General features: G+C 35.3%; 8 protein-coding genes and 2 long non-coding RNA genes across 13 annotated transcripts; 7 read left to right on the top strand and 3 right to left on the bottom strand.

Annotated features, from left to right (window-relative positions):
- Window positions 1–10,361: 10,361 nt before the first annotated feature.
- Window positions 10,362–96,324, bottom strand: LOC105386175 (trissin receptor). Its single transcript, XM_038120750.2, has 7 exons — window positions 96,118–96,324; window positions 41,120–41,415; window positions 38,482–38,626; window positions 32,873–33,032; window positions 26,951–27,148; window positions 11,916–12,077; window positions 10,362–11,304 (listed from the first exon to the last, which is right to left on the bottom strand). Exons 2-7 carry the CDS (start codon window positions 41,343–41,345, stop codon window positions 10,786–10,788), a joined length of 1,410 nt encoding a protein of 469 aa, XP_037976678.2. The 5' UTR covers window positions 41,346–41,415; window positions 96,118–96,324; the 3' UTR covers window positions 10,362–10,785.
- LOC125489901 lies at window positions 50,680–52,180 on the top strand. Its single transcript, XR_007267338.1, has 3 exons — window positions 50,680–50,935; window positions 51,293–51,432; window positions 51,696–52,180. It is a non-coding gene; the product is annotated as an uncharacterized LOC125489901 (long non-coding RNA).
- On the top strand, window positions 54,004–54,330 carry LOC125489903. Its single transcript, XR_007267339.1, has 2 exons — window positions 54,004–54,189; window positions 54,299–54,330. It is a non-coding gene; the product is annotated as an uncharacterized LOC125489903 (long non-coding RNA).
- Window positions 96,325–109,221: 12,897 nt separating the features above from the next.
- On the top strand, window positions 109,222–109,973 carry LOC105391802. The gene is made up of 3 exons (XM_011563352.3): window positions 109,222–109,363; window positions 109,472–109,575; window positions 109,776–109,973. The coding sequence occupies exons 1-3, from the start codon at window positions 109,282–109,284 to the stop codon at window positions 109,971–109,973; spliced, it is 384 nt and encodes a 127-aa protein (XP_011561654.2). The 5' UTR covers window positions 109,222–109,281.
- Window positions 109,974–110,021: 48 nt separating this feature from the next.
- Window positions 110,022–110,330, top strand: LOC125490378. The gene has a single exon (XM_048629396.1). It carries the CDS (start codon window positions 110,022–110,024, stop codon window positions 110,328–110,330), a length of 309 nt encoding a protein of 102 aa, XP_048485353.1.
- A 22-nt stretch (window positions 110,331–110,352) lies between these two features.
- Window positions 110,353–111,243, top strand: LOC105391803 (ankyrin repeat domain-containing protein 39). The gene is made up of 3 exons (XM_011563354.3): window positions 110,353–110,489; window positions 110,570–110,791; window positions 110,874–111,243. The coding sequence occupies exons 1-3, from the start codon at window positions 110,381–110,383 to the stop codon at window positions 111,032–111,034; spliced, it is 492 nt and encodes a 163-aa protein (XP_011561656.3). The 5' UTR covers window positions 110,353–110,380; the 3' UTR covers window positions 111,035–111,243.
- A 611-nt stretch (window positions 111,244–111,854) lies between these two features.
- LOC105391804 (ankyrin repeat domain-containing protein 50) lies at window positions 111,855–116,681 on the bottom strand. The gene is made up of 9 exons (XM_011563355.3): window positions 116,365–116,681; window positions 115,730–116,216; window positions 115,487–115,644; window positions 115,221–115,396; window positions 114,799–114,949; window positions 114,388–114,512; window positions 114,126–114,252; window positions 112,593–112,776; window positions 111,855–112,359 (listed from the first exon to the last, which is right to left on the bottom strand). Exons 1-9 carry the CDS (start codon window positions 116,450–116,452, stop codon window positions 111,999–112,001), a joined length of 1,857 nt encoding a protein of 618 aa, XP_011561657.3. The 5' UTR covers window positions 116,453–116,681; the 3' UTR covers window positions 111,855–111,998.
- A 236-nt stretch (window positions 116,682–116,917) lies between these two features.
- Window positions 116,918–118,011, top strand: LOC105391805 (deubiquitinase OTUD6B). Its single transcript, XM_011563356.3, has one exon. It carries the CDS (start codon window positions 117,024–117,026, stop codon window positions 117,858–117,860), a length of 837 nt encoding a protein of 278 aa, XP_011561658.1. The 5' UTR covers window positions 116,918–117,023; the 3' UTR covers window positions 117,861–118,011.
- Window positions 118,007–120,977, bottom strand: LOC105391806 (lysine--tRNA ligase). Of its 2 annotated transcripts, none has more exons than XM_011563358.3 (8): window positions 120,842–120,977; window positions 120,254–120,632; window positions 119,916–120,167; window positions 119,441–119,833; window positions 119,166–119,348; window positions 118,911–119,071; window positions 118,422–118,662; window positions 118,007–118,267 (listed from the first exon to the last, which is right to left on the bottom strand). In XM_011563358.3, exons 1-8 carry the CDS (start codon window positions 120,874–120,876, stop codon window positions 118,172–118,174), a joined length of 1,740 nt encoding a protein of 579 aa, XP_011561660.1. In that variant the 5' UTR covers window positions 120,877–120,977; the 3' UTR covers window positions 118,007–118,171. The 2 variants fall into 2 exon arrangements, with proteins under 2 accessions (XP_011561660.1, XP_011561659.2); XM_011563357.3 differs by lacking the exon at window positions 120,842–120,977 and adding an exon at window positions 120,703–120,838.
- A 142-nt stretch (window positions 120,978–121,119) lies between these two features.
- On the top strand, window positions 121,120–125,437 carry LOC105391807 (protein Mo25). Of its 3 annotated transcripts, none has more exons than XM_011563359.3 (7): window positions 121,120–121,237; window positions 121,495–121,681; window positions 121,758–121,874; window positions 122,472–122,614; window positions 123,027–123,195; window positions 123,849–124,118; window positions 124,481–125,437. In XM_011563359.3, the coding sequence occupies exons 2-7, from the start codon at window positions 121,553–121,555 to the stop codon at window positions 124,658–124,660; spliced, it is 1,008 nt and encodes a 335-aa protein (XP_011561661.1). In that variant the 5' UTR covers window positions 121,120–121,237; window positions 121,495–121,552; the 3' UTR covers window positions 124,661–125,437. The 3 variants fall into 3 exon arrangements, with proteins under 3 accessions (XP_011561661.1, XP_011561662.1, XP_011561663.1); XM_011563360.3 differs by having other exon boundaries at window positions 121,177–121,330; XM_011563361.3 differs by having other exon boundaries at window positions 121,178–121,325.
- The last annotated feature ends 2,839 nt before the right edge of the window (window positions 125,438–128,276 follow it).

Genomic DNA, 128,276 nt, shown 5'->3' with positions numbered 1-128,276 from the left:
GTGTATCCTGCCTGTCCTAACCTACGGTGCTCAAACATGGTCACTGACTGAGTCTCAAAAGTGCAAACTCAAGGTTTGCCAGAGAGCGATGGAGCGCAGTCGCAACACGAACCTGCGCTCCAAAACTCAAATAGCTGACGTGGGTGCCTAGACTGCCAAACTGAAGTGGGACTGGGCGGGGCATGTCTGCCGTATGCAGCCGGAGAGGTGGGCAAAAAAGGCCACCCAATGGATACCCAACAACGGCCGCCGGTGCAGAGGCAGACCAAGAAGGAGATGGCGGGACGACCTGGACAATTTTAGCACGGAATGGTGTAAGCAGGCCCAAGAAAGGGATAAGAGGAAAGTTCAAGTGGTTCAAGGAGAGACCTTTGCCCAGCAGTGGGACACTAGAGTTTAAGGAAAAAAAATAATTAAAAAGGGACCACTCCTGAGATCAATACCAACCCCAATACATAAAAAATTATGATGAAAATCGTTGCACAACTGATGTAGATATCGGTGGCCATACATTTTTACTATGCTACGAGTACATTGTGTGTCATTTGATAGATTTTTACCCCTTTTTTACCCAACTGCCGAAGGAGGAGGGTAATGTTTTTCGATTGTATGTTTCTTTGTATGTATGTAAGTCTGTTTCTTTGTTCCCTCCTGTAGCCTAAACGGCTTGATAGATTTTGATGTATGAGGTATCGTTAAAAGAGTATTGATTGCGCGATGGTTATAGGCTATGTGACGTTACATTAAAATGTATACAGCGCCCTCTAGAGGACTTAAGTGATGATAGAAAAAAAAATATTTTTCCAACTATGCCGTGTGGGGTATCAAATGAAAGGACTTGATTAGCACATTACAAAAATATGCATATTATAGGTATTTAAGTCACAAAACCAAAATTGTTGAAATAAAAAATGTTCATAAACTGAAGCCAGACTACTAACATAAAATTTCATAAAATAAAAACAACTAAAAAGTTACAAGTAAAAAAATATAATTATAAACAAACAAAAAACCCGACTGCACGCTAAAAAGATGAAAACAAGTCCCAATGTTAATGGAAAGTATCGCAGGCGGGGACCATCTTGACCGCCACACAAGGTATCTACCTAACTATCTAAGTAACATTCAGCTAAATGGTGAACCCTCTGCTGGTCCCCGCCTGCGATACTTTCCATTAACATTGGGACTTGTTTTCATCTTTTTAGCGTGCAGTCGGGTTTTTTACGGGTTCTTCTACAATATGATATAACTACTCATTGAATTTAAATTCAGTGGACAGCTGTTTTCCTGTGATACAGGTGGCCTTCGGACGATTCGGAAAATTTCAGCCTGTTTTTTTTAATTAAAATTTTATATTTCACATCGGAAGCGTAACAAAAACAATCATGCATTTGTGATAAGATTTTGTTTGATTGAGAGTAGGTACCTTTTTAGGATGGAAAAATATAGGTACATTCGTATAGTCTATCTGCGGCTAACTCAGGGTCGACCCTACGAAGGCCTGAACAAATAACAGTGTTTAGTTGTTTACTGAAAAACGCCGTCCGCTATAAAACAACCAAATGTTAACCTAAAAAAATATAAATTAAAATGATTAAATTATTTGAAGCTTTGGCCATTTAGTGTTTATGGAAGGTATTAAAAAGAAACTCCATTTCATAATAAATTAAGTATTTTTTTGTTTTAATAATTTACATACTTTTTTTACCACCCTGTTGTGCTGAACGTAAAATACAGTGGGCTCAAGAATAACTACTAAGTATAAACTACACTGACGTGCAATTAAAGTTCCAGTGACTTATGGAACGTCAATATCAGGTGGAACTTTTTTATTGCACGTGAGTGTATATTGGTAGTAGTAGTATATACAGACTTATATTATACTGTAAGTTCGTTTTATTCATGGATAGCAAAGTTTCAAAACCGAAAGTTGGTTGGTTTACCCCCTTTCAGTTTACTTTGCCCTATTTGTAACAACCTATACATATATGACTGACTGACTTTTTTTGCACATACAATATACTTGCCTATACCTACTACACGTTCACCATGAAGTTCCTGAAGGCCTTTCATGCTATAAGTATGTTCATAGAATAAACATGTACTTATATTTCTTCAAACGATTAAACAGATTAGTAGCAGGATAAGCTGAAATTAAAAAGGTTTTCAATTCTGTTTCCTGCACCCTTAGTGAAGATTATCCCTTGCATATTTAACGAAGTGCCTTCAGTATGATTAAATAATGGAAAGCGAATTAGCAACCTGTTTCCACCAAAAAGCGTACCTAATCTCTAATCTAATTTGTAGGTATGTAGGTACCATAATTTATAATATGTAGGTTTAAATTGTATAATTTTATGGGGAAAATTCGCCAAGCTTCGAAGTTGTAGAAAAGCTTTCATTGAACTTGCATAAATTCTTATAAACTATGCTTACTTATACTAAAAAAAATGCTGAGGCATACTCCAGATACTCGCTTACATACAGGTCAAACTGAAAACCTCCTTTTTTGAAGCCGGCTAAAAACCATCGTACAAAAATTGCTCCAATTCACGGAGCCGCTAGTGACTTAACTTTCCATATTTTTATTCACAACCACAACAGCCAACTCGCGCTTGGAAAATTAATTTGATTACAAAACTGGGCGTTACGCTCTTCAGGCGGAGGCAATTTCACAAGCCGCGGTGAAATTTTGCAGAGCAGCATCTAAACTTGTAATTCTGGTACATACTTGTGTCCGCACACAGCGCGGCACCATCTCAAATGAAAAAAGTTGGAGAGACTGCGCTGGGCGAGTGTTTGCAAATAAGCTGCGGCCGCGAGTGTGTGCACTGCGGCCGAGCGCAGTCACAGTGGAGACGCTCCACTATTTTACATAACTTTACTAGGGCACAAAATACTTAGGCACGTATTGTTATCATTCATCCACATTCGGGAGGCTCTTCCGCAGAGCGGTCAACACTTCTGTCCTTGCCTCGTAATAGTCTACATCTAACCACCTGATACGTGTGTACCTAACAACCTTAGTTTTACCAAGTTTCAATACAGTTAATAGGTATTAGGGCATGCAATACCGGTAATATTTTCAATACCGGTATTGAGTTCTAATACCGGAACTCAATACCGGGATCCCGGTATTAGACTTCCTTGTTATAAATGGCATATATTTTGTTTAAAGGTCGTATAGGGCAAAATACAACAAGAAAAAGCAATAAAATTCTGTATTATGTAATATTTTTTACGAGAATTGAGTATTAGAGTTAAAATTTTAGAACGCATGGACAACAAGTAGGTTTCCAAAGGCCAAAAACCGCATGTAACTTTTGAAAACAAGTGCACTTTCATAGTATGTAGGAGCACAGGGCTAACTATATCTTAATCCCTTGAATTATAGCCTAAAAAATTACCGATTCCGGTATTACTTTAATACCGGTATTAACTTTCAATACCGGTATTGAAAAAAGCGTGGATTTTGTCCGGGACCCCGGTATTGCATGATCTAATAGGTATGTGTGCCAGACTTTCTGAAAAATATGGTAACTCCGTAATGGGTGCAACGACGCCACCAGCAGTCACCACGATTCTCTCTAGTATACCATCATCATTACACAATTTCTTTGTATTTTACTTTTCTTCTTTCTACCGTAAAAAAAACACACTCACGCCTTGTACTAATGTACTCCCTTGCGGGGTAGGCAGAGGTGCATTGCTGCACCCACTTTTCGCCAGAGTGTTATGTTAGTCCTAATGTAATAGGGGGCGGGCCTATTGCCATTTTACAGGCACTTTTTTTTTTTTATCCAAGACCCGAGAACAAATAAGTATCTGTGTTTAAACAAATATCTGCCCCAGCCGGGAATCGAACCCGGGACCTTCGGCTCAGTAGTCAGGGTCACTAACCACTACGCCATTCGGGCGTCGGTGACAATCAATAGAATACAATAAGGTTTGTCACCGACAGTCGTTGACTGCACAGGATGCGTTGGACGTACCTTTATTGGGAAAGGTGATCATAAATCAAGCAGGCTCCTTTTCTTGTGTGTTTTACTTTGTAAAGCGCGATTTGCAGTAGATTAGGTTTTACTTTTGAACTTATTTTATATTGTCAAGTAGTACTTCCGATATAACTGCTCTGTGCCGAAGCGCTTAGGGCTCGAGAGCCTACATCCTTCGGAGTTGAGTCAAGTCATCTCAATGGCTTTTGTCTGAATTCCAATAGTAAAGACTTAAAAGCTCTTTGTCAACAAATTGAATTAAAATCGATTTCTTTCATGAAAGCCCAATAATACCTTCAAAGTGTGGCGTGTTTATCCAAGCTCTCCACAGAGCTTTTTGTTAAAGTTGAAATGTTTTGGCAAATATTCTGTGAAGGGCGTCGCAGTGTAGACGCTCGGAGTGTTCTGCATGGGAGTCGAGAAGAGTTTGTTTTACTTTATTGCACTAACACACATCTAGGAAAGGGTAAATATTTAATTTAAATTCACGTGAAATTAGTACCGTAACTATATGTATGGATACATATGGATGTAGTTAGTATATGATGTACCTACCTACCTTCTGGATGACTATGTGTCCAACAATGTGTCCACCAGTCCACACCCTCAGTACTTGACTGTACTGTAATGCGAAATAACTACTCTCGGATGACCAACATGCTATAAGAAGAATCATGATATCTGCTGCTTCAGGTACTCACTCTCCGAATTTAAATACTACCTACCATGTACAAAATGAGTTTTTTTGATATGGTTCTGGTTCCTGACGGTGGTAAATTGAATTCTATTTAATATAAATAAGTAGGTCACTGCTGTCTAGGACGACAATAAACTACGAAAATAATATTATCCTTGAGGATCAGTCAGATGTCATATCATCTGTTCAGGAAGCGAAGACATTTTTTTTCCATCAACCGCAATTAATTCCTCTGTTATTTCTGCCACAAGGATTTCACCTCCACAACAAACATCTCGATTCCAGGAATCTCTTTGAGTGGTAGTAGGTATACTGGTAAATACGGTATGGCTCCGCATAATGTTCACACCAGTAAAGGGTTATTATAATAGTGTCAATTTTACATATAGGTATTTTATAAAATTTTAAAGACACTTTTATTAATATTTTTCTGGCTAGCTTTACATAAAAGTATGTAAAAACTAAATAGCTACTAAATAGTTTTCTAAATAAAAAGGATCTTTCCCGTTATTATCTTATTCAACGATATTTTTTGTTAGTAGATGTAGTACTTACTTACTAAAATAATCATGATGTACCTATAATAGTATCTAGTAGTAGTATAATAATATAGTTGTATATATACAAAACATATAGCGGGCACATCACCCGACTGAGCCACCATGCACCCGCTCCAAATTATTGTGATGACATTCTGCATAATACTTTTTACCTTAAAATTGGAACAAAATCTTGTTTGTTTCCCTACTGAGATTTGCCCGCCTATGCGGTTGTTTTGGCTATATCTTGGTCATACCTTAATCGATTTTAGATTGGAATATGTAATTTTAAATCTTATAAATTGATTTTGTTTTTAAGCTATAGTGCCTGAAAAATTGTCAGATAAAATTCTTTTTTAAATTAGCTTTTTTGTTTTCATCTTCCGTAAAATTTTCTTAATGTTTCATCTATTTTGAAGCACTGTGTCTAAATTAAGTTAAATATTACGCAATTAATGATTATGATTAGTTGATTAAGGTGTCTCCAATGCAAAACAATCAAAAAAGTATTTTAAAAATCGTTGGTTTTTGAAATATTTTGCTTTTAAACATAAATTTTGGCAAAATTCTTAGAAAAACTTAAACTTAAATTACTCAGAAATGGTTGACTTTCGGATAATGCATTATGGGGTTCAATCGACTGGAAATGCCTTCGACTACAACCTATTTAAAGGAATACATCGACTTACCAATCACCCTGTATAACTAATGGTAACTTAACGTAACTTGGACAAAGAGATAATATACCTAATACATAGTGTTGTTGTCGTCTTATGTCCAGCAGGGGACAATAAGGGGCTGATGCTGATGATAATTGCTTCCACAATGAGGAATTACTCGTTGAAATGCCTGTTTTTATTAGGAATGGAGTAATTCTTTAAATTTTGGAGTAACAGCATAACAAATATTTTCCCCATACAATCTTTGTACCAGTTATGGATCCAACCAAATCAAAAATTTGTTCCGGCTGCGCGTTTATCGGCGTTTATTTATAACAGTCAGCCATTCAGGACAAAAAGATATATGAAGAAAATTGGTAAGTTAAATAATACTATAATTGTATACAAATTTTTCGTACAAATGTAATGTAGGCACAAGTTTACACGTGGGGATTTATTTGTCATTGGTAAAATTGAGACAATCATTAAAGGGTAAATGGAAATTGGAGACGGTTGTTCTGCCTGAATCAAAGATCTTTTGTCACTGTCTGATGACAAATTACAAACGACCCTAAGGTAGGTACCTACTTAGGTAAAATGTGAATTTCTTGAATATCAAAAACTACATCCAAGAACACTGAAGAACTATACAGATGTTGCATAAAGAATAAAACTCATTGAAAAAAAGTTGTTCAGAATTACCCTCTGAGTATGCTCTTTTTGCAACACCTGTATAGTAGTTTAACAAATTTTTCCAATAAATTTCCAGGTCATTATATTCGCACCCTCTTTATCCAATTATAAATCCTTAACTCACCAACTAACACGCCTGTTATTCATGTATAGGCAAGGTTTCTCCGCTGTAGTTCTTCTCCAAGCGCGTCAACTTTAAGGTTCGAAACGTCGTCCGTTGTTTTGCAAGAGCAAGCCAAGAGACACTATAGCGTGTGCCCCCAGGTAAAAGCATACCTAATTATTTAAATCTGGATAGGTAGGCAAGTAACATTTCATGGATTTTTATGTAATCATCCTGCAGCCATGGGTAGGTAATAATGAGAAAATTTTTTTGCAACTGGATTAACTTCGTTAAAAGTTGGAGCTGGGGCCAGGTGACTGGTGCACGTGAAGTTCAGTGAAACTAGGCATACCTAGATACCCTACCAGTAACTACCATGCAGATAGAACATTATCAGCCTATATATATGTGCTAGTATAAGAAACTCGGCGTCAACACCCAGAGGGCCCGGGCTCGATACCCAGGTGTGACCATCCATTTTATGTTTCTAAATGGTTGTAATACCTGAAAGAGTAAAAATAATTAGAAATGATGGTCGTGTGTGGTTCAACTCACGGTCTCCTTTCCCTCTCAATAGTCTCAATCCTAAAGCGTACGAACTGCCACTTAGGTATTCATCACTATTGATAAAATTGCAAATAGTTCGGTGTTTACCAAGTGAATAAATTACCAAAACTTCACTTTCAGTTAAAAGCGAGAATGATGAGTCAATTATTGCTGTTTCTATTTGTCAGACAAACATTTTCATTATGATGTCTATGTTTGAATTATTAATACACTTTAATGTTAGCTCTTGTTTCCCTTAAAGTTTAATTTAAATTGTTTTATTCATATTGTGAGCTTACCACGTCGGACGATGTTGATAGAGGACTTGTTCTGTGTACTTGGAAATTAAGAGGATTATAATACAGGCTTGAGGGTGATCTATTCAGCTCAGTCAGCGATTCTAAAGTGGTAGTGAATTCGTAGACATTCCACTGCTGCACAGGATGGTTATTATTCAGATTACGATCGCTGAAGAAAAGGTGGGAGTGGGCCGGCCATATATGCCGAGAACCCAATAACCGATGGGGTAAAAGAGTTCTCGAGTAGATGCCAAGAACTGGCAAACGTAGTATATTTATTATTACAACGCCCAACGACTCGCTGTACCGACGGCCTTGGAGAAGTAGGCGGTAGTGGCTGGATGAGGAGAGGCTAGGACAGAGTGTTGCAGAAGATGATTATGACGATGATCAACCAATTGCACTGTAAATTAAAATTGCAACACTTTAAATTACGTTGCTATGCCTTTGAATATTTCATTATTTTTTTATATTCAGTATCGCTTAGAAAGCGCTCTAAGTTGAGATGTATAGGGTGTATTATACCCGCATTGCCTTGGCGCGTGCTAGCAGCAGAGGGTACGGAAATGTGTAGTTAAAATCCATTAGTATTTTTGACTGAATCGACTAATCGCGTGACTAGCATTAACTATATTATAGGACAATACAAATATGTGGAAGTAAAGTATTTTTTATTGAATATTTTTGATAACATAAATAATCTATACAAAACAACATTTCATGAAACAGTTGTTTATTAGAGTTACTTAAATAATAACATGTTATAATTTGTTACATCCTTATAAATCCATATTATAAGTACTTAGGTACTTTTTAAAAAGTTTAGTTTATTATGAACAAGTTCTTTTTACTATGTGTACCTACTTATAGCAGTGGCTAGAGCCACTTTTCTTTTATGGTCACATTGGTTCTGTCCAATATCCGAACCCTAATATCAAATCACTATTTTAAATAAAAAATATTGAATTCACTTAATTAGAATATTTTCAAAGATTTATTGAGACAACTACATTTTTAAATTATAAATAAGTACTTATGTTTTACTTACACATAACTTAAATGCCTAAGTACTTAACTAATTTAACATATTTTTTGGCCTCTTGAAAGTCTCATCCACAACCGTTAATACTTACGTACGTAGAGAATGCGTAAGTTTGACTTGTTAATCTTTCATAAAAAAAACTACTAAATGAAATTTTCATAAAATTTTGTAGGTAGGTAGTACTTACATAGGAAGCTGACAATCAGAATTACCAAAGCAGCTACTTTATAGCATGGACTTAGAATGGAAATTTTATTAGGTAATTTATAGCATGCTAGTTTTACACCACAAAAACATGCTAGCCAATGCAATAGAACCTTGTTACCGTGTAATTCAAATAAGTAATATTTTAACTGACATTCAACTGAAAATGGTCGTCTATCAGTAAGCTGTCCTGCATTTTCCGTTAATCTTCTCTAATTTTAAATCCAAACACGTACGCGGTACGCTTGGGGGTACTTAAATATTTATAACATGGAAGTATGTAGTATGGGAAAACGACCCATGGCTTACCCGAAGCTTAGAGCCACCCAAACCCACTGCCCGCGCGGTCACTAGAGAGCGTTTCACCAAACAAAACATGTGAAAGTTGCGAAACAAACAACATTACAACCTTATTCAAATGTAATTCGGGTTTTCACAGGAGCACATTCCATCTATAAAGTCACGAAAACGGAAAGGGATCCTAATAAATTGTTTAAGCCGGTATTTAATCGATTTAACAACAAATATTCTGTTAAAATGAGATTATCAGTCTGCAGAAATGGGGTGCGTGATTATCCCCGACGGTACGTACACCAGGTTACATGTAAAAACTACACACACACTCACGCCTTGTACTAATGTACTCCCTTTCGGGGTAGGCAGAGGTGCATTGCTGCACCCACTTTTCACCAGTGTTATATTTAGGGTGCTTTTCCACCAGAGATGTGCTATGCAGCTATGCTGCGAAGATGTGATATCTACGCTACGAAAATATGTGACCGTTTCCACCAATACTACGCTAGGTAGCTGTGCGAGGAAGATGCGCTACGAAGATGCGCCGCCGCAAAGTAGCTGTGCGAGAAAGATGCGCATCTCGAGCTATGCTATGTATCGATAGTAGGGAAACGACGGGGGCGGCGGCGCTCTGCACATACATAGCTACACCACTCGCGATGGTCCACAGCACATATCCATAGCACGCATCCATAGCACACATCCATAGCACGCATCATTCCATACAAAAAACATATCTTAGTTGAATCCGTTTCCACCAGTGCTAAGCTATGTGCACCAATAATAATGATTGGTGGATATCAAACGCATTCATAGCATCGTAGCATAGCACATCTCTGGTGGAAAAGCACCCTTAGTCCCAATGTAATAGGGGGCGAGCCTATTGCCATTTTACGGGCACATCCAAGACCCGAGAACAAATATCTGTGTTTAAACAAATATCTGCCCCAGCCGGGAATCGAACCCGGGACCTTCGGCTCCGTAGTCAGGGTCACTAACCACCTCGCCATTCGGTCGACTATGCAAAAACTAGAGCATGACAAAAAAGAATAGTATCTAAGAACATGGCTGTAACTTGTAGAATATAATATACTTAATATTTTAATAACATAATTATACAGGTGTAATAATCTCTGAACTTCGATAAGTATCTAAATATTTAAAAATTTACAATATTATAATACATAGGTACCTACTTCATTAATTATATCTAATAAACTAATATACGTTATTTCTTATACTATGTAACACATGAGAGGTATACCAAGAGACTTCATGTAAGATATGCTGTTAACAATTTACAAAAATATTTATTGTTTTATACAAATAATTACTTACATTTATTTTTTTATGACACGAAATATTACAATTATATTTACATGTATGTATTTACAAGTTTTAAGATATGTTCATAACCATAACATACCACCAATTTAATGTAAAGTTTCACAATATTTCACATGTACACTTTTCAGTTAACCAATTGTTTTTTAAATATGCACTTTATAATAGTCTGAATCACAACGATTATCAAGCTCTTCATATTGTCTGGTGGTGGCAGTGAGCACGGGTCGCGGCGGGACGCTCAGTCGTACATGTCCCGGCGGGAGATGGTGTACAGGCCGCTGCTGTCCGTCGCCTCGTCCGTGCTCTCCGTCCATCAGGACACGTCCACGCTCTCCACCTTGTACAGGAAGCGGCGCCGGCGCAGCTCTCATAAGTCCCCGTTGGGCGCCACCGTGACCGTGCTGCAGTTGGCGCGCGTGGAGCGAGTCGAGCTCCGCCGCAGCGCGCCGCCCACCGGGTTCATCACGATCAGCTTGTCCGACTTGCGGCGCCCGTGGCACGCGCAGAACAGAAGCTCCCTCATGCCCTTGCGGAAGTTCTTGGACAGGAACGCGTACAACAGCGGGTTGATGCCCGAGTTGAAGTACGTGATGAGGAAGGTGAGCGGCGTGAGCAGCGCGCTGAAGTCGCTGGTGCCCTGGTAGCCGCTGGACCAGTACTGCCACATCTTGCGCGCGTGGAAGGGCAGGTTGCACACGGCGAAGGTGAGCACGACGACGATGAGCATGCGCACGACGCCGCGGCGCGCGCGCAGCACGGAGCGCGACAGGTGGCCGAGCTGCGCGCAGGGCCGCCGCGCCGCCGCCGCCGCCGCCGCGCAGTGCGCCTGCGAGCACGAGCGGCACAGCTTCTTGCCGTCCGACGACCCGTTGCTGCTGGCTGCCTTCTGTGCAACAACATACACATACATTTAGAGCGCAGTCTCATAAAATATTGTGCTCGTTATAGTATTATACGATAATGATGAATAATCACACACGTAACTACCTAGTAGGTATCTACAATTCTACATACAATGTGTGTACTATTTAGATGTAAGGTTAACCCGAGATTAGAAGTTTAACATTCTTGAATGTTCCTAGACTTTGAGAAACCCGCACTCAGATCTTAGTGTTGGAAACAATGGAAATAAATTGTTCAAACTTTCTGCAAATAGCCTTCTAACTTGTATTGGTCGAGGAGGGCTTACTTCGCAAATGACTAAACTCAGGCAGACGCTCAGACGGAGGGCTTTAGGACAAGTTAAACAGATTATATTTACAAAACTTAAGGCATGATTAATAAGTGTTATGTTATTAGTCTTCCAAAAGGAGGTTATAGACAAGGAAAGGAATGAGCCTCCTCGTATGATGAATTCCAAGACAATCATCTAGCTGTAATGTAATGGGAGGGTACACCCGAGTCCACATTGTTCTATGTGTAATGGCATTAAACATCGTAAGTTTGGCAACCTGGAGATGTAGAACGCGATAATTAATACCATGTACAATACCATACCTTAGCTTCGGTGGTGCCAATGAATGTTCTCTGTGGTTCGAAGGGTGCGTTTTTATCAGTGAGCTTGTCGACGCGCGGGCGCCCGCAGCACTGCGGCCGGCCCATGTGCTGCAGCCCCCGGGAACTCTGCCACAGGCCAATCGCTATGCGGGTGTACAGGACCTGCCAGCAATAAAATATATAGTTAGACATCGATGTATGAAATATACGTAATATTACGTAATAATGTAATTATCGATATATTTAAACATATAAATAATGAAACAGGTAGGTAGGTATATTTACTACCGTATATGTACTGTACGTTGTGATGTGAAAGCAGAAAGTTAGTCATTACAGTCGAGTGGAGTGCAAACGGAAGCCTGCGAGATTACACCAACCTGCGCTACACCCACAGTTATCAGAAATGATAGATAACTATAATACATTATATGATGTATTTTCGTAGCATGCCTAATGAGAATCAATTTAATGAAAATTAACAAACAGAGAGTTTAAGGTTTCTCAAAGAAAACAATGTGAAAGTTTTCAAAGCAAATGATTTCATGCGTAGGTACCTAAAATACATAATGACATAAATGAAATACCCTGGACTCTACCTATTTTTGCCCTTGTGCCTACAAAACGTGGTGCTGCATAGCATAGGCACCTATACTACACTGGGTACGAGCTTTTAGAAATAGCATGAAGTGGTCAATTTAGCGTTTCAGGTACCACGTAGATAGGGGAATGATTTTCCAGGAGAGATTTCTCGTCATATAAATCGTTCGCTACCGACGAAGTTTTAAAAAAATATAATAGGTATGTCGATTTAAAAAAGGTGTTTCATTGGTTTTAAGACCAAGCTAGAGAGAGTGTGCTAGAGTCTTCACGTACTTGAGACTCAATAGGTAGGAGAAACTAGGTCCAAAAAATGTACTTAGGTACTAAACTAACTCTTTTTTAATTGCAAAAAAAATGTTCTAGGTACCTCTATTGTAAAATACTTTTATATTTTATTTTTGTTGAAATTTATTCTAGTCACGAGTAGGGTCCAATTTTGACTTGCGAGTGCGGACTCCGGACTCAGGAAGCTGCTTTATGATTAAGGATTAATATTATATTAGCGTTTTCTTCCATCTCTTGTTGAATTTGCAAATGCGGAAATTACGATGTTTGCAAATGTCGGTTCGGTGACATCCCACGAAATGGAGATAAGTAGGTGCCAAATTAATATAAAACGATTCATTGAGATTTCTTAAACTTTGCAAATATACTTACTAGTGTGGTAAGTAATAAATAAACTAGCATGAGAAGTTGTTTTTATTTTATTATGAGAGCTTTGCTTTCGCAGTTTGAACGGACCAAACACTGCTAAGTATTATATGAAATGCTATTTTCCGACACGATTTCGAGTAATAATATGTCATGATAGTGTCCGCGGCACACTGCAAGACAATACATACTTTGTTCCATATTTTGTGTGAAGTGGCGAGGCGTGGAGCGTCTAGCTAGAAGGAGCACAAGAACTGTTTGAAGAGAGGAGCCGTTGTTGGTCTTAAAGAAATAGAAATAGAGACGTTTAAATGTAGTTATTTAAAACTGAACAATGGTAATTTAATGTGTGGTACAATGTACAACTAAAAATAAGTTCGATTTTTTTCTAGAATCATATATTCCATTTGAGCATTTAATTAATATAATCTTTGTGACTAAAATAGAATTGGTGTCGCGTATCTTGTGAAGATTTGTGAGCCGTTCGTCTCGAGCAAAGACGAGAGACTCTCAAAGAGTCGCGTCCTTATTGTTTCCGGTTCCGCCTGACCGACTGTAGTGACGGAAACATAGTAATGAGCACGTCACTCACACACAAGCACTAAATGAGGGATTTAGGGCGTCTTGCACAAACCCATAAATAGAGCTTAGATCTATTGCTGTCATTTTCTTAGTGAGGGAAATATTTGAATTCGATTTAAAGGATGGTGCCGCTGCCGCCATAACTCATAATTCGGTACAAAAGGGTTAGACAGGAGCACAGTGTAGTAGGTAACTAAACCATTTTTTTTCCCTTTTTAAAATTTAATAATTTTTTGGCATTGGCATTCTATAAAATTTACATGAATACTTTAAGTTAACGTACCTAAAGAAGCCGTTTAAAACTAACTTTGAAGCATTAATTTCAGCTAATTTTAAAACTAACTTTACCGACAACATTTTATTTGTAGTGAGAATATCAAAAATTAATTAATTAATTTGAAAACAAAACGGTTTATTAGTCGCACAATCTGCTCAAAAACCAATAAGTAATAAATGAAAACAGGCAACAAAGAGAGTTCATCTAGTAGGTATGGATTCAGCACTTTTAATTTAAACGATCATCAAGTAATATATTATTTACTACGGAGACATTTAATATTTATAATTACTCGTACAATATAATTATCCTAATGTAGGTAAGTACCTACTTCTACAAAAAAAACATAGGACTATCAATTGATAAATAATGCTATGCACGGTTTTCATGAAGCACGTAATGTAAATAATAGAGTCCATTGTGAACCAAATACCGCGGTAAAACATAATAGAAGAACCAAAATTCTACACGACTTTATTCCCCGAAAACTCGTCTGAGGCTTTTCATTATAATAGATACGTAGGGTATTATGTACAAATACTTTTCTGCCCTTCCGCATATAAGGTACTTTTACCATATTTCATTTTATAGAAACCTAAAAATGTATACCTATAGTGGTACTAGTTATTATTCTGTGCTATCGTTATCCTATAAAAATCAGAGATCATAACAAAGAGCGAATAAATGTGGAGCTGATGTGCTTTTGATTGGTCAGTTAGGTACATACTGTATGTTATATAAATCTAATCAGAACGCAGAGGAACGTTTCACAAAGAACCTTAAATCTTTTGATCTCTTGTTTTTTTTATTCTATGTTCTAGACACCTTAAATACATGTTCTTTCCACAACTTTGTGAAATAACAAATTCAAATATGTACTTAAATATAACAACATCAATTCTTGTTTTGATATTTCAAAATTCTCAACCAAAGATTTTAACGCAACGAACAAAAGCATAGAGATACATATTTCAAAAGCTTTTTGCTGAATCCCTTACAAAAGGCTTGTCTCGGAAATAAATACAATCTTGTACATCGTAAGGGTATTCGTGTTGTAATAGCATTGCCGTAAAGACTCTATTGTAAGTCGATTATGTATGATTGACGATCTACATAAATAGGTTCTCTTCTGAATTTAATACGGAGCCGTTTAAGGGCTTGATAATGGGTTCGAGCGGGTCACCCTTTAAACATGAATCCTAGTCCTAGGCCAATATCTAAGTTGACCTTAAAATTTCCATAATTCTATGATATTACCATATTATTACTTATGTATATTATTCATTACAAAGTTTCTAGAGAATAATTATATTTAAACTATCAATAGAATTTAGGCAAACCTATTTTTAGATATTTATTCGCTTTCACTAATTTATTCATTTATTCGTAGCCCAAAGAACATTAAATTTCTCGAATAGCTTTTTATCTGCAGACATCGGTAGGTCTGCAATCTGAGCTAAGTTGGAACGCTTGCCAACATTGATTGTAGGAGCAATCTCGGGTTAATGGGTATTTATCAAGAGTGCAGGTTGATTTAAAATCGCTTTGCGTCAGCAATCTTTAAAATAAAATAGAGGGTTTTTCTCCTACACATGGCTAAATGTATATTTTGAGTGAGATTTGAAATGGAAAATGAGATTTTATTTACATAAATAAGAACGGTCTGAATAGTTTCGCACAACTTTGATGTTTAGTTTAAAAACTCTGTTCCATCTTCGTTTTAGTAGGATTTGTCAGGTAGTGGGCTCTTGGTCTAACTGTCAATGCATATTTTTAGTGACCAGTAGTTTTAAATATTAAATAAACAAGTAGGTACAGTCAACAAAAAATATCTACTCACATACACCCCCAGAACAAACAGTTCAATCCTAAGACTCTTGGGTGGAATCGGTTGAATATATTATGTAGATGAATCAAATAATATTATACTTATGTAACAAACAAGCTCTAATTAATAAGGAAGTATTTTTCATGTCACTTGTAATTTGGGATGGTGGTATACAACATACATAATTTGTCTATTAAGCTGACTGTACTAGATAAAATTTAAACATTAATTATAATTATTTTGTTTTAGGTTTTAGCACACATGTGGGGCTGTGGTTAGTGCTTATGAAAGTTGCGAGCATAAAAATATTTGGGGTCGCGGGTGATAATTCCAGGTTGCCATGTCGCGCCGCGCTCGCTCCATCATGGCAGCTTCCACCCACGAGCCGTGGGCTGTGAGCAATGGCGGCACACGCCACTAAATAATATTACATAATAAATGTGTTTTGTTCAGCTGGCTACCCTGAAATTCACGTTGCTGATGCATCGCACATTTTGTATGAATGTTATGTGGCACAGGTATTCAGCACGAGGTACCAAATACACAGCATAGTATAACTTTGACAGCGACTGAAGGTTAGGTTACTCTTGCTATCCATATCATTAGGTTTATCATTATCTATCGATATCTGACATTCAGTTCACTGTAGCCGACATATTGAGCGACTTTTACATACTTAATATAAAATATACTTTTAGACCAACTCCGAAATCGTGAAAAGGGATCAGATCAGAAGCAACGGTAACGCCACTGAGAAAAATAGACCCTATAGGTATGTATACATATAGATAGAGGTACCCTCGTAAAATGTGAAGAGATAGCGAAGTTTGGGTAAACAACCGTTGGGCTTATATTAGGTAACCTCATAATTAAGTTTTGACGGACTTTGAATACTAATTGTAACTTCTGATTTTATTATTATTAGCTCGACTCGAAATTAATTATTTTGGTTAGAGTAAAAAAGCATGTTTAGCAAACGAAACTTAAAAGTTTTATGCCAAGTGAGTGTTGATGGCAACACAAGTTTATTTTTAATTAATGTTTATGGTCACTTCCGTATCCTATTCTGTTACAATAAAACTGCTGCACGGTGCTCTTGTTGTTGTGATAAAATAAAATACTGTCTCACTGAGAAACTTTGGTTTTAATGAAGATGGCCAGCCAGCCAAACCTACAGTCCACGCAATACACATTGGTCCATTACGATCCGACGGAGTTTCCTGTGCGAAAGGAAAGCGAGAAGAAATTGCACACGCGAGCCGCATGGTATGCTACGAATTTTTATGGCGAAGTGATTATTTAATCACTGTTTTATAGATGCGAAATGAGTCGTACGCCACGTACATTCTTATTAGGCGAAGTGATTATTTAACTATAACAGTTTACGCGATACATAGTTAGTTAAAATGAATTTAGTAAACGTTAGGTACCTACACAAATATCAATAAAAATGAATTTAACTGGAAAAAATTACAAGTTACCTACGTGAAGTAAATCGAATTCAAGAGTAGCTGATGATATTTTAATATGTAATATTGGGTAGGGTTAAAAAGGACAATGTTAGTTTAGCCATACCATTCTGATTATGTTTTCCACCGCACATGGGATGCAAAATAAACCACCCCTTGCGGTATAATATCGAGAGCTTCATGAATTCCACGATCCGGATAGGGAATAAATTGAGGTTGGTTTTGCTTCCATTTCCAATGGAGCCCGGAAAATGTATCATTTGGTAGGAAGGTACTGTTGAAGACAGCTCAAACATATTCAGTAAACATTTTACTCAGAGGATGTTCGTATTAAGGTTAACAAGTCCTTCACTGTACCTAGTGGTGATTGAAATACGGGAGAGAATAGATTTATGAGACGTGCTAGCGCAGATATCTGGGAATATGGTGCTCAAAGTGAAATTTGCACTCTGCGACCGAAGACGACACACAGCGCCATCCGCCGTTGCAAATCGATTGGATTACGACCTCACTATTTTTGGATAAGTCCCTTACTACACTCACGTGCAAAGAAACAGTTCCGCTTACAAAATTACGATTCTAAAAGGCCTCATTTTATTTTGACATTACATAGAAAATTTAAACAAAATGTTAACGTTTTTAGTTGGCAATATTCTTTTAAATGTACTTCAATATTGCAGACGGTGTCATTAAGCTAGACTTTTGCGCTAAGGAATAACTTGGTGCTTTTCTGAATGGAAGTTTTTCATGCCCGTGAGCAAGTAATATATATGTCAATGCCCGTGAGTGGATTTATCATTGTTACGTCAAAATTAAAAAGGAGTAAGGAGTAATAGTTTTTTACAAATTAAGTAGGTAAGTATACCTATATCATCTGCCCGTATTCATCCACTGATGGAAATAGGATATAGGCTTCTTCCACTGAGCGCCCCGACAACTGTCCTCGGCCTTCCTGATCCAACCCCCACCAGCATGTACTGTTGAAGACCAGCAAACTGTATAAAGTCGTTGGTCTAGCGGCCCCTCGACTACCTATGCTATAGTAAGAGAAATAAAATTTGCATATAGAAGGTACCAAGTTAGGAATTTAGGTAGGTACTACCTCTACATTACATACTTAAAAGTCGATTATCGGCCACAGACGGTGAGAGACCTTGAAAGTATTACCTAAGTATTGATAAAAAATCAATGTTATGTCTAGCCAGCTAGCAATCAAATTTAATACAATAAAACTGTAGCTGAAGTTGTTTTAACTGAAACCTGTAAGTCTCGCAGTCGTAAGGATTTACCTACCTACATAACGTACCCATGTAGCTTTTATTGTTGTTTTTTCTTTTAATTCATGGAACCCGCACGTTATTACACTCTGTCGTCATCGTGTCGTAACGATTCTATGTATAAAAATACACAGTAAAACATAAATAACGTTAGCTGCAAACTCAACTAAACTACGAAATATGAATAATAATATGTCCAATAAGAATCATTGCCATATATCTAGGTAGGTACGTAACGTAGGGGTCTAAATAAACAATAGTTTTGCTGTGAAGCTGCACAATTGTGGTTCTCTCAAATTTTGCCGACTCGAGCCGAGTACTGCCGAGATTTTTCACGTATGCAATATTGCCCGCCGAATTGGTTTGGCGAGCCTGCAAAACCCCACCACAATATATTTTCCAGATTTACGAAATTATTACATCATTTTGCATGCCAGCTGGCGCGACAGTTCCAAAGTTACTCCAAAATGGTTCTTTTGAACAAGAGTACAAGGTTTGTTTTCAAACTGGTGTCCAGTAGAGCTAAGTTTCTGGCAGAAAGAATAGATAAAGTAGGTACTTAGGGTAAAGTAGGAAGAATGTTTATTTAAGTATTTTGCACGATACTCACTCGCTTTCAATGTTTAAGAGAGCGAGCACTTGTGGGATTAGAACATATACAAATAAATACAGGGTGTTGCAAATTGGTATACTAAGCCGAATCCTACATGTGCAGCATTTTCATATTCTGATTTCAGTTTCGGGCTAAGATATAACATGCTGCACATGTAGGTTTCGGCTTAGTATACCCTTTTTGCAACACCCTGTATAAAGATGTACGCTTAAGTACCTAAGTAAGTAAGTGCTGCAATTAACTAAAAATGCTTCATGACGTCGAGTCTTCTTCTTCTCTATGAGAAAGCCCCATCCAGATGAGGGTTTATTTTTGAAAATGACATTATAGTTAACTTTTTTTTTACCTGTGCGGGAGTGAGATACTTAATAAAGTAATAAACACGACAAAATATGACATTATTAATTAAAAAATACATTATTATAATTAACGATATTACGTTAATAATATTTCGTGTAATATCAGGGTAGGAACCCAGTTTTAATGTGGCTCGTGGCAGCAGCGCCGGGTCGCAGAGCAGCTCGCAGGCATTGCGGGTTGCGGGTTGATCACGTAGATAGTTAATACTGCTATTACCCCAACAAAATGCCGCTCTATCGTTCTTTAACCTACATTATTACTATAGTTTTATTATATTGCTGTAGACCCGTATTAGAAAGATAAGTAGTAAATTAGAGTACTGTTTATTTGAACATCTATAAAATTACAAAGATTTTCTTAATTAGAGAGGTTATATCGGGCACAAGATTAGACAAACTAACAATAGAAATAAATGTGTGAGTGTGAAATTCAAAAGTTTCTGTAGAAGTCGACACCAATATCTTTGCTCGTTCTTTCGCGATACACTTTCAGGACAGATGAGCTGTTAAATGCTGTGAACTGGCGACCATGTGTGTGTATCAGAGGCAGACATAAGGTATAAGTACTAGCATTCGTAATTCTATAGTTGTATCTCAGCCTATGTATCCTATCTTCTCTATCAAATGGAAAACAAACGCTCTAACGGGCCGGGCGGCGGCGTAGGGGTTAAGTAGAAGTGATTATTATGTTGTGTTAATTGAAATACGTTTGAATATATTTAAGCGCTTCTGTACCTACCTACTCAAGCTACTAATTAGCAAGTTGTGTGGATTGAAGACAGAAACTGTATAAGATTATATAAACATTGCTTGTAAGTCTCATTTTGTTATGTAAACATCACACGGGTATCAAATTATTTACATCGTTTACGAACGTAACCAAAAAGAGAAGATTAGATTTATTTATTCATCGGAAAAGTAAAATGAGATAATAAGTTAATAAAATTACAGCTGTACGGTATTGTGCGAATGGAGCCCGCAGATAAAGAAAAATATTAAAATGCCGGCCGCTTCATAAGTGGATGTAGAAAGGAGTTCTGACAGATCTGGTAATAGATAGGCAGAGCTTCGTATAGTTTCTTTATTTGAGTTTCTCATAATGTATATTCGACGGTGAAAAAACACGCCCGCTTCTCACAAAAATAACACAATTTGAATCGTTTATTCAAAGCACAGTTTCGCAAGTTCCTTTTCGTTTGTTCAAAACTTCGTTTAACTTTATGATTGTCAAAATATTAAAAAAACCGGCAAAGCTTGACTGGAACGCAGCACGAAGGGTTCTGTTTTTGTAGCACTTTTTTGTAATCCACAGACCTACCTATTTCACTTAGGTATTGACACACTTTGTCAGCAGTCTATTATATTAATTTTAAGCCTTAGTAAAATAAAAGTATAACGAGTTAGAAACCCAGTATCAGGTTGTTGCCGACCCGCGTCAAGGTGAGTGGCAATAAGGGCGACATACGTTTACAAAGCCTACAAAACTTTACGACTGAAAAACTAATTTCATGAAACGGGGGCATAAAAGAAAGTCTTCGTAGATAGTTACTCCAAGTCTACGTGAGTGACTATGTGGATTTCATGAAGTACGACTTCTGGGATAGATTACTGCGACTAGCTGGTAGAGTATTACATTACAACACATACACTACTTATACTATATAATACCTATATTATTATATTATATTTACTTCCCTAAATTATTTCATTAGTATTCTCGCAGTGCCTATTCAAAGATAACATCAGTTTGTACTTACATGTATACCTCTATAATTTTGGATCCCTAAAAGAGCATCGACTGCTAACATCGAAAAAGGGTCTTATTTTTTTAAATGACTTATTTTGTTGATGTTGCATTTAAAAAAATCTGCAAATGGTTGCTAAAAATACTGGATCTCTCAGGGACCTCAGTTTTTTCATTAGTCAAAAAGAAAAGCCTGGTATAATATTGCGTCTACGAGTAGCAATCTATCAACGATGAGTTAATTACCGATTTGCCTGTCGAAGGCAGGGATTTATTATATCCGTTTGAGCTCCGGGGATTTGGTATTATACTAGAATGAAAGATTGATATTATATACGGATAAGAACCAAGCCAATTACCAACACAGCTTGGAGATTGACATACAGATCTGACTTGGCGTATTAATTTATTTAATAGGATTTATATTCAAAGCCACAAGAATGCTGATGAATTCATGGGCCTATTTTTTGGGAACCTGTTAATTTTGGTAAGGCATCTTAAAATCATCATTTAGAACCATGGACAAAATTAAGGTAACAAATGAATTAGCGATATCGTAAACCAGTGTTTTTCAACCTTTTTCATGGTGCGACCCCCCTGGTATAAAAAAATATTTCGCGACCCCCCCTTGACCCTCGCAAATTGATGCAAAAATGTGTCCTTCTTTATTGAAATCTGTGATATCAAAGACAATTATTTCCAACTTAAGTAAATTATGAGTAAACTGGCTATTCCCGCGAGCTTCGCTCCGCCTTAAAAAGGTTTCCCGTAGGGATACCGCGATAGAAAGTAGCCTATGTTAATCCAAGGTGTCAGCTTACTCCATAGCAAATTTCGTTAAAATCGGTTCGGCCGTTTTGACGTGAAGAAGAAACATACATACATACATACATACTCACAAACTTTCGCTTACTAGGATTAGGCGACACCAAAAATGTACCAATAAGTCATAGATAAAAATCAACATTTCAATAAATTTCATTTGGGTGTGTCCGGAAAAATCTTAAAAATACTGAAAAAAGGCAACTTTGTTTTATTTTGTTTTTATATAAAAAAGTAAACGATGAAACGACGTTTTCAACAGAAAACCACCTAAATTGAAAAAAAACTACCCCGAAATACCCAAGAAACATCTTGAAGAGCGGCGCTGCTATACGCTGGGACTTACAGGAACTGAAACCTTAAAATGACCAATCAGAAAACTCCTTGAAAACTGTTAGAACAACCTGTGGTTAAGTTTCAGCCAATTCCATCAAAATTACCCGATTTGACTGCACAAGTTCTCAGCTACAACTAAAAATATCTATATACTTAGCATTGTTTCATCGGTAACCACGGGTAAATTTGCTCATGATTTAGCCCACAAATGGAGACTCATTTCGAATGCCAGATAGCTGATTCGAGTTATTTCGACGAAATATTTCCCTGGAAAACTACAAGATTTTGACCCGATTTAGTAGTAGTCTGCTGTAAAAATCCATCTAACTTGCAATGATGGAGCAAAATGGTATAGGTATTTATTTAATCTATTTATTAAATAAATATTAATTGTCTTTATTGGATTTTTTTACTAAAGTACCCTGTTTTTTCGACTTCTGGTGACCCCCCTACCGAAGCTTCGCGACCCCCCAGGGGGTCGCGACCCACAGGTTGAAAAACACTGTCGTAAACTATCAAAAATTAAGTACATTATATGTATCTTTGCGTTTCATCATGGTTCTATCACAGAAAACAGAATAGTTTATTCCATCTCGAGATAAGTATAGTTTTCATAACTAAACGATACCGAATAGCAACCCGTTTAGAAACTACGTGATATATTTACAGTGACCAACGAGTCACACGACCGAAAAGTTTAAATTCAATTCGAGATAGAGATTTTGCCCTTTTTGTCGGGTGGTGTGTCAGCAAACACTATATTATATACTCGTAGAACAATAGGCGCTGAGCAAGAAAAAGTAGCGGCTTGAGATTTACGCCCATATAGCCTAATAATAAAAAGTTTGCTATCAATCACACAATGATGCAATGTGAGCACAGTTTCGCTGTGGATTCGCCGTGGATGACCTCATCATCATCATCATCATCATCATCACTGTAATGTATGTTGTACTGAAACAATGAGTGGCTCTGCGAACATTATGTTTAATACCTGCACTGCCGATCCCTTTTACCGCACTGAAATTACGTAAAGCTGTTGTGCAATTTCAGCTAAACGAACATTCTTTTTGCCTCTTAGATTGTGCTCTTCGCATTATTACTCCCTGCCCACTCGGCAATCTGCCGGCGGCATTTAAACAACTTCCTCTTTGAAAATCACACCGTTAACCATTTCTCATTTACAATTAAAACTTCAGCTTCAGAAATATTACAGATTTAAATGATTAATCTATAATAATTAAAAACTTAATGCGTTTCAAAGATTAACGCGGCCATTTGAATAAAAGCCTAAATGTTGCGCCTACAAACGATCTAAGTCAATACGGTCTGTACAGATCTAGATGAGTGATCTAACTTCTGACAAAATTATAATACTTAAATACCTGTTGTGTAATTTGTATAAGTATAGCTGGTCTACATGTCTCATGCTATAATTATCCTCCTGACACCTGGCGTGCTATGAGAAGGACATTGAAAAAAAATATAATATATAGTTTAAAAATACATATATTAAAAGTTTTATGGAGTATCCCTGTTATTCCTTTAAAGTTTTATAAAGTACCTATGCCTTAAACAATTTGTTCTTTGACAAAGTGACAAAACAGTTCAGTAGTTAATTTTTTTTATTTTTTATTTAATAACCATGTATATGTTACTGTAAAAGCCCGAACAACGGTAAATCCTAGGATTTACCAGTAAATCTTAGGATTTACCAACATGAGTTGGTAAATGTAAGGTTTTGTGAAAATGGGTAATTTTTTTCGGGCTTTTACCATTAGAATTTGGTAAATGCTAGGTTTTACCACTGACACCTAGTAAAAGTTGGTTTTGGGAATAAAACAAAGATTAATTATTACCTATTCATTTATTTCAATCAAAAACTTAAATTAATTAGTAATGCACCGGATTATGGTATTTATGTGTATAGTAATAGATGCGAATTATCATTGAATGCTGGATTATTGGAAAATAACTTTATTTTCACTCATTCACTGAACGATAATTTAAACAGGGAAACCGGAAGTAAAATAATTTTCACGTATTATTATTGTTGACGTCGATTAAAGTAGATTGCAATAATAAATATTTCTTAAGTTCGGTTAGTTATAAGTTATCATCATCATCACGACTCATTACGTCCCCACTGCTGGGGCACGGGTCTCCTTCCAATGAAGGAAGGGTTTCGATCTAGTCCACCACGCTGGCCTAGTGCGGGTTGGTGGACCCCAACACAAGCAAGCTTGTGCTGAGCGAGTTGTCGGGTAAGTGGGCAACCCAACTGTCAGACGTTTTCAAGCCGCCCGAAGGCCTCTGACTAGGCTTAACGACTGCTGCCGAAGCAGCAACCGGGACCCACGGCTTAACGTGCCGTCCGAAGCACGAAAGCATCCAGAAAAGAACCACTTGAAATCGGTGACCCATCCAATGGCTGACCATGCTGGTTGTTGCTAAACCTCAGTGATCAGTTACGATCACTGAAGCCCGCTCGACTACGGACGCTTTGTTCGACTACGGAGGTTATAAGTTATAACCTGGCTTTTTCAACATTTACCGTGCCTTAATGTAAATCCTAAGATTTACCAAGTGAATAGTGGTAAAAGTGCGAATCGCAAAATCTTTCGGGCTTTTACCATTAAGAGTTGGTAAATCTTAGGTTTTACGCGTAAATCTTAGGATTTACCGTTGTTCGGGCTTTTACAGTAACATATACATTTATACCTCTCGGGGTCAGGAGGATAAGTATGGTGGTCGTGTCGTAAAAGTTCGTACAAGTACGCTTTATTATACATACTTCTTCTTCTTCTTCTTCTTCCTTTATTATACATACTATTAGGTACTAATCCTAGATCCAGAATGTAGACAACCTATGTATTTTTTACTCATTTTCACGTGACAGTGATGTCTCACTGTGGCTATATACATAAGTTTGCCTTTACTTAAGTGCCTCTCCACTACAGGATTCTTAGCCTGACTTTACTGAATTACTTTGCTGGGTCAGCTATAAGATATTTACAAAACCCCAACTATTAAGTTTCTTAAAATGAATGAAGTAGTAGAAGCAACTGTTCCTTACTTCCTCGTCTCCGACTACTCTCCGCCGTCAAAGCTTTTCCTTCCTAATTAAAAACCGGCGAACAATCTACTAGGTGCACGAAACGCGCGACAATCTCGCATGTATTTTTAACCCTCTATCCAAAAATAAGGAGTAATATTATTAGAACTTTTGCATCTAGGCCTATCTTGATATATCAACATATTTATCTTCGAAATATCAGATTCAGCAGGTAGGTAGGTACCTACTATACAACAGGTACCCACGCCACGTTCAACTACATAGGTTAGGTACTATTCCACAAAACTTAGTTTAATGTTTATGGTTAAATTTTTAAGGCATTAAAATCCATTTGCCAATTCTCATTCATCTGAATATTGCTTCCACCTTTGTCAATACAAATAAAATTTCTAAGAAATATTTGAGGATACCGACATCAAAGAATTCTCGCTTGATTATTGGAATAGCAAAAATACCGACGCGTTATATGATACGAGATTACAAGAATGAGTATTAAAACAATATACACAGCATTCTTTCTATACCTGCCTAAGTACTAGACTGCTGAGATGAGTAAAACACTTAGAAGATGAATGAATCTAATTTTAATCATAATACACTCACGAGCAATCAAAAATTTCCGATCACAAAATTCCGACACCAAATTACCTACCAATTTTTTTTCAAGCATTAAATAAAATATTTAACTTTTTAGGTGGTAAATACATGATGCACTGTTCACTTCAATATTGCAGACGGCAGTAATTTGTTGTTTTATCACTGGAACTTTTTCATTGCTCGCGAGTGTATTTCGAGTTCGCGAATCCACCGGCCTTCGGCATAGGTATTTTAAATGGATAAACATAGTACGTTATGTCAACGTCACTCTACGCCCCGCCGACGTTGTGGTTGCGGCAATGCACAACAAAGTCAACAACATAATTGTGTAGTTTGTGTACACTCTCCTCAGAAGTCAGCTTCCGACTGCTGAACAGAATGTACACAAAACTGAACAATTAAGTTCCAATACGTATACGTATACAGTACGGAGTGCCATACTGCGATAGGAAAAATTGTCGTCGAGCTGTACGTAAGCTGTACTTAGGTAGTATTTTTCTCAAACTGGTATTACTTTCACTGCGTTGACAAACCATACTCCAACTCTAGTGTTTTTCATCGGTTCGCAAAGACGAAAAACCAAGACGTCTATCGCGAACTCATTTTCACCCACAGACGAACCAACCAATGACGAAGTTGATACCAATCAATTCGTTCGTTCGTTCGACAAAATGAGTTCTGGGTGTCACTCTACATGACGAAAAACTAAGTTTCGGAGCCACAACCGTGTATTAAACGTGCCGATTGCACGACGGCTCTCCTTTAGTTTTTCGCCAATAATATACAATTCCAGGCACTGACCGTCATGACACAGAGCGGCGCGACGTACAGCAGGCCGAAGTTGACCATGTCGAAGATCTCGGAGTTGTACTTCATGCGGTGCTGGATGCAGATGGTCTCCACGCGGCCGCCGCCCAGGTTGTTGGTGATGGTCTCCACCCAGATGAACTTGGGCGCGCTGTACGCCGCGCTCGTGATCCACACGCCCACGATCACCAGCTGCAAGGAGGGCCGAGTTATTTCAAGATATGAGAAGGGAAGAGGGGTGCGTGTAAAAGGATGAATGATTCAATGATTTTTTTATTTTTTTAGGTAAGTATATCTACGTATGGCCTACTTAGAAAAGTAGCCATGCTGTAGCAATATTAAAATATATTAGGGAGACACAAAGAAAAATTTAACATGCGTTTTTCCGTAATTTAGAGTAGGTAAATATTCTCGAAGTTTAAAATCATAACTTAAATAATGTTACCGATCATATAATATTATTTAGGGCCTGAAAATACGCAAGTGTGGTGAAGCCTTTCTAAAACATGATTACTTATACAGGGTGTCCCAAAAGTCAACGTCATCCCTTAAAGGGCTGATGGGTCAGCTCATGAGAGGCCAGAATATCACAATATGACCTTAGTAAAATCTCGATAATTTTCGAGATACTGACACTTTAATAAATTTGCTGAAAATCGACACCTTGGATCAGTTTTTTGGGTGCCGCCGGTACAAAAATCCATATTGTTAGAATTTGTTTGGTGTTGCATCACCCTGTATAGCCCTGCAATTGATCGCAGTCAAAAAAAATATTGAGTAATGCTTTATGTTTTAAAAAAACACGGTTTTCAAAGTCATAAAAGGTAATCGTATTTTTTTATAAACAACTTTGACTCTACATACTGTAAAAAAAATATACCACGCAAACCTGGCACCTTATTTGAAAAGATTGCTCATTTAATGCAGTTTCCAAAATGGTATGAAACGTTGCTATTGTTTCAATTAACAAAAAGTTATTGCTATTTTAGTACAAAACGACCTCCATGTAAAATTGTTTGAAGGAAATTTATCTGACTGAATTTATTAAGGGTAAGTCATGTTGGAATGAGTAAAAGTAAAATAGGTGGTGTGGCCGGGAGTGGGAAAAGAGACAACGTTGTCACAGTTAATAAAAAAACGCATTTTGAGTAGGTATCTTTCTCGAAAAAAGTGGACTATAGCAACTCCACATTCCCCATAAATGTAGCGCATGGTAACGTACATTCCTGAGTAGTGCTAATGTGTGATATTGTACAAGTAAAACGCTTATACTTGTACATTGTACACCCACAGTATGCAAAAAAGGGACAGGATCAGTTTGTCATTAACATTACCTCTAATTACATGTTATTTATTTTAAAGTTATTGTTAAACAAAACCAAACTCTCAAAATTATGATTATGACCATTAATGAGTATTATTTTTTGCTGATTATGTACTTAATATAATAATGTGGTGTTATAATTTTGAGAAATAAAAATAAAAGTCAATAAATGTTTGTTTTTTTTAAATAAGGTGTAAAAAACGCAAAATATGTTTTATAAGAGTTTGGTAATTTTTTTATTAGCTATTTTTGCGTCATCTATGTTGGCACGGCTGACCCCACCACCTATTTTACTTTTACTCATTCCAACATGACTTACCCTTAATAAATTCAGTCAGATAAATTTCCTTCAAGCAATTTTACATCGAGGTTGTTTTGTACTAAAATAGCAATAACTTTTTTGTTAATTGAAACAATAGCAACGTTTCATACCATTTTGGAAACTGCATTAAATGAGCAATCTTTTCAAATAAGGTGCCAGGTTTGCGTGGTATATTTTTTTTACAGTATGTAGAGTCAAAGGTGTTTATAAAAAAATACGATTACCTTTTATGACTTTGAAAACCGTGTTTTTTTTAAACATACAGCATTACTCGATATTTTTTTTGACTGCGATCAATAGCATGGCTATACAGGGTGATGCAACACCAAACAAATTCTAACTATATGGATTTTTGTACCGGTGGCACGCAAAAAACTGATCCAAGATGTCGATTTTCAGCAAATTTATAAAAGTGTCAATATCTCGAAAATTATCGAGTTTTTACTAAAGTCATATTGTGATATTCTGGCCTCTCATGAGCTGACCTATCAGCCCTTTAAGGGATGACGTTGACTTTTGGGACACCCTGTATATCATAATATTCAAGATACAATAACTGATTCATTTATAAAACATCCACCCTACTCTCTTGTATATTGATCCGGCATCGGATTGACGACAGGATGTTGTACAGAGTTACTTTGTTACGAGTACCATGTCCCTCTCAAGCCCTTGTCACTATACCTATACAGGATATATAATATACCTATTTAGATATTTGCAAACGGACACAGACAGATATACTGGCATATAATTCAACTGGCCAATGACGTTCCCAAAGCGATAGTGCTAATATCAGCACCACTTTGCTTGAGATACCTAGTGTTTTCTGATAACATTTTGTACTAGAATCGCTGCGTCTAACGTTGCGTTGTTTGACGTTGCGACACGTTGTTACCTCATGTAGTCTGCCTGCGGTCACAACGAATAAATAATCATTCGTTACTCAAATTCTACTCTACATCGAACCATGGCGATGGACAAATGGCAAACAGTGAAAATGGCTTGTAGCAGTATGTGTTATAGTCAGCCCACACTCAGCCTAGCTCTCCAGAAGTCTCAAACAGCTCTCAATTTTATTTCCGTCTCTCTCAGATCCAGCAGGAAGGACTCTCTCACCCACGCCCACAGTACATTGCTGAGAGCAAATACAAAATCACTCTAATAGAATGTATCAGAGAGGGAGTGTAAAGACGCGGTGATATAAATTGTGCAAGATGTTTGTATTGTAAACAAGAACCATGGCGCTCTGTTGTCGTCAAGACGCCGCGAAATTATCGCAACAGTTTGGATTTCTCGACATTTCCTTCAGTTTATCATTTAATTTTACAAATTATTCTTGATTTTGATGTTACTTTAAAAATTGATAAGGACAAAATTTGAGGAGAATAATAAAAAGGTAAATGTCCTCCAATTTATTATTTGATTGCCAGCTAAATAAAATATTGTAAAAGCTATTTATACTTAGATGCTGTTTTTAAAATAGAACCAAAAGAATTGATGTTTTCAGCTATACCTACCTTTCCAGCTAAAACTCGAATTTAACTAAAACTTTGTAGGACCTGTGCCTGAAATAAAATGATTTACTTATTATTTATGTATAATTATCATTGGCCACAGCCTCAGTTAAACTATGTATTGTTGCAGCATTAGTGAATTGATGGGTTTCTATTCTATTATCTGTGAGGATGTAGGTACCTGCACCTGGCTCTCTCGAGTGGAACCGTTATGCATATCCTCATTGTCTAAACTGCCGTCCTAAGCTTGGACCATTTCCCACCACGCTGGTCCACTGCGGGTAGGCGGGTGGGCCATATAATGATGCGGCTCATCCTGGGCAGTCAGCTAATCTAACCAGCTTTCACCACGGTGACAAACAATAATCTATCTCATGTGTTGTGTGTTGGTCATCAACCACTCACCAACACTATAAAAATAATAAGTTAATGGCCGTATTTCACATTTATATTGCGACATTATATTTCATTCCGCACGAGAGTCCATCGAGGGTCAAGACGAAATCTTTTCTACTTGAGATCCTCTAGACATAACTCGTCGTGTGCCGCCTTTTATGTCATGATGCCACATTGTCACACAATGTATCACATTTTCCCAGCCTAAAACTTTCTTAGGTACTTACATATACTTCTATGTTTTCTGACAAGCACATCATCCGTTTATCATATTACTCGTAATTAAATTATCTTTACGATCACATTTTCAGGAGGAATGAAGCACAACTTAAACCTCTGTCTTTTATAAAATCTAGATAAAAACGTAAAAAAATACATCTTATTTTGTGCCCTTTGCCACAGAATAACAACTCGCAACTATTTTACTAAGCTACCTTTTGGTTTTTCTTGACTAATGCATTCTACGATTATAATATTATGAATATGAAACTTTAAAGTTAAAGCGACAGTGATTTGCATCTCATGTTTACTGAATCAGCCTAGTCCGTATAATTTTGAATCGCATAAACTACGTAGTTTACATTGAATACTACGTAACACTGCAGTTACAAATACCTACCTTAATCTACTTGCAGGTAGTTAAGTTGTTTTTACAAAAAAACAAATAATTAGGATAAAGTTTTCGATGCGACATAACGTTAACCCTACCTTGCACCTAGTCCGCAAATAAATCGACTCATGAAGACTATGCAATAATAAAATTATAATTTTAATAATAATTAAATTCATTTATTCAAGTAACAAGACTACGATATTGTTAGTAGACATTTTGAGGTGGTTCTGCGAAAATTTTCTGTGCGTGTTATTTATACAAGCAAACACACTTATATATGTATAAGCAGATTTCGCATACGGATTCACGCAATATACATGTTGCCCGGCAGTGTGGTAACCGCCTGAGGACTTTTATTTCCCTCAACCACATATTAAACGACCTAATCAAATCTGGCGGCTGGAGGGCTCAATAGGCGTCTAATGAAGACAACTAAATTTTGTCGGCAAAATCTCACATATTTACTGCCTTCGCAGAAATTCTAAATTAAGTATTGTATAAAAGTCCATGATTATGGCAAGTTGTTCGTTTAATTAGCGCAGAATTTCGTTTTTGTTATTTGATTTAAGGTTGTAACTACTGCAGAGCCTCGCTAATGTGGACAAGCAAAAACCGACCCTCGGCGGAATATAAATTTGAATGTGTCCGGATGTCATCAGTTTTTTTTTAATAATATTAAATTTCAAAGGTTTTCGATAAGCAGGCGATGGCGCCATTTTCTGAAAAGTGTGGGTAATACACTCGCAAGCAATGAAAACGTTCCACCCTAACAATGCTATAAATGATAAAGATATATTATGATAATACATGTATCTTCGTATTTATGGTCGGTAGCTTGATGAATAGCAGACTAGTAGGTATAATGAGCGGACAGGCTGGTTCGCCTCAGATAAATCTACCAACGCCCGCATTTCTCTTTCGGAATACTAACAATAACGATCACCGAATAAACAAGGGTCCGGATTAGCAAGACTCTACTGTATTATTAAGTTTATTACACATTATTATTAATACTTAAATAATTATTATAGCTAACTAGCAAACATATCCACTGTATATGAACGAGTTTCCAATTAGTTTAGTATTTAACATCTCCACAATTAATTAATGCTGTATACGGTAATTGGCTTCAGTGTAAAATCTGCATGTTTGTTACCTACAAATTTCCACTGTTATTGGCTAGCTAGTTAATTACCTCAATTAAGTATTAGCCGACCCAGCGCTCTATTACATTAGCTACCTTAATAAAGCGCCATTTTTGACGTATTACCTAAAATATTGCTAAGTACTGCTACTTATTAAAAAATCATGAAAGTACAAATTTTCTTCGAATCACCGGCAGCTAGTTCATTTATATTAGCGTTCAATATTTTGTTTTAGGTACGTGACTGTTTTCAGAGACGATTTAATAACTATTACTAAAATTTAATACAGGCTCAGTTTGAAACGTGCCTTCAATTTTAAATGAAGCTTTAATATTGATTCAGTATTTTAAAAATACCTATAAGGGAAATTAAAACTTTGTTAGAAATAAATATACAATCCACTGGGCGTAACTTGGTAGTTGAAATGGTAAATAAATATGTATAGACTGCAAATCTTGAAATGTCCCTCATTATTTAGTTTTTATTTTGTCCCGGGTCAAGTCTGTTGCGATCCCTCCCACACATATTCATTGAGAGTAACCTTTCCCTCTTTAGTTAGACCTTATTATTTCTAATAGATACAAGTTCATGCCACTTACCCGAAGCCGCGTGGAAGTAAGTATCTGTTTGCACGTGATCGGATGTATGATCGCGAAGTACCGTTCCGAACAGATCACTACGAGGATGAAGATGGAAGCGGTGTAGCTCAGCGAGTGTACGAACTGATACATCTTGCACAGGAAGTCGCCGAACACCCAGCTGAAACATAGGCGAATGATGAGTCAATGTAACACAGCTTGAAGAAAGAAGGTGACATAAGCTAGGGGTCTGGCGTAAACGGCCATTTAGACATTCACCGAAGTAGACCTTTTGTCAAGATCTTTAGCAATCTAGTCATTCAGTCTTCAGTCCCTATTTCTTGTACGTTCTTTATTTTAACGTTCCGCGTCAGACGCTAAACAACGAGCTTTCAAAGCTCGCAAGAAAAAATAATATATTATTACTATGTTGAGGTACTTGTTATCCATTCAAGCGTCGTAACAAGATTATTACAAACGAGTTAACGTATATGTAGAAGCGGCATCAATAATCGTAATGAGTATGTATTTATTAAAAAGCTTACTTAATTTATGAGCTTTATAAAGTAATATACGTAGGTAAGTATACTGTATACAGAGAAATGATATTGTGCGCAGATTGAAATCGTATAAAAAGAAATTAAAACAGTAAAATAGCTCTAGATGTAGGCGTAGATACTAGAAATATTTAGAACCAAATCATTATGATTTATTTACAAATGGCATATGAAGAGGAAGTGGCGTATGAGACAGGTATACATATTCCTCTGTGTATTTTATATAATTATGCGTCGTAGGATGATTTGATAAATCATTTTTCGTGAAAGGTAGGTAAATCGGTAAATATTCATTGAAGACAAATCTACCTTCTTCCTACGTAATTGGAAATCATAATTGCTCATAAAAACGTAAACTGAAAGAGGCTGCCAATACGAAAACCGATCGCGTTTAGTCATGCGGCGTGACTGCCTACCTATCTACCGGTAGGTTCAAAGCTTTTTGTGAATCGGAAAATAATAGATATTACAAAAATAACCTTGGAAAAGCTTGTTGTGCGTGAAATTAACGATATTGAGGTTATCTGCGACCAGAGATCGTCATTAGCGATAAGTCAAACAAACGCACAATAACAAACAATTGATTGCTTTGACGCGGGAAGTCTGAAATAGAAGTTACAGCGCAGGCCACACTGCTAACTAGCGCGCGTGCGAGCTAGAGCGAGAAATTCACACAAGTGCGCCCACTTCATCGGCATAATCAATGCCGTTTCTCCATACATTTTTGCCAATTGATGCTGACTCTTAGAAGGTAAGAGTCCACCTATCAGTATCGTACGTATCGGTCCAAACGTATTGGCATAAATGTCTGGAGGAACGGCGTCGGCAATGCCGATGAAGTGGACGCACTTGTGTTATTTTCTATAGAATGAATACCTACTGAATGTGATGGGTCCGTTGCGTAGGATGCCGATAGGTGGGCGCTTACCTTTAATCGGTAGCTTGCGATGTGAACTGAATGTAACTAAGTAGTATGTAAAGAGGTGAAACGATGTCCGCCTGCCTAGCTCGCTCGCTTCACTCGCTAGCGGTGTGACCTCTGCTCTAACCGGTACCGCGAAAATATTTGGAAAGATGTTGGAGATGGAATTCAATTATGATGATGAAGCGGGAGAAGGGATCGATTTTCAGAATACCTAACGGTTTCAACTATAGCTCCACTTTTTTTAGGTGGATGATTATTATTTGTTAAATAATAAATTATACCTAAATGTTAGGAGGTCAGTTGTTTATGGTATACTCTGTAAAAAATGAAGACCATTTTTTTAATTCATAAAGTAGGTATATAGACACGAAACTTTTTTAAAATTAAAATCTTCAATCCGCCCAATCCGCTGTTGAATAACAAACAATATAACTTTGTTCCAAACAGATTTTAATACCATTTGCGGAATTTGGTCTTACCATAAGTGGGCGTAATATGTGTCCGTAGATTCATACGAATCAAATCATTCGGGTCACTTCCAGCATCTGCTCCAAGTGTTACTATAATTGAAATCTGGCTGTTCTGGCTTTCAGTGTAATGGGAATTTATGCAGCGTTCAAGGTACCTACTGAAATGTTGTAAACATATAAATTAAGCAAACACGGATGTTGGTAAAAAAATATATTTACATTCCACCAAAGGGCTTGTGTGATGGTTGCCGGTAATGTTCAAAGCGATGTAAAAGCTTATTTATTATTTATGTCTCCTGAGCTGTAAATGAACCCCCGGAGAGACCTATTTATCTTTGTTTACACTTTTGCTTTTAATAATTATGTATGACAACAAAAACACCACGGGCAAAATAATGATTTACTTACCTTGTAGTCAGTAATTATTAAAAAATCTATTTTTAAACTCAGAAAATTATTTTAACCGTGTTAAGGGTCGGCAATAGGCAATCGAGGGTTGGCATTGTCCTAGAATTATGTAGTAAATGATGCTCTACAGCCTTGAAAAAAATCACACAGGTAGCCGAAGAGTCTAGCTATGTGCTGAATTATTCGAATTTAAGTAAATGCTTATGGATAACTGTAAATTAATTACGAAAAACCAGTAAATCACACTCCCGTATTGTAACAACTGTGACGTAAGTATCATGAATTTTCATATGATTCTTATCAAATTATAAAGATAAATGCTTGGACTAGGCGCTAAATACCTTGTTTTTTAATAAACACACACTTATTTTGTGTAAATTAATCCCAAACTTGAGCAATTTTTTTCCCTCAAATCTTCATACAAATATCTATGGCGGCTTTCTGTGTTATAAAATCATAAATACAAGCGACGTTTGACTCAGTCGGCCGGTGGCCTCCAAAGAAGGGTCACGTCGGTTTAGGCGGCACTGACAGCTCGCGATCTAATTGTGTACAGACACAAAATCACTGCACATTGGTTGTCATTGCACATTTTCAACTTTTATGACACCAACATAATTTGATTTGAAATTGAGGAAGCATAATTCTTATACTATATTCAATAAATTAAATGATAATGTTTTTTATTAGTTAAGTCCATGGTACTTCTTGATTAAATTATAATTATTAATGCCTAACTAAAACTAACTAATATAAAATTAAAATTAAACTAAAAAGAATATGCTGGCCAGATCGCTGCCACTGTCGGGTAGGGTACCCAAGACGCTGGCCGCGTTACCCCGCTATATAGCGATGCTTAGCCTTTGTGATAGGTAAATGCCAGACCTAGGGTCCCTTGAGACTTCTATTAGTCTGCTGCTGATGTCTTTAAAAAGCTGACGTGCCTCCGGTCCCCACGGCCCTGGGATGAGGAGCAGGAATATAGTGAATAGATCTAAGTGATGACAATACGTAGGAAGATTAGGTTAGGATTCAAAAACACAGTCTCATGGTGCTGGTTGAGGCATGGTCTCGTGAGGATCTGATGAGGGCAGTAACACGGAGGTGACTGAATTTTATTTCAAAGATTTAATAGCTAAAAGCATCGAGTTTGGGCGCGGTGGTAGCTCAGTCGGGTAAGCGCCCGCTTCTCACGCAAGAGATACGGGTTCGAATCACGGCGCTGACATGTACCAATGAGTTCTTTTAACTTAAGTACAATGTATACCATCGCTCTAACGGTGAAGGAAAACATCGTGAGGAAACCTGCATATCTAGATTTAGCACATCTAGATATGTGAACCCACCAACCCGCAGTGGACCAGCGTGGTGGGAAATGGTTCAAGCTTAGGAAGGCAGTTTAGACCTTGGGGATATGCACAAAGGTTCCACTCGAGAGAGCCAGGTGCAGGTACTTACACCCCCACAGAGAATAGAATAGAATCGAGTTTGGGCTATTAAGTATGTTTTTCAAAGAGAGAGAGAAAGATATTTTAGGTTTCCTCTGGATTAGTTAGGTTTACTGGGTTTACTAAATTCATTCCTAACGTAAAATTGTCAATGACGGAATTTCTTCTATAGACAGTAGCCACTAATAAAAACAACGATATATGGCGTGATTTGCAAAAGTACCTATCTAGTCAACCTGCCACGGGGTGACTTCGGTGGGTAACTCAGAATAATACTAATTATATGTTATTGCATCAATAATGAAAAAATCAAGAAAATATTCAAAGTTTCCATCCTCACTTTTCACGCACACAAATCACAAACTCATGCCTTGTTCTAGGAGCAGGGTCTACCCTGGTGCATTTCCACGACCACTTTTCATTAGCGTCCCACCGGTTTCGATGCTCAGCGGAATAGCACCATTAACCATTATTATTCTGAGATATCATCACTTCTTATTCTGAGTTACCCAACATAAAATCACGCCATCTATTGAAATCATTTTTTAAATTAGGATTTGTCTATGGTGTGGTCCCCAAATTTAAGGGTAAAAGCCAAATAATTATATTTTAACCTTTTTTTATACCTATTATATTAAAAGACCTATTCAACGATACCCTACCTACACCATCAAAATAACCGGACAAAATATCAGCCCCAATTTACTTGCATGGGAGAGGGAGTACCCCAATTTTTTTTGGGTACTCCTCATATCTATGCGAAATATCAGCTTGATATCTTTACCCGTTTCTGAGAAAAGGGGCAGTGACAGACAGTCAGTCAGACAGACGGACAACAAAGAGATCTTATAACGGTTGCTTTTTTTCCTTTTGAGGTACGAAACTCTAAAAATATGAAAAAATATTATTCTGCCGCCAAAAAATATACTTACAAACATACATACATACAATCAAAAAACATTACTCTCCTCCTTCGGCAGTCGGGTTAAAACAAGTGAGACTGATTCTGAACTTTTGTTCTACGAGTTATAAAAATTAAACAAAAAAAACCTTTATCATAGAAACTTTGTTGACACGTGACTTTTTACCATGGAAAACTAATTTTTTTTTTCGCTTTTTTGCAAAACTCGTAGAACTAAAGTTTTTCAGAATGACCCCTTGAGTCATCCCCTTTCGGCTTAGTATACCCTTAGTATAACTTATTATCAACACTTTAATACCTGTAGTTACCTTTCTACAAGTAAATACCACATTTGTTTAGAAATCTAATCGGGTTCCGAGTATGGAGAAAAGTGGCACCCCTATTAATTTCTACTCTTTCCTGGTGCTTACCAGTGTAATTAAAAATTAAACTTACCCTCAAATCACTACTTGAAAATAATTGTCAATAAAGTTGGCGAGCAAACTTACATGTGTGCGTGTCACTGCGTGTGCTGTGTGAAGAGCATTGAAAACCCAAAATTGGCGCGGCACGTCACCCTGTACGGGCCCTTAAACACGTTTTTTTTTTAAGTCTGGTATGGTATTCATCTGTTGGCAGCCCATTTATCCGTTGTCCAGGCTTACGAAATAGATTAATCGGAAATCACTCATCTTTATTCGTCGAAAAGTCTGGCTAATGGAATATGAACCTGACCGAGCGCGGCAAATTTTAATTTTCCGCTGGTGTTCACTGTGTTATGTTATTTATATATTGCTTACGAAGCAAATAAATTTTACCATATCTATCACACAACCTACGCCGCCAACGACGTCAGTGCGCGTGGGTTAATACTGTTTTATTTTTAGTTTATCTTATAAACCAGACTGTATGGGCACTCACCTGGGTATGAGGTAGATGGTGAGGTTCTGGAAGACGCAGAAGACGCCGACGCAGAGGTCGGCGACCGCCAGGTTGGCCAGGAAGAAGTTGGTGATGGAGCGGAGCCGCCGGGACAGCGTCACCACCAGGATCACCAGCAGGTTGCCTACAAATGCAGTTATAGTGAAATCAGTACAAAGTGAATTTATACTTCTATTTATATATATTCAATAAAAGTAAATTACGCGCCCGTGACGCGATTCACGCACCAATGTTATTTGTAAAAACCCTGTTTACCATGAAAAATGAGGGTAATTTTTGGTATTTTTTACGAACTAAGTCGGTGTGCCTATTGCGTCTTGGCTTAGTTGTGCTATTCTTACAATAAGTATTACAATATGTATTCAAATAATTCCGAAGTAAATCAACATGCCATAAAATAAGCTATGTTGGTATATTAGAGTAAAAGAGATTAACAAAGATTAAGTGAGCTATAAATCACGAATAAGCATATCTCAAGACAATCTAAGTTTCACAAAAACTCTACTAAATCATGTAGACTCGTCTTACTGAATTGAGAAGCGTAATGATCGTTAGTGTTTAAATGCCCCATTCTGATTGGATAACGGCCACATGTTCGCTAAATACTGTATTTTTCTATTTGGCTTGGCACAAGCCGAACGAGCTTTCCAAAGAGCTTTCCGAGCCAAGTTTTCAAACCCCCAAATGAAAGCACGTAGAGAGCATTAAACTTCTGTTAGTTACACATATGTACATAGTAATTACACATCGTATTTTCACAGACTTTCTGCAGATGTCAGTGCCTTGTTCGAGAGAAATAAGAGCATAAATATTCGAGTCTAGATAAAAGCCTTAAGCAATCGCAAGATTTTTTCATTTGTATTAAATCTTTCAAAGTAAAATCTCTACAAATATCTATGAATACAATCAACAGATCTTTTAAATTAAACGATCAAAGAAGATCTAAGCAATAATTGGACAGATTTGAATAGCATTCAGTCTTCACTTAGAATCTTCAGATATAAACTGGAAGTAAAATTGTCTTATTCGTTTCCCTAATGAAGTTTGGAGTGCAAATCAGTCGTGTAAATTGGTTGGAAATCAATCCCGAGAAGCCAATGGAAATTTGATAACGATTACAAAAGTTTTGAGACGATTCAATCAGTATCAGTCTGACCTTTTTATTAGGTACCTATAGCATCTAAATAAAACCTTGAAAACAGTTTTATTTGACCAACTATACACATTTAACGTATAGTCTTATTTTTACCCCTTACCTATACCCCGCCTGAAATATGAATGGTTAAGTCTAAAGTGTTTATTCATATTCATCACATACTAGGACATCGCTTAGAATAAAATTAACATCGTGTTAGAAATACTGACCGTAAATTGCTATCATTATCTACACTTCGCCTATCTATTCATGTAAGATATCCTAAGCAATAAGTTCATAATTTATAAGATCTAAATGCACGCTGCACGCGATGAAGGTTGAAAGGTTGATACATAATACATGTGTAAATGAGTGCGATAGAAACGAGGTGTCTATTACGAAGGTTATTGTAGTGCGGCCAAAGGCATAATGAAGAAGCTGACGAGTTGCTACCTGTGAGCGGGACAAAAGAAAGACTCCACGTGATCACAAGCTAACTATCTATCAGTTTCACACTTCAGAACGACAAGTTATGAAGAACTTGAGTATGCAATGTTAATCTGTGATTGGCTGAAATCCATTTACTTGACTCAAGTGAGAAACTGGGCATGTGCCACTTTAGTTATGTAAATTGTGAGCTCATTCAGCGGAGATACTCTTGTTGTAGACAGGAGTACTTTGTTATTAGAAATAGTTATATTGGATGATACGGTATATTCTACTCCTTAACGTCCAAAAATATATCTACTTACTTCTTATTAAGACTAGCGAGTCTCAAAAATATCGTTATGTACTCTTATAAAGAACACTTACACTTAATTAGAACTGAAACTTAAAAAAAATAGTTCTCATGGCCCAACTACCGCATGATAATTTATGGCTACGTCTACCATAGTAGGTATTTACCTACCATAAAATGACATAGGTATTTTTTATTAAGTCTGAAATGTGATTTAAATATTCTTTCAGAACTAGGTGTTAGCCTATTTACTTCAGACGAGAAGTTAAGTTGTGTTTAATATTCTCATCCATACCCTTTGAGCTTTTAACTTTAAAGTGTAAACTGAAAACTACGCGCAAGTTGTGCAATGTCGGTCAGTGGAATTTTCAAACAGGATGGGGAACGAGGGTCATTTTTTTCTTGACATTTATAAATAACTGCTGATATTGGTAAGAAAGACCGAGAATTAATGATGTGATTAAATCATGCTACCTTTTTATGCTGCGTTACGAACAAAGAAAAAAACGGCCCATAACGCGGTACTACATAGGTACTTGCTCTACGTGAATGAGGTAATCAGAAATACCATAAAAAGTTACCTAAATATTAGGTAAACGGCAGATTAAATTAATAGTTTACAGTAAACAGATTATAAAGCGTTATGCTATGCTAAAGTCAACGAAGACCATACTCGCTACTAAATCCTCCACATACTTGTCTTATGTATACTCCTACAAATAATATCACCATCATGAACTCACCAAAGAAACAGCAGCAGAAGACCAGAGTATACAGCGTGATGAACACGGCCCTCACATCCGTCCGGTCGAAGATGTAGTCGTCGTCCCCGAACAACATCTGCTCCCTGGTCCGGTTCAGGTCGCCGGTCCGGTTGGCCCAGGGGGCGCTGTCGGTGAGGTTGCCCCCCGCGCCCCCCGCGCCCCCCGCCTGCGCCCCCGTGGTCACCAGCCACCGCACCCGGAGCATCGCTGCGGTCTCGGCTATCGACGTGATAAATGAGCTTGGTTGGCGGCCAGTGGCATCTTTCTGGTGGGGCCTGGAACAAAGTTTATGTATTTAGCCATCAGCTCAATGACAATAAAATTACAGGGTGTCAGAATATATCTACAAGTACTTTATCGATAAAACAAAATATTTATTTTTTATACTTTAAATACTACGGTGGCTTTATCGTTATAAGCGAATTCTAAATCTCTTCTAGTCAACCTTTGGGTTATTACACGTTATAACTAGTTATAATTAATCTTAAAACCTACGTATACAAAGAAGAACATAATATTAAAAGTTCCAATACCAATGAGAAGTATTTTTTTATAAATTCATGTTTTAGTCATAAAATTGACTTCTGAAGTTTCGCCTCGTGAATTGCGATAAGTAAGTTTTATTGTAAGTAATTGACTCTTTGTCAAAATTCATTCTTCGAACTTTTTGTGCTTATAAATTGGCTGCAAATATTTTATTTTATGAAATATTTGCAGCCAATTTATAAGCACAAAAAGCTATCTTTAGCATATTAAAGTTTATTAAACTTAAGTATGAGTTCGTTTCGACTTAAAATATAACTTAACCAAAAATAAAATGGTCTGATAGATATTAAACTACTTATGCGTATAGTATAACACTGAAAATCTCATTTGAGGAAACGATACAAAAGTGACAGACGTGCATCGAAACCGGTATATGCATCGTTTTAATTTGACGGTAACATAATAATGAATTTATCGCTGCCTTAGAAATAGACTATCCTTCTACCGCATTGTTTTATTTTCACCACAATAAATACATTACGTATAAGTACATATATAATCATATTATATGCATATATAACTTAGTTATACATGTTACTATACAGTAACTAACTACTCCTGTCTCGATCGTTTTTTGGTAAGTCATCCGAAATGTGGATGTGACGTTAAAGTAGAATCTAAAATTTGTCATTATAAGTGTGAAACGTTTCGCCCTACCGCCGGCCTACTTAACTCCTACCTAATGGATTTACTAGAAGATATTTGAAAGCACCTAACTAAAATACCATGAAGACTTAGTGAAATAAAAGTGAAACAAATACTGATTTAGATTGGCCATGAAACATCCAGTGAACCCCTACGTTGTGTAGTAACCCAATAAACGAAAGATAGTGAATTAAATAAAACTATGACCTAGAACTGATTACATACATCCTACCTGTCTATATTTTTTGACCTATATACTACAACTTTAACGTATTACTTTTATTTGTATGATAACTACATATTAACAGGTACCTAAGTACATAAAGATAATAGTATAGATAATAATGTTTTTTGGTGTTGGTTAATAAGGGAAGCCCCTCCATACGCTTTGTAGGCCTTGATCACTACACCCGATTGAATCAATATATAAGACTCTAAAATACATAAATAATAGCAAATATTCAATCGGAGCCCTCGTGGAACACAACCATTGACTTGGACATTCCTCCGACCAACTTATTAATCACTTCCCTTGCTCCTAACCTTATATATTTACATGTTTTATATTTATTTCATGTAAATAAATCAACATGAATACATGTTGCCAAAGCTAAAGGGGACAATTTTATTTATAATCATAAATTAACTGAAACTAGAATAGTTCAATAATTTACAGTATAGTAACTTTATTAAATCATGAATTTCATAATAGATAAGTATTTGAAAATATAATAATATGACTCTAATTTTATAGCCAAGTGGGAAGTGATTTAGGTATTATTTTAAAAGATTAAATATATAATATGAAATAGTGAATATTCTTTGATCTTATTGGAATATAAGATAATTGTTATGAAATAGTGAATATTATATAATCTTATTCAAATATATTATAAATAGTTGTAATAAATATATCCTAGCTAACTTTATTCCTACTATATCCGTGCTATCTTTATTTACATTAGAATTTATTGATTTAACAAGGAAACAAACACTTCTATGGGTAAGAATTTACATAACTTTCTGAAAATATGCAAATTGGACAGGAATCTGATCTACCTTCAAGACATTTGTATTTATTGAGCAATATAGGACCAGAAATGATTTAGTTTAAGTATCTAGGACCCTTATTTGTGATATCTTGACACTTATTAGAGTAAATTTCTCCGTCAATCAATTCTTTCCCTGCGCTGTTACTTGTTTTTAAACTCAAAGTCAAATAATCTTCTCTGCCATATAGATACTACAATAAATCATCTTTGAAAAGTTTATTTAAGTATGTATCTACTTTATTCTTTGAATAATTACTATAATAGCATAGATTCTATAGAAGTATTTATTTACCTAATGAAAAATCAATAATTTGAACAAAGAACCATAGAACAAATTTGAAGGTAGGTGTATATTTTTTATTTGATAAGAATTTATTATTTTTGAAGTGAGATCTATTGTCAGGTTTTAGTTATTTGATAATCATCATCATCATCATCACCAGCCCGCTTCTGCCTATTTGTATCTATCCAGAAGTCCCTATTCTAAACTAAAATAAGTTGAACCAAAGCTAAAATAAGGGAATGTGTAATGTGTAGGTTTTTCTCTAGCTAGCTAAATACTGAATGAGCGAGGTAGAAGACCTTTAGTGTACCTATCTAATCCCTATACCAGTGTGATGGAAATTGCAGCCGTGGGTTAGCGTCCATCGAGAAATAAAGTGTATAACTTATCGATCATATACGAGAGATAAAAAGTAACTAAATAGAAAGGCCACTTAGCTTCGCACTCGGTGTTCCGCCTCGGCTCCACGCGCCTGGTCCTCACGCTTCCACGGCAATCTGACCGCCTGCTCACCACAGCTGCTCACACAAAAAGTGAAAAGTGCCCACGCGCTGCTCGCTTACGTGGATATTATCCTCTACCCTCAACTCGCCGATATCAATATTAAGGCTCACCTACACTCAGAATAATTATCTTGATTATTCTGTGATCCGAAATCGGTACAACGAAGCTTGGCACGAAGTTAGCCGACACCCTGAATGATTTAATAGACAACTTTTCCAAAAATCCCACGGGAAAACCCTTCCAAAGCGCAACAAATCCCTCGGAACATCCAGTCGTAGTTTAAATTCATTATTTGCGAAATAGTTAATGTTTCGGCATCGATGGAACATTACATTCAACCCCTTATATTTTTGTAGTATCGCAAGTATATTATATAATTGAGATATGGAAAAAATATACACAATAATATACACCACCCTTTATTTTCGCAAATATCAAATTCATTGAATTTAAACGATGAAAAATTTGTAAAAGGAAATTCCGATCATCACCTCAATATGTCTGTGTGTATGAGTGTAAAATGACTCAGATGATTAGCCAACAAGATCCCCAGAAATTATCAAAAATCATCGACCATCCCTATTATTATTTATTATTTACATAACTATTGATCGAATACTTAGTAGATTATTCATGCTCCAATAAACCGGGAACAAGGGGATACCCTGTCGATCAGAAGGATCCAATGCTAAATGAGAAACCACAGAACCTTAAATTTATTTTTAAGAATTTTGTAGCATCTTTAACACGCCCTCTTAGAGCACGAACTCTCCCACGCCCTATATTTTCGACGATGCATCATCAATAGAAATTAATAAAGTTCAAGTCTCATTCTAACAATCCCCAGGAACAATGTCCACCAATCTCCGAGCTTGATGTAGAGTGTAGAATTATCAAGTATCATTTTACCAAAACTAGAAAGAGAATTATTATTGTGAACCATTATTGCATTCATGTTTACAACTGATTCACAACTTTTCAGTCCCTCTCCAATTCAGCAAAATGACAAAATTTGTGTTGAAAATATTTTTTTTCTTTAAGTAAGTAATTACATGTTGAGTATAGAATATTATGAAGATACTGTACATACAACAGTATAATTTGACTATGCTGTCCTAACCTAACACCAAAATCTTCATAAATATTCTCTTTTGTATAGTGTCGTGTCATTAAGGTGAAATCGGAATCTTTCCTTCAGTGCAGGAGAACAGCCATGATATTTTACTAAAGCCACTTTCACATTACTATATGTTTGTAACAGGTATTATTTTTTTCAGTACATAGGTTCTTAGATATTCAATTCACCACAACTCTCATCCTCTTTCTCTGATTCACGCCACTCTAATAAACATCAAGGCCTTCTTCCTCCCCACTGATTAAATCAATAAAATATCATGTATCTAATTATTAATTTTCTTTTCTATCATTTACCTACCTAAATTGAAAAGAAAATACATCTAGTTTATCTACACTTCGATCAGAATGTGTTTTTGGTGTAAAGTGTATTTGTTTTCCGTCATGATCAACTTTTGTTATGTAGATATTTTTCTAAGCAAATTGTTTCAAAGTAATTGTTTTTTTTTGTGTAAAGTGTAGTGTGTCGTGTGGAGTCTGTAAAAGGTACTTTGTAAAAACATCTATAGCCTGTATAGACGTCTCATGTGTTAATGCGTGCATAGCTAACTTCAATAATAAATCGACTAAAGCGTTTGTACCACGTTTGTGCCCGAGTAGAACCGCCTTTCTTTGCCAATTTACTACAAAAGCAAGACTAAGAGTGTATGGTGTGTAAATTACTTGAACCAATTTGCACACTACTAACTGACGGTCCGATACCCATATCGCAGGCTCTGCCTAATTTAGGGTCGGATGGTCGTGTGTGAGATATCCCCACATATTATTAAGTTAGTAGTTTAAAAAAAAAATTAACTATTTATTTATAAAAATCTTTTTTTTCTTTTAAGATTTTACTCAATATTATTATTTTTAAATTTTTATTAAAATACTTATTACATAAGTAGCAATAATTCTTGTATCTACATTAGTTGATCATTTGGAAAATATTTGTGAAATAAAGGTAACTTTTGGATAAATTTCTTTTTTAGCTAAATAAGTACCTATATAATAGGTAACTACTCAATCAAGTTTTACAGAAACAATATACCAAAGTTTCCCTTATAAATGTGTGTGTGTGTGTGTGTGTGTCTGAACAAAGTATCAATAAACCCTTCATTTCCCAGTTGTATTCGTCATGATTATAAATCGCACTCAATATTAAATAAGTAAAACTTCATTCTTCATCATCCTTTAATCAATTATGTAAGACCTGGCCAGGTACCTTTAACATTCTTATCATTCAGACTTTAAAATGACGTTTAAAGTAGTTTTCTTCCTTCCACATTCTTTGCCCTTTCAATTTTTCGAAACATTATAATCACGACATAATCCCCGGGAAATGGCTATGTAAATACCCTACCCTTTTGTTTTCTCTATAAAAGAAAATTATATCAGATAAATTTTACCAAAATTGAAAGTTCCTACTCTTATGTAACAGACAAATCCACCCCAATATTCCATCGATACCAAAACATCAAAATACCGCCATCTAGTTTTTTTTCTACAACCTAATACATTATTTATTTAATCAAAAATGTCTAACTACTACTTCTACTTCAACTATTTTCCTACCCTCAGTAACTACCTAAGTCGAAAATAATGTTACTAGGTAACTAAAAATATTTCTGAGATATTACAACTCTCCTTCACAACCCCTATTTGAGTGGATGAATATCAAACTGCCATATATCCACCTACCCGAAAAATTGACTTTTTGATTTGGTCGTGTTCTCCGTTAAAATGTCAGTTTGCCTATGCCCTTCAAGTTCCAATAAGTGCAAGGCATCCATGAGAAAAAAGCCGTTAAAAAAGTAAGTTTTTTTCAAATCCTTTTAAGTCTAACCGTTTCGCATTACAAATTTTCACAAGTCCATTCCGGCCAATCACGGAGCGTAATTTTTTCAACATGGCGTCAGTCTTGGTGAGAATTTCGAGGCTGTGGTGTGTGCTCCCAGTGTTTTATAACGAATATGAACGAAAATGTTGAGGAAATTGTGATTGTGGACCCTGATAAAGCTCGGAAAAGGAACAGATTGAAGAGTATAGCAAAAAAACGACAGAAAACTATGGCGAAGTAAGTTTAAAACCCCTTTTTTTCCAACCCACGTGTCAATCACAAAGCATTTTCGTAGTAAACACAGGGCCGTATCGGGTAGAATATAATACGGTAGGTAGGTACTTTTCTACCGATAAATTTTGGTTGATTAACTTCATTGTATTTAATAGAAGTGCATAAATCATGTAGGTACTACAAATAGTAAATAAATATTATGAAAATTTTATTAAGGTATTAAATAATATTTTTTTGTTAATTTTGAAATAATAAATTAATTTTATAATTCTCATAAAAACATCACCTTCTAACCGTCATGCTCGCTTGCGCCCCTTCGCGAATTATTAGTAAATAAACAAAATACAAGACAAGTTTTGACAAGTTCCTACCTGAGTGGTCTGAAGTGGCGGAGGATCGCGATCGTTGGACCTTATAATTATAAGGAGGCCTTTGCCCAGCAGTGGGACACAAATCAGGCTATTAAAAAAAAATACTACCTCTACTGCTATTTACGCGTCTGTTGAACCTGAAATACAGTGATCATTGTGTATTCCCTGAGTTTGTGTGTTTTATACCTACCAATCTACCATAGGACCCTCTCACACCTTTCACAGTTACTTATATTATTTCTCTTAACTTATATTTTTTTAACATTTTTTATTTTTTATTTATTAAGTTTTTTTTATTGTTTAAGGTATTCCGCCCCAGGATTACCAAAAAAACCAACTTGCCGTCACAATAAAAAATCGCTTAAATGTCTGGGATTGAAGGGTAACGAAATATTTATATTTCATAAAAACTTTTATAAATGTAAAGATAAAATTGCCCAAGACAATTATATCTTACAACACATACACACTGTGGCTGTCAAACGGCGACGTCCAAGAACAAGCGAGAAGAGCCGAGAATTAACAATAAATTATTTTATTCCGGACAAAAATAACACTGATGTGCCTGTTTGTAGCAAAACTTTTGCAGAAGTTTTAAGGATAAAACCCTCTCGAATCCAAGGTGTTGCAAAAAGGGCCTTTCACTCAGGTTCAGTAGCCAAAGAAAATAGAGGAGGTGATAGAAAGAGATTTGCTTTTGCTTCTCGGAAAGAAGCAGTACAGAAGTTCATCCAGAACTTTGTACCTCTGGAATCTCATTATTCACGAGGTTGTACCAGACATCGTGTATATTTATCACCAGATTTGAACATATCGAAAATGTTCAAGATGTACAATGATGAAGCTTTGCCGGATTTTGAAGTAAAAGAAGGATTTTTCCGCAAAGTATTTAACACCTCGTTCAATATAGGATTTGGGTCCCCCCGCACTGATGTATGTTCTACATGTCTCGAACTGGTTGAACGTCTAAAATACACCACTGACGACGAGCAGAAACAAAATATTCGAATTCAATATCGAATCCACAGACTAAGAGCAAAATCATTCTTCACTTTCTTAAAAGATGACGACCCACAAATTGCGATCCTATCTTTTGATTGCCAGAAAAACTTGCCCCTACCCAAGATCCCGGATCAGTCAGCCTATTATTCACGGCAACTATACATTTATAACTTCACAGTGGTGGTTGGCACTTCAAACGATCCACTTACCCCCAAAAACGTACACGCATATGTATGGACTGAGGATCAATCCAGTAAGGGCTCAAACGAAATATGCTCGGCTGTTTTCCACTGCCTAAACAGCTTGAATCTGGATGGCAAGACAGTTATCCGAATGGTGGCCGATGGATGCGGCGGCCAAAATAAAAATTCCATGATCGTAGCAATGGCGATGAAATGGTTACAACAAGCGCCTCCATTGATAACCGAAGTGCAATTAATTTTCCCCGTGACAGGCCACTCATTTATCCCGCCAGACCGCGTCTTTGCGTTGACTGAGAAAAAGATACGGGAGAAAGAATGTATCGCTCAACCAGAGGAATATTGTGAAATTATATCGAAACATGCGACGGTTCACTATCTTGTCAAAGAAGTACCTGTACTTGATTGGAGATCGGCCACCAAAGAAAACCTTAAGGGTACTCAGACTTGGCACTTTCAGATGAGCAAGTGCAAGCGGATCATTCTAAAACGTCGTCCCGGCAAAATTACCGTACGAGGAGAGTTATCATATAGATCCGACACCGGTACTGATAAATGTGTGATGAAAAAAAACAAACGGATTTCATTGGTACAACCAGAAATAGTGACAGCTAGAGTTCAAGTAAAGCGAGAGAAACTGAAAGACGTGGATAGCTTACTTAACAAACATTATGGTGAAAAGTGGAGAGATTTGGAGTATTTGGAATTTTACAAAAAAGTTCTATCAGATCAAGAAAATGTGGTAAACAGTGGCGAAGTTCAAGACACTGAAAATGAAATTTTAATTAATAACACAGAAGAATACTGTATGGGTGAGGTTTTAGATTTTGTATAGGCCAGTTGATTTTGTACCAGTTGATTTTGTACTTAAAGTTTTGTTGTTTTTGTTGAACATTAAAAATATAATTTTATTTTGGTAGAACTTTAAAAAATATTTTGTATAATTATTTTCGTAGGGCCAGTTGATTTTGTAAGTAAAGTTTTGTTGTTTTTGTTGAACTATAAAATATATAATTATGTTGAACTTTAAAAAATACATCTTTGTATAATTTTTGTATGGCCAGTTGATTTTGTTCGTAAAGTTTTGTTGTTTTTGTTGAACATCTAAATATAATTTTTTTTGCACTTTTAAAAATACATCTTTGTATAATTTTCGTATGGCCAGTTGATTTTGTACGTGAAGATTTGTTTCAAATAAAAAGTAGAAAAAATATGTATAATTTTATAATTTGTATAATTTTCGTATGGCCAGTTGATTTTGTACGTAAAGTTTTGTTTTAAATAAAAAGTAGAAAAAATATGTATAATTTTATAATTTGTATAATTTTCGTAGAGTCAGTTGATTTAGTAAAATAAAAAGTAGAAAAAATATAATGATTCTTTATTTTTGTCCTAATTCAATTTAAAAACAAGCTAAAAAGCCTACTATATTAGTCTTACTGAGTCCGGCCCATGATATTAGTGTTTTTCAAACAACTATAAGTCCTTATGACTCATATCAAAACAGCATAAGTCTTGTATGGGCATATCGAACTGCTATAAGTCCAAACTGTTTATTAACTTTTACGCCTTTCTATGAGTGTTATAATGGATTTGTTTATTAAAATACATTCTTAAGGTCACAAGTCAACTGATTAAATCACGGGGCAAGTTCTATGACCATTAAATAATAGAGAAAACAAAAACCTCCATTTCCCAAATTTTGCGTGGACGTGACATATGGCAGTTTGATATTCATCCACTCATTTGAAAAACACGGTCTCCATTATCCTTATTCTAGGCTGTTTGTGTAAATGTGCCTTACCTGTCTAACTGTCAAATTTATTAAAACTAAACTGTCAATGTCAACCTGACATAACCTTAACCTGTTTGGCTGTTTTTTTTTTCCGCACTAATCAAAACAAAAGCATGCGTCGTTGTGTTCAACAACATCGATCGCACGAAGAAATCTAATGTTTACCCGATTAAACTTACGAAACTCTAAAATAATGAGTGAATCTTACAGGTAAGTGTCATTATTCTTTCAAATACCCTGTATGCATGCTACTAAACTAAGTCCTCATGCCCAAATTATCGTGATTCAAAATAAACAACTTCTGAATTGTTAGTTATTTATACATACAATAGCTCTGTTTTACGGATCTTGTGTTTATAATAGACCTATTGTTATAAAAATCTAACTCAATTAAATATCTCCCATACAGTTTTTAATTGATACTGACAAGACTAACCAACATATTTTAACTTATTGTCAACCCCTCACCTTTTAAATAAGTACCTATCCTAATCATTTGGTCTCCAACTCCTATATTTACATATTTTTATTTGAATTATACCTATATCATTATTTGTTTTATTTCAGGACCAAACATAACAATGCAAACCCAACTACACTCTTTGTTGAACTAAAACCCATGATAAACCACTGATCAAACCATCCACTGTGACAAAAAATTCACAATCCCTCACTAATTATATACCAAAGTTACTATTCTACAATAAGTAAGTACCTATTTCTTTTCTACATATGTTGTAATCCAATTTTAATTATACTACCCTGTACTTAGATTTTGTTAGATTGCTATGAAAATCATACCCCTGTAGATCCAATATTGATTACCATTCATAAAGCCATTCCCTAAATGTATTATCCTATTAGTCTACTTAAGTTATATTGAACTAAATAGTCATTTCCTGAATTTTTATAATTATGTAAATCATCACAATACTTAGCTTTTCTAATTAAATTCTATTCTTCTTTTCAGGATATGACATACTTTGTGAATGCTGATGATGATGATGTTCTATATTTGACAACCAAACTCTGAGACTATATACTATGAAGTAAACATCCTGACTCAGGTGAAGAAGTGTATTGCAACCGCGCTCAAAATAGGAACAACTAAACTACCCGCATAATTCTTAACTTACAAAGAATATATTGACACTAAATGAGGTCCTAGCCTACTTTATATGGTCTAACACTTTATCAACAACAGTTTACTTGATCTACATTAATTGTTTTCTAAATTTATTGTTATGTCTGACCGCTACCCTTTCATCACAAAATATTTTTTTATTATTTTTTCTTTCAAATGAGATTAATGTTATATTTTCTTTTCTTTATTAACTGTAACTCATTGTATTTGTTTAGAGAAATGTCTGATAACATATTCTGCTACTAATTGGCTCTCTGGAATTTCATAATTAGACATTTGGGCTTTTCCGGTTACTCTAAGTTAGAATGATAGCATAGGTGGTGTTACAGTTCTATCCCAACTCCTATGATCAATGTTGTATAATATATCTACTCTTTCAGACATTCAAGTATAATAATTTAAGAGCCTAGTTTTTAAGCACCTAGTCGATGACAAGCAAAGATCCGATCCAGAAGCACAATCAACCACATCAACAAACCAAAGAACCCGCACAACAAAACTCATACAATCAATACCAAACTGAACCAACCCAGCCAAAAGGATAATTAATAATTATAGACTAGTTGCTATAAGTACCGATTCCCCCGCAACCAGGCCAGTCCAGCCCAGCACCAATCATACAAGCCCCGCCACGCAAACTCCTCGATCCACCAATACAGCCGACCGCACCCCCAGACCAAAATCCCCACCCCTCATCTACCTGAGCCAGAATGTCTATATCTATTCTAATAATTTCAGGTTGTTCATAAGGACTAAAATGCGCCGTCTTTTCGTTACATCTGTTTTTTTTTTTAAATATAATTTTTGATTTTAATAAATGTTTTACTGCTTTTACCTAAAATAAAACCATATCATTATTTTACCTACAACCCCTATTCACTAATAATTCCCTAATCAGCTACATAATCAGAGAGACCGTTCATAATGATTCAGAGCAACACTAATATGACCTACCTACAGATAAATCAGTCTTTATACAACTATGTTTTATGTTATTATCTTTAAAGGTAAGAACCTACCTATTAAATTTTATAGATAATGTCCTGAATAAAAATCCATTATATTATACAACTTCGGATGATTATATCCTCTAACTCCACGAGAAACATAGTCTTATACACAAACAACCCCTGATGATGATAATGATTATTTCCCCTTACTCCACGAGGAGCATATCTTAAATACATATACAACCCCTGCTGATGATGATTATTATTTCCTCTCCATGAGGAGCATAGCCACATACAACCCCTAATCTTTTGTAATTTTTTAATGAGCTACATAACATTACTACAACCCCTACTTATTAAGTACATTTTAATAAATGGATTATTTCCATTTCCTCATCCTAACTTTATCAACTACCTACCTATCTTCACAAATGCTTCCTTATTACGTTCCATTCCAATACAAAACCTAGTCTCTTGCGCTTCCTATTAAATTTCTTTCGTTTATAAGTTCGATCACTCCACGGCAACAAATTGTGATTATATCAAGGATATAATCACTTTCCTACCCCTAGTATGTAACAAATCATTACGAACAAAACGCAAGAGACTTATTATAACGTAAACATATTGCAGTGATTTTGTGCAGTCATGAGTGTGCATTACACTGCCAAATAGTATACTACTCTGTGACGCAATAAAAGTTACTCTGTTAAAAAAAAAAACCTTTTGTCTGTTTATTTAGGGATGTCGAAAGTGCAAAAAAATATCGATATTTCGACATATCGATATTTTCTTTTATATCGTTACTGAAATCGATATATCGAAAAAAAAATATCGATACATCGACACATCGGTAGCTTTATAGAAATACATTCTTGTGAAATCAAATAATATAGAATTATTAAAAACACTATTTTTTTACTGTCACTTTGTGCCATTGTCGTGTATTTACACTCTCGCTCGGTACACGGTTGCGAGCTAGTATCGCCGCATTGCGTTGTGACGCCAACAAAAGGGTATTGTTAATGAAAAAAATATCGATTTTGATATTTTTTCGATACTTGATTATTTATATCGATGTATCGATATATCGGTTTACAATATATCGTCGGAAAATATCGATATATTTATAAAAATATATCGATATATCGATACATCGATATTATTTCGCCATCCCTATGTTTATTGTTTGTGGTGCAATGCTGCATAAAGTTTTTCCAACTAAAACAAACTTTTGAAACTTTCTTCAAGTTTCTTCTAACCATAACATTAAAAGAAATGCCTTTATGTGAAAACCGCCATATTGAGTAAATATTTACTTACTAATCGCAAAGGCAAACAACAAAACTTAATGTTTTTTCGAGACAAACGTAAGTTACCTCTTTTCATAGTTTAGTTTATACTATGAAAAGAGTGTTCAATATTGTGATTTGTTTGCAAATAAGTACTATCCTAATCAATTTACTTGTAAAATTTCAGATAAAAGAACAGAAAACTAGCTGCCTGACACCTAAAAGGAAGAGATGAAGCAAATTCCCTAATATCCTGGTCTTTCGGTACCAAATTGAAACGTTTCGCCCTACCGCCGGCCTACTTAACTCCTACCTAATGGATTTACTAGAAGATATTTGAAAGCACCTAACTAAAATACCATGAAGACTTAGTGAAATAAAAGTGAAACAAATACTGATTTAGATTGGCCATGAAACATCCAGTGAACCCCTACGTTGTGTAGTAACCCAATAAACGAAAGATAGTGAATTAAATAAAACTATGACCTAGAACTGATTACATACATCCTACCTGTCTATATTTTTTGACCTATATACTACAACTTTAACGTATTACTTTTATTTGTATGATAACTACATATTAACAGGTACCTAAGTACATAAAGATAATAGTATAGATAATAATGTTTTTTGGTGTTGGTTAATAAGGGAAGCCCCTCCATACGCTTTGTAGGCCTTGATCACTACACCCGATTGAATCAATATATAAGACTCTAAAATACATAAATAATAGCAAATATTCAATCGGAGCCCTCGTGGAACACAACCATTGACTTGGACATTCCTCCGACCAACTTATTAATCACTTCCCTTGCTCCTAACCTTATATATTTACATGTTTTATATTTATTTCATGTAAATAAATCAACATGAATACATGTTGCCAAAGCTAAAGGGGACAATTTTATTTATAATCATAAATTAACTGAAACTAGAATAGTTCAATAATTTACAGTATAGTAACTTTATTAAATCATGAATTTCATAATAGATAAGTATTTGAAAATATAATAATATGACTCTAATTTTATAGCCAAGTGGGAAGTGATTTAGGTATTATTTTAAAAGATTAAATATATAATATGAAATAGTGAATATTCTTTGATCTTATTGGAATATAAGATAATTGTTATGAAATAGTGAATATTATATAATCTTATTCAAATATATTATAAATAGTTGTAATAAATATATCCTAGCTAACTTTATTCCTACTATATCCGTGCTATCTTTATTTACATTAGAATTTATTGATTTAACAAGGAAACAAACACTTCTATGGGTAAGAATTTACATAACTTTCTGAAAATATGCAAATTGGACAGGAATCTGATCTACCTTCAAGACATTTGTATTTATTGAGCAATATAGGACCAGAAATGATTTAGTTTAAGTATCTAGGACCCTTATTTGTGATATCTTGACACTTATTAGAGTAAATTTCTCCGTCAATCAATTCTTTCCCTGCGCTGTTACTTGTTTTTAAACTCAAAGTCAAATAATCTTCTCTGCCATATAGATACTACAATAAATCATCTTTGAAAAGTTTATTTAAGTATGTATCTACTTTATTCTTTGAATAATTACTATAATAGCATAGATTCTATAGAAGTATTTATTTACCTAATGAAAAATCAATAATTTGAACAAAGAACCATAGAACAAATTTGAAGGTAGGTGTATATTTTTTATTTGATAAGAATTTATTATTTTTGAAGTGAGATCTATTGTCAGGTTTTAGTTATTTGATAATCATCATCATCATCATCACCAGCCCGCTTCTGCCTATTTGTATCTATCCAGAAGTCCCTATTCTAAACTAAAATAAGTTGAACCAAAGCTAAAATAAGGGAATGTGTAATGTGTAGGTTTTTCTCTAGCTAGCTAAATACTGAATGAGCGAGGTAGAAGACCTTTAGTGTACCTATCTAATCCCTATACCAGTGTGATGGAAATTGCAGCCGTGGGTTAGCGTCCATCGAGAAATAAAGTGTATAACTTATCGATCATATACGAGAGATAAAAAGTAACTAAATAGAAAGGCCACTTAGCTTCGCACTCGGTGTTCCGCCTCGGCTCCACGCGCCTGGTCCTCACGCTTCCACGGCAATCTGACCGCCTGCTCACCACAGCTGCTCACACAAAAAGTGAAAAGTGCCCACGCGCTGCTCGCTTACGTGGATATTATCCTCTACCCTCAACTCGCCGATATCAATATTAAGGCTCACCTACACTCAGAATAATTATCTTGATTATTCTGTGATCCGAAATCGGTACAACGAAGCTTGGCACGAAGTTAGCCGACACCCTGAATGATTTAATAGACAACTTTTCCAAAAATCCCACGGGAAAACCCTTCCAAAGCGCAACAAATCCCTCGGAACATCCAGTCGTAGTTTAAATTCATTATTTGCGAAATAGTTAATGTTTCGGCATCGATGGAACATTACAAGTGTCTCTACATAGGGGCGACTGGGGCGAGTCATCCTTTTCCGGGTCACTGAGCTTTTCAGCTAAAAGCTTGAATGATGAATAAAACTTTTTTTTCCTTGAATCTTACTTATACTTTATGACCTTACCTTCACATTCATCCAAAATAATCCCTTAAACCTCTTAATAAAAAGGCGGAGTGAGCCGGAGTGATTAATTGGTTTCATGTATAGGTTACTCGTAAGTATGTCTAAGACCTTTCCACTATCTTGCATTTCCACTACGTCATGCTCAACGCTAAACAATTTGCAATTCTGTATCAACATCAACCAACCAGCTACCTGTATTCCTTGCCAGTTAACGAATGCCATCGCCATACCACGTTTAATGAACTGTTTTGTTAAGTGGTAGAGACCCAAAAGAAACAGGTGGCTGTTAACCAGATCGGTGCATGCGTTCAATTAAATAAGAAAAGGCACAGTGTGAATATACGTATAGAAAGCTTAAATAAAGCTAACTGGGAAAGTGACCGAAAGATCTATTGATTAATAAACTTAAGTTTCACCAAATAAGTTTATGTCTCCAAAGTTATATTATAATAAGTAAACTCATATATCTATCTGTCATATTAAAATGAGGTTTCAACTACACCTACATATACGTTTTCCTTCATTTCAGGCTGATAGCTTTCGTCTTTGGAGCTTATGGGTAAATAAAAAACTATGCTATTTCTGATTTAAAGAACCTTTAATAATCGATATAAGTACAAGTGTCCCTATTCCGTGTTATTTACGCAATGCGACTGCGCTTCCATTCACCGATAGTTCAAGGAATTGTAAATAAACACGGTACGTGATAGCTTTTACTACTGAATAAAAGCATGGGCTGCCACTATCACAGCCCAAGGAGGGCACTTTACCTTAATGACTACCTTTTTGTATACCTAAGTACCTCTCCTATATTCCAATTCATAAAGTTTACTGAGGTATTTATTTTACAAGACGTATTTTTGTGACTTAATAAAATGGTTCCTCTCTTTGCAATAACATTTACATAACTAAGTACATAATATCGCGTTTCTATAGGCTGTTATAAAGGTATTTTCTTAATTTAGTCAGATTCCAAGAGTTATCGATATCAAGCCCGTATGCTTCATTTTAATTGGAAATTCAAGTACCAACATATTTAGGTACATAGTTAGAGAATTAATAACCCGGGGGATTTCGTTATTGACATACCATATGTCTCAGTCACTGGGTCTATTTTAGTATGGCAGGCGGCACATGAAGGATTTAAATTGCTCTAGATAATAAATAATATTATGACGATAAGTAAAATTCATAATACCCATGCCTGGTTATTAAAATAGTTAAGTATGTCAATGGAGTAAGAGCGACCACGAGGCAAAGCTTTTTTGTGTGCATTTCATGTTGTTTAAGATACATTAACGTACTCTTATCTACGTTTATTTTCACAATAAAATAGGTAGGATTCTGGGCAACTAATTTCTTGCTTCCGGGCGGTATAATGTGTAGGTATTTTTTGCGAGGCAGCTAAAATATATATTCCTGGAGCGAAGTAAAATACAACGTCTGTTAATGACTGATCGTAAAATCCCAGTTTACATACAAACGGCTTCATTCCGTTTTTTTACAAATCCTGTTCTTCGCTAGTTTATGACTATGAAATGGCTAAAAATACATGTGGACTTGTGCACAATTTCAGAGTCATTATAAAAGCTCGTAATTTTCAACTGTTTGAAATGAGTTTTTTTTTCTTTACTTTAGTATAAAAGCTTCTTTGCTTTCGCATTTCCAAAATTTTTGTCGGCTTTGTAATTGAATAAATCCTGTGTGATGAAATGAAATGGATTAAAACAACGTCTAACAATCTCCAACATCTTAACTAAATGTACACAAATACATAAACAAAATATATGTAATTCCGTAAATTTCGCCGACTTGTCGCCAGAAGTTCAAGTCCGCAAGTTCCGCCGCCCCGTAACAAACTAAGAAACAAGAAGTTCAATAGAAAAGTTGACAGCGTCCGTGCTCTCCATCCATCTACCTACAACCTAAAACCTATATGTACCAAATCGATTAACTAGTACCTATCTATGTAAGTATCATATTTGTCTTACAGGTCCTGCCTGTACTGCCTACCTAGTTTCACACAATTTTTTTACTGCTTTTACCCGAAAAATATAAATAAGTTATGGGCACTTGGGTTCCGCTCATCTGGCATAATCTTTATTGACCAAAACTCATCTCGCATAACTCGTATGGTCTAAACTTTTTTGGCCGAACCATCACTTTGCCAAGACTTATGTGGCATAAGGCTCGTTTCGTCTAAAACTCTTTAGGCACAATCTTTAAACACCTAAGTTTCGTTTGCTCAAATTTATGTTCGTCTATACCTATGTATAATCTTGTTTCTCATAATTTTATCTTAATAAATAATATATTAAGTATGTAGTAAATGTATAAATTGTGGTATTTTTCTCCTACATCCCGAAAATCACGATATTGTATGATCAAAAAATCGAAAGTTAACGACCAATATAATTATTACAAACCCCATGAAACCTAAAAATAGGTGCGACGACGAGCAAAGCGAGGAGGAGCGTGTTAGGTGCACATTTTCATCAAAACCAAAGCGGAGCGTTTTCCAAACAGCGGAAACAATACAAGGCACCAGTTTGCGTTATGTAGGGAGACGCTCCGTCAAAGTTAAAGCCAAACGAATATTATTACTTTGTATAAACCTATGCCATAGCATTATTAGGCTATTCAAGATTTGGCCATACCATTATTAGGCTAAACAATGTTATGCGAAATAACTTTTTACTAAACGAGATTTATGCCATACGATTTTCGGCGTAACGAGACTTTGACCAATCGTTACTATGCAATACGAGATTAGGCAAAAAAATCTTATGCCAAAAAATGTAGAACCATTGTACGTTTGTTTTACAAATATTTTGTGCCAAAATCAAATCACCAGCAGTTTACTTTTGATATAAATTTTATTAATAATCTAACAATGTAAAATCTTCACGCAATTAAGTACCAAAATTTTCCCAGAATTCCAAAAATAATAATATTACTTGAACGCGTTGTTCAACCACCACTTTGAATGGCTCGTGTTTACCTGAAGAATAAGTGGAAAAAAACTTCAATCTTAATTCACCAAATCATTTTCTGACAGCGAATTTCATAAAAGTTACTACTAATACTTACCCACTACTTAAGTAAATCTCTCGTAAAGAACATTTATTAGAGAAAACACTTTCGCCCTCGGCGAGTGGTCGATAGAAAAACAAGTTGATCCGCCAGATCCACGAAACTCGGGGCCTTAGCGAAAATGTAATTTCGGTACTCTTAATAAAGGAGATAGGGATGTTTTAATCATTAGATAAAATATGAATATAATAATAATAATGAATTATTATGAAGTTGTGTCGAATTGTAGCTCAAATGTTACTGTGTATCTAGAATTTAATACAAACATTCCACTTTCACGATGTATTTCAATACACTTTGCATAAGTGACTTTAGATATTTATGTTTTAGAATTTATTTTATCTCGTATGAATAAAATGTTGGGTCTTTTACTTGTATTGCACCTACAATATTCGCACCAGAATAAAAAAACAAAATTATAATGAACGACATGACATAAAAGGATGCGTCAAAAACGAAACTTTTATTTCAACCTAGTAATTGACACGCTTCTCTTTATGCCGAGCTTTATCCTTCTGACTTGCTCCACTAATGACTGTTACATAAAAAACATAAGAACATCGTGTGTTTTCTAAAAGTATTTTTTTAAACATTTTAATTAAACTACTATTTAATTTAAGATCCGTTGAAAATTCTTCATTCCTTGAAAATGAGCCCAAGTTCCAATAGGTACCTACTATGAGAAGCGGTTAGGGTTTGTCTGCTGTTAATTATGGGTCATTGCGATACTAGTACGGAAAGTGAGTACCTAGGTATTACATTATTATGAGCAATCGAGTGCTAGTGTTTACACAACATGTAGTGGAGTTGGGCTGCAAACCTAAGGCTATGAGCTACGACTGTAAAGTGCTAAATATTATTGATTTCCGTATAGTCTAGTCTTTTTTTAAACGTGCACCGATTTTTTTACTGCGTTGCTATTAGTCAAAACAATGACCCATCTTACTATGACAATATCGGAAATGTGCGAGAGACATACTATACTCGCTTGTTATAAAAAATAATAGACTGTAATAATATTATAGTTAGTGTCACACGACGATTTTCAACACACCTTGCGAGAAAACATCAAATAACACCCAAAACATACAAAACCCGATCACGATATTTGGATACCAAAACTTTTGTAAGTGTGACTGCGAATAATTTTCAAGTGCAAAACACTTTTTAAAACTTGTTTAAAACGACCCAAAAGAAGATGGGCGAATTTTTCTCAAGCATGTATTAAGTATACCTACCTAAGTAGCCCCTGATTTAAAAAGCTATTTGCGTTGGCGTGGGAGGCTAGTTTATATTTCCCAGTATTACGGGAATATTTTGGCTCCACCTCTAAGCTTCAATTCGTGAGGATAAATATCGTGCAAATAACCTGCATTTTGAGAAGCGCCTTTTAACAGTTTATTTATTAAGCAACTGCTTAAAATACAGGATGGAACTTAATGAGAGAACAACCCAAAGCATTATGTTGAACCAAGTAAATATTTTAGGTGTATTAGCAAAAAAAAATATTAAGCTATTCATGTAGAAAGTATTTTCTTTAAGTATTCTACGTAATTTCGTTATTGTAATCAAGTATATGCTTTGGTAAGTATATTATTTACCAATAAGTTACTCGTGCGTAAAAGGCTTGAAAAGACCTCAAAATTACATATAAACGTGTTCATATAATTACTACATATTTAGATACCATTACAAACACAGGCCGAGTTATTGGATTCAAATGAGGAAGCTATACTACATTTTTATGTGGTAAAAAACAATTCAACCATCAAAACTTTTTGCATGGATATTTTTTTTACCCAGCATAGGTACTTACCTTATTTTCAACACCCTCTAGTTTTAAATTTGTCCCGAGACTTATAGACTGTTTGTAGGCGATTGTGATGAAAAGCTTAATGGTGAAGTTAGACTGTTCTCAACGGGGATAAGTCATTAATACCGTGATTTAATTAATCGAACTAAAATGCGAAGCTAACAAGACTTTAGGTACTCGGTATTATACAATATTGTAATCTATTGAAAATATAAATTAGGAAGAATGTTTAGCGTATAATATTTTGCAAAACTAAAACATATTATTTGCACATGCATTACACTAACCTATGACCTGATCTATTTTTATTCTCAGCATATTTTAGTTTTTACTTTTTTTCCTGCCCCGAGATAAATTTCCAAAATACCTTCAATATTGCTGGAATGGCATGCTCCGCATGCTGGCCTTTCCTCTTACAGAATATTGAAGTAAAGGGATGACATTTTTATAAATGTATAAGTACTTAAACAAGACACCAATCTTCAGTTTTTACCATGCCATCCAGAATTTACAGTAAAGATTTATCCCACCAAAAACATTAAATGTAAAAAAAAAATGCCAAGTCTCTCGATGCAGTATTTCCATCGTAAAAAGTTATGAGATCTCATAGAAGCCAAGTCCTATTCAAATTATTTAGTAGTTATAAATCAACATTTAGTAATTTTTTCAATAGTTTTATTTATATTATAATTGCAGTTACTTGGCAATTAATTAGCTTCAATTGGCATGTAATTTCGAAATTAAGCTCGCTATAATGCCTACTATTATTCACCGAAAACCTAAACTCCTAGCTTTGTTCACATCGAAGATATAGAAAAGATGGTACGGCCGTGCCCGTTTTGCTCGAGACTTGGCTGGGGCACTACCGTGCCCCCAGATTTTTCAAGCGGGCATCGTATAGAACCGGTACTTATACTTATTTTTTTTAAATAGTCAATTGGAACCAGTAACCTTGCAGTACGTAAAAGAATATATTGAGACACGATGTCATAAAAATGAATAACATATAAATATTTAATAATTACTTAGGTGCTTAAACTAACGTCATCTCATTTATACTGTGTAAAATCTTTTAGGCGTTGTTATAAGCTCGATACCTACAGAATATGGCACGGCATATACCAACGGCCACACCTTGAGGGGCCGGGCGGAAAATACGACGCAAGCAAATAGGTTATATTTATCAGCCCTAACCAGTAAACAAACCACTCAGGCAGACACTAAACGGATCCGTGTGGTCACAAACATCGTTCCTAGAACTCACTAAAATAAGTCTAAAGAAAGGAGAGATTCAGAACAGACCCTAAAGTTTCCTTTAACATTCCATTTCACACGTGGAAGTTGGCATACTTTGTACCGGCTTAATGCCTGGTTCGGGCGCCCCGTAGAGGATTTGTGCGACCGCGGTAATTGCACAGAGCTGTGTGCCGCTGCCGGCGCGATATCGAACTCCCAAAATAGTGGAGGTCTGTGGGAGCCGCCGCAGACACCCGAGCCGATAAATTAGCTCGTAATTGGGCTTGGGAATGCTCCACGTTGCATTTATATTTGTTATTTGTTACGTAAGATGGCAAAAGGAAAATAAAAAAACGAATGATCACGATAACAGAGGTAATCTACTGCTAGATCCCGGCGTTTGTAAAAATTATACTTAATGGTCATTCATCTAATCGTAAGCCATTGGGTACATTATGTATTATTGTTATTATCTATTTATTGAATTATAGGTAATAATTAATACATAAAAAACAAGCTGTATGTTTGTTTCGATGTATTTTTATGTGATTTAATTGGCAGTGATAGCGACTCTTTCATTATAAATAGGTACATAGAAACCAGTATGTAGGCGTCTTATGTCGTCCACCTTCTGTATCCACTATGATGCTTCTCCTTTATAATTTCGTATGATTTTAACAATACAGTAAATTACTGTTCATAGACTGAGCTGGTATTATCAGCAATATAACTAAACATATTTTATATTAAAAAGTATACGGTACTGAGGACTCAATAAAGTAAGATCAAGTCCGATAAATGGAAAGCTCATTCTCATTTATTACCGGAACAAAATACTGTTCAGTGAATTAGTAAATTTTCCGCGAATGTTGTAGAAACTCTTGTTATTTCGTTGATTGTAAAATCGTTTACTTGTTGGTATTCAGTCAAGCATATTTATCAAGTAAAATGCTGACGCGCTGTATTGTAATTCCTATTTCATTACTACGAGGTTAGCAGTATAACAAGCGAATATTTAGAGTTCCGCGGCTTAAATGGAAAAAAAACATATATTAAATCCACCATGTCTGTCAATTCAAATATTATTTGTTTGATGACTAATTTGTCATTTGTTTGATTTCATTATAAACTAGACTCCGACACAGTAACTTTGCCATCAGCAACAAACGCCAACACCAAAAAAGTTAATTAATGTCAAGATTACTCTTTGTTGTTTACCGACGGATACGACTACCTACCTACATATAAAAAAATAGATAGAAACATTCAATTGTGATGGTTCCCCGAAATGAAATGAGGTTCAAACATATATTTTTCATAATAGACATAAAAATTGTGGTTATTTCAATTACTTGCCTATCTTAAACGACGTGATTTTGGAAAGAAGGTTCTCAGACTTGTATACTTCATTAAGAGTATTAATTAATTACGATGTATCAACAAATATCACCAAGTTGCTTCCAAGAACTTCTTTGAACTCAAACCAGAAACCCTATAAGTAAGACCAGAAATAAACCAAGATACAGTGATGATGACGGAAGAAAGACATAATTATAACATTCATGAAATAAAAGAACTACTAATGCAATACATAATAACTAATAACTCAATAGATTTTTCCGGGAATACAATAATATTAGTAGCTATTCTCCTAATAGGCATTTATATTTTTTATGATTCACTGCCGACGTTTGACCCCAAAATTCTGAATACAGCATAAAGATCACATACACAAAAAAAGTTCTTCCCCATACACATTTTCTATCAGTAAGTAATAAAATCAAATTATTTACTGTACCGTAATAGACTAATTACAAGCATGCCTCACATTAACCATAAGCATTATGGAGGTTAACCAACATAGATTTTCTTGTAATTTTCCACAAGCCACCACATTTCTTTGAAGTGCACACACGGGCGGCGGCGGCGGCGCGGAATACATCTTCATAATAAGCCAATGATGTAGCTAATGCCGCTGGGCTTTATGCATTGCTTTTGTAATTATGCTGTGCATAATCTGCATAATTGCGTATATTTTTGTAACAAACTCGTATGTCAGGACAGGACACTAGGAAAATAATAATATATGTATTTTCAAACAACTGTAGGATGTAATTTTTTTAGGACTAAAGTTGTTTAGTGTGGCAAGCTCAGGCATTCCCTATCGGCTTTCAAATATCACTTCTGCTACACGCTGTCATGGATGTAGTACCTACAAAGTTTTGTAAAAAATTGTATATCATTATCTAGTGAAGACCAGTGTAGTCAGCGAGTAGACCTGTGACTCTAAGGACACACATGATGCTCCAAGTATATTCACAACTCCACAAGTGAAAATATTCTATAGATATTTAGCACAGCTTGGTGAGAGCAGTTGGGTAAGTAGTATTTTCGTGATTCATTGTTCAGGAAGATTAAACATTCATATTACAGTGTCACAAACGTCTGTTATATTCGAAACTTGATTGCGAAAGTAGCCTGAGTGAGTATGAGTACATCTAAATCTAACACTTAACTACCTAGTAATGGGACACAAGTGTTATTTAATAGTCAAGAATACCAGTTTTTTGTAACCTAGATCGACCCCCAGGGACCAAATACGTAGGTATAACTATCGATGTATTAGCAGCGTGACACGCCACGCCATGAATTATTAGATATCATTATCGTACTCACTGAATATCGCAATGGAACATTACGGTTATTGGGATTAATGGACACTAAACTTAGATTATATTGAATAGCGTAAATTTAGTGTTCTTACATTAAGCAGTAAGCAAATTATATTACTCCGTTACATCCACGTATCTTTATTGGGCACCGGCACTCAACAGAAGCAGTATTTTGGAAGTACCTAGTTATAATGAACCTTACATTTTCATTCGACTTTACAATTCCAACTTTAGTATTCATATAAAATATGCCATAACGTTATTTAACTCAGTTTGCACCTCAAAGTACCTTAATAAAAACGTTAACGTTTAATTAACTGACTCTGTGGTCTAGTGATAGAAGCTCTACTTCAATAAGCAGAGGTTTGGGGTTCGATCCCCATGTGGGACCGTCAATTTTACTCCCGGGGAGTTAAATGATCCATGCTGTAGGATGGTCATGTGAAACAGTCGGTCCCTGCGTCTAGGTAATATCTCTATCCAGTCGTGTCGGTCATCCGTTTCATTGATAAACCGATGAGAGTGATCAACCAGAGAGGGCCCTGTGTACTGTTACAGGCACTGAAATCTACTCCTAAAGCCGTAATAGACTAACAGAATAGGATCTCGACTTTTTTTTTTTTTTTAAACATGCCGTTTCTTATATTTTATTTTATCCAATAGACGAATATTTCGTAACTCTAGGTAACATTATGTAACTTTACATCCCGACGTCAGCGTGTCAACAGTAAACAAAGTGTGGTCCCTATTCCCATTATTCGTTAACCCTCTTCAAAGAAACCTCAATAATAAATTTAATGTCGTTCGTGCTTCTCTGGAAGATAATATAATTTTTAAACTAAATATTGTGCGTTACACAGAGTACACTAAGGTTACACAGAGTAAACTAAGTTAATAAAAGAGTCTGAAAATAGACTATACAGAATGTTCCGAAAAGGCATTTCCATTTAACATTTGTAGGTAATTATTTAAAAGTTTAATTTTTCTGATAGATTCCCAAATGCATATACAAAATTTTATCATTGAGTTATAATTATTACGGTCTACATTAGAATTTAATTTGTATCACATAGGTACAATTACCTTTTATTTTCAGATAAAATGATGATGATGATATAAATTTGAAAGTAGGTGAAATATTGTTAACAAAACTTGTTGGAACTAAGTTAGCTAAGCTTTAAACTTTAAAGTAACAAGATTTACTTAATGTGGTGTCATAAATTTATGCTGTAGATTTATAATAATACCATAGTTTGTAGATAAGCAGCTAAAACAGCTTATTCTAACAAACAAACCTTGCATCTTTGGTTCCAACGGGACTCGGTGAGAAATGATACCGTTTCAGATATAGTGCGTTCAATATTACATGGCTCCCCGACGCTATGGACCATCGGACTACGATACTAGCCCCAGTAAACTTGTGATAAGGTCTCTATTTGCCCGGCGATTAGAGTCCCCAACCATCTTTAGGAGACATAAAATCCTGAACTCACAGTACGTGCTCTGTAGGAAAATTTATCTCTAGCCCGGCCTGCCTCCCGGTGCCAGTGCACTGAGGATGCCATTCAGAGCATAAACTTTGTAATTACGGTTAACATTAACCCTAACTTTAAAACGTATTAGTGTTTCCTCGCGAGCTTCTCATCGCCTAAATATAGACTCCTTGAGAGCATAGGTATTTGTGTAGTTACAAATAGCCTTAAGCAGGGATAAAGTAAGTAGGTATGTAAGGAAGTTATAAAATCGGAACAGTAGTTTAAATGTAATATGATGCCGACCCTATACCCCAAGGATTACAAAAAGGTGACTCGTAAGCGGGACGCTAACATGCACAATTTTTTTCGTATACATCCCCTACTGCATTATATTTATATGATGTAGGTGCTTACCTAAAGTAAATAAATAAGAATTTCCCTTGTCTTCATTTCCATCAGTGGCAAACATAAATTCAATTGCCACTCCATTGTTTGATACGCCTTTAAGGCGCGCGCCATAGTCGAGGAGATAAATTTGAAAGTACCCGCTCATTTTGCAGGCTATAAATTTTAAGCTCCACGTCCGTCAGTTGGCGGCCCGAAAGCTTCCCATTTTCGCGCTAAACTGACAAGTGACACACAGAGCGTTGCAGCTAAAAGTGCTTTTAATCTGTTGTCATACTCATAATGATACACTGGATTTTTGCACTCAGTAAGCGAGAAGATTATGCCTAAATCTCTCCAGTTCTGGGGTGGGATGTGTCGGTTTAAATAAAATGCTGGTACACCGTTTGCTGGCGTTCCGAAGAGTACCAACAACTGACATTCACTGCGCACTGGCGTGGTTTCTCTCCACTACCCACCTTAAAAAAATGATTCATCCCATTTTATACAGAGTGTTTGGCACATGAACCGACAAAAAAATCGATGATAATCATGGGAAGTATTTTCTTCTTTGAGACCTATGTCCAAAACCGACCTTATAGTTTTTTTTCTAGCTGTATAAAATACTTAAATACTTATTTGGTTTCGATAATAAATTTTAATTTTTTAAATTCCACAACGAATTTTTATTTTAAGGACAGCTGGTTTCCGTACATTTTTCTACGAAATATTCTGTTTTCAGCAAAACGAGCGACGGGCTTTTTCAGCGTTAACACTAACAAGTCAATGTAGGACTAATAGGCGATATACGTGCGCTGATTCGAAAATATGTCCGCCATGCTACGAATATTTAAAGATCCGTTAAATCCTATCTACCAAGAGATATAGGATTAAGAGATGGATAGTAGGTATAACAACTATGAAATTTCCCGACAATCCCGGAAGTGTTTATCGTATAAAGTATTCAGAGTTCGCTGCAATCTACTTTGGTCACTTTTGCTTAACTTAAGTAATTCATTTTTAAACAGCTAAACTATCTTTAGTAAAGAAAAACTTCGTTAACCTGACAGTTGATGGACAGAAAAGAATCATTTATATAGGAAAGTCTAAAATAGTTTCATAAAGTATTTACAGTACCTACATAAAGGTAAGAATTGTTTTTCTCAGCAGGGGTATATTCCTGCCAACTAATTAAAAAAAAACCGATTGACGACACTCAAAAGAATTTGTATACTATCGATAAATCTATTATTCAATTCGTCAAGTTAAAGTAAATTTAATACGTACCTATTAATTTATATAAGTTAAATTTAATTTAATGTGTAACAAAACTTACAGTGCTTAATGCGTGTGGTCTCATAATTCAGCTGCTACGTGGCCTGCCGGGGTCTCGCGGGTACACATGCACAGCACAACACTATCGCATTTCACCCGGAATCGCCGCCACACTCGTAAAATTGTGCACTTACTCTCACTGCAGTCTCCGTTCTGTGCTGTTGAGATAATGCAATACTACCGCAAAGATACACCTCGTACTGAGAAAATACATTAATTCATGCTATGTTTAGCACAAAACCGAGGTTTACGCTTATATCGCCTATATAAATAGGCTTTATTTATTGCAAATTTATAGAAAAACCTGACCTTGCCCCACTAATCTTAATAAAATTATGCCAATGTGGTAAAGCAATAAAAAGTCATCAGCACAAGATCGAAAAACCATAAGCTCAGCATAAAAAATATGAGGCATTAGAGATAAGAAATAGGAGTTTCATTAATCTTCCTCCGTGTAACTTCTGCAAAGAACTGAGCTTGCGTTTTTCAAATGAAACACACTGTTTAAATCGACATCGTGACTATCGTGAGTAACAGTTAGGCACTTTAATGACAACGCGTAGTTTCGCCCTGACTAAGCACAGCAGTTTAGTTGTTAGCTTAGGGTGAATAGATGGCACGAATAATTCCCAATGTGCAATTTGTCTACCTATGCTGTCTATGTAGGTATTAAAAAATGTAATGGAGTTCTATTAAGAGGAGAGTATAGCACTTGCTCGTCCATACAAAAAGAGAAAACGTTTTACTACCTCTAAATATTATCCAATCTCCATGAGTTTTTTGTATGTTATTGACACAAGGAATAACTAGGTTTATAGCTTTTTCTTTTTTCGGAATTTTAAACCTATTCCTTATTAACATGCAATATTGTATATTAGTATGTAGAGACATTTTATTCGTTTTACTATTTCTAAATACAGCAAATCATAGTTTATTTTATTTTATTTTTGCCTACAATGAAGACAGTTCCAAAAGAATGTTTATTAAGTAGGTACCTACTCGTAATGTCCAATGGTATTTTTTATTTATTTAGGATTCGAAATGTTGATTGATTATGTGTATTCTACCGAATGAACGCCATTCCCAAATGAATTGAATAAACATAATAAATAAATCAGTTGTTTTTACGTACATATGTACTTAGTTTTTAATATTGTATAATCATGCTGACATGATGAATCGATAACTATGAAACTACAGTACATAAATATTAACAATATATAAACACATAGCTTATATTTTTATATGAATAATGTGTGAAATGTGTGTGAATGAAGTAAATGAAGTAACCGACCTAATTCTAAATGACGTCTTGGAAAATGAGGAGTTATTTGTCGAGCGAGATGTTTCTTCTGCACAGACACTCTCCGTTAATTGTATCAAAATATTGGCACAACAAAACCGAAGTTTTTTAGAAGTTACAAATTCTGTTCATCCATTATTTCCATTCCTATTCCATCCTCTCTAAACTGTGCCTACGGACTTTTCAACTTGAATGGTATTTAATTTGATTTCAGTGAGAGATTTCGTCAGCAAAACACAAAGGAATACTTTAGCAGGATGACAAGTTTGATGAGATATATGAGTTAAGGTTTAAGGTTTAAGGTACTTTATTTCTCATAAGAACATTATAAAAAACATTCACTCAAAATGAGAACTTAAAATTCTAAATACTTATTATTACTTACAGTCCAACTACAAAGTCGTGAAAACGGAAGTGGATCCTAACTAATCGTTTAAGATCGTATTTAATCGATCTGTTATAGGTATTTATTAAAGGACTATCTGTTAAAATCCATAATCAATCCATATTTTATTTTTAAAATGTATGTAAAAGTAAGTAAATAACTGATGATCCTAAAAAGTCTTAGCAAAATCGCACTCTTTGATATCAGGACTTTATAGTTTGACTGTAGTAAATTATACTTATTACTAAAAAACGCGACCAATGGATTCCCCACAGGCTGACGGAATCATGCCGATATACAATGCAACTTCAGATAATTAAAACATCGTAATAATCTATTCAAAGTAATGAAACCACAAATTTTGGTAAGTAGGTAGGTACTATCTACTATTTATAGTTAAGCTAAAACTAGTAGTATATAAGTACTTATATACATTTGTTAGTATACAATAATATAAAAAGGTAGAATTTTAAAAGTTGTTATAATAGGCCAATGGTTGTGGGTAGTTTGTTTTAAAACTACTTATTTTGCTCGTTAAATACTTCGTCTTAAGGGCTATTATTAAGTAAGCAAAGATCCGACTGCTGGCTAAGTTCGTGAAGTATATTTGTGATCTGCTCCGTGTAGTTATTTTTTAAGGCACATTTTAGGATAGTATATGTTGGGATACGAGATAATTTTTATTTGGCTGATTATGATGATGAAGATGATTAAAAATACGTATTGTTCATGTTTTTTTTTTTTTTTTAAATTATTATTTATGTTGTTTTTGTTATTATTATTTACTCACATGAGTAGTATTATTTTCCTTGTTTGTTCCTTGTAAATTAAGTAGGTAGGTATATCGTATTAATATGTTATTACTATTTTTTCTATTACTATTTAATTATTGTTTTAATTTGTGTTATAATATGTTGTTTCAATAGCTTCTTGAAAATAGGTAAAGACTTGGATTCTTTAATTATTTTGGGTAGTTTATTGTACATCTGCGCTCCCTGAAAGACCAGACTTTTTGTCCCGTAGTTTGTTCGGGTTTTGATTAGGGTTAACAAGTTTGCACTTCTTGTGTTATACTTATGTTGTCGTTTTTTTAAGGTTAAGTTTGAATGAATACTTTTGTTTAAGATTTTATATATTAATACACATGTTTTAAATGTAAATATTTGATTAATGTGCATAAGCTTAGTTTCCTTGTAGATTTTTGAGGTTGATTCTAAATAATCGTAGTGAAATAGGACTTTTATGATTTTATTTTGTGCTATTTGTATTTGTTTCAGGTATGTTTTGCATGCTGAGCCCCATATTTCTATCAAATATTCAAGGTGCGGTTTGACTAGGGAATTGTAAATTGTGTACCTTACTTGTTTAGGCAGACATCCGACTATTCCACGCATAGCACCCATGAGTGAAATAAGTTTTTTCCTAATCTTATCGATGTGTGTTTTCCATGTTAATTTGGAGTCGAGTATTAAGCCAAGGTATTTTTCCTCATTGGATTTTTGAATAATTTCACCATTAATTTTTAAATCGTCATGTTCCTGAATTTTTTTGTTTTTAGCTGAAAAGATTATGTAACAGGTTTTTGAGGCGTTAATAGTAAGCAGGTTGTATTGAAACCACATATTAAGTTTGTCTAAGTCTTCCTGAGCCTGCGTTATTAATTGTTGGATGCTGTGGCCAAAGTAGAATAAGCATGTGTCGTCTGCGTATAGGGCGATCTTACCATGTAATCCTATTGTGTTTATATTATTTACGTATATCAGGAATAACAAGGGTCCCAGTATGGATCCCTGTGGCACACCGAAATCAACCGGCTGGGAAGCACTCTCAACAGAACCAAATTTAACTAATTGTTGCCGATTATTTAGGTATGATTCGAATATTTTATGGGCGTTGCCAACTATGCCAATACTGTTTAGTTTTTGTAGTAAAATTGAGTGGCTTACAGTATCGAATGCCTTTTTTAGATCGATAAAAACACCCAGTGCAATTTTTTTATTATCTATATTAAGTTTTATTTCCGTGACGAGGTCTACTGTAGCAGAAAGGGTATTAGATTTTGGTCTGAAACCGTATTGTTTGTTAGACAGGAAGTTAATTTTAATAAGATGTGATTCCAGACGATTATATAAAACCCTTTCTAAGATTTTAGATGGCATGGGTAAAACTGACACTGGACGGTAATCACCGGGTGTTGACTTATTTCCAGATTTGAAAATAGGAACTACTTTTGCTAGTTTCATGCATTCAGGAAAGCGACTTTCCTCAAGGCAGTTGTTTAAACACCTAGTTAGTTTAACTAGTACCAATTTTTTAATACATTTTATGCTTTTAGCGCTTATGCCATCAATTCCAGTACTTGTGTTAGGGTCTAGTTTGTCTATAATTTTGTTAATTTCCGATGTTGTACATGATTCAATTTTGCTTAGTTTAGTGGTGTTAGTCGACCCATTAGTTATAATATTTATGTTGTTATTATGAAATTTAGGTGGGATTTGATTAGCTAGGGTAGAACCAATCGTAGAAAAGTAATTATTAAAGCAGTCACATATTTCTTTTTCGTTTGTTATCTCTTTACCATCCACGATGATCTTTGCCGGTATGCTATTCCGTTTTTGTTTATTTTTTGTTAACTCGTTTATTAAACTCCACATCTTTTTTGGTTTATTAATACATTTGTTGAAGGCTTTTTTGTAAAATAGGTGTTTAGTTTTTTTAATAGTTTTACTTAACCAATTTCTTTTATTTATAAAATCTGTGTGAAGATTAGTATTCTTTGGGTATTGTTTTAGTTTTCGCCATAGCTCGTTTCTTTCACGAATGCCATTCATAATTGTTTTGTCTATCCAGTCGTCTTGCGGTTGATTTAAATATTTAATTTTGTCGACTTTATTTTCACATATTTTATCCTTTATGTAATTGTTCAGGTCTTCATAATTTTCTGATTCTAATGTATTTATTGATGACTCCACGCTTTTAAACAATTTACTGTAGTCAATAGCACTGTATTGAAGTTTTTGTCTTTTTTCATTTACGAACTTTTTAAGTTCCAAATAGATTTGTTTGTGATCTGCTAATGGGGAATCTATAATAGAAAATAAGAACTTTTCATTTTTAAGGTTAGAACATGAGTGATCAAGGATTGTTTTACATGATGTCGAATCTCGTGTACAGTATAGCTTATCGATTTTATTTAGTATTTTAAATCCGGCCCCTTTTAATGTTTCTTTATATTTTATTGTAGTTTTGTCTGGTTTTAGCAAATCAAAGTTAAAGTCTCCAAAGATAAGTGCCCTTTTTGTCTTCTGTAATTGATTTTCGTATACTTCTAAAAATTCGTTGGGCTTGGTATCCCCCGGTTTATATACTACCCCTATATCTATACAGTATTTTTGAAGGTGAATCCACAAATAGTTATTGCCTCCTACGTAATGATCTTCTATTAGGTTGTGATTCAAACTATTGTGTACATATATTGATACACCGCCACCTATACGATCATTTCTGAAATTATAATAATGATGATAGTTTTCTATTTCTGATGATATTACGTCAGCCTGTGATTTAATCCAAGTTTCAGTAAGCAATATTATATGAACAGTACTTGGAATGGACTTTAGAATACATTTTAACTCGTCTAATTTACCAGGTTTTACTATACTACGAACATTAGCATAAAACAGTCTTAAGGACGAAGAACAAGTTGTGACGCTTTGATAGTCGTCGAATATTTTATAGGTAATAGTGGCATCTTCTTCGGTGGTACCTGATGTAACGTTGCTGCTTGCATTCAGTTGGAGTTTTTTGGAACTTCTTTAGTGACTGTGGGTATTCCTTTTATGTACTTTATTATAAGATGCTCTTCTCCGCCTGCTTGACGTACTTTCAGTTCATCCTTTACTTCATTAAAATAACGTCGCTGTCCAGGTGTTTGGTCCGAAAAAATTTTGTTTTTTGGTCCCAGCTTGTTTTTTTGGCGTAGTATGTTCTTAGCAGTAGTATTTGAATCAAAGTGAACTTTTAGTGGTCGAATTTTATCAGCAGAATATTTACCAATACGGTGAACCAATGTAGGCTCTGGGCAGTCGGCAAATATAGTTCTAATGAGTGCCATGACTTCGATTTTGTCTCTTGATCGCCTGCTAGCAGAGTCCTCGTTCTTCGGTTCGTTAATTCCCGTAACCAATATATTTTTTTCCCTCTGTAGTCTGTCCTGACATTCACTTACTAGTCCTTCGTAGTTTTTTTGATTTATGGATGGTAATGAAGATAGAACTGGTTTCTTAAGTAGTTGTAAATCAGTTTCTAGGGATAAAATCTTAGTTTCGTTTAACTCCGACTGTTTTTTTAGATCCGTGATTTCAGCTTTAATGTTGTTCTGTTCTTGAGACAACGTTTCGTTTGCTATTTTAATCTCGGTGATTTCGTTCCGTATGATGGCCACATTATCACAAAGTTTACTTAAGCTGTCATTTTGAGATTTAAAAAACTCCTTGAAAGAATCCATCATTTCTGTTCGAAACAGAGATAAGGATTGACCAACATCACAGCATTCCGGTTGTTTTCTTTTCCTCACTGTTATTAGTTGTGAACTTTTAACATATTCATCTGCTAGTTCAGGGTGCTCTGTATGCGCAAGATTGGGCTGCGATTGAGCGTGCTGTAGGCATGGTTCATATGGCGGAGTACGGCTCATCATATTGATTTGTTGATTATGTCTTATTGCTTAGAAAATAAGGTGCTTACGATTTGCCGCTCCGAGCTCCGGTACGCCGTGTATGAGGGAGATCAAAAATAGCAACTGCCTCTTTCACCCGAGGGGGTGAAGAGCAGCCCGCTGACCGCTGCCGCCCGCTGAGATGTTTAGAGCTTGTTTCGCTGATTGACACGGGAAAATTAATTGTTTGCCCCGGTAATTGTGGTCACTTAGATATTAATGATTTTGGCGCTTATGATAATTTTAAGATAATCAGCACAAAACACGTCCGCCCGCAACGAAATTCATCGGACGACGGAGTTAGTTCCGAGAACTATGTACCCGCGGCCCACGTGGCCAACGAAAATCACTTCGAATGTGACTTGCGATGAGGAATCTCATTTACCCTCATCAACGTCCTGAGCTAATACTCCCGTTTCCAAGTCTTAGGTTCAAGGCTGCGCTAACTACAACTCTATTGAGTTATGTATGTCATCATTATCATTTATTGGCATAATGAAAAAAAAAAGTTGAAAGAATGAAATTCTTCCTAGGGACGCAAGTGTGAGTAGTGATACTAGCTATAAACTAGCGTGATATTTATGTATTTTTACCTGACTACCGAAGGAGGAGGGTAATGTTTTTCGATTGTATGTTTGTATGTTTCTTTGTTACCTCCTGTAGCCTAAACGGCTAGATAGATTTTGATGTATGAGTATGAGGTACTTATTTTATTTATGGATAAGCAGTAACGGAATAGGAATTGAAATACTTCCACATTATGAAGAAAAGGAGTCCTCATCAACCCTATCCTGTACACCAGCGGCTCCCGAATACTTTTCACTACGAAACTATTTTGTTTACCTTTTTTTGTGGAACCCTAAGAAGTTTTGAAAATCTAGCTCGAAGGTAGATGGACCAGCCCATAACAAGCCCATTCAGATAATACAGACTAATAAAGACTACTGAATACCTTAATAACTATTAAAACCCAAAACCATTGACATACCTTCAAGTAAATAACACAGACTGCAAAAAACCGAGAGACTTCCAAAACCTTTTTTAATTTGAAAGTAATAATAAAACACATCCGTGTCACCCGCTCGATAGCCATTTCGTCCGAATGAGAGTAAACACGGATGATGAACATTTTAATTTTTGCCACAACAAAAAAACATATTTAAAATTATTACTTTATTGAAAATGGACCTTCTCTCCTCCTGGTCCATGGCATTACTGGAATAACTACCGATTTGTATATTGCAAAACGAAATGGTCAGTCAAGATAATAATTTTCGTCAAGGATTTAAAATCTTTTTTTGTCTTTGTAAAGTAACTATAGGTAGGTACTAAATAACCACAGACAGATTATTTGGACTGCGTTGTGAACACGATGTTCTATTCTCCTTTCTTCACGGTTTGCGTGGCGAACACAAGTAATGTCTCATACAGTAGGTATTAACTTACCTTTTATATTGGCTATAATTAGTTTATTATCAATGGACGAATAATAATATAGGTAACATTCTAGGCAAGGTTATTATTTTCTCTCGCTTTGTTTTGTATATCACGCTGGCTCCTTGTCTGTATTACCGTGATAAAACAAATAAGTATTATGATGTTCCTACCTACACTACACAAATTTGGTAGAGGTATGTGGACTTCTGGGAAATTTTAGCATTCCACGTGGAATGTCACACGTCCGTTTTGAGGGACAGTCATCAAAGTCTACTGGTGACCTCACTCTACTTACTGTATATGTTGCATAGAATTGTGTTAGTGTATGATGTGGTGTTTTCTTTTGTACTATGTACCTACTTACTTAACATGTACTTATCTTGATTTTTTTTACGGTTACCATTACGATGCATTGTGCGGCCTGCAATAAAGTTTTATTTTTGCACTTGTTTAATTCATGAATCAATGAATTGTTAATGCCAATGTATCAAATTAATTAAGTAGTACTTACCTAGTAAAGTATTAATAGTTTCAGAAAATGGCAAAAGCCCTCAAGTAAAGCTCATTACATTATTTTCATTACTTAGTCTTAACTTAATCTGATTAGATATGGAACGATCAAACTAGTCATAGACAGACAGCCGGTGAACGGTGAACAACCGGGAACGTAAAGTTACCGCGGTGTGATTGTTTCGGCTGGTTTCACGATTAGAATAGAATATCATTTATTCAACGTAAAATTGTACAATTCTTTGTTGATTGTCAAGATGATTAGTCTACCAGGAGGAGAAGAAATGGCGAAAGAAACGTAAAAGTACTTAAATATTTATTAATCATACAAGAAACTGGTCATGATAGGTATTAATTATTTATTTATTGCCGCAATTACTTACCTATTGGTAAAATTGCTTACTACAACCTACTTCTAAATTGTTGGGACAATTATTTGCGAATTTCTGGCTAAACTTTGGTCGACATAATTAAATCTTAAGACCTAGAGCTGTTTAACTTAATCCGAAGAACCTTTTCCAAGAAGAAGGCTTTACAAGTACCTAGACCCACTTCGAAAATCTTCAACTAGGTTCAGACATTGACGGGCAATGTGTTAAAAGCTATATTTATTATGAAATAGCGTGACGGAACACTGTTGAAACCCACGTGAATTACATTTTGATTACATAATACGTTCAAAATTTTTAGGAATATTGGTTTTAATTGTATTTTTGTCAAAAAAAGACCATCCAATTAAGTATTCCCTTATGTAACCTACCTAAATTTTTATCACTGTTTATGTGATTTTTAATTTGTATGTACCTTACTTAAAGAATATTTATCTGTGTATTCTCTACTTACATAACATGAATTTGTCGGTTTCCCGGCCTTGTTTTTTCCGACTGATAAATTGACCCAAACCAGTAGTCCTATTGCTGCGAAGTGCGAACACAATCGTAAATTACACCTTTTCTGAACGTAAATGTCCCAGTATAAGTAAGATTTTCCATATTTATTAAACGTCAACGTGCCAAATTAAAAATGTTTTACAAAAGTTTGTAAGTTCTATTATCTTTTTATAGTTTCAGTTCAGAAAATAGAACTTGATTTTACGATCGGTACCTACTAAGTTTTAACTTTTTAACCATGTTTAGAACTAATAACTTCTTTCAGCTGAACCATAAATTGGGCATAATCAAATAATGCCCCGTGAACGAATAATTTTATGAAATGATAATTTAATATGGAACCACCCAGTAGCCACCTAGCAACTCTGTCTTCTGTCACTCAACACAGGATGAAATTTTGGAGAACGCACGACTCTCACACAATCAGACAGACAGGAGGACGAACGAATAAGCACATTAACAAAAAAGTTACTATAAGGTTTATAGTTTTACACTTTAGGTACAGAAACTTTAAAATAATACAGAGCTGTTGTGCACAAAAATTATAGAATTTATTGTTTTTCTTGCTAGCATTACTTTACAAAGTAATAAGTAATTTTATTTTGTTTTACATAAAACAAATTTCTTTTTTTACTTTGTACGTATGTTTTTGGTGAAATAAATAAATCTTTAAATAAAAATAAATCTTTAAATAAAAATAAATCTTTAAATTCAAAAAAGTACACAAATCACGTAAACAAATCTGCAAAATTCCGTAAGCATTTTTACAAAGTTAAAGAATAGGGTGCACAGAATTAAAAGGGTAATTTAGCCTGTAAATGATGTTGTGAACAAGGGAGATAGGAACTTATTGACTATTTATGGGCTAAGATACCTATATTTAATAGATTGACTATAAGTCAGTACTCAAACTAATATGTCTGTAACAAACATATGAAGATTAGGTATTATTTAACATACCTACTGTAGAAGATTTACAAGCATAATATAAAAGGTCTAAGTAACTGCCAGTTTCAATAACTGATCTTTACTTTCATTATAATTTCGACATATCAAGTCAAGAGTATCATCGTATTCAAAACCTTTCTTTGATGCTTACGTAAATAGAATATCTATATGTACGCGAATTCTGTAGTACGAGTAGCTCGACGTTACCAATTTGCCGCAGAAATTACCATCACTTGCGAAACCGTAAAATTCTCGGAGTACCGGAATGGAGCTTTTAATCTCCATTCTATTTTTTAAACCCACTACCTTTCTTAAATTTATTTAAGGCGAAGCTTGGTATTCGGTGCAGCTGCGGCTATCGGCACTTTAAACAGTCGGACGCTAAAAGAACGGAAGATAAGCGTAAAGAGAGAGGTGTCTTCCTGGTTCGTGACTGAACTACCCAAATCCGAAAAACCTTTCGTCCGGCAAGATTTATTTATCGAGCGCCAGGTTAGACCGCGCTTACCCTATTTATTGGTGCAATGGACCAGTAGAAGTACATTAACACTGTAATTTCCACTGTCTAAATTGTTTTATATTTTGTTTTTGGTATCAATAAAATAAAGTAATATTCTATTCTGTTTTATATTTTTTGTACGTATGATGGCTTTGAAAATGCTAAAACAAACCCATCAATATACACTCACAAGCAATGAAATATTATAGTTCTACTAATAAACTAAAATAAAAAACAACGTTTTGTAAGGATTAACTACATAACAGTTGTGTTATTAAACTACGTTGTGTTCTTAAAAGATAACTTTAAAGTTAGCCCTGTAAAATGCTTGATTTTATATTTGGAACCGCAGCAACTTTGGCTCGTTTCGTACAACTTGCGCGTTCTCGTTAAGAATTTAGTCTTCTTTGCTATAAATGGCAGTTCAAAACTACAGATATTTGTTATGCGCCTAACTTATGACGTATTTTGAACTCCGGAACATTTACGTTCCCGATAAGCTTCGCGTGAATTTAATTTTTATTGATAGTAAACTTTATACCTATCACTTAGTATAGATCACAATGTGAAAGTGTTTAGGGTTTTAAATCTTATCTTTGTTGTTAACCGTACTTACTTACTTAGTTCTAGTTGAATGTTAGAAGTGCTTCGTCAAGGTAAAGGCAAGTTTAATTAGTGTTATGTTATTGGTCTTCCTTGGGGAGGTATTGACAAGGAATGCTTTACGAGTTCTGTTATGGCAAGCACTGTTAATACACAGGTTAGGCATCTGTTTGCGAAACCCAATACAAAGTTATTACACACAATATTGTATAGTAGTTACACTCTGTGCTGCCAGTGATGATGACTGTTGACAACTATTGACGGTTTGATTGAACTTGTACATTTAAATTTATAACTCGATTATGGTAATGAGTTGAATGCTTAATTGAACAAATTAAAGTGTATTTAATTTTTAAATACAGCGGAATCGTAACTCAGTTCCTTTTTTTTAAATAAGTAAGTAAGCTATAAACGATATTTCTGAAAACTGTTAGTGCCTTAAGATTCTATAACATTCAGCGAGTAGGTAATAGGTATATACTTCGTTCAATAATTAAAAACAACACACATTTTATAAATCCGAATTTCTGAAGATTATTTTGTACTTTGGTAATATTCATTTTCAATTTTCGAAACAATTAATTTTCCTTAAAACTTCGCTCAGCTAGATGCGAAAAACAAAATCTTCCATTATAAGTACCTTATAACGGAACTTTAATGTTGAATATCACTTGGTTTTAGAAGTGCTTCAAGTTCCAATCTTCTAAATTTAATTTTACTTTAGTATATTTTATGCGGTAATTCTTGAGATAAGGGTACAGCCACATACAAACATTTAATATTTGGTAAGTAGTTCAATGGGTAACGTACCCGCATAATCTTAAACCTTTAATAGGACATCCCTTGGAATTTAAATATCAGCGCTTCTCTTGTTTGAAATTCACTCCTGCTAGTTGATGCTGTAAAAAAAACATGGTAGGCCTCTTCCTTTGACCAAATGGATGAAAATTAATAACTTCGGCCTCATAGGCGCATCGATGAATGTCAAACATGACGTTTTCATGTCTTTTAACATTGACATTCGTGAATACCGTGAAACATAATCCTATACTAAGTGCCAATTTCTCCATTGTCGGTTATCTAACCGACCAGGGACCGTTCATCAATTATACGTCATCTCCATATAAAATTCTTGACAGATGCGTCAAAAGTCAACCACTACTACCTGGTTATGCTCTAACCGACTATGGAGAAATTGGCACTAAGCCGTTTTAACCCGTCTACAGTGATTCGAGTGTAGTTCATCGTATTGTCCGATTCGTCTCCCTATCTGATGCAGACTGGGGATCAACATCATTGATTACTAAAACATTGACCTTTGTTTAAAGAGCTCTTAGAAGGGAACAACGCCTAAATTACCCATTTATTGGAAACATTAAGAAACTAACAAATAACTTCGGCGAGGCCATGCCTACGTGTGAAGAAGTATGTATACTTAATCAAAATCGGCTTGGCTGTTCAAAAGCTATACGAATTGTATAGTGTTCAATGTCGTGTTGGGCGTCGGGGCCTTTAAACGTTGTTTAGGTTATTTCAGCAGTGGCAGACCTCTTGACCTTAGACTGCGGCATCCATCAGCCACGCCTGTTTCCAAAATAATCAGAGGCTGAAGTTACCAAAATAATTGTAATCTGTGATTTATGGGTGTGTCATGTCATGCGACAGGACTCAGGTTAATCCACCATTTGCGTTTGGACCACTCATTAACCAGACAAACCGCAACCTGATCCCCCCAACACGTGTAATAAACATTGTGTAAATTCATATTCACGGACTTTGATCATATCTTCGACCGCAGGCTGTCTATGTAGCTGACATACAAAATAATCAAATAAAAGTATATTTAAGGTATATATCATATAATAAGTAATTTTTATACCTACTTAGATTAATTTTAAATATAGGATGTACCACGGTGGTGCCAAATGAACGAGATGTACCTATATACTTACACTAGCGAGCGCTGATTTTTTTTTATTATTAGATTATTTTTCTTATCGTATCATTTTGTCTACGGAAGCTGTATCCTACAGGTTTTTACAGGTAAGTATATGTTATATTTTATTTTCAGTAAGGATATATATATAAAATTTAATGTTATATATAAGTTTTGACCGTTTCATTTACGTACGTAAGGATGAAGTCAACGATCCATTTTATATGGTAGGTTTGAAGTATCAACACAATAACCCTACCAAAATAACGAGGAAAATGAAAAACAAAATTACCTACTCGTTAAAAGTTTTTCATATGACATAGGGACTTACCTACTTATAGGTTACCAGAGTATTTTTTTACGTGCTGATGTTATGTAACTTTATGAATTATATTGTTTATGAAAATGAACATTCATACATAAAGTACCAAAACAAGTGAGGTTTTAACAGTGAAACTTTTCAGCAGTATGATGAATTTTTCTAATGAACTTTTAGGTATATATTTTATCAAAGCGGGGCAGTGTTCTCACACTATATATACCTTAACTTAAACCTAACTGAGCACGTACCATAAATTTTCATCGTGAACGTGAAGTAAAATTACTCGATGCATTTTGTAGGAAAAATTTAGTTCTACTACCAACCGCCAGGGGCGCTGTTCATATTATCCTAATCCTAACTAATATCATAAATGCGAAAGTAACTGTGTCTGTCTGTCTTTCTGTCTGCCTGTCTGTCTGTCTGTCTGTCTGTTACTCTTTCACGCCAAAACTACTGAACGGATTTGAATGAAATTTGGTATACATACGATCTAGACCCTGGGAAAGAACATAGGCAACCTTTTATCCCGGAATTGCCACGGGAAAACTTTTTAAGGCGAAGCGAAGCGCGCGGGAACAGCTAGTAATATATAAAGCTGGAATAATTTATATAATTTAATGCTGGATTAATATTAATTTAATTTAACTTCACGTTCACGATGAAAATATATCCTAAGGGCTCTGGCGTTCTTACGATTGTGTCGAACTAACGACTACTGTCTGGTCACTACTGCAATCTAATTTATTACTTTAAATAATGCCATTGAATGTTGTTGTTTCCATAATATGTTATGTTTTAGCTGGCTATATTATACAATACGACTACATAATAAAATACCTGCAAACATCATGATGGCTTTATTCATAATCCATAGTAAGTAAGTATTTAGAATTTAATGATCTCATTAATTTAAACTTTAAATATGATAGCATAGTACATTATTTTGTTATTATTTTAGTACGATGTGTTGACTAGTTATACTTATATTTAATTGTATTTGAATGTTTTCATAATTAACAGCTCTACATCTTGTGAAACTTGGTAATTACATTACACTTAGTTACCTATAAGGTAGGTACAGAATAAAATAAAATTTTATAATATTTTATTTTTTAATTAAAACACAGAATAAAATTTTGTAAAATAGGACCCGTAAGAATCGTATTACTTGGTAAGTAACGCTAGTGTAAATAAAATAAAAATATCTTGTTTTCCATTTACCTGAATATGAATATTAATTTGAATGTAAAATATTCTTTTCTAAAGAAAAGTTTAATTTTCAACACAAAATCCTATCAGATTTAATATAAAGAAATGAAAAGATTTTTTTATTGGAACTACAAAGACAAACTCTTTTGATGCCTCTTTGTAATGAACCAAAAAAATATTTGAAAGGATTTTGTAAGCAAAATTTCTTTTTGTTACCGATTTCATTACACCAGGACTATTAGTACGAATCAACTTGATTGTTTTACCTAAAGTGGAGAACTGTGAACTGTTTTTAAATTGTGCTTTTGTAAATATTCCGAATTTACGTATTTTACAAAATTTATGAAATTTATTAATATTTGGTATGGAAATTTATGAATTTAAACTTTACTTAAGTACTTAGGTACACAATAAATATGCACTTCAATATTTTTAACAGCAATCATAATTTTGTTGTTCATGAAGGTGTTTTTTTGAAGTACAAACTTAAACTGGAAAATGCGGTTGGTTACATGGCAGTTAATGTTTCAACCTTAAGGCTGTTACTAAAGCTAGAAGAAAATCAGAATCTGTCAAATCTAGTGAGGGGGGTTGAGCGTTGATTGAGCGTTCGTTCTCCGGACAATGACATGAAATTTTAACATAGTACTCGAAAACATTAAAGTGAAGACATGCCACTTTGTTAAACATATACTAAGTAAGTAATATTGTTTTGTAAGTGATACGAAAATATTTATTTTTATTTGAAAGTATTTTTAATATTTAATCATTAATTATAAAAAGTCGTGCCCGTGCCGATATTTATACAGGTTGTTGCAAAAAGGGTATACTAAACTAAGCCGAAACCTACGTGTGCAGCATGTTATTGATGTTATGTCTAAAACCCTGGAAATGAAATCAGAATGTAAAAATTCGCGTTTTTTTTTTCGCGAATTAAGTATAGCCTCACTTGGGGGGCAGATTTTAATATAAGAGGGACTACAGGGTGTTGTATTAAAAAAAGTATAGTTAGCCGAAAGGGCGTTACTCTGAATAACTTTTATCCTACGTATTTTTTTATATTCGTGAAAAAAAAAACGCTTCTCCATATATTTTTTTTTGGTCACGTGACCTTTTAGTTAGACGACCTGTTTTATTTTGGTGTTTTAAAAGCAGAACAGTAGTTTTCAGAACTCTGCATATACAGGGTGTCCCAAAAGGTTACGTAGCTGGCAAAGGTGGTGATATGGGGTGGTCTGGGTGCGGTTTTGTAATAACGATTATAAAAAAAGTTATTTTCAAGTCAAGGAGTCAGTACCTAATTACAATTTCAGTCAACACCAGGTGAACTGAAAAAAAATAGATAGTTCTAATTATTCTACAATCACTTTAGATCGCAAACATTGTAACTCCACTTTTCTCGGCGAAAAGTCAATTAGTGTCAGTTGGTGTCAATTAGGGCATGCAATACCGGAATAATTTTCAATACCGGTATTGAGTTTCGGTATTACTACTTCGGGATTCCGGTACTAATACCGGTATTAGACTTTCTTGTTGTTATAAATGGCAAATATTGTGTTTAAAGGACTATAGGCCAAAATTAAACAAGAAAAGGCAATCAAATTCTGTAATTATAGATAAAGATTTCTACGACAATTGAGTATTAGAGTTAAAATGATAGATTTGAAAAAAAAAATTTGGTGTCGGTTTACGCATGGGCAACAGTAGATTTCCAACGGCCAAAAACTACATTAAACTATTGGAAACAAGTGCGCTTTCATAGTATATAAGAACACAAGGCTAACTATACCTTAATCGCTTTATTTATAGCCTAAAAAGTCCGATTCCGGTATTACTTCAATACCGGTATTAACTTTCAATACTGGTATTGAAAAATACTTAATTTTTTTCCGGGTTCCCGGTATTGCTGTATTGTATGCCCTAGTGTCAATAGAAACGTTTTTTGAATTTACATGTTTTGTTTTACTCTTTATTAGAAAAAAAAACTGTATTCCGCATTTTACAATTTGTTTTCCTCTAAACCAGAAACCGTGATTTTTAAACAAGAAAATTTAGTAATTTCCTTTATTCTCAAATAAAACGTGCGATGTAGGCGAGCGTGAACGAAAACTATGCAATAAGCCTTTGTTTTTATTACTACTTTACTAAAATAAAATAACATACTCAACAATGTTAATATTTTTTTTTTGCAATATTGTAAAATTAAAATCTAATTATTAACATGAATTTCAACTTTTTTTTGCATCTATGCGTCGAATGACGGCATGACGGCTGCTGCAGCTACGTGCTGTCCAGACCTCCAACCAATCCCACCAGTACTGCAGGTTGCGTCGAATACGAGCCATTATCTTCGACTCGACAAAACAGGTGCTCCTGGAAGGGCCATAAATCGCACGGCACCCGTACCGTATAGAGGCAACGGACTCCTTTGCAACAGCCTCCCAGATTCCTAAGTAGCCCATGCACTGCATGGCGAGCACAGCTCCAGCAATGGACAACATTTCAAAAAACTAAAGCTGCTATAAATCGGAAACCATTTCGAGATTTAGCTATAAAGGCCACGAAAAAAATATTTTTGGATGTATCATTTTGGAGAAATTCATAAAATAGTCAGAAAGTGCTGAAGACGTCATGCATTAGGTGCGATGAATTTTGTTGCTCAAAGCCTATCGATGAAAAAAAAAGTAACTGTCACTGTCATTTTTGATTGACGTTGACGTTTTATCGTGACGTTTTGTTGTTTATTTGGGTCATTTTCATAAATTCTGTTCCGACACTTTTTGACTTTTTTTTTATTGATCGTATATAAAATGGTTAGTACGCATTAATAGATGACCCGCTATATAATATGTCCCAGAGCATGCCACCGCCTACATAGCTAAAAAAATTGGGGTAAGTACATTATATTTATTTTAAAATAGTAATATATTATGCATTCATGTGTTTCAATTATGCTTGACTGGAATGCTTAGTAAAATTATTTTTTCATGATAAGTATTTTGTATCATCAGAATTATCAATGTCACACTTTTTTTGTCATTTGAAAATGACCCATTTGCTGGTTGGCACGTAAACAAAGTTTATGTCACCTGTCAGTTGTCAGTGTCATTTATGTTTTTTTTTTCGAGACTAAGGCAAAGGACTTAAATCAAAATTGAGCCTAATATGTGACGTCACTTCCGGTTTTAAAATAATAAACTTTAAAGTTAAAAATAACATGGAAAAAGAAATGTACATGAAAAATAAAAAAATACGGGTCTTCTAATTTTTAATAAACTTTCCGAATAGCTAATAAAAATGTAGGGTAAAAAAAATGAAATGTTGTCCATTTTTTCGTAATGAATCCTTGGGATGTCAGCCCTCTAGGAACGCGGTTACTATTTTTAAGCTAAGAGCTAGTTCTCATCCTGCTCCGACAGTGAACGAACGCAAAGTATTGTACCCACTATCGATCACGCATTTCGGATGCCAAACTGACTGTCCGAAAGGTCGAGACCGTACCACCACGTACTACAGAGGTATGACTCGTTCGAAGAGCTTGTCAGGCTCTTACAGCAGTTAGATGTGTCGGTCAACGGAAAGATAATCTACAGGCCTGCTTTATTTATTTAGGAGCACTAATGTGGCCTCCTTTCAGTCATTGAGTCACTGGCACTCAGGCTGCGGTTGAACAGGAAGATAGACTGTCTAAACAAATCCTTTTTAGGCTAGTTAAAAAAAAACTTTAGGTAGGTAGTATGTCAACTAGAACTACAAATAAAACAGTATATGTGTCTCCTCTTAAAGTTGGTCACGAGGAGTTACGATGATTACGATCTGAGGTGACGCTGACGATATACAAGGTGTTGCAAAATGGGTATAAAGCTAAGCCAAAAGTGGATTTAGGGGTCATTCTGATCCACTTTTCTTCAACAATTTTGAAAATTCACAAAATAAAACCTTTTACAAAGAAACTTATTCGATCACGTGACTTTTTACTATAAAGACCGAATTTATTTTTCGAGAATTTCCAAAACTAGTAGAACAAAAGTTGTTCAGAATAACTCCCTGAGTCACCCCCTGTTGGCATAGTATAATCTTTTTGCAACATCCTATATAGGTAATATCAGGTTTACCTGGGCCTGTAGAGTGAGATTTGACCTGGCAAGGGGAGTCACAATAGATCTATTAGGTTGCAGTGGCGAATGGGCACTGGTTTCCCTGCCCTTTTCTATAACTATAACTATATGTAATTTTATGGCAATTCAATAATGGTATGACATTTACATATTTGAAAAAATAATAAAAATATAGGTACATTACCTATAACCCTAATAAAAAAAAACTGGTTCAGCCCTTCCTTTAAACTTATAACACCCCTCTATTTCCTTCAGGAGTTCAAAAGCTGTGTTAAATACATATTTTTTATGAGTTTTTTTTAATACTAGACGACCGTATGGCGTAGTAGTTATTGACCCTGACTACTGAGCCGAAGTTCCCGGATTCGATTCCCGGTTGGACCAGATCTTTGTTTAAACACAGATATTTGTTCTCGGGTCTTGGATGTGCCCGTAAAATGGCAATAGGCCCGCCCCCTATTACATTGGGATTTAAACAACACTGGCGAAAAGTGGGTGCAGCAATGCACCTCTGCCTACCCCGCAAGGGAGTACATTAGTACAAGGCGTGAGAGTGTATGTATGTGTGTATATATGTAGATAAAGTCGCACTTAACCGCTTTTTTTGCAAAGCTTGTTAAATACCTTCATAGATTTAAAAAAATATGTACATTTTAGTTCTTCAATTTTTAAAAGTACTTATTCTTTTGAACACCCTTTAGTGTACAGACTACCACATCTTAAAATATATATTATAAAAAATTACGGTTTTTGGTTTCAAATAATACAAATTGAGAACTTAATTTTCAACACCCTGTATATTGTGTAGCTTACCTAGCATACACAACCGTTAAAATAAAATAGTTAAATTATTACCCCTCAGAATATAAACAGGCTCGCGCTTTGGCATACTGCATTGACCGTATAGTTCTTATTCGGAGAATCTAATAAGTGTCATTATGTGTAATGTTTACCTTTATCTATGCATCTGTAACTCTATAGTAAAAAATGTAAACAAATCGAAAAGGCGAAATGTTTTCTAAGAATTTTAGGCTTTTCTCCATCTAAAATGTTTAGAAAATTAACTTTTCATAGCAAATGCATATGTATTATAATATTTGCAGTCATCATTTGTTGATTTAATCAGTTTTTGTGAAATATTTGATTAAAAATAAAATGGCGTGGGTATCGCTCCTAACAGGCCGCCACCAATTCGCGCCAGCGCTCTCGGTGTGCGGACGTGTGCTTATATGCTGCTTTATATCGCTTACCGGCTATCGCTGCCTACTGTTACGGATTGCTTTGGCTTTGCTTTGCCTACGCAGTTAGCTAAAAGTCAACATGGTTCAGTGTAAAAAGTGTAAGCTCTTTGTTTCAATATCAAAAGACGACATTATAAAGTGCAAGGGTTCTTGTGATGCAGTGTATCATAAAAAATGTGTGAAAAATATAAAGCAATTTACACAGAAGGAGATTTGTGAGGACTGCCTCAGGGCGGAGAACAGCCCAAAACCGCAGTCAGCGGCACCAAGGATTGATGTAGATCCCAATAAAGTTACGGTCGAAAATCTATTGGATCAGGTCAATAAGAAGCTGGAAATCATTTTTAAAATGGAGAAGCGTTTGGAGGAATTGGCCGCTACGGTAGATTTTTATGCTGAACAATATCAGGAGATGGTAGAATTTAAAAAGGGAGCCGAAAAGAGGCTAACTGCTCTGGAGCAAAAGAATATTTACTTTGAAAAATGTAATAAAGCCCTGGAGGAGAAAATTACTGCCTTAGAACAAAAAGACACGGAGAAAAATGTTGAGATAGTGGGATTGGAGAAGTATGAAGGCGAGAACTTAGTGAATATAGTCACTAACATTGCAAAAAAACTTGAATTAAAACCAGAGGACGTCGAAGATGTAAAGAGGGTAGGATACCAAAAACCCGAGGATAAACGCCCGCGACCAGTTCTGGTAACACTACGCTCTAAAGCGGCCCGTGACCAATGGGTTCAAAAACGTAAAGTAAGGCTTAGTAATGGATTAATATATGGCAACGATAATCAACAACCAATTTTCATTAATGAGGATATGACCAAAGCCATGCGCCAGCTGTTCTGGAATACTAAAAACATGCTAAAACCAACTTTTAAGTATATCTGGATTCAAAACTCGAATATCTTAGTTAAAAAGAGTGACAGCGAGAAAAAAATATACAATATTCGCTCAGAAAATGACCTAAAAAAGCTTAATGAGGGCAATAAATAATAAATACCTGTGTGTTCACACTACATGATTATTAATAACATCCACATTCAACGATATAAGTCACATAAACACCGATATATTGTATAATAAATACAACAATACGTTACACTGGAGTAAATATATACAAGAAAATGATAAAATGATAAATATTGTACACTTAAATATTCGATCGCTAAGAAAAAACTTCAATGAATTGTTAGTACTATTACAGCAGTGTCAATACAATGTTGATATAATAATACTTTCGGAAATTAATATAAAATCAGAAGAATTACCTTTATACAGTATAAAAGGATATCATTTACATGCTACTACGAGAAAAAACAAAAAAGGTGGAGGTATAGCTATATATACAAAGGAAAAAATTAACTTCTCAGCAGAGCCTATTGAAAACACTGCCTCGGAACTTATGTATGGAAAACTTAAAACTGGAAAAGAATTGGTGCATATTTTTGCAATTTATAGACCACCTAAAACAAATAGGATACGGTTTCTTAAGGAGCTAAACATAATCTTAAAGCGCATTCCTCCGTCGGAAGATATCTTAATAATTGGGGACACCAATCTGAACATGCTGGGAGACAATCACAATTCAACTATCACAAAGTACAAAAACATGATGTGTGAACGCGGCCTGCAGTGCGGAATTCCAACAACAGAGATAACGCGCGAAGCTGTGGTCGACGGCCGGCTGGAGACTTCGTGCATCGACCATGTGTGGGTGCGCGCGCGTCACGCGCAGCGCATCGACACACACATGCTCACGTGCAAAATGTCCGACCACCATATGATCGGAACTAGTTTCACAGAAGTGCCAAGTGAATATAGCTCATGCTATGGTGTAAATAAAGTGAAAAGTGTCCTAAATAATCAATTAGTGAAAGATAAGTTAGATGAAGTGAATTGGTCAGAATTATTGTCGATTAAGTGCCCATTAGTGCTGTATGAAAAATTGTCAGGGATTTTTGGAAATATTTATGAGGAATGCAAACAGGACATAACTGTAAGTAGTAAAAGATTATCTCAGCCATGGGTTAGTAAGGAGTTAGGCATTATGTTAGAAAGAAGGGATGAATTATTTAGGATATGGAAATCGACGCCAACAAATATGAATAAGAGATTAGTATATACAAGATATAGAAATAAGGTAAATAAATGTATTGATAAGGAAAAGAATAAGTACAGACAGGGTGAAATTATTAAATGTAATGGGGACTTTAGAAAAATCTGGGCTAATATTAATTTATGGTTAGGAAGAACAAAAGGAAATATAGATAATGTTATATTGAAATATTTGGGGAAAACTGATAGTACTTATAATATTTGTAGTAAGTTTTCTAATGTTTTTACAGAAGAAATAAGCAAAATTAAACACAAGTGTAATAGTAAATTTTTGAATCGTGACTCATACACCAGTCAGAGTAATGTATCTTTTAGGTTTAGAAAGGTTAGTGCATGTAAGGTAGAAAAACTAATCGATGATTTACAATGTAACAAAGCTCCGGGCATCGACCAAAGTAGGGTGCAGGATATAAAATATGTAAAATGTCAAATCAGCCAGATATTAGCTAACTTCATAAATATGTGTGCCGTAAAAGGTGTTTACCCTGATACACTCAAAAAGTCACTTATTAGACCTATTTATAAACAGGGTAGCCATCTCGATTACTCGAATTACAGACCGATCGCTATACTGTCCGTAGTAAACAAAATTATGGAGAAAGTGATGATGCAGCAAATAAGTGAATTTCTAGAGCATAATAAAATAATATCTGATACGCAACATGGCTTTAGGAAGGGTCGAAGCACATCCACAGCGCTGGCACAGTTTGCGGATGATGTGAATGAAAGCCTTAACAGTGGTATGCAGGTCATAGCCTTATTTATTGACTTCAAAAAGGCATTCGATACCCTTGACCATGACCTGCTGCTACGTGCGATGGATGAGTGTGGAATTAGAGGGCCAGTTAACCAGTGGTTTCGAAGTTACCTGTCAAACAGAACTATTTCCACAGTCATCGATGGTACTAGGGGTTCGGAGGCTGAGGTCGAGCTAGGTGTACCAACTGGTTCCGTATACGGCCCAGTTGGATACATCATGCACGTCAACAGTGTCAGCAATGTTGTAGAAAACTGCAAAACATATATGTACGCGGATGATACTTGCTTACTATATTCCTCAAAAAATTTGCAAACTGTCATAGACAAGATACAATCAGACTTTGAAAACATTACTAAATGGGCCCATGACAATGGCATAATAATAAACCTGAGCAAGACCAAATGTGTGCATATATATTCTCCATATAACAAAATAGCCAGAAATATTGATAAATCGGATATAAACATTCTAGGTCATACTTATGAATGCTTGCATAACGGTAAACTCACCTGTAAATGCAATAAAATTGATTTTGTAGACAAGTATAAGTACCTAGGTGTATATATCGATAGCCACATGAGCTGGAAATCACATGTTAACGATGTTTGTAACAGGCTCCGAACAATATTGGGTAAATTTTATCACTTAAGTAAAATATTAAATAGAAGCACCTTATATAGTGTTTATTACGCTCTTGCTGACTCATTGCTGAACTATGGATTAAGTACATACGGCCGAACATTTAAAACCTATCTCGATCAAATTAAAGAACTACAAATTAGACTGTTAAAATACTTAGTAGACAAAAGAACTAAAAATAATTGTAATAATGAATATGAAAAACTCTTTCTTCTTTGTAAAATATTACCAGTACATAGCAAAGTAAATTACTGTATAGCTATTGAACAATATTATTGTAATGATTATAAAACACTTGTTGTACAAAATTATTTTTCCCGACAAAAAGGTAAACTTTATCAACCAAAACATAAGAACTACTATGGTCAAAGAATTCGAAAATACTTAGTGCCTAAAATATTTAACAGTATACCATTGTTAAAAGAAACCAAAAAGTTAAGTAAATTTGTCATAAAGCAAAAATTAAAAACTATTATGTTGGATTTGTTTAAGAAAGAACTGAATGATGTAGGTATATTATGAATTCGAACTGTTTAGATATAATGTAGTCATTAATATGTTGCATAGCTTAACTAAATTAAAGTAACTATATATTATATGTAGTGTCGCGAATTTATCACCATAAAGTCGAGTCACTAACATGGGTAGATATAGCAGGTAATGTAGATATTTAATGTTTATGTTTAAGAGAGCTCTCTCCGCCAACAAACTATGTGTCTATAGTTTGGCGGATTTATATTGTGTAATTTATGTATGTATTTGAAAATAAATAAATAAGTAATAATAACCAGGGCGACGACTGAAGAAATCTGAAATCTGTCACGGCGTCATCATTTTTAAACCGGAATTTATTAGTTTTTTGCAAAAAAAGTTGACTTCTGGTCCATTAAATCCAACTCTTTAAGGTAACTTTGTTAAGAATTTAATTACCTACACATACATATAAGATTCCATGAAAATGGGCCCTCTGATTTCGAGGGTTTTTTCATAATAAGTCGAAAAATGGCAAAAGACATGGTCTGTTTGCAATTTCTTTTAACATACTTATTATAATCCTGCACCAATTTCTAAGCAAATATCATGTTGAGTATACCCTCTGCTACAATATATATTTTTCTCAAAGTGATAGAAGCAACCGTTTTTCCAATCTAATCAAGTATATCAAACCGACTTTAGCATTTTAGGTTTCGTAATCCCCTTAAAAAGTATTTGATAGTCTTTCCAAAGGAAAGGTCAAATTTCTATGGCGCCATGACCTAGAGCAGCCGTTGATGAAGCATACCTATAGAAAACATAGAAAACCTATGAATTTCAATATGTATAAGTAGTATAATATGTTTAGGACATGAGTTACCTTAGGATTAATAAGAGTAGACTTTTGTAGTGACTGCCATGTATTAATGCTTAATATAAATTATGTTATCTACCTACAATAGGTACAAAAGTACGTAGCAGTCAGTGGAATGAATAAAGTGGGAGATAACACTATCTGCCACTTTAACGACACAGTTTACATATTTTTTACTACACCATAACTTCCTCCATACCTGCCCCCCTACTCTTGAAAGGCAATGTATTGGGTCTGTCTTGCGTTCTCAACATTAAAAAACTTTTTGGAGAAACGCCTCTGAAGAAAAGTTATGATTTTTGTTGTTGGGATCGCAAGACAGACGCAATACATTGCCTTTCAAGAGTAGGGGGGCTGGTAGATACATTTACAACACTGGTAGCAGAATACGAACTGCCCAGTTACAGTTGTGATAAAACGTAGACGTAAAAAAAAATATATTCAAAAACCGACTTCAAAAAACCACTAAAAAGTAAGAAATAATTTAAGATTTCACTACCACCAATTCCATGTGACAGTACAAATATACCTAAGCAGGAACTGTTCTTGGTTTTTTGAAGTCGGTTTTTGAATTTTTTTAAATTATTTATTTTATTTAATGGTTTTCAGTTTATTTGCAATATTTGTCAATCAAAATTAAGATGCAAATGATACCAATAAAACCTACTAGTCAATACGAATCATTCAAGCCTAAACACGAGGTAGTTGCTATATACCGTTGAGGAGTTCCCTTGACTGCCTTCCGTTTCCATCATCAGATCAGTTCAAGGTCACCATCATATATTTTTTTAAATTTCATTAGAAGTACCCAAAATGGAAATTCATACCCTTTTTTACCCCTTTACCCACCCTTGGGGGTGGAATAAAATTCTGAAAAAAAAATGGGACCACCCCTAATCGGTGAACATATATAAAAAAAATACATGCAGACAAATTGAGAACCTCCTCCTTTTTTCGAAGTCGGTTAAAAAGTTTAAATTCAACCAAAAAAGCAGTTGATTTTCTTTTGTGCAGCGCCATAATCACAATTTGCATAAATGTTTGAGCTTTACGAATAGGTTGGCTGCTTATCGGTTTGGCACTAACAACTTTATCAGGACCGTTTATTTTTACGTTTATTGTGTTGTATGTTTATACTTCTTTACAAATGTTGTCAAAAACAAACAATTTTAAGTTGCAAAAAATACTACGGGTAAAAAGGGTAAAAAGAGAACATTAACTATTTTACTTTTTCTCGGTCCGCTTTCTGGTAACATCTGCAGTCTGCACGCTAATACATCACTGTCACGATATTATATTATAAACCACACTCTACCGTCTGTCCGTCGGGTTCCTAAAGGAAGTATGTCTGACTGACTTTTGGTGCAGAGACGGTAGAATCTAGAACCAAGGAGGGGCCAGGGGAGCCCTCTAGCTTACGAAAAAGGAACTGCACCTAGGCCGACCACGAATCTATCCTAATCCCAATTTGGAGTTTAATTTTATTACTCATAAACGCGATGTCCATCCGATCCGTGGACCACCTGTCGATAACGGGTGGACGACGTGCGACGAGGCAGTGCGGGGTAGGTGCCGGGTGGCTCTAATGAGCTATGACCTAAAGTCATCAATTTACTAATTCTCGGATAAGCTTTATATATTCTTCAGTGGTGAAACCGTTACAAAAATACTCCAAGTTACTACTATTACGCATTATAACATTAATATTGAGAAAAATTTGTTACTTACGTACCTACATAATTTGAATTTACTTTTAATTAAAAAATGTGAGCCACTGGTTTTCGACATTACACGTCAATATTTAGATATAAATATAGATAAGTACATGCTTTCAATAAAAAAATATATATTTACGGTCGTTAAAGTTCACCAGGGATATTATCCTAAGGAGCTTATCATCAGATTAAGATGGATTACGCTTTTAGCGATGCGAGCTATAAATAGGTAGGTGAGAGGCTTTTCTCATCTCAATCCCTGGCTGAGAGAATAGAGGCCTTCGAACAAAGCCAATTTTTACAAAATTAAGTTTTTGATGTGATGACGGAAAGTTTTTTTTTACAATTGGTTGCCTAATTATTTAGGTAAGATCTCAATTGGTTATTTATGATTGTTGTTTGGTAAATAATGTACGACTTCTTACTACTAGTCCCTTATAGGATCACTTGTTGTAAACCCTTACTATTTATTAGAGAATTCGATAGTTCTACACAAAAATGTTATGAACCGTGGTTTGTAATTTATTTCTTTAAACATTGTGTAAACAAATCTAACTAAAGTAAACTCGTAAACACCTTATACATAATTATGTAAACACCTTTAATGAATTTCCTTAAGAAAAGCACACAAAAGCTCATTTGGAGCGGAAAATAAATTGTTTCACTAAATCAAATCACGGAACAACAAGCATTTGAAAAGTTTCATACACTGTTTCAGCTTACCTTAGTTAAGGAACTTCGGAACGACTTTTCTTCCGACCAACTTTCTTAGGCAACTTGTCAAAGCACCTCCGTCTGAGTTAACTGACACACACTTCAATTCACTGTTTGTTTTCACGAGAGAGGAAGTGAGGTTCGGTTGAACTCGCGAGAAGTTTCGTAGCGAGTGAACGCGCGGTGACGCGTGCGCGAGCCACGACTGCGTCGCGACCGGCCTGAACGATTACTGAACGACTCCGGCTGAAACTGTGGGGTCACTCTAGCTTATGAGAAATTACGAACGAGAGCTGTCATGCAATCGGTATGCTTGATCCAACGAGATAGGGTTGTGGAAGGTGCAGCACCGCGAAGCTTAGGGAAAACTAAGCTTAGTAAAGAATCACAACTGGATCTTATTGCATTTAACGCACAGATTGTGTGACTGCTTTCGTTAGTTCTTTTTTCGTAAGCAAGAGTGACCCCCTGAAGCGGACCAAGCGTTCCCTAATCTTCACCAAGGATTTCGGACCTACGCAGCAGAATGGCTCAGTTACAACATACTAGCTACTTGTTGGGGTGAATTCAACCCATCAACATTTAGCACATCGTAAAAATGTACGTAATGGTTTTTTTTGTTGGTACACCTGCTACATCTTGAGATCCATAACTGCAATAAAAAACAACAAGAAAGATTTATGTAGGTAAAAAAACTAATATTGTAAAAGTATTTTTCTGGGATATATTATTCCCTCCGGCATATAACAAGTTTTAGTGATGATATCTATTTTAAATAAAATATTATACTCAAGTAATAAATTATGCTTTTGGTTGGTTTTGAGCCCAAGTTACCCCCTTGGGCACCCCCTTTGTTGGGGCCATATTATTTAGAATCTGTGAACTCTGTGGACAGTTTACGTGGCTATTTCTAGGGCCATAAAATGTAAAAACTAACCCTTATGGATAGGATAATTTTGTGGATCGTTTATATATCTGTCAAACAAGCTGACCCTTTATGTAGGGAATGCGTGGATTTTTACTTCCGAAAAAAGGAAGAGGTTCTCAATTCATCGGTATGCATGTTTTTTTTTTTAAATTAAAATCTATGGCACCTTGAACCTATATTAAAATCTTATAGGTAGCCATCTATTAGTCCTATCATATCACATATACATACATTGTGATATTTCCTCCATAGCTAGAATATATTATTATGCTGATCCATTTTGTCGGCGGAAACCTAGCCAATTGTAATTTAAATGTCTGATATCTAGGACCCAGTAGGTCTAGACTCTAGACTATAGCTGCAATTTACAAATCATAAGGTTATTCGTCCACAAGGTTAACATTTTTATATCAAAAAATGACTCCTTCTGGGAGAACAATCATGACAGTGAGTCAATCAGTGGTAATCCAGCTGTATATTATTATGTATAGTTGTATACCTAACATTCTGCTATAAATTAATTAATTACGCTGAACGTACTAATTGGTTTTTTTTTAAATATCAGTCGTATATCAATTTTCAATTTTCAATTTTCATTTATTCATATACGAATTAAAACTTAAAACTAATACACAAACATGCAATTATTACGGTAACATTGTACATCGAGAAAAAATATATATAAAATAAATGACAAATACGAGCAAGTTACAAAGAGGGTAGATTTAAATAAGTTCACATAGTTTACCGATGATCCCACACTAGGCGAACCTGTGTCGTGGCGATCGAGAATTATTCCTATTTGATTGCTATGAACGACAATGTTGGTCACAAGCGGAAGCGATTTTGCATTATTTCATGTGATAAAAAATAAAATAAAAATGTAGTGTGTAATAATATTATGATAGTGACAGTGTGTTAAATAAATATTGTTATAACATTGATTTACATATATATCCTTATGAATACATACATAAATACATAAAGCATGCAAAATACATAGTACACGATAGTTTTAACGCTACGTTTGTATTGTTATGATGGACTCGGTTTGATCATAATTTAGGCTTAGTAACCATCGCTTTACCTTAAGTTTCACTTCGTGTACAGATAATTGTTTTAGAGAACATTCTTTGGCGACATTATTGTAAATGTGTGGATATAGGAAATAGCTGTGTCTTCTCGCAAAAGACGTACTAACAGATGAAGTAGGTATTTTATAAACACGTTTTTTTATTATTTCTGGGTAGTCCGGGCTTGTTCGTAGAGTTTTGTGAACTCGTATAGTGACTAAGTGAATATAAAGTCGACGAACACTGAGAAGTTGCCATTCATCGAATAGTTTATTAGTGGAATAGCGAAATGGTTTACCTAACATTACTTTTAAAACTGAGCGTTGTGCGCGTTCAATTTCCATCATGTGTGTTTTGGCCGACCCACCCCAGATCCGCAAGCAATATCCTATGATTGACTGGCATAGTGCTAAGTAAATATATTTCAGAAGGTCCTTGTTAGCACAGTGCCTTAAGAGTTTCATTATATTGATAAGTTTTCTGACTTTCCCCGATAGAGTGTGTATGTGTGCTTTGAAAGATAAGGTGTTATCAATCTTAATACCAAGATACTTGATGGTGTTTGTACTTTGAATCTCCGGGCACAGGCAATTGTTTTGTAAGTTGCACCTATGTACTTTAATACCATTTGTATCTGGTGGACACGAAGCAAGAGTCTTGTAAAACGTAACGTATTTTGTCTTGTCTGTATTTAAGGTTAGAAGGTTTCTATTAAGGTATTTGCCCAGACTCGTTAAGCCAGCTTCAGCCTTCTGAAATGCGCCATCCCAAGTAGCATCGCTAAAGATCACAGCAGTGTCATCTGCGTAACAGAAGTGTTGTGCGTCTGCTGGGACAAAGTCCGAGATGTCGTTTATGTAAACCAGAAACATGGTAGGTCCTAAGATACTGCCCTGGGGAATACCAAATTGTATCCTACTTTCCGTGCTCATGCTTTCACCAATCCTCACAACTTGTTTCCTATTACTCAGATACGATTGAAACCACTGAAGTGGTAATCCTCTTATACCGATATATTCTAACTTTCTTAACAATATTGGTATTGATACTGTGTCAAAGGCTTTTGCCAAGTCCAGGAAGACACCAATGCAAGCATTACCACTGTCTAACAAGTTGCATATAAGGCTGACTAGGTCATCGACGGTGTCCTCCGTGGACTTTCCTCTCCTGAAACCGTATTGTCTATTGCTAAGCAAATTGTTTGTCTCTAGGTATGATATGAGGCGTTGGTTTATCAGCTTTTCGAGAACTTTTGATAGGCAACTGAGTAATGAGATGGGTCTATAATTAGATGGCGTATCCTTGGGACCACTTTTGTATACTGGACAAACTGCAGCTTTTTTCCATGGCTCTGGAAACTCACCATATGATATACCTACTTAGGTTGCATATATGTGTCAAAGGTGTAATAATGTGGTTTTTTATTTGTTTTATTAAATTGTTATTGATGCAGTCCAGGCCAGAGGCGCCACTCGTTTTGAGGTTTCGTATGATTGAGTCTACTTCAAATTCGTCAGTTGGGTGCATATAAAAACTGTGAGTTTTACCATTTGCGATAGAAATATCATCAGCTAGTAACTGTTCGGTAATACCTTGGTTGTTTAGGATTTCGTTTGCTAACTTACCTCCCACCGTGGAAAAGTAATCATTACAGTAGTCTAGTGATTCTGTGGAGTTATTTTTTGACTTCAATAGTTCCGTCGCAGGTGCATTTTGCTTACGAGTATGACATATGTCCTTCACTATTTGCCATAGTTTTTTAGGATTATTCTTGTTTTCGTCTAGTTGTTTTTGTTCATACTGGTGCTTAAGTTTATGCAAAAGGTCACAGCAGAAATTTCTGCAACGTTTATACGTCAGTTGAATAATAGCGTCTTTTGGCCTCTTCCGTGCTTTCAGGTGTAGGGCGTCACGGTGTCTCATGCATTTAATTAATCCCGGCGTTATCCACGTTTTAAGGCTGTACTTAGAACGGCTTACCTTGTGTGTGACTCTTTGTTTTTCTATTATACCTATAAGAGTTTCGTTAAAAGCCACAGTTGCGTCAGAGGGCGTTTTTGAGTCTAAAACATGTGACCAGTTTACCTCTTTCAAATCATCCTCTATGGCTGCGAGATTTAGTTTGCTGACTAACCGAGACCGACTTCCCCCCTTCATCTGCAATTGGGGTATACCAATCATGACCAAGTCGTGATCGGTCATAGCCGACCTACATACAACGCCTAAAGGTTTAAGTCGGGATCTTGTGAGGATGTGATCAATACAAGTAGAATACCTGGTTGGTTTGTCAATTGCCGGTACAAGATCATACTGCGCTGTTAAGCATAGGTATTCAGAGCGACTTTCCGTAATAGTGTCTGGCATTATATCAATATTCATATCTCCTGCGAGTATGAGACATTGCTTATCTTTTAGTGTGTTCAAAACCATATCTAGTGATTCTGTGAAAATACTGGTATTTTTAAAGGATGGTGACCGGTATATACCCAGAACCGTAAATTTATTCGGGACATCAACAATAATTCCATTAGCTTCTTTAAGTAAAGAAGTCTCAGACATTGATGCTTCCCAATCAGTTTTTACATAAACAACCACCCCACATGCCTTGTTTATGTAGTGGTTTGTGCGAAAATGAGAATAACCTTCAATTACACCCACAATAGTTCTATCATTCAGCCAGCACTCGGTTAAAATAATAACGTCAAATTTAATATTAGTACGTTTTAATGCAACCAAAAACTGATCAAAATTCTTTTCTATACTTCGAATATTAAATGTAAGGATTTTTAAATTTGATTGATTACTAATTATGCTCTCACATTCTTCCATTGTATTTACTACATGACAGTTTGCCGTAAATATTACGTCTAGATCTTCTGATATTTCAGGTAAATTCATTGATATAATTTTTATAATCTGATCTTGATACAGGTTTCAGGTTGTTGCCATGAGAGCAGAGATTGTTGAATATTGACGATTTTATGGCTTCAATACGTTTTATGAGTGTTTTAGGATGTTGTTTTTGATATATGTTTAGTATTTGTTTAATGGGCATAAAAGTACTGTCGACGAAGAGGAAATATACAGTTTTGTTTGGATAGCTTTTATAAGTTTTCGTGTGTGTATTGCTGAAAAGTGAAATATCAGTAAGTAAGTACCTACCTAAGTATTTAACATAAAATAAAAATATTATACATATATATGTAGTTGAGTACTTAATTATAAACGGTTGGCCGGACTCAAAAAAATCTTAATAAGCTTTATATGTAATTCCAAAGCTCGAACTCCAGTTTACAGAATCAAATACGAAGGCTTTGGGAACACCCAAATATTCCGAAAAACTTTTTTCCGAATTTGAAAACACCGAATATGTAATTTACGAAATATTGCAATACCGATTTTTTAAAATGCCGAATTCTAAAAATCACGTAAATTATAATTTCGAATATTATAATCACGAAGATTTGTTATTACGATTGTCAAATACACGAACGTTAATAAATCCGATTACTTAAGCTTACGAAAAATAAAATACCGATTTATTATAACCACGAAAAATTCAAATCCCGATCGAAAATGTGATAATTCGTGATTTTGACAAAAAAACCATAAACGTCTTAAAAACCTTAGACCCAAAACCTAAAGATAGGTGCGACGACGAGCAAAGCGAGGAGGAGCGTGTTAGGTGCACATAGATATCGAAAAACAAAGCGGAGCGCAGCGAAGCGGAGCGGAGCGTTTCAAATATAGAGCAAAACAATTGCTCGGAGTTTTATGGTGTATAACCTTAAAAACCTTAGGACCTAAACCTAAAGATAGGTGCGACGACGAGCAAAGCGAGGAGGAGCGTGTTAGGTGCACATAGATATTGAAAAACAAAGCGGAGCGCAGCGAAGCGGAGCGGAGCGTTTCAAATATAGAGTAAAAAAATTGTAAATAGAAAAGTGTTTGTAATATTTGTTGTTAAGTAACACAACAAAGCAATAAAATTGCTCAGATTTTTAGGGTGTTTAACCTTAAAAACCTTAGGACCTAAATCTAAAGATAGGTGCGACGACGAGCAAAGCGAGGAGGAGCGTGTTAGGTGCACATAGATATCGAAAACAAAGCGGAGCGCAGCGAAGCGGAGCGGAGCGTCTCAAATAATATAGCTTAAAAAATATTGTTAAATTGTATACGGATTATGCTGTTAATAAACACACTATTCTTAATAACTATTTCTTGTTAACTAAGATACATTCGGAAATTTGTATTTTCGGAATATTAAAACTTCGGGATTCGTAATTTTAACAATTCGATATAATAAAAAGTCGTACTTTTAAAACATCGAAATAATAATATTCGGAAAATTGACTTTCGTCATTTTAATAAATATGTTGTTTGAAATTTCGTTTATTAACTATTCGTGATTTTAGTTATTCGGAAACTTAAAATTCGGGATTGTGAATTATTCGGAATTATGAAATTCGTAATTTAAAAAATCGTTATTTTCATATTCGTAAAAAAGTAATTCGGATTTATGTAGTGTACCCGAAGGCTTTGCATACCAAGGGTTCTATACCATTACACTGGGTGATATTTTATCAGTGATCCTGTTAACAGGCAAATATACAATAATGCTAAGTAACTTTCGATAAAGAAGCAACTGAAAAAATACCAATATTTTAGTTGAAAATTTATTTAACTTTAATACTGACTACCTATTAGGCAATCATCTCGCATACATACGATACTTAATATGATTTAAATATCTTACATGAATGATCTTTTGATCACATTATTCTTCATCGTATTGGGCTTCCCAATTTTTCTGGTGCCATTTGTTAGAGTTGATAACTGTGAGACAAACAGAGAGAGCTAAATTAATATCTCTCATCGAGGCATTCAGAGTTCCACAATCGCACATTCACTTAGCTTAAAGTTGGTATTGTGCGTTTCAGGATATTCAATAAATTTATATCGTTAAGAGTATTGGGTGCTTTATCTTATTCCAGAATTAATATACAAAACTTCTGCTAGAGTTATTATAATATAATAATCTTTTATTTCAAAAAACATATTCGTTCATTAAAGAGAGAATAGTGTATATTTTAATAGACTAGAATAGGTGTACACAAGATCGTAATAATTTACTGTCTGCATGACTGTTTTTTTTCAACCAATTTGGTAGATAAGTACAAAATTATTTGTTTGTGAATCATTTTTTCAAAAACAACAGCACTCGAGAATCATTTTGTCGACACAATAAAAGATTTTCCTTTATTTGTTAAGGTTCTATACCTCAAAAGGAAAACCCAAAGACGATATTAGATACTACCTACTATTCATTGAGGTACCTACTTAGGTCTACTGTCTCTTTTGAATCTGTGAAAACACTTAAAAAAACTGAAACTTGTGCTCATTGCTTTCTAATTCATACAAACACCAGCCTCATCATGACATCAAATAAACTTTTGTACTTAATTTAAAATAAAAACATGTTGATAAATGTACAGAGCCCTCAAATTCTGAATCGCACCGATTTGTCAATTCTTGTTTGTGTTAAATTTCTAGGAAAAGATCATAATAATATACAATATGATGTGATATTTTCTGATTTTATTTCAAAGTAACAATAAAAAAAATATATAAGTCTCTTGCTTTGTTTTTAGAGTGCTGTGAAAAGTGATTCTAGGTATTATGACTGTCTTGAAATCTTCTAAATAATTATGTGCTAAATAAGCAATAAGTAAATATCATTAAATGCTACGGATAAATTTAAATTGAAAATGAAAACACCTTGAAGAATTTTCCATCATAAATTATGTATATTATACACATTAAAATAAATATAAGTGTTGAAAATCTAATTAGTACTTAGGTACAGACAAATATCAATGCCTAATACTAATCCTTTACTAAACATACGAAAAATACACGCATAAAATAGGCATCTACCTATAGGGAGGTTCCTAGGTTCTAAACATTAGAATCAGCATGAAGAGGGCTTAAAACGTGGCAGTGTTTGTAAAAACTCTTTCAAACAGAAGTTAAGATTTTTTTCAGTTAACGGCGCTGGTTAGCTTTGCTATTGTAGCCCTCAGATTATTATGTCAAATGTTAAATGATGTCGAAGGAGCGTTAGGTAATTCCCGACCAGCGCCTCGAGTGCGAGTTTTTTCACCTATCGAGAAATAAAATCGAAACGCAAATTTGTATGGCGCGGGAGCGGTAAGTAGCTGTACTAGCTCCGCACCATACAAATCTGCGTTTCCGATTTCACTTTTCGATAGGTGAAGAAACTCGCACTCGAGGCCCAGTGTCAGACGGAAAGTGAAATCAAAACAATTCACGCGATTTACACTAACCAAATTATAAGTCAGGTCAATAGTTCCGGAAGGCATTTCCTATCCAAGCCCGCGCCGTATATTCGAATACACTACATACCTATACGCAATAACATTTAATAAATTTCAATTCGACAGTAGCTAGGAAGATAGGTAAGTATTCGCAATAGCGCATTGTATGCAGAAAGTAACACAGTCCGCGCTACCCAGCCGGGGCCATGTGTCACTCAGACTTATTTATTTCACACAGCGGTCGAACTTTCCACTCAGCGGAAAAATGCTGCATTCTTCTCAAAATGTTGAATATTTTACTCTAAAGTTTTTGGTGAATAGAAGAGTAAACTTGACATCAAATTCGAGATAAAAAGAATTGAAATAACACATCTTAATTCTCTTCTAGATTGTCGGAAACTGACACACAGAGCTAATAATTCTTATAAAAAATTAAGAAAAAGTCTATCAGTCATGTCGTGTGCCCTCCAGTTTCTTATAATCCCGCCACGACTGCAAAAATATAAATCAAATGGATTGAACGCATCATTAACTCGGCAGCTGAATCTTGTTAGGAATTACAATATTGGTCATGATTTGTCGGCTTTGGTTTTTGCAATAATAAATAACTTTTCTGAATTATTATGCCCACATGCTGGAGCTTATCAAATCCTTCCTTCTTTTCAGAAGTTTTTATCTTTCGATAAAAACAATTTCGATACAAACAGGCTGTTGTAGATAATCGTATCTGCGACTGTGTATGTTGGCAGACACTTTATACGGGCCCTGTGTAGATAAATAAATGTTTATAAATAAAATTACAAAGCGAGGAAGTGTTGAGTTTAGACTCTCCCTAAATAGGTAATAGTGGAGATGTTAACTGATCAGCAAAAAATATTATGACTTTAAATTAGGTACATTACATCATCATCATCATCAGCCAATAATCCCTCATCATCTCCCAAGGAGCGCCACAACACTCGGTCCTCGGCCTTCCTCATCCAACCACTACCCGCCACCCGCAATTACATTATGTATATTATACACATTATTTAGGTGCTTTGTATTTTTGTATTGTATATTAGTTAATACATAAAATACGCCAGTTACAGTACGCCTCCTTCACTTATTCCATACCTATTTACACAAAGGTATATAATAATTATTATGACCATTATCGTAGTCCATAATTGCTGCGTATTTATAGTCACATTATTATTCGGTTCAAGTTAATTAATTAAATTTAACCGAACACCATATTTACGTTCCGATAACAATCTGATGAATGAAATCAAACATCCGTGTTAAAAATCTCTTAGGGATTTGCCCGTACAATATTTACTTTATGCTCATGAAATCAGCAACATTCGGCGGATTTTCAGCTGAAAGGTAAACAGTGGAGCAACAGCAGTAATCGCATTTGATTCCGTTTCATTGTTCATTTAAATTAGCATGGTAATTAATTCTTTTATATTGCTAATGTGTACTTTTATTACAAAGTAAAACTATGTGTACTTATTTGTTATAATATTATATTATTTTATAAGTACATATTATTTTTCTAAGCAAAGCTTTTGTATCAAGGTTCAATGATCGAACTTCACACTTTTTATGGCTAAGCGGTCGTAGCAAATTCGTAGCACCGTAGCACTATGGCGTAGTACGAATAACTGTTGAACTATTGCTAATGAAAAATTCAGCAAATGCTGTATACACGGTAGATTAATATAGATCGGCAGGACAATGTACGAACTTTCACTATGTGACCAACTCAGAAGACGCAAAAAAGCAGTTACTCTATACATTCTTGAAAGACTAGATTTTTCACTTTACTGTGATTATTATTTGATCCTTTTTACGATTTCCCGACTACCGCACAGCCGCCCAGTATGTGCTTACACATGTTGATTTTAAATAAACACTGCGGCTACCAAAAATATACGCAATTGAAATTCAATTACCGACAGCGAAGTCTATAAATCTTTCATTTATGTCGGCTACACACAAAACGTTTTTGTTTATACAAACGTAGGTAAGTATATCAGGTGTTTCTTTAACTCGCGTATTCGCCAAAGAGAAGAAGCTTTGTGTTCTGCACGGTATACAAGGAAGAAAGATTTACGTTGGGCTCGTTTCGCCACTGATCTTTGATGCCAATGCCAAGTCTAAATGCGTAATTAATAGTTAGGTTTACTACCTATCTAGAATTTAAATTGTTTTAATACCGGGCGGGTTGTATGAGGAATGATATTGATATTATTGATCTAAAACACCCAGACAAACCTAACAAATGAAATCGTAATTAAGCTCTAAACTTTTCAATGTTTGCTACGACCTTTATGAATTATATCATCTATTTCTCCCGCGGCCGCAGATGTAGAAAGAAAATGGCAACCGTGCAAAGTGCGAGTACAAAGGGAATGTGGGCATTGATCATACTTAGATAATGAATAGGACGAGATTTTCATAATAATTGTTTCTTTACATGGAAACTAGAATAGAACAGTATCTGCAGACTTTAAAATTCCAATGACTAACTATTTTGGTCTGAACTGTGACGAGGCAATACTTAATAGTTTCATTAAATTTCAAGAGCGGAATTTTAATGCAATAATTTACGACGGTCGAATGGTGTAGTGGTTAGTAACCCTGACTGCTATGCCGAAGGTACCGGGTTCGATTCCCGGCTGGGGCAGATATTTGTTTGAAGACAGATATTTGTACTCGGGTTGTTTGGTGTTGATATTTATATTTAATATGAATCTATCTATGTATTTTACTCGTTATATCAGCTGTCCGATACCCATATAACAGGCTCTGCCTAGTTTGGGGTCGGATGGCCGTGTGTAAGATGTCCCCACATATTATTAACGCAATTTCATTGGTAGATTTTTACCTACATATCACCTAGACCGCTTCACGCTGGTAAACAGACAGACTAAAACTCCTTTTAAAAATCTTTCCTTTCAGCTACTAAATTACTGTTATAAATTTGACGGTAGCAGTGGTATGAAATAGTCTTATCAACTCATTTATAAGGTTTATACCCTCATCTCAGGGCGACATTCGATTGAAATACTTAATTAAAATATTCTTCGTTGTAAAATGGCGTAATTCTTAACGAAAGTCAAAATAGTACCTAGTTACCTACTACCCATTCAGAAAAGGCTTATATCTTATACTCATAGCTTTTTATGCGATTTTCGATCTCCTCTTTTACTGTTGTCACTTACAGGTACTTACGGATTTCTTCATTTTTGGTAAACCAGGGCTAATAGAAAAAAATCTATAAAGGCCGCCTAGAAAGGCACATAAAACCACTGGCAATAGAACTTTTAAATACAGAAAAAGATGTTGTACGCTTGAAGCATCCTATCCTAACTTGCTCAACATAAAGTGATACTCGCATATTTAAAGTGAAGGTGTTGTCATTGGACAGTTCTTCCCCATCGACATGAAGTCATCACATCTGATAAAGGCTTCACAAGCTGATAGCAGATAAGCATTAAGAAAAAAAACTTACTCATAGACATCGAACGCGAAGCAATTCGACGAAATTTTGTTCCTAAATACTAAATGGCCACTTAGCTGCAAACTATTCACAAACTATGGCTAGAGTCCGCCAGACTTTGTTAAGTGTTAAATATGAGGGATATTATGTTTTTCTTTAACTGTTAGCCCTAAATGACTGAAGAATACTGCGTACCTACCTAATTAGTAGGTACTACGTAAGAATATAAGAATACTTAGGGTGGTTTTTCCGAACGCTAAACGTTAGTTAATTTTATAGGACTCTACCGATAAATTCCAAATTATAATCTACTGATCTAATATAAATTACTGTCAAATCAGAGTATTTTTTGTTGTAAAGGCGTCTAAAATGTCTGCTATAATCATGGAATTAATAAGCACTTACGAACAAAAGTACTTCCATGGCTATAACTCAGCTCACAGATAGTTATTATAACTTAATACTTCAGACGGAAACTATGCAATAAGATTACGCAGTAGTTCTTAATTTTACCTTATGGGAGACATAAGTTCCTATACTTCCTACCTTAAAAGACTGTATAGGGGCGAGCACTAACCGGGCAGCTCTCCTACAACATAAAGTTGAAGGTTTTTAACACTTTCAAAGGAAACCACAATATTGTACGGAATGCGAGGGTCAAAACAGGTAGGTAAACTTGCTTTAGTTGATGCCACCGGCTTAGAAGATTTTTAGAAATATACGGTTCTTCTAATAATAATATACGTTGTAGGTATATAATAATATGTATACCTACCTACTATCATAAATAGAGCCAGAGATATGTCTACCATGATTTGCTCACGACGCCGACATTTGTAGGTATAATTTGTGAAAAGCTGTTTCCCATAGATAGGCAATAGGCAATAATAGGCATACCTACTATAAATAAAGAAACAATGTGAAAAAGCCAGTCCAACTCATGCTATGAATCCTTATTCGTTAATGGCGTTAATGCCAATAAATACATATTCACATTTTTACGTATTCCCGTGAAAAGGTTCCATATTTCCATGTTTTATATTTCCCGATCGCGTGTCTTTTATTCATTACGACGCCATCTAGTGCCGAGTAGTATAACTAAATTTTTACGGAAAAATTTACATCACTACCATTAAAACAACAACTGTCAGATTGTGTCGATTCGATTCAATTAACGATTAATTTAATCGATATAATTTAAATCTAATGTTTATCTTTATCTTGTCTATTGTGTTGTGATAGAAAAACTTAATATTTTAAATTTTTTATATTCATATTTAATTAATTGTACAAACGAGATACGATACGATTCCATATCACTAAAATAACATTTTACTGTAATCAATGCCATATATTCTTATCCGGGGTAATCTCGCATCATATGGGCACAAAAACCCTTGGCGTGTTTTGGTATCCGGCCTAAAAGGTACTAATATATTTTAACACTCGCAATAAAACGAACTTCTTTTCTTCTACGTAATCACTTACTGAGTTTAACGCACATGTACTAAATCGATTGCTCTAATTGCTTTAGCGGGTGATATAGAACAGCTGAAGAGGTTTGCATGTGGCGGGTATTGCGACGAATCGACTATTGTTTACCTGCAACATCCTTGTGTTATCTTGAGCGCATTGGAGGTACGTTACTAATCGCATGTAATCTTATTTGGTCTTGTTTACATTGTTATTTTGAAACCATACTTTCATGTTATCTAACTGTGCTTATTATATTTACATAAAGTTCATATACTGTTTTTATTTATTGACTTTAATTTTGTATGAATCATCTTCAAGTATTGCCTACTTAACAAAATGTTTTGTTAATTATTGTTGTTCAGGTTCTTGGCTACAAAGTGGTTGCGTCCAGCTCTACAGCAGTGAAGCAGGACTATAATGAGTACATGTGGACTATGAGGAAGGACTTCTCTGAACCCGAGCCATCCATTATTGTGGAACAAGACAACATCACCAACTTTAGCAAGGAGGCTATGCACTTGGGGAACTTCCACCATCCCGCTAAAGACGACGAAGTTTAAACAAACTTGAAATTTATTTCACATACAATCAGCAATTTAATTTTTATTATGGAAACAAAAAGCACCTTGCCTTCTTCAAACAATTTGGCTTGCCTTCCAATACTGGAAGATGGCATGGTCTATGTGGCAATAAAAGGATCCTTGCACGCAAATGATTGCTCTGTTTTTGGTTTGGGACAGGAAGAGATAAGAGCTCTGACAAAAAAGTTTCCTGGTTCTGGATCTGGAGTTGTGAATGGAATTACTATCAAAAGTAATGTGCTGAATGCTATAAACTCCCTCGCACAACTTGGCTACAAAGTGATATCCAGCACTGGAGAGACAGAGATCACCTGGACCCTGCAGCGTGAAGTTTAAATGTTAAATAAGATTCTGTTGCTTTAGTTGCTTTGACTATAATTTTAAACATGTCTGATAAGTGTTGTGATCACTCGAACTGCATGGCGGCACCAGCAAATCCATCTGTGTGTCAGACCTTATCTGAAATGGATTGGGAGCGAGGAATATGGTATGCAGGTATGCACATCCTCCAAAATTGAAATTTGAGTTACAAGTACCATTCCCAGCAGACCAAATTGACATTCACATTTTTTCAGCATTAACTGGGGACATAGATCGAGTGGAATCCATAATAAGTAAGGCAAGCGATTCAAGGACAGCTGTGAATGCACCTGACAACTCTGGTTACACAGCACTGCACTATGCAGCCCGCAATGGACACACAGACATATGCCGGCTATTGCTGCAAAATGGAGCCAACATTGACGCACTAACCAAGTGTGGCAAGGCCAGCCCACTACACAAAGCTGCAGTTGGAGGTATAAATCTTACTAACTTCCATACTATTAAGTATAATATTCATATTATGTGTTTGTAATCAATATTTTAATTTAATTCCAGGTAAACTAGCCACTGCAAAAGTTCTATTGCAGTATGGAGCTTGCATTGACCTGAAAGATGCAGATGGACACACAGCATTGAAGAAAGCAACAGATAATAAGCATGTAGCGGTTGCAGATTTATTATTGCAAAGCCAGAAGCCTGGAACTATTGCTGAATGAATTCGTCCATTGTCAACGGAAAATTTGCTCCCTAGAATGTAAAAATCAGTGCTTGATTAAGCTTTTAATATTGGTTTCCCTTTATGTTTGCCTATCTTATACTATTATATTGTTATTAATTCTATGTAAAAGAACAGAACAGGCAAATATGTAATCACTTGTATCTTCATACATATTCATAATCTCGCAAGTGTCACAATTTTGCTAAACACTAATTTGCTTTATACTTGCTACTGTGTGTATTGTTATGTGGTCGTAGGGTTTGCAAGCACTATTATTTTGCAGTGCATTTGTCACTTTATAGACCATTCCGCTCGGTGTATTTATAAAAACTAGATAAGTAATAGGTACATGTATTATTTGACAAGTCATATCATATATTTTTATTTAATAAGTTACCCTTTGTATTCTTTCATTCCTAAAAGTATTTTACACTAATAATATTATGATTTGTAAATAGATAGCTTTTATTTTGTTAAATCACTAACAAACATGGAGTAAAAATAACTGTGCGTTGTACAGAAATATTGTTATAAAATTGTTTAACCTTATTAAATTAAATAGTTTATGAACTATTGTTATCATCACAAGAATAAACAGAAAAAATGTAGTTAGTAAGAAAATCCATACATATACCTTTGTACATTTTGAAAACTTTATCATCTAACAATTTTTGATGCAATATTGTTCGTTATTTTATGTGCAATACCTACATAATACTGTTTCTATTAGAACTAACTTGTAGCGTGTCTGTTATCACTAGAAGTAGGGTTAATACCAATAAATGTTTTATATATTTTTGTCACTAACATACACTTTGTATTTTGAATTTATCTTTATTAAATAAAGGAACTCTTAACAATATTTATCTTTTACAATTCCAATAATTTCACAATATATTAAAATCCACAATTCCTGTAGACCCATGATTACATTTAAACTAGATACCTACTTTCTTCCAAAATCAATTCAACCCTTCATCTTTCATCATCAAAAACCTGTGTAAGCTCTTCGGCAACGGCAACAACGTAATGTAATCGAAAAGTTGTTTTCTATCGGTCATATTTCTTATTTTGATTCTGCATATGTCGGCGAGCGCTAGCGGTTGCCTGCAGGCGTGGTAGAGCCAGTGCGCGGCGCTGCCGGGGCGCGGGGGCGGCGCGTGCGGGTCGGGGGGCGGGGCGGCGTGTCCCGCCTTCAGCAGCATGTCGGCCAGCGCGGGCGACCGGCGCCGCACGATCGTGAGGTTGTCCAGCCCGCACGCGAGTAGGTCGCACGCGTTCACGTCAGCCCCGTATTGAATTAGGAGTCGAGCCGCGTGGTCCCTGAAAAAACATATTTTAAATAATGTTCTTCAATTATGACGAGTTCTCGGGTCGGGAGTCCTGGAACAAACATAGCGAGGTACGTCTTGCAGCCCTCTACCGTATACAGATAAACTTACTTGGGTGGCTGTGTGTGTACACACGTGAGTTACTGGACTCAGTAGAACCGTTTCAAGGCGTTGATGATAAAGTCAAAATGTGCTGCAGAAAAACAAACATAAAATAAATCTAACTTCTGAATCAACAAGGCCCTATTGAGGGCCGTGTCGCCGGTGAGCGCGGTGGAGTTGATGTCGATGTCGTGCCGCACGAAGGTAACCAGCAGGTCCTCGAACTCGGCCGCGTCGCTCACGTGCTCCACGGCCGTGTGCAGAGCGTTGGCGCCTGTTATACTGTTGCGGGAGTTTACGTTTGCACCTGGAAATGAACACAATAATAATGATTACCTATGGATAGGATATCCTGTTTCTAAGTAAGAAAAGCACGTTAAATTCACCGCCAAGGTTTAACCCCTTTTTTATTTATAAATATCGAGCCGTTGACGTGTCTGTCTGAAAGATAGTGGTACTTATTTAGGTACATTTTGATCGTCATTTTTTTATGGGTAGCAATAAAACGAGTGACTGTAAATTACAGTTCTAAGTGTCAAAATTAATTAATTTGGGTTATAGAATTACTAAGTGAGCGACTGACTGCGAGTGACGAGAAATCAACAGAACAACAACTTACAAACATTAATTTGAGTTACTTAAAATACAAAATGAGCAGCTTCATAATATTTGAGCGACCTAATATTTGTTTGAGTGTCAACGTTACGTCCTGCATTTTTTTTCAATATTTGGCAAATGTATTTTTTATACTGAGCGGCATTTTATCTTAAATGAAGTGTTTCGAATACAAAAACCACTTTGAAAAATACACTAATGAGCAGATGATACTCTGCGTATAATGAGCTCACATTTAAAAAATAAAAATAATATGAAATAACTATTTGAAGAAACACTATTCTATTAGTTGAGAAATTTTATTATTGATATATAAGGGTAATTAAATAAAACAATGTACTCCGTAAAATTAAAGTAATATGCATGCATTTATTTCAATCAAATAAACAAAAAATAAAATAAGACGCTTCAGTCAACTAAAAAAAACTTCTTATTAATAGTAAGAAACATTGATAGGTATAAGTAGCCCTACTACAACTCACCTGGCTGCAACGATTCGTCACCCGCCCCCATTCGAATCCGCGCGCATTTAAAAATCTGTAGTTTTAATTAAAAAAGCGTATCAAAATAAAAAACATAAGCCCTCAAATAGAATATCAGTAACCAATAATCATTAATAAAGCAGCATAAAAAACTTTGCTCAAAGTGAACTTTTTAGTAGTTCGATAGTATAACCTCACTTAGAAAAATCGAATCTATCTTAATATTGAAGTTGCCCTCTCTGTATTTCCAGTCGCTCACTTAGTAATTCCAGTCGCTCACTTAGTAATTAAGTCGCTCGGATAAAATTTTAATATCTGAAATGGATATATCACAATCCACTTTTTGTAAGCTCGTTCTGGATTTTATTATAAATCAATATTCGTCGTCAGTTTAGTTAATTTTTCGCTTACTCAAATTCATACCGCTCAAGTTATTAAAACAATATGTCATCATCAGTCGCAAAGTTTTTTTTTGTTCGCTCGTTTTATAATTCCCCTTTTTTTATTCATGATCCTTTACCGTACCGGTACTCCTCCCAAGATAATTTTACATGCGTACCTTTTTCAAGTAAAATGCGTGCAGTGTCTGGCTGCCCCAATCTAGCGGCGAATAATAGAGGCGTGTCGCCGTTGTCATTGTGCAAGTTGATGCCGCCGCCCACTGACAACATCTTAACTATATCATCCTGAAAATACACAAAATATTATTACAATTTCTATATGGGCGGAAAGTACGCAATCATGCAGAAAATTCGATCAGACAAGTAGGTAGTTATATCACAAAAATATCTTGAAAAAATACATTAAACAGAAAAACTTACGTGATTTTGTAAAATAGCATTGTAAAGCAGGTTTTGTGAATGTATGATCCTGGCGCCGGCGGCTAGCAGGGTCTCCACCACGGCCGTGTGTCCCTGCCACACCGCCACACACAACGGGGTGCTACCTACAAAGTAAAAGGATGATTAGTTATAACGATAATCTAGGTAAAAGCTGAAGAGTTCTCCCCAATAATAAGAGTTTGTAAATCTACAAAATTAAATGATGATCATTATTTAACCTTATCTTCACATCTTATTTAGAGTTATCCTCACTAATAAGGGTCTATACAAATCATCGCGAAAAACACGAAGGAATTTCGAATCTTTTTTCAGTCGAAAAGTCATCTCATTAGTTTCATGAGGACTTCTTTTGAAATTCTATAAATACAATAGATAAAGGAATTTACTTACCTTCCGCATCTTCGCTATTGACATTGGCGCCGGCGTCGATGAGACACCTCACCACGTCGGCGTGTCCGCGCCGCGCCGCCTGGTACAGTGGGGTCCACTCGCTGCCGTCCCGCGCCTCTAGGTAGGCTCCGTTAGCGGCTAGGAGTTTCACCTGAGGGGGAATAGAATTTTTGCTAATCACCCTTATTCTTCTTAGTAAGTCGGTGACTAGAGCTCCACCCAGAGATTCACCCATATTTATTTAAATTACAAATAATACTCAAAAAATGGTAATCTATGGAATAATAAGTTAAGTATCCAGTGGGATTGTGTTCATTTTATTGTGGTGTGAATGATCAATTAGGCCAAGTATTTTTGCACAAATATCTATTTGGTCATCAATGCATGGCTGAATGGCTTTACAACGTAAATAATCAACTTACTACATCTAAATATCCTCTTTTAGCGGCAAAGTGTATGGGTGTCATTCTATCATAGCTCTTATAATTTACAAATGCTCCAGCTTCCACCAGCAGTTTGGTGATTTCTTTGTGATTCCTGAAGGCAGCGATGTGCAGCGGGGTGAAGCCATCTCCCCCTTGCACGTCCAATCTGCAGCCTGAAAAAGGTAAAAAATATATAATAATATCACTCTAAGTATACTTAAACATAAATTTACTTGAAATAACACTCCTTTTTTATCACATACCAGCATCTATAAGGAGTTTGGCGGCCTCTGTATGCCCTTGATCTGCAGCATAATGTAGTGCTGTCCTCATGAAGGCATCTTGCTGGTTGATGCCACCGGGAATAAGTGATGCTGAAGCTAATGCTGAACCAGTGTTCTCCAGGATTGCAGCATACCACCTGCAAGGATGTAGAAAATAAGAAATATAAATTATAAAAAAAAGAAGATTTTATACAGAAAAATGGTTATTAAAATATATCATACATGTACATAGAAGACCAGGTCTCGTCTTCACGGGTGGTGGGAGCAATGCTTCCAGTATTGATGTCCTCGTCCCACTCTAGGTCCCCCTGAGGGGTAGGGGTTGCGGGACTCAGCGGGGACTTCAAGGCAGGTACTCTGCTGTCATCACTACTTGAACCCTCACTATGAATAAACACAAAGTATCCCTGATTTTTATCAGATGTCGCAAGTTCCTCCCTTGATACACTGCTATCATCTAGACTAAGACCTTCTTTAGCTCTCCTGTCACCAAAGTTTTTCAATTTGACTGCAGTTTCACTGTTCTTGCCATCATTTCTTAGTTTTCTTTTTTGAGATTTTCCATGGCGCTTCTTAGAGGTTTTCTTTATTACTGGTATGCCATCAGTGGATAAATCGATTAATAATTTAAGAATCCTAATATTGCCTGTGAAGGCGGCTTGTCCAAGACATGTTTTGCCATGAACTGTTGCTTTGTTAGGGTCAGCACCTGAAATAGTTTTGAAAATTGATTGTAAGTATACAAAAAAGTGGTAAATAGGTGCAGAGGATCAAAGAAACACTTGACTACCCAGCCTACATAAAATAAAAGTAATAATTAAAAATGTAATTTCAATAATTTTGATCATGATACATACCCTGCAATAATAATTGATTGACTTCATCATATGCTTGATCAGATATAGCTTGATACATGCTATTCTCCAATGCATTATCAGAGTCCATGACTGAGTTTTAGGACTGTATATCTCGCTGAAAATACTCGGTCATCATTGACTACCCGATAAGGTAAATTAATTTTATTAATTCATGTGTTGGTAGTAAATTCATTTTCACTTATTGTGTTTCTAAAGTAAACCTATATTTAGGAATTTTATTAAAAATTACATTATTGATCGATTCGATTCAAAATCGCAAATATTTTGTAAACAAAACAAGGATGAATGAAGATGAAGGGAGGAAATGGATGACATAAATTACAGATTAAATTATTAATGTTCACAGAGTAATTTGCCAGGCACCTACTCCTACTTGCCGACCATTAAATTTGCCGACATTACATGAGTGAATGAATGAATGAAAATAAAGGACTACTTATAATCTGTGCCGTGTTGGTGACACTAGCGACAGTGACATTTGCTGTACAGATTAAAGATTTGGAGGTTATGTTTTTTTGTTTACGATACGAACAAGAAAAACTGTAATCAAATCATATAAGAATTACTTAAATAGTTTATGTAATTATTAGTTGATCTTTCATGATACTCAGAGGACAGTGGGGTATATCAACTTCACGATGGAAGAACAGTTAGAAAATTTAGAAACAAGACATAGAAAGGAGAAGAAAGAATTGCAAGCTCATATTCAAGCCTTAAAAAAGGCCGCTAAGAACGATAAAAGCAAGAAGAAAGAACTTACTGCTGAAATTGCAAGATTAGAATCTGAAATAGATATTCGGCACAAGAAGGAATTAGATGAGTTTCAGGAGACACAGCCTGAAGCAGTTGGCGAGGCGGAGCCGGAGCCGGAACCAGAAACTAAAATAAAAGTATCTAAAGCGCAAAAAAGACGTGAGAAGAAATCGCAACAAGAGAAAGAACGAGCTGAACAAATTAAATTACAAGAGAAAGAAAACATAAATGGCCCTAGGAATATGGAAATTCAAGCTATAAATGCCAAACTAAAGGAACTAAAGTTCAAGCTGTATCCCATACCATCTGATGGGGATTGCTTGTACAAAGCAGTTTCTCATCAATTAGAAACAGTAAGAAACACTACTCTATCTGTAGATGCTCTTCGTAAGAATGTGGCAACATACATAAGACAAAACAAGGAAGATTTTTTACCCTTCATGTGTAATCCAGAAACATTTGAAATGCTAAATGATGAAGAATTTGATGAATATTGTGACAAGATATCCAATACAAAAGTGTGGGGAGGGCAGTTAGAAATCAGAGCTCTATCCAATTCCTTGAAATGCCCAATTAAAGTAATTCAGGCCACAGGTCCAGAATCTATTGACCAGGGTATGGAGTTTGAAGGCACTCCTATTGTTCTAACATATCACAGACATATGTATAGTTTGGGAGAGCATTATAATTCAACTGAGCCAGTTGTGGATGAAGACAGCTAAACTTAGAAGCTTTGCCCAATTAAATTTCATACAGCATCAACCTAAACAGAACAAGACTACTACTATGTCTAGTAGTAAAGTCTGGACTACAGTGGTTCAAGCATTTAATGTTCTATACTATTCTTATGCTAATAAAACTTCAAATAAATTATTTAAGGGGCTTTTATTATTTCAAAACTAGACAAGCATATAATTATGAGCTCTGAATTTACACATTTTAAATGAAACTGTAAGTAGGTATTAAGTGAAGCTTAAAGAGAACACAATAAACAACGTTATACATAATAGTAAAATAAATATTTCTAGATTGTCTAGGCTCCATTTTGTACAGCTTTTTCAGTTGTAGGTTCCTCTGCATTATGCTTGTTTGGGTCGTCAGGCTTCATGGCAGGGAACAGCAGCACCTCCTGTTAGGTCAAAATATTGCAATAAGTTCATGTTGAATGGGACTATTTGAAATATACCTACTCAGTTTCAATTTAAACATTTTAAACAAGAATTATGGCTCTCAGCAAAAAGAACAGATTTCACTTAACGTAAGTTTATCACAAATTATATTACCTTGATATTGTTGGAGTCAGTGAGGAACATGGTGAAGCGGTCAACACCGAGGCCCCAGCCCGCTGTGGGCGGCAGACCATACTCCAGCGCTGTGCAGAATGCCTCGTCGGTCGGAGGAGCTTCATCATCACCAGCTGCTCGGTCCTTGGCCTGCTGCTCAAACCGCTCCCTCTGGGTCGCTGGGTCATTCAATTCTGTGTATGCATTGCACACTTCTTTCTTCATGACAAACAGCTCAAACCTGAATGAAACACATGGGTTAGTGATTTAGGATTAGTAGTTGATACACTGACTCATTTACTTAATAACAAATCATTACTGAAGTTCATAATAAAAGACCTAAGATTAAATCTTACTAATCTTAGCAGTAATAAAATTGAATACTTTATATAAATAATGAATGCTTTACAAAGGGAGATAACAAAACATTAAGATAATAATGCACATGCATTATTTAATACGCCTTATTCAATGAATGATGCAATTCACCTTTCAGTTAACCCTGGTATTTCCCGGTGGTACTTAGAGAGAGGACTCATAATTTGAGGGTGATCCAGAATAAATGTAGGATTGATGCACTTCTCCTCCAGAAATTCTCCAACCAGCTTGTCTAATAGCCTGGCTGTAGTTCTAGGTGCAGGACACTCAACCTGGAAAAATATAAGACAAATTATTATTTAAGAGCATAATTTACTTATGTACTTTACTTTAGTCAGCAATATTTTCATCAAAGTTCATTCTTACCTCATGTTTTTCACAGATTTGGCTCAGTAATGCATTGGCTTCAGGAGTGTCCAGTTTGTCAGCTGGAGGTAGTTTGACATTTAGAACTTTCTCCAAAGTAGCAATCATGGGGACTCGCGCAAATGGAGGAGTGAAATCTATTTCCACCTCCTCACCATCAGGCCCATCAGGGTGGTATTTCACCTGAAACATAAAAGAAATATAAAATGTTTGAAAAAATCCTATTTAAATGGGCCAGGGAAACTTTGTTAACTATTGTATGTTAGAAATCTTACCTTGTAAGTACCATGGATGCTCTTGACCATTCCTGACAGCATGGTCTCCGTAATGGTGATCAGATCATTGTAATCAGCATAGGCCATATAGAACTCACAGGTAGTGAACTCAGGGTTGTGAGTGAGGTCAATGCCCTCATTCCTGAACTGCCTTCCAATTTCATAGACCCGGTCGAGCCCGCCAACCACCAACATCTTGTGATATAACTCTGGGGCTATTCTCATGTACAAGTCCATGTTGAGGTCATTGTGATGTGTGATGAACGGCTTGGCAGTGGCTCCTCCAGGGATCATGTTCATCATTGGGGTTTCAATCTCTAAGAAACCAAGGTTATCCAGAAACCTTCTTATGTATCCTATGATTTTTGCTCTCACATAGAATATTTGTCTGACCTGAAACATAATTCACTGCACTTTAGCACTTAGTATATTTAAGGAAAACATATATTAATAATAGGAGTAGAAATCTGATTACCTTATCATTCAAAATGAGGTCCAAATATCTCTTCCTGAATCTGGTTTCCTTGTCTTTGAGCCCAAAGTGCAGATGTGGCAGCATGTGCAGGCACGGGGACAGCAGAGTGATGGTTTGTGGAACAATGGACAGCTCTCCCTTCTTTGTTTTGCCGGGGTGACCCACACAGCCAATGATGTCTCCTCTTCTTAACTTGTCAGTGTCTGTGGCAAACTTTTCTTCAGATTCATACAGCTTGGCATTAGCCATTACCTATGAATTTTAACAGTCAGTTTAATAGTGAAGAAGAATTATGATTAAAGTAAATTTTAAAACATATTCATAGCACATTGTTTTACCTGAATCTTAACACCTTCAGCTCTAAGGTCATAGAATATAAGCTTAGCACCAGACTCTCTAATCGAGTGCACTCTGCCAGCCACTGACACAGTCACAGTCTCCAGCACATCCCCACTGTTCAGGTTGTTGTACTTCTCAATGAAGTCTGATAGGGAGGTGGTGACATTGAACTTGTGAGGGTAGGGATGGTCAGATTTAGCTCCAGTTTTGAGAGCTGCAACAGCTGCTGTTCGCAATTTGTAATACTCATTAGGACTGATCTCCTCCTCTGCAACCTTAGAAGCCTTTTTCTCTGACGAGACAGGCGCCGGTTGTTGTGCAACCTTTTCAGCTTTCTCCTTAAGTTTTTGCTCGGCTTTCAGGCGCCGTTTCAGCTCACTAAAACGAAAATTAAAGTAAATTTTTAAACAACTTATTAAATTATACCTACAAAAGGAATACCACCAACCGTTTGCTAACATCAGTAGAAAGATTCACGAATCGGCTCATGCAAAGGTTACTTCTTCTAGACCAAACCCCAGCGAAAGCCGTAAACGTCTTCGAGGTAAACATGATTCTAGTATCACTGTAATCAATTGAGTACTCACTTCTTAGATAATTTCTCACTAGACGCCTCTGCCATTGTTTGAAATATATACGGGAAAGGTCTTACTTAATTATAAATCACTTTTATTTAATATAATTGTACATCAACCCGCCACATGTGCCAGAGAGAGAAGAATGGAGAAGACTGTGTTCAAAAATTTATTTTCATTATGTCACTACTGTCATCGTATTAAGTGGCAAGATAGTTTTTAATCTGTGAAAAACTCCCGATTTTTCCGATGACCCCTCCCTTCTTCTGAGAAAACCGGTGAATGAGTCATTGAGAAATGTAAATATTTTTTTTATCTGGCAATTCGTTCATGAGTTGAATTGACATCACAGCTGTTCGTTTTGCCTGTGTCTTGATACTATAGAAAATTTTAATAATTATTTGGAAAGTGAGTTATATTGCATGTTATAATACTGATTAGGTCATTTTAATGAGAACCCAACGATACGCAGCAATTTCATACCATCCTGAAACCTGTAAGGTTCGATAACGTTTACAAATTTGTCACATCTCATTTTGTTTCCCTTGCATTCTCGTGGATATCAAGTGCAAGTTCATAGAAAATTATCTACCTTAGTTCTGTTGTTGATTTTCATTGGAATATGAAGGTTTGGATCCATCTCACATGTTATGTGTTTGTTACAGATATAATCTTATGTAGACAGGTTTCTTTACATTATCTGTCGAAATCATCACAATTACTATGCCTCTTTTTGGTAAATCTCAAAAGAGCCCAGCTGAGCTCGTGAGATCACTAAAAGATGCAGTTACTGCTCTAGAAAGGGGCGATAAAAAGGCAGAAAAAGCTCAAGAAGATGTCAGCAAAAATCTGGTAAGTTTATGACAAGTAAAGTGTATTTACATAGTTGTGTACAAGCAGTTCCATTAATTTATAATGTTTGTTTTAGTTACTGATAAAAAATATGCTTTATGGAACATCTGATGCAGAGCCTCAGACTGACATCATTGTGGCTCAGCTGGCTCAGGAGCTCTACAACACAAACCTCTTGCTGCTACTAATTCAGGTTAGTTTTTACAATAAAGTATATTTTATACTATTTAACCCTTGCAAAGATACTGACAAAACTGAAAATGAATTATTTACCTCAACTTCTCATTGTTTTCTGCACACTAAGACAAAATCTTTATTATCTTGTTGTACCAATGACCCAATAAATTTATGATGTCTATATTGTATATTTTGTTCACTACAGTTAAAATTAGTTGCTTGAGGATAACTCCTATTTACTACAATAAGTATAAGAAAAGCTTTGAAACTCAATTATCATGTTAGTTTACCATACTCACCGAGCCCAAACTGCCACCAACCAGTACAAATATACACTCACGGGCAATAAAAAAGTTCCAGGAGAAAAGCACCAAATTATTCATGGCTAGCTTAGTGACGCTTTCTGCAACATTGAAGTACATTTAACAGAGCATCGGGATATTACCAACTAAAACAGTAATATTTTGTTAAAATTTTAAATTAAATGATTGAAAAAATTGGGGTCATTTGGAGTCAGCATTTTGTGAGTGGAACTTTTTCATTTCCCATGAGTGTACTTTTGATCCAAAGCTAAAAACCCTGTGTCAATTTTTTTTTCTTTTTCAATTTACAGAATTTAAATCGAATCGATTTTGAGGGAAAGAAAGATGTAGCACAAGTGTTCAACAATGTTCTGCGACGCCAAATCGGTACTCGATCACCTACGGTTGAGTACATCTGCACGAAACCAGAGATCCTCTTCACCTTGATGTCTGGGTAATGATTTTTGCTAATTTATACATATTATGGCTAACACTATTATTATTTTCATATTTTCATTCTACTGTCTCCTCAGTATTGTATCACTTTTGTATTGACACCAAAAACTGCTCAATATATCCCATGTTTTCCTGCAACACATTGAGGATGAATACACAAGTTGATTGCATATTTTAAAATAAAATACGTCCAGGATGTTTTTTTTTGTTTTGTTTTGTACAGTAATCCACACTCCTATTAATTAAACATCCTTTACAAATTTAGATTAGATAACACGTCATACATAACATACATTCCTGCATAATTAATTCAGATTTTTATTACAAAAAATAGTAGCAGAATTTGTGAGTAAGTAATAAATGAATAAAAACATTTTATATTCAATAATAATTTTTGGTTTTGCTTCCAGGTATGAGCACCAAGAGATAGCATCCAACTGTGGTACGATGCTGCGGGAGTGCGCGAGATACGAAGCTCTGGCTAAAATAATGTTGTATTCAGACGATTTTTACAATTTCTTCCGTTATGTAGAAGTTTCTACTTTTGATATCGCCTCAGATGCCTTTTCTACTTTTAAGGTAAGCCTATTTGATCACCTTGTTAGTCTTTATTTTACTTGAGTAAGTAGCACAGACCAAGTATGGATGTCACGGCCAGATTCCAGTTGGATGGAAGTTAAGTCTGTACGTACTTCTCAGATAGGTTACTGGGGTTCCCCGTAAGTCTGGCCTCACTAATTGATGCTCCCTATGTGCTTGATTAAAAATCCTTTCATGATACAAAAGTTTATGTTGCGTACCATAGGTAGATACTTGACAAGACTAGCTAGGTAGCTAGGCACTACTACCGCCACACGTTCCCCTTTAAAACACCGAATGAAAAAGACGGGTGTTATTGTTTTGTTACATGTTTTGTGTATTCCTTTGGCCTTGAAGCGCTGAAACACCTGCACATTGGTATGCGGTTTAGGTTTTTGGGAGAAAATCGCTTAGTTCGAAAAAAATGCGCTTATTTCCCAACACAATGATATTACATCAATTAACATCCCACTCACGGCGACTGATCATTTATACAGCAGTGCAGCGATCACAGGATTCGATACCATTTACGAATCTACACAAATATATAGAAAAAGAACAGTACAGATACAGCAGATTTTCGTTTGCATCTCATTTCCCGGTTTGCGACATGCTACATTTATTTATCCACTAACCCTCTGCCCACCTTCCAGGAATTGCTAACCCGACACAAGATCCTGTGCGCGGAGTTTCTAGAAGCGAACTACGACAAGGTGTTCGGCCATTACCAGCGTCTGCTAAACTCTGAGAACTACGTGACGCGGCGGCAGAGCCTCAAGCTGCTGGGGGAGCTGCTGCTGGACCGGCACAACTTCTCCATCATGACGAGATACATCACCAACCCGGATAACCTGAAGCTCATGATGAACATGCTGAAAGAGAAGTCCAGGAACATACAGTTTGAGGCGTTCCATGTTTTTAAGGTACGTTGCTGACCTTTATATTATTGTTGTATGTGTAAATGTGTATTTGCTGTAGGTAAAGGACAGTAGCTTCAAAAGGGATACCTAAAATTATTGGAAATAGTTATGTATTGATGTTCAGTGGGTGCATACGGTTAGGTAGGTACCTAACTTATAGGTGGAAAGGTTCCCGTAATTTTATGAGTAATGATTTCATTTTATGAGTAATTAACCACAAACCTACCTACATTTGTTTATGTTTTACTGGGTGATACAAATGATAGTTATTACTAACATTTGAGTATACCTTCTCATGGTTAGTCTCCTTGTTTACCATATCGAAATACACCATGATATTAACCTCCACATCACGTATCTTGCAGGTATTCGTAGCGAACCCCAACAAGCCGAAGCCGATCCTGGACATCCTGCTGCGGAACCAGGACAAGCTGGTGGACTTCCTCACCAAGTTCCACACGGACCGCTGCGAGGACGAGCAGTTCAACGACGAGAAGGCTTACCTCATAAAGCAAATCAAAGAGCTCAAACCCTCTGAACACTAACGGCAGCTGCATTTCATTCTACCGCCACTCGATACAGAACTTAGTTATAGATGCTATTATATTTAATTGCTTCTAAGTCACCCCCGGGTGTGCGCGCGATCTATAGTAACATTGGTATTCTGGTAAGGAATTTACATTTGGTCTGTGATGTCAGGAAGAGTGTGTATGCTACGAGCAAATTAACATTTTATAATAAACATTTGTAGGAGTTAGTTATTTTTTAATGGTTTGACTTATATGTTTTGTAAGTTGTTTAAACCATTTTTTAGTTTTTATGACGTGTTTAGCGACGACCCTAGAAATCGAAGTATAAATTTTGTCACAGTAGCCCACGAGTTTGCTTAAGTTTTAGCCTTTGGAAATGACAAATAATGCAGGAACCTAAGATCTATATAGTAGAGCGAGACTTGTATATATGACACTCTAATATTTTTATTAAAATGTTTGTAAGTTTCTTTTGTACTCTAGATCAATATCAGAAATATAAATTGTTACACAAGAAGTATATTTATATATTTTCAGTATTGGTTTCAATGTATCACCTTTTATCTACTTAGTTAAAGTGTCGTAATTATTTTATTTATTGCATAAATGCTTAATTGTAATCAGAGTTCAGGTTTAATTAGTAGGTACCTAGTTAATGAAATTTCTGGTAATGTTTATGGTTAGTTTTATTTTGTCTAAATTTTCTGAGTAATTTAAATGTATCACTTTGTTTTCCAGCGTCATTAATGCAATTACATCTATTGAAAATGAATAAATATTATTTAAATCAGACGCTGTAACTCTTTTATTTAATTCAACTGAAGTGAATTAGGAGGATTTACATAGAGAGTGGTATAGTAAGGTAGGTAAATATCTAGTAATAAGAATACCGCCATTTTGCATTAGTGATTTATTCCAAACAATCAGTACCAACGCACAGTCGTGGAAATGGTGTGTATATTATGTATCATACCATAAATTTTAACTTAATTATCACAAATAAACTATACTCTTAACATCAAACAAAGTTTATGTACATAAGTAGTATAAGCATTTAGATAAACCAAGGTGTCTACCATATTATACAATATGGCTGAAATCATACGTTATACTTCGTCAACTGTTGGTTTTCTTAATAATTCATTATCTCTTATATTTTGATGTTATTAAAAAGTACCTATATGCCATTTAAGGCGTCATATAACATAATATAGTTAAATATAATAGATAAATAACCGAATAAAGGGGACAAATTAAAATCAGTCTTGCTTTGGCGACATCCGACACAGACAGCAAAGCAGTGGTTTACGTTTTCATGTAAAACTCAAATACCTTAGAATCAAGCTAATGTGAAGTTAAAGTATTAGCTAGTTAGATACTAAATACCTTTTTTAAACAAAAAAAAAACATATTGCGAATTACCCTAAAATTGTCATTGATTATACCAATAAAAAGATCCTTACGTAATATAGTATAATTATTATCTATTTTATGCTATACCTAGTATATCTAGTATCATTTTCCTGGCAAAACAATATACAATAAATAAATGGAAGAACAAAATAATTCATGGACCAATATAAGCTTTGTGAGATGTACTTATAATATTCTGAAAACATAAAATACCTATTCTTAAATATATTCACTTAGTATGATACTTTTAAAATATTGTGAAATAGTACGACATACTATGGTTTACGTTAAACTTCTAAGATATAATTTAAAAGGCGCATGATTAGGAGCGGTGCATATAACACTACAGTCAGATCAAAATACCGAACAAATAAGTAAATATTCATTAAAACTACCTACATACATGCTCCTTATCTATCATTTCTTAACTTTTATTGTAGAATGCAGGCTGCCCTAGTATAATATCCTTAGAATATTATTTCAGCTTTCATGTCTTAAGTCAATCTGCCTGCGGAATAAATAAAGGTTTAGGTTCATACTTGTAGGATAAATTGGACAACTTCGCGCCTGCATTCTAACACTTTATTTAATAGATTAGGGGGTTATTTTAAGTTATTTTTATTTAAGTTTAAATAAGAATCTTAAATGTAACAGTACATGAAAGGGATGTTTGTTATATAGTACAGCTACAAATTGTATGTTTTCGTTAAACCAGTTCGATCGATTTGAGAAAAAAATCTTGAATATTTTGAAATTCAAGTTACTCAAATGAGCTTTCATCAAAACGCGCTCATTTTTTTCGAGAATGAGCTCTAATGGACATCGTGTGGTTGGTTCGTGGATTTCATCGAGGCAGTCAAACGAAATGATGAAGTTTAACAAACATAAATTATAGGTAAAGGCCTATACTATAATGACACATTTAACGAAAATAACAGTAGGTAGTATTATATGGCAGTGTCGCTGCTTCATTGCACTGATTTGCTTCAAATACATTTTTATTACAGATCACATTTTCCTTTGATCTAGATGGATCTAGCTATAATTAACTCCTGAACTTAAAAAAACTTTACACACCAAAATCAATATCATAAAGTCAGTTTTGCTTTATAATATTCTACTGTAGAACCAGAGTTCATATCCTATTATCTGTGTCTATGTTTTATATTTATATTATATTCTGACTTTATATTTTTATGGATTTTTTATAGGCAAAGAACGCCAATCACAAATTACAGTTGAGTAAACCATTAAGTCTTTCAGCAAAATCCCATTTGAAATAACTATATCTTAAATATTAACAGTAAAATTGTAATCAGTCTACGGATAAACGCGTCAAATATTGGCATATATCTGCAGATTGCAAGAATTTTATATCTGAAAATCTTTAACATTAACTACATAGTGAACACGCCCATGTTCTTATGTCGCTCTAGGTATAAAAATTGTGTTCATCAGAGTTCAGATATTTAATCTGAAAGTTAACTGGGCACTTGGGTTGCTGTAGTACAGCTGAACACAAAAGAGTAGAGATTAATGTTTTTGGAACTAAACAGATTTAAACCTGGCAATAAAAAAAAACTTGTGATTTGTGGTCTGTTTCTATGGTTTGAATGTCAAACTCGCCCTGTTCCTGTATAAACAAATCGAATTTTGCTTAATTTTGGAGTTTTGTGGATTGTTGAGTTTGTTCACGAAGTGAAAATGAATAAAACCATTCGCAGCGAAGCTAGACAGATGATTTACAGCGTTTACCTACGATGTTTGGCGGAGAATGAGGCTGGAGAAGTATTAGTCAATATATACGATGTTTATGAAAGAGCAGCGTTTTATACTGGTGAGTAGGTACTTAATTTCTAACCATTAACATACATTGCTTATATTTCTTGTAAAAAAGTACTATTTTGATGTAATAGAATGCCTTTCAATGTGTATTTGTTATTCTTATAGAGGTTAGAAAATACTAGTGTCAAACGTTACATGACATCAGGGTCTGGATGCTAATGTTGTCAAAACATCAGGTCTAGATACTTTTTTACTAACCCCCGACTCAAAAAGGGTATCGATAAGTTTTACAGCTGTAGGTGTCTATGTGTGTCGGTCTCTCCGTGTAGAGTACCTATTGTAAAAATATGTGTAATAATATGTAATGCCGAGTTGCAGCAAGGGACTTTAAGCTAATGTGGACATTAAATCTATGTCTGTCTCTTTCTGTCCG

Source organism: Plutella xylostella, chromosome 4 (genome assembly GCF_932276165.1).
Source record: "Plutella xylostella chromosome 4, ilPluXylo3.1, whole genome shotgun sequence".
NCBI classification, from domain to species: domain Eukaryota; kingdom Metazoa; phylum Arthropoda; class Insecta; order Lepidoptera; family Plutellidae; genus Plutella; species Plutella xylostella.
The sequence above is the reverse complement of the archived record's forward strand: the minus strand, read 5'-3'. Positions and strand labels throughout refer to the sequence as shown.

What these genes read in the sequence shown, in the direction of transcription:
- LOC105386175 (XM_038120750.2), bottom strand. Translation starts at nt 41,345, where the DNA reads ATGCTCCGGGTGCGGTGGCTGGTGACCACGGGGGCGCAGGCGGGGGGC. An exon ending in ACCATCTACCTCATACCCAG is followed by an intron (nt 33,033 to 38,481) that starts GTGAGTGCCCAT and finishes CCTATGTTTCAG; the next exon opens with CTGGGTGTTCGGCGACTTCC. An exon ending in TTACTTCCACGCGGCTTCGG is followed by an intron (nt 27,149 to 32,872) that starts GTAAGTGGCATG and finishes CCCTCCTTGCAG; the next exon opens with CTGGTGATCGTGGGCGTGTG.
- LOC105391802 (XM_011563352.3), top strand. Translation starts at nt 109,282, where the DNA reads ATGCCATATATTCTTATCCGGGGTAATCTCGCATCATATGGGCACAAA. An exon ending in TTTGGTATCCGGCCTAAAAG is followed by an intron (nt 109,364 to 109,471) that starts GTACTAATATAT and finishes TAATTGCTTTAG; the next exon opens with CGGGTGATATAGAACAGCTG. An exon ending in TTATCTTGAGCGCATTGGAG is followed by an intron (nt 109,576 to 109,775) that starts GTACGTTACTAA and finishes ATTGTTGTTCAG; the next exon opens with GTTCTTGGCTACAAAGTGGT.
- LOC125490378 (XM_048629396.1), top strand. Translation starts at nt 110,022, where the DNA reads ATGGAAACAAAAAGCACCTTGCCTTCTTCAAACAATTTGGCTTGCCTT.
- LOC105391803 (XM_011563354.3), top strand. Translation starts at nt 110,381, where the DNA reads ATGTCTGATAAGTGTTGTGATCACTCGAACTGCATGGCGGCACCAGCA. An exon ending in GCGAGGAATATGGTATGCAG is followed by an intron (nt 110,490 to 110,569) that starts GTATGCACATCC and finishes ACATTTTTTCAG; the next exon opens with CATTAACTGGGGACATAGAT. An exon ending in ACACAAAGCTGCAGTTGGAG is followed by an intron (nt 110,792 to 110,873) that starts GTATAAATCTTA and finishes ATTTAATTCCAG; the next exon opens with GTAAACTAGCCACTGCAAAA.
- LOC105391804 (XM_011563355.3), bottom strand. Translation starts at nt 116,452, where the DNA reads ATGGACTCTGATAATGCATTGGAGAATAGCATGTATCAAGCTATATCT. An exon ending in ACCTGGTCTTCTATGTACAT is followed by an intron (nt 115,645 to 115,729) that starts GTATGATATATT and finishes ACATCCTTGCAG; the next exon opens with GTGGTATGCTGCAATCCTGG. An exon ending in ACGCATTTTACTTGAAAAAG is followed by an intron (nt 112,777 to 114,125) that starts GTACGCATGTAA and finishes GTTCATTTCCAG; the next exon opens with GTGCAAACGTAAACTCCCGC.
- LOC105391805 (XM_011563356.3), top strand. Translation starts at nt 117,024, where the DNA reads ATGGAAGAACAGTTAGAAAATTTAGAAACAAGACATAGAAAGGAGAAG.
- LOC105391806 (XM_011563357.3), bottom strand. Translation starts at nt 120,806, where the DNA reads ATGTTTACCTCGAAGACGTTTACGGCTTTCGCTGGGGTTTGGTCTAGA. An exon ending in ACCTCATTTTGAATGATAAG is followed by an intron (nt 119,834 to 119,915) that starts GTAATCAGATTT and finishes ATTATGTTTCAG; the next exon opens with GTCAGACAAATATTCTATGT. An exon ending in GCATCCATGGTACTTACAAG is followed by an intron (nt 119,349 to 119,440) that starts GTAAGATTTCTA and finishes TTTATGTTTCAG; the next exon opens with GTGAAATACCACCCTGATGG.
- LOC105391807 (XM_011563359.3), top strand. Translation starts at nt 121,553, where the DNA reads ATGCCTCTTTTTGGTAAATCTCAAAAGAGCCCAGCTGAGCTCGTGAGA. An exon ending in AAGATGTCAGCAAAAATCTG is followed by an intron (nt 121,682 to 121,757) that starts GTAAGTTTATGA and finishes TGTTTGTTTTAG; the next exon opens with TTACTGATAAAAAATATGCT. An exon ending in CTCTTCACCTTGATGTCTGG is followed by an intron (nt 122,615 to 123,026) that starts GTAATGATTTTT and finishes TTTTGCTTCCAG; the next exon opens with GTATGAGCACCAAGAGATAG.